The sequence below is a fragment of the Macaca thibetana genome, chromosome 4, assembly GCF_024542745.1.
Source record: "Macaca thibetana thibetana isolate TM-01 chromosome 4, ASM2454274v1, whole genome shotgun sequence".
Taxonomy (NCBI): domain Eukaryota; kingdom Metazoa; phylum Chordata; class Mammalia; order Primates; family Cercopithecidae; genus Macaca; species Macaca thibetana.
The window spans coordinates 157,886,797-158,003,503 of NC_065581.1; the positions used below are offsets into that span (position 1 = coordinate 157,886,797).

Consider the following 116,707-nt stretch of genomic DNA (forward strand, 5'->3'; position numbering starts at 1 on the left):
TGGGGTGGGGACTGCCAGAGATTCACACCCTATGTAGATGGCACATCTGGTTCTAACCACCTCCCCACTAGCTCATCTACAAAAACCCCTGCATTTCACTGAGGATCGGCAACCCATTTTTTCCCGGACCCCTCTCTGTAGCAGAGAGCTAGTCTTTTTCTTTCACCTATTAAAGTTCCGCTTTTAACCTCACACTTTGTGTGTCCGCGTCCTTGATCTCCACGGCCATGAGAAAACAAACCTCGGGTGCTGCCCAGACAATGAGGCTGCTTCAGTAATACACAGATATACTGCATATTGGTCATGCACTGAAGGACTTTAGAGGGCCATAAACCACTGGTATTTCTAAGATTTTTTGCCCCAACTTTTGAATAAACTTTTGCCCCCATGGGGTGATACCACCCTGTTGAGAGTTCACATTTTAGCTGTTAGCTGTGGAGCCTGTCCTCCATCACCAGAGGAATCCACCCACCTGCAGTGAGGTCAAACACAGCCTTCACATTGATGGCACTAAGACAACCAGCTGGTCCACTCCAGGACCAGGCACCCTGTGACGGTCCTCCAGTACCACCTGCAGGCAGCAGGAACCTGGCATAGACCCCACCACCTGCTGTGCCCACTCTTCATGCTCCCTCCACCTCACTAACCTCCACTCTCACCTGGTTTTCTTCTATTCCCACTTCCTGGTTTGCAGGAGAGAGAGGGAGAGATTCAGCTCACAAGGGAATCTCATGATTTTTGAATGCTTGACCAATAAAACCTCATAGTCTCTAAACTGGCCAGCTGATAAAGCAACAAATTCATTCATGTGCTAACTAGCTCATTCAACCAATGACAGCAGAAGGAGAGGACCCTGTGCTAGGCTCGAGGCTGCATGGAGGGGCAACGGGAAGTTGTCCCAAAACACAGGACATTGGGGTGTGAGGGAGGCAGTGTCAATTCCAGAAAGAGCTGATGCTTGAGCACAGTCTTGAGGAATGAGCACAACTTGGTTTAGTGAATAACTGGGGACCTTTGTGCACAGACCAGGAAAGCAGATGGGCTTGGGAAACTGCATCATAATGCAATGGCCGTGGTGTGGAGTAAAGGCACAGAAACCGAGGGACTGAGGATGGTGGATAAGGGGCTGGAAGATGCAGGCTGTGCCCAGTTGGTTTGTGTTATTAAATGGATAAGAAAAGATGTGGTGGCTCTTGACAAGTGATGTCTCAGGCTGTGCCCACAGAGAGGGGCAGGACTCCTGGGGCAGCAAGAGCTAAGCAGGGCTCTGCTAGAGGCTGCAGAGACAGAGATAGCCTGTCAGGCTCAGATGAGACAGGACAGGCTGACAGGGAGAGAACTAGACCAGAATCCATCCAGACTCATGGGGCGGTTGAAGCCCGAGGGTCTAAGCCTAATGCACTGTCTGATTTTAATAATTTCAGGAAGTCAGATAGGCATATGCACTTGAAAGTAGATTTCAGCCCATCAAGATTTAGGAAGAAAAGACACAGAAACCACTGGCCAAAGGCCTAAGCTGATTCGAATATGTCTGGTAATTAAGCAGCGACTGTGCAGGAAATCATCAGAGTTCAAATGGACAATCCATCTTCAGACCAGAACGGAGGAGCAGTGGGAATAACCAGCAGCCAGAATGAGCACATGAGCTTCCAAACAACAGCTTTCTGCATCCTCCTCAATAAGGAAAGGAAAGGAATGAAAAGAAATGAAGTGAAAAAGAAAGTCTGGGTCTTCAGTTGGATTTGTGCCTTTTGCTAAAGAGTAGTATTCTATCTTTTCTTCTTTCCCTCCCCATGCTGCAGCAAATACATGGAGAGAGGGTTGACTCCCCCACTGGGTTGCAATAGCATGATTTGAGGGGTTGATACCAGCTCCATGGATGTACTCTGACTGGTCTACACTAAACAATTGTAATTTGGTCCTCTAAGTAGAGATTGGTTCAGGAACCTAGGTCTAAGCCTGTTAGGGAATGGATTGATTCAGAAACGGGCATGTGGCTCAATTCAAACCAACGCAATGCAAGAAGTTTGGGTTTCTGGGTTTCTGCTATTCAGAGAACCACAAGACATAAAACTGTCTCCCACTAGATGTGAACAGAGAAGCATGAAGCCCTGACTGAGCTGCAGCCAAACCACGACTCCTCAGAAAGCTAGTTTGTGGATGAAACTGATATTGCAGATGTCAGAACAAACAGATAGAAGATACCTGGATGCTTGAAGACCAACCACACTGAGCCGCTGGATCAAACAGCCCCGGAGTGTATCATAGCCTTGGATTTCTGCATGTGAGTCATTTCATTTTCTCTTAAAGCTGTCTTGAGTGGAGTTTCTTTTTCTTTGCAATTAAAACACCCTAATGGTCCCCCCCTCAATTTGGACCAACCCTCAGTCTCATGGTTCAGCATGCTTCTCACTCAATGTTCACCTAAGTGTGGGTGCTTGTCTATTAGCACCTTGAAAAATGCAAATTTTGAATTGAAATTTCTAACATGATTTTTGTTGAGTTTGTTCTTTTATACTCTACAAGGTTTCAACAAATTAGTGTTGTCCACCATAAAGACTGTGTAATTGCAAGTACACACACACACACAAACACATTATTCCCTCTAAAATGTTGATTTTTTTCCCTCTTGTTAAGATTACGCCAAGTAGACAGTAGGGCTCTAGTAAAAACAGTGAGCAAAAACTATGGTAATAGGCATGACACCAAGGATACCACAATGGCCCACATTCTACATGAGTAAATACATCTGTTTGCTGTGCTACTCTGTGGCCAGGTCCATGGAACGCTAAACATCTGGTTGAAAACTAAAAATAATCAAGTAATAATGAGGGTTTCCAAATAGTCATGGCTTTCAAATATGAAATAGAATTTTACACATTAAAGTTTTCATCCCATGATCTACCTATAATACAGCTTGTTGGAATTAAATTAAAAACTAAATTTTAACATTTGTGTACTTTTCGAATTAAGAGCTAACATATTGTATTCCTCAACTACTCCATAGACCAGAACTAGAAAATAAAACATAAAATTGAATTTGAAGTCTCTGTATTTTTCCTTAATAAAGTCATCTAAATTTTGAGACTCCTATACATTTTCCAGATGTAGATTCCACATTAATTTCACAATTTAATTTTGAAACATAAATTTATTTCAAATGTTCACAGATGTTAGAATTCAAATACTCAAATTTAAGACACATACATTCTCTGGCAGTAGTAAATATATACTGTACTTTTGAAGAATTCACAGAACACTTCAAAAAATGTTTGCATGAAGTCAAGGAAAAAAAGTAACGACATTTTAACTGAAATCTGCCTCATAACAATTATGAAAGAACAAAAGCAGATAATTAACCCGTTTATTGTAATATAAACACCAGTAAGTTTTAGGTAAACTGTCTAATGAATGGTCTAGAATATAACAATATGGTAAACATCATCTCCAAACACATTTTTAAATATTTGACTTAAGTGGAAAATAAAAAGCAATGGTATTGGCATTTGCCCAAGACACTCACTTGCAAGTTCTTGTATTTATTTTCTAGATCTACATAGTACCTTTCATCTCAAGAATTCCAATTTAATATTAAAAATCTTGAAAATAACCATGGGCTAACACACTGCGTTGTTCTCCTCAAAAAACTCCCTAAGAGATTATATATCCACCAACATGTAAGAATCAGCTTAAACAATTATATTTAAAGAATAACTCTTGGAGGCCAGGCACGGTGGCTCATGCCTGTAATCCCAGCACTTTGGGAAGCCGAGACAGGTGAACTGCCTGAGCCCAGGAGATTGAGATCAGCCTGGGCAACATGGCAAAACTCTGTCTCTACAAAAAATACAGAAAATTGGCCGGGTGTGGTGGTGGGTGCCTGTAGTCCCAGCTACTCAGGAGGCTGATGTGGGAGGATCACCTGAGCCTGGGAGGTCAAGGCTGCAGTGAGCCGTGATTGTGCCACTGCACTCCAGTCTGGGTAACACAGTGAGACCCTGTCTCAAAAAAAAAAAAAACAGACTCCTCTCTCTCCCTCCTTCTCTGTCTCTTTCTCTTTCTTTCTCTCTCTCACACACACACCCCCCACACACACATGAACACATACATAAAGAAAAAAAATACCAAATTGATTATTTGGATCTGAATAAATAGGCAGTAACAATTTAGCCTAATCTTTTTAAGCTACTGTCCTCTGATATATTTTTGGAGACTCCCAAGTTTTCTGCCTAGATTATTAATTTTCACTTCTTCATTTCAGTAACAATCTGATGTTGTGAATGCAAGCATGCTCTGGGTTATTTGGGTGTCTGATTTCATTTGTGGTTGTGCTTCTTGATTACATGGTCATCAGGTAATAACACTTTAAGTTTGGTGGGCTATGCAGAGTTAGACTTAATAGATCAAGGGGGTTTTTTTGGTTTTGCTTTGTTTTGAGACAGAGTCTAGCTCTGTACTTAATAGATCAAGGGTTTTTGTTTTGTTTTGTTTTGTTTTGAGACAGAGTCTAGCTCTGTCACTCAGGCTGGAGTACAGTGGTACCATCTCTGCTCACTGCAACCTCCCCCTCCCAGGTCAAGCGATTCTCCCACATCAGCCTCCCAAGTAGCTAAGACTACAGGCATGTGCCACCACACCCGGCTAATTTTTTTGTATTTTTAGTAAAGACGGGGTTTCACTATGTTGACCAGGCTGGCCTTGAACTCCTGACCTCAAGTGATCCACCCACCTCGGCCTCCCAAAGTGCTGTGATTATAGGTATGAGCCACCGTGCCCAGCCTAAGGATTATTTTTAACTCAGTGAAGGTAAATTTCCTTGCAGACCACAGAAGAAATACATATTTTGCAATATTCTGAATAAAGTGTTAACAGAATTGTATCGCCTCAAGAACGGAGCCTGCCAAAGACCACAGAGGAGGGGAGGGGCAGAGAGGAAGATTGTCAATGTTAGGTGCAAATTTGTTTCACTGATGCTGTTAATTTGAATTAGATTGGTTTCATAACTTTGTTTGGATTAAATGATACATTAATCTTATTTTACAGTTGAACAAGATCTGTATAAATAGAGATATATAGGTTTGTATTTTTACATATTCATATTAAATATAATAAAAAATAATTTAAGGTTAAAAAAACAAACAGCTAATAGAGTCTCCTGAATTCTTTCATTTACACACACACACACACACACACACACACACACACACACACACACACACAATGGGTTTCTTATTAAAATTTACCATTCCTCTGATATTTCACAACAAATTAGCAGAGTGGGAAATTCCAGACAACTGCTAAATCATGGCCTACGCCAGGCTCCATGGCCCGCATCTTGCTATCATAACATGTAGTCTTACAACATATTCTTAAATACACAGATTTTCATCCAACAATATGTCTGCTTATGGCTCTCCAAACAGAGGTTTCATAACATAGGTTCTGGCATTAAGGGAATAAAAAAATAAAAATAGTCACTCTGATTCAGTTCATTCATTCAACAATATTTATTAAGTGTACAGGCCGGGCGCGGTGGCTCAAGCCTGTAATCCCAGCACTTTGGGAGGCCGAGACGGGTGGATCACGAGGTCAGGAGATCGAGACCATCCTGGATAACACGGTGAAACCCCGTCTCTACTAAGAAATACAAAAAAAAAAACTAGCCGGGCGAGGTGGCGGGTGCCTGTAGTCCCAGCTACTCGGGAGGCTGAGGCCGGAGAATGGCGTGAACCCGGGAGGCGGAGCTTGCAGTGAGCTGAGATCCGGCCACTGCACTCCAGCCTGGGCTACAGAGCGAGACTCCCATCAAAAAAAAAAAAAAAAAAAAAAAAAAAAAAAAGTGTACAGTACACTGTAGCAGGTTCTGGGGATACAATGCTGATTTTCTTTTCTTTTCTTTTTTTTTTTTTAGACAAGATCTCACTCTGTCTCCCAGGCTGGAGTACAGTGGCACAATTACGGCTCACTGCAGCCTCGAACTCCTGGACTCAAATGATTTGCTCACCTCAGCCTCCTGAGTAGCTACTATTACAGGGGAACCACCATACCCACGTAATTTTTTTTTTTTTTTTTTTTTTTTTAGAGGTGATGTCTCACTATCTTGCTCAAGCTGGTCTCAAACTCCTGGGCTCAGGTAATTCTCTCACTTTGGCCTTCCAAAGTGCTGAGATTATACGCATGAGTCCCCGCACTCAGCCACAATGCTAATTTTCGAAACAACAGCAAGGCTTGTGCCTTCATGGAGCTTATGACCAAGTGGAGGAAATAGCTATGAACCACACAATCACATAATCAAGAAGGTAACAACTAACTGTGGTAAGTGCTCCAAGGTCACTTGGTGCTTTGAGAAAGTTATACAGACAACTAAGTCAGGCTTCGTCAATCTCACAGTCTATTGCCAAAAAGGAGCCCTCGCTTTGATCTAGGAGTTGATTTAAACTAGCTTTCTGGCTGGCAACACAATGAACACAGCTCTAGAAATCACACAAGTCATACTTTAAATAATCTTTCATAATCTTACCTCTCAACTCTCAGAAACACAGCCGACCCTTACATTGCAATTTAAGGAAAAAAATTTCATGTTGATCCACCAGAAGGAGAAGGAGAAAGAGAGGAAGAGGAAAATGAAGGGGAAGAGGAAGAAAAAAAGAGATAGAGATGGAGCCTGGCCAACATAACAAAACTCCATCTCTACTAAAATTACAAAAAATTAGCTGGGCTGTGGTGGCACACACCTGTAGTCCCAGCTACCCTGGAGGGTGAGTCACGGGAATTGCTGGAACCCAGGAGGCAGAGGCTACAGTGAGCTAATATCACACCATTGCACTCCAGCCTGGGCAACAGAGTGAGACCCTGTCTCAAAAAAAAAAAAAAAAAAAAAAAAAAAGAGAGAGAGAGAGATGAAAGAAAAGAAAGAAGGAAAAAGGAAAGAAAGGAATTGAGGGAGGTTAAAAGGAAGCAAGGAAGGAAAAAACAAAGGGAGAGGGTGGGCAAGAGGAGCAAAAGGGAGAAAGAGAGCAGAGAGAGAGAAGGAAGAAGGATGGAGGAAAGCAAGGGCAGAGAGGAAAGAAGAAAGCTATGATATACAAGCTGAGCAATGTACTCTCAACTCACACCCCTCCAATGGCCCCATCTCATTCAGAGCAAAAGCCAGTGGCCCTCCAGAGGCCAACAAGGCCTCAGAGAACCACTTCCCTAGACAATCTCTCCACCTCAAGGCCTGAGTGGGGATGATCTCCCTAGATATCTGTGTGTCTCACCCCAACTTTCTTCAAGTGTTCACTCAAATGATGCCTCAGGGCGGCCTACCATGCACCCTTCTTACAGTGCCCCCTCTTCCCCACTGTCTTACTCTACTCTGCTCCATAGCACCCTCACTGTCTCTTGTATTCAGTCATTTCCTTATTTATTATGTTTCTTGCCTGCTCACCCAATGTCAACTAGAATATAAGCTTCTTGAGGGCAGGGGTTATTTAATGTTTTGTTCATTGCTCTATCACCAGCAAGTTAAATTATGCCTGGCATGTAATAGTCAATCAACAAATACTTATTGAATACATGAATTAATGAACATTTTGGCAACAGCTTTAGCATAATACCACAAGGGACCTCTGTCTTACAATGTTGCCTTAGCATAATACCATAAGGGACTTCTGTCTTACAATGTTACCCCCATGCAGGCCAAGGACAGTACAGGAATGTGCGGTTAATAACTATGTTAAAATAGTTTTAAAAAATATATTAAAATATATCTCAGCTGGGTGAAGTGGCTTATGCCTGCAATCCCAACACTTTGGGAGGATTGCTTGAGCCCAGGAGTTTGAGACCAGCCTGGGCAACATGACAAGACCCCATCTCACCATATATATATATATATATATATATATATATATATATATATATATATATGGAGAGAGACAGAGTACTAACTGTGGGCCAGGCACTGTGTTAAGTGCTGTCCATGAATTATTTGTTTAATCATTGCTACAACCCTGTCAAGGGTATCTTTAACCCATGTGACAGATGAGGAAACTGAGGCAGAGAGGTCAGGTAACCTGCCAGCGGTACACGGCTGGCAAGAGGATAGAGCCAGGATCAGAGCAGGGTTTAGATCAGGGCCGTTGGTCTCCACAGTCCAAGCACTCAGCTGCTTTCTTCTCCCTACCTGTTCAGCGAATGCAGGTCTACAAAAGGCCACAATACCTCAGTGCACATGGGCAGCAGCCAATGGTCTGCCCAGTTCAAGGATAATTTCTAAAGCATCTAGCAAAGTCCAGAGAACAGATAGACTTCATCATCATCGTATCAAGGAAGAGGAAGTCCATGCTGGGGGTGGGGAGAGAGCAAAATCTATTATTTATGGATTACTGTGTAATGTGCTAGGCAGTCATGCTTCAGACAAATTCCTATAATTATTATTTCCTAATTTGTATAAATATTGGTCAGCAGAGTTTGGGGTTTTGCTCTGACAATTATCCAAAGTAAAATTACAGTATATGTTGCAAATTACGGACAGGTCCACCCTCCTCGAGAACCAATAGGGTTGAGGCAGGGTCTCTAGAATAAACTACAATGTGCCATTCACTCCACAGGAGGTGGCCCGGGATGGCAGCCGGAGGCAGGGCCCTCGTTTCCCAGGGGACAGTTCCAGGACCCCTCAACATACAAATGGATCCTTGAAGTCCAAGCTGTAGGCCATTAAGGATACCCACAAAAATTCCTACCAGGCGAGTGTTTTTGAATGAATTTTACCAAACGCTATTTGTAGCTGGGTTTTTTTTTTTTTTAATCTTAGTAAAGAGCCAGAAATGTCTTTAAACATTTTCACATTTCAGAAGCTTAAATAAACTGATCCAGTCATGCAGCGTGCTGAGCAATGAGCCTTTAGAATGACAATCAGGCTTTGGAGAGGGCTACCTTATGTTACATTCCCTGATGATCATGACATGTCTATTTAGACAACCCCTCATTATTCATAATAAAGCCATCAGCATTGGGGTAATGCTTTCTAGTCTGTTTTCCTCAACAAAAAAACACACGCCATCTCAACTGAGAAAAACAATGGACTAAAATAAAACGTGAGAAGGAAACACTCAAAGAAAGAGTTCTTAGGTTCTAAGAATTCTTAGTATTCCCCATTTTAAATTAACACGCGCTAGGCGTCAAGCCCTGCGATAAGCTTTCAGGACACAAAAGTGAGTAACAGCCCCATTCCCATCCTGAGAAACTTGAAGCTTGTGGAGAAAGCAGACCTAGAAGCAGATTAAACCAGCAAGTACCAGAAAAGAGGGAGGAGCAGAGCCAGTGATCGATGTGGCCTGGGGCCTCAAAAAGAGGTACCGTTACACGGAGTCATGGAGAATAAGGGGATTTTCCCAGACAGAAGGCACAAGTGAAACATTTGAGGAAACAGGAACTGAGGATTATAACCCACACAAATCGGATTACCCTCTTGTGGGAAGAAACTCCTCGGCAGGAAGTGAAGGGGATAAAATAAATACACGCCGTCGTGACTGGCATTCGCACTGGCGGTCACCCTGCTGCCCCTTCACCTGTCTGAAAACTGACTATGGCATCCTGGTAACCTAAGTAAGTCAGAACAAAGGATTCAGAAAAAAAGAACTTGAAGCATGAGTTATTGCCTTAGGAAATGTTTTCTAGATGGGTAAGAAAAAGGAGAACGATACTAGTGCGTTCAAATTGGCATGTGATAATAAGTCATCCCCGGCAGATTGAGGCAGCCTGTGCGGGATTGTGTATGTAGGCTAAATACTCTACTCAAATGTATCGTACGAGACAAACGGAAAGAGTGTTTTTCCGTGGTCCCCACTTGCACAGGGTCATGTCAGTGTCCAAGGCAGGTTTCAAGCAGTTTCTAGTGCAGATTGTCGGAGGCCAGAGCCAAGGCCCGCTTCCTAGACGGTGGGACCTGTGCAGATGCACGGGGACCATACCCAGAAAATCCTTGCTTTGTTTAATGCTCTACTGGCACCATCTGGAAATCCTTAATAATTTTATCTTTGAACTTGTGTTTTGGATGTGAAGTCCAACGGGACACAGAACATGTGAATCAGCAGAGGAGACAGGCACAATGCCCATGTCTGCAGTTCACAGATGTCACATTCGTAACACTGGCGATGCCCAGGAGCACAGAATTCCTGTGGCCCATGATGAGTGGCGTTCGGTGACACCCAAACCAAGTACTCAGCAAGTACATGTCACATCTGTGACAGTAACAGGGCATTGACAACTCTGCGTTGAAACGCCACACTCTGCGTTTCAACTAGAACCTTTTTCCAAAGTAATGAAAGGAACACAAAAGACCAAGGAACCCTATCATGTTCATTATGACACGTGTTATTTTGTTTTAACCAGCCAGCTGTGCAGAAAACAGTGATGTAGAAGGAAAAGCAAAGAGAGGGCTCCACGTCATTCCTTCTCCTTTCCGTCCTCCCTTATTCATCAGTAAGCCAAAGGCAGAGAGTGTCATAGAATGTGCATGTATCAGGAGGAAATAAAAACAAGTGAGTTAGTACTGTACAGTGTTTCCACCCTTCTGGTAGGAACAAAATTCGCCTGTACAATCTACAAATTATGCGTTGTGTCATTACCAGTGAGTCCCCATATGAGTTAAATGCTCTTATATTTGCATTGAAAACTAGCATTACAGCAAGGCGCAATGGCTCACGCCTGTAATCCCAGCACTTTGGAAGGCCGGGGCAGGCGGATCACCCGAGGTCTGGAGTTTGAGACCAACCTGGCCAACATGGTGAAACCCCATCTCTACTAAAAATACAAAAGTTAGCTGGATGTGGTGGAATGCGCCTGTAGTCCCAGCTATTCGGGAGGCTGAGGCAGGAGAATCCTTTGAACTCAGGAGGCAGAGGTTGCAGTGAGCCGAGATCATGCCACTGCGCTCCAGCCTGGGTAACAGAACAAGACTCCGTCTCAAAAAAAATAAAAAAAGAAAAGAAAAGAAAACTAGCAGTGCACAACATAAAGATGAGTATTAAAATTAATGCTAGTAATTTACATTTTAAATTATTCTTTCTTAGAATGGCATTAAATAGCAAACAAAAATACTGTGAAAAGCTAAGAGAGGCTGTGAAAATACGGCAAAGGTCTATATTTCAGTAACTTTAATAGCACTTTTTTCTGCTTTTTGAACAAGGGACACTACATTTTCATTTTGCACTGTGCCTTGCAAATTATGTACACAGCTATGGTGTGAATTCATGGTTTTCAATATATATAAATATAGAAATAAATACAGCTGTATTTGATATATGTATATCTATATATATACACATATGTATATCTATATATCTATATAGATATACATATGTGTATATATTTTTGTATATGTATATGTACATATAAAAATAAAAATATCTGTGTGTATATGTATATATCTATACATATATATTATATCTATATCTATATATAGGTATTTCGCTCTGCCCATCAAAAAGACCCACAAGCAATGATACTCCAGTAGCAATGAGCTTACCTGAAACGACTCTACACAAAAAGACCCAGGGATCTGAGGAGAAATGGCTGATTTGGGATCAGAGGAAATACAATTTGAACTTTGAACATGTTGTGCCAGAAATTATTGATGAGCATATCAAAAGGTCATAAAAGACATCTTGAAGTACTTTCCACTGACTAAATCTGAAACAATTTGAGCATCAAAATAACCTACTAAAAGAAATAGAAATTCATCAGTCTATACTTACATAAATAAATAAATGAATAATTTGAAAGTTTGATAATAAACATGATACATAGTCTCAAAGTAACTCCTCACAAAAGTCCTATTAGTTACAAAGGGAAAGAGAATGTGTTTCCAGTGGAGAAATCTGGCAGACACAAAGAGAATCAAGTGATCAAAGTTAACATCACTGATAATGAAACAAATCAACACGGTGTGCCATCTGATAGTATGCAATGATATTTCTGCCAAATACGCATAACTTGAATCTAATATTACAAAATTTAGACAATCCTAAATTGAGGGACATGCTACAAAATAAAGCATGTGATCTCAAAAGTGTCAAGGTAACGGGAGACAAGGAAAGACTGTGGAGCCAGTCCAGTTTGAAGGATGGTAGGAGATATGGTAAGTAAATACACAGGTGATTGTGGACTGGGTTTTGCTATAAAGAGCACTATTGGAACAATTGGTGAATGGTATCTGAATGGTATCTGAGGATTACAAGATGGTAATGCATGAATGTAAATTTCCTGATTTTCATGGCCTACGGTGGCTATGTAGGCGAACGGCCTTGTTTGCTGGAAATGCACATAAAGTATTCAGCGGTGATGGTACATCACATCAGCAACTTACACCCCAATGACTGGAAAAACTAAGGTTCTTGTACTATAATTGCAACTTTTATGTCTCAGAATAAAAAGAATTTAAAAGTTTAATAATGAAAATAAAGTAAAAGATTATCAGTTCTCAGTGAACAACAAAAAAAAAATTCTGGGTAGAGCTCTGCTTCGTGGCACACACCTGCAATCCCAGCTACTCAGGAAACTAAAGCAGGGGGATCTCTTGAGCCCAACAGTTCAAGACCAGCCTGGGCAACATAGTAAGGCTCCGTTTTATATTAAAAAAAAAAAAAAGTTCTGGGAAATATGCATCTTAGGAGAACTCCTTTAAGACTGTTCCAACACCCTGAACCCACTCTGCTTTTAGGTAAATCCTAGTACATGAAAGGGAGAAAAGTGTAGAAATACTGCCACCTACCGGTTATGGAACAAATATGTTTAAGTTAATAGGAAAATAAGAACTCTTTGAGATTTACTCGGACAATGGAAAATAGAACTTTTTAGGGACATTGACTTTTAGAAGTTGTTGGAGAGCAAAGGAAACAGAGGTCTTTTAACCTTGAGACATGCCTAGGAATTAATTCTGTCAGAGCAGATGGCAAATGACTTTTTGATTTTCAGATGAGCCCCAGGGCATAGGGGGAGTTTAAGAGAAGGGGTTCATCTAGAGGGTTTAATAAAGACAAAATAATTTTTCATTCCCCACCCCAACCGCAGCAGCCTTGGTGAAGATGAATTCCCTAGAAAAGAGAAGAAATGGGAGTAGCGTACCAGGCCAGGACTCAAGGAGGGAGAAGACTGCTAACAAGGCCTAAGCTAACTCATGGAGCAACTTTGTAAGACCCTGAAGAGGAAAAGAACATCCTCTTCCTCTGAGCAGGTGCAGCTCCATGGGAGAAGTTTCCGGCCTTACCTGGAGCTGAGTCAATTTAGAGAGCCGAGTGAATTACAGGGGTAGAAGAAGCAGCGGAAAGGCGCTGGGAGCTCACTGGCCCCCAAGCAGGCCATTCCTGCCTGGCACCACCAGGCACCCTTCAGGAAGGTGGCTGGAGGCATGCGGGTGGTGGTGGGGAGGATGCCACAGGGAGAAGGAAGTCTCCAGCTGAACTTTGTAACAATTTGAACCGGGTGAGAAACCTCCTGGCCAGAACTTGGGGGAGGGTGTGAATCTGCCGTTCAGACTCCACAGGCAGGGGAAGAACCAAAGCCCTTTTCTTTCACAGTTGGGTGGTGGGTAGCCTGGGGCAAGTTCTGAAGCCCTGCTGGGGCTGTTGGTGGGAGTGAAACCAGCCCTTAGGATTGCATGGGAGCTGGGTGAGGCCTATGACTCCTGGCTTTCCCCGACTTCCCTGAAAACCTGCATGACTCTGCAGAGGCAGCCATACTCCTCCTAAGAACACAACTCCATTGACCTGGGAACCTAACCCCCAACCCCTGCAGCGGTCACAGCAAGACCAGCCCAAGGAGAGTCAGCTCAGACATGCCTAGCCCTGCCCCCACCTGATGGGCCTTCCCTACCCACCCTGGTAACTGAAGACACAGGGCATATGCTCTGGGGAGTTCTAGGGTCCCGCCCACCGCCAGTTCCTCTCCATACTACCACCGCTGATGCTCTCTAGAAAGCACCACCTCCCAGCAGGAGACCAACCAGCACAAAAATAGAACATTAAACCAAAGCTAAGAACCCTCACAGAGTCCATTTCACCCCCGCCCCCATCACCTCCACTGGAACAGATGCTGGTATCCACAGCTGAGAGACCCATGGGCAGTTCACATCACAGGACTCTGTGCAGACAACCCCCATTACCAGCCAGAATCCAGGTAGACCTGCTGGGTGGCTAGACTCGGAAGAGAGATAACAATTACTGTAGCTCGGTTCACAGGAAGCCACATCCATAGGAAAAGAGGGAGAAGTACTACATTAAGGGAATATCCCATGAGACAAAAGAATCTGAACAGCCTTCAGCCCTAGACCTTCCCTCTGACAGAGCCTACCCAAATGAGAAGGAATCAGAAAACCAACTCTGGTAATATGACAAAACAAGGCTCTTTAACACCCCCAAAAAGTCACTCTAGCTCACCAGCAACGGATCCAAACCAAGAAGAAATCCATGATTTACCTGAAAAAGAATTCAGGAGGTTACTTACTGAGCTAATCAGGGAGGCACCAGAAAAAGGTAAAGCCCAATGCAAGGAAGCCCCCCCACCAAAAAAAAACAATACAAGAAGTGAAGGGAAAAATATTTAAGGAAATAGATAGCTTAAATAAAAAACAATCAAAAATTCAGGTAACAGTGGACACATTTATAGAAATGCAAAACGCTCTGGAAAGTCTTAGCAATAGAATTGAACAAGTCGAAGAAAGAAAATCAGATCTCAAAGACAAGGTTGTTGAATTAACCCAATTCAACAAAGACAAACAAAAAAGAATAAGAAAATATGAACAAAGCTTCCACAAAGTCTGGGATTAAGATAAACAACCAAACCTAAGATTACTTGGTGTTCCTGAGGAAGAAGAGAAATCTGAAAGTTTGGAAAATATATTTGGGGGAGTAATCAAGGAAAACTTCCCCGACCTTGCTAGAGACCTAGACATTCAAATACAAGAAGCATAAAGAACACCTGGGAAATTTTCATCATAAAAAGATCATCACCTAGGCACTTTGTCATCAGGTTATCTAAAGTTAAAATGAAGGAAAGAATCTTAAGAGCTGTGAGACAAAGGCACCAGGTAACCTATAAAGGAAAACGTATCAGATTTTTTTTTTTTTTTTTTTTTTTTTTGAGACGGAGTCTCGCTCTGTCGCCCAGGCTGGAATGCAGTGGCCGGATCTCAGCTCACTGCAAGCTCCGCCTCCCGGGTTTACGCCATTCTCCTGCCTCAGCCTCCCGAGTAGCTGGGACTACAGGCGCCCGCCACCTTGCCCAGCTAGTTTTTTGTATTTTTTAGTAGAGACGGGGTTTCACCGGGTTAGCCAGGATGGTCTCGATCTGCTGACCTCGTGATCCACCCGTCTCGGCCTCCCAAAGTGCTGGGATTACAGGCTTGAGCCACTGCGCCTGGCCAAACGTATCAGATTAACAGCATATTTCTCAGTAGAAACCCTACAAACTAGAAGGGATTGGGGCCCTATCTTCAGCCTTCTCAATAAAACCAGTTAGGCCGGGTGCGGTGGCTCACAGCTGTAATTCCAGAACTTTCGGAGGCCGAGGCAAGCAGATCACAAGGTCAGGAGATCGAGACCGTCCTGGCTAACATGGTGAAACCCCGTCTCTACTAAAAATACAAAAAATTAGCCGGGCGCAGTGGCGGGCACCTGTAGTCCCAGCTACTCAGGAGGCTGAGGCAGGAGAATGGGGCAAACCCAGGAGGTGGAGCTTGCAGGGAGCCAAGATTGTGCCACTGCACTCCAGCCTGGGCGACAGAGCAAGACTCTGTCTCAAAAAAACAAAAACAAACAAACAAACAAACAAAAAGTTATCAGTCAAGAACATCCAGTGAAACTAAGCATCATGTATGAAGGAAAGATACAGTGTTTTGCAGACAAACAAATGCTGAGAGAATTCGCCACTACCAAGCCACCACTACAAGAACTGCTTAAAGGAACTCTAAATCTTGAAACATATCCTGGAAACACATCAAAACAGAACCTCTTTAAAGCATAAATCACACAGGACCTATAAAACAAAAATACAAGTTAAAAAGCAAAAACAAAAAATAAACAAACAAAAAAACAAGGTATACAGGCAACAGCATGACGAATGCAATGGTACCTCAACATCTCACTACCAACATTGTAAATGGTCTAAATGCTCCACTTAAAAGATACAGAACTGCAGAATAGATAAGAACTCACCAAGTATCTGCTGCCTTCAGGAGACTCACCTAACACTTAAGGACTCACATAAAGTAAAGGGATGGAAAAAGGCATGTCATGCAAATGGACACCAAAAGTGAGCAGGGGTAGCTATTCTTATATCAAACAAAACAAACTTTAAGGCAACAGCAGTTAAAACAGACAAAGAGAGACATTATATAATGGTAAAAGGTCGTGTCCAACCGGAAACTATCACAATCCTAAACATATATGCACCTAACACTGGAGCTCCCAAATTTATAAAACTTAGTAGACCTAAGAAATGAGATAGACAGCAACACAATAATAGTGGGTGACTTCAACACTCCACTGACAGCACTAGACAGGTCATCAAGACAGAAAGTCAACAAAGAAACAATGGATTTAAACTATACCTTGGAACAAATGGACTTAACAGATACATACAAAACATTTCATCCAACAACTGCAGAATATACATTCTATTCAACAGCACATGGAACTTTCCCCAAAAGATAGACAATATGATAGGCCATAAAATGAGCCTCAATAAGTTTAAGAAAATTGAAATTATATCAAGCACCCTTTCAGACCACAGTGGAATAAAACTGGAAATCTACTCCAAAAGGAACCATGCAAAACCATGCAAATACATGGAAATTAAATAACCTGCTCCTGAATGAGCATTGAGTCAAAAATGAAATCAAGATGAAAATTTAAAAATTCTTCAAACTAAACGATAATAATGACACAAGTTATCAAAATCTCTGTGATACAGCTAAGGTGGTGCTAAGAGGAAAGTTCATAGCTCTAAACACCTACATCAAAAGACTGAAAGAGCACAAACTGACATTCTAAGGTCACACCTCAAGGAACTAGAGAAATAAGAACAAACCAAACCCAACCCCAGCAGAAGAAAGGAAATAACCAAACCAGAGCAGAACTAAATGAAATGGAAAGAAACCCCCCCAAAAATACAAAAGATAAATAAAACAAAAAAACTGGTTCTTTGAAAAGATAAATAAAATTGATAGACCATTAGCAAGATTAACCAAGAAAAGAAGAGAGAAAATCCAAGTAACCTCATTAAGAAACAAAATGGGAGATGTTACAACTGACACCACTGAAATCCAAAAGAACATTCAGTCCTACTGTGAACACCTGTATGCACATAAACTAGAAAACCTAGAAGAGATGGATAAATTCCTGGAAAAATACAACCCTCCTAGCTTAAACCAGGAATAATTAGATACCCTGAACTGACCAATAACAAGGAGTGAGACTGAAATGATAATTAAAAACTTACCAACAACAACAAAAAAAGTCCAGGACCAGACAGGTTCAAAGCAGAATTCTACCAGACATTCAAATAAAAATTGGTACCAATCCTTTTGACTCTATTTCACAAGATAGAGAAAGAGGGAACTCTCCCTAACTTATTCTGTGAAGCCAGCATCACCCAAATACCAAAACCAGTAAAGAACATAACCAAAAAAGAAAACTACAGACCGATATTGCTGATGAACATAGATGCTAAAATCCTTAACAAAATAATAGCTAACTGAATCCAACAACATATCAAAAAGATAATCCACCATGATCAAGTGGGTTTCACACCAGGGATGCAGAGATGGTTTAACATATGCAAGTCAATAGAATTAAAAACAAAAAATCACATGATTATCTCAATAGATGCAGAAAAAGCATTCAATAAAATCCAGCATCCTTTTTTTTTTTTTTTTTTTTTTTTTTTGAGACGGAGTCTCACACTGTTGTCCAGGCTAGAGTGCAATGGCATGATCCTGGCTCACTGTAACCTCCACCTCTCCACCTCCTGGGTTCAAGCAATTCTCCTGCCTCAGCCTCCTGAGTAGCTGGGCTTACAGGCGCTTACCACTACACCTGGCTAATTTTTGGTATTTTTTAGTAGAGACGGGGTTTCACTATGTTGGCCAGGCTGGTCTCAAACTCCTGACCTCGTAATCTACCTGCCCCAGCCTCCCAAAGTGCTGGGATTACAGGCGTGAGCCACCGCACCCAGTCCAGCATCCCTTTATGATTAAAACTCTCAGTAAAATCAGCATACAACGGATATATCTTAATGTAATAAAAGCCATCTATGACAAACCCACAGCCAACATAATACTGAATGGGGAAAAGTTGAAAGCATTCCCTCTGAGAACTGAAACGGGGCAAGGATGCCCACTTTCACCACTCCTCTTCAACATAGTTCTAGAAGCCCTAGTCAGAGCAATTGAACAAGAGAAAGAAATAAAGGGCATCCAAATCGGTAAAGAGGAAGTCAAACTGTCCCTGTTTGCTGATGATATGATTGTTTACCTCAGAAACGCTGAAGACTCCTCCAGAAAACTCCTAGAACTTATAAAAAATTCAGCAAAGTTTCTGGATACAAGATAATGTACACAAATCAGTAGCTCTTGTATACATCAACAGCAACAGGGCAGAGAATCAAATCAAGAACTCAACCCCTTTTACAATAGTTGCAAAAATAAAATAAAATAAAATAGGAATATACCTAACCAAGGAGGTGAGAGACCTCTACAAGGAAAACTACAAAACACTGCTGAAAGAAATCACAGACAACACAAACAAATGGAAGCACATCCCATGCTCAGGGATAGGTAGAATCAATATTGTGAAGATGAACATACTGCCAAAAGCAATCTACAAATTCAACACAACTGCCATCAAAATACCACCATCATTTGTCACAGAATTAAAAGAAACAATTCCATAATTCATATGGAACCAAAAAAGAGCCTGCATAGCCAAAGAAAGACTAAGCAAATAGAACAAATCTGGAGGCATCACACTACCTGATTTCAAACTGTACTATAAGGTCATAGTCACCAAAGCAGTGTAGTATTGGTATGAAAATAGGCACACAGAGCAAAGGAACAGAATAGAGAACCCAGAAATAAACCCAAATACTTAAAGCCAACTGATATTTGACAAAACAAACAAAAACATAAAGTGGGGAAAGGACACCCTTTTCAAAAAATGGTACTGGGATAATTGGCAAGCCACATGTAGGAGAATGAAACTGGATCCTCATCTCTCATATTACACAAAAATCCACTCAAGATGGATTAAAGACTTAAATCTAAGACCTGAAACTATAAAAATTCTAGAAGATAACATTGGAAAACCCCTTCTAAGAATTGGCTTAGGCAAGGATTTCATGGCCGAGAACCCAAAAGCAAATGCAATGAAAACAAAGATAAATAGTTGGGACTTAATTAAACTAAAGAGCTTTTGCACAGCAAAAGGAACAGTCAGTAAATAGACAACCCACAGAGTGGGAGAAAATGTTCACAATCTATACAACTGGCAAAGGACTAATATCCACAATCTACAACGAACTCAAACAAATCAGTAAGATAAAAACAAACAATCCCATCAAAAACTGGGCTAAGGACATGAACAGAAAATTCTCAAAAGATTTGCAAATGGCCAACAAACATATGAAACAATGCTTAACATCACTAATGATCAGGGAAATGCAAATCAAAACCACAGTGTGATATCACCTTACTCCTGAAGAATGCTCATAATAAAAAATTCAAAAACAATAGATGTTGGCCTGGATGTGGTGGTCAGGGAATACTTCTAAACTGCTGGTGGGAATGTAAATTAGTACAGCTGAGAGGTGAAGCCAACTGAGCTTCTGGGTCGGATGGGGACTTGGAGAACTTTTGTGTCTAGCTAAAGGATTATAAATGCACCAATCAGTGCTCTGTGTCTAGCTAAAGGATTGTAAACACACCAATCAACACGCTGTAAAATGGACCAATCAGCACTCTGTAAAATGGACCAATCAGCAGGATGTGGGTGGGGCCAAATAAGGGAATAAAATCCGACCACCCTAGCCAGCAGCAACAACCCGCTTGGGTCCCCTTCCACACTGTGGAAGCTTTGTTCTTTCACTCTTCACAGTAAATATTGCTGCTGTTCACTCTTTGGGTCCACACTACCTTTATGAGCTGTAACACTCACCACAAGGGTCTGTGGCTTCATTTCTGAAGTCAGTGAGACCACGAACTCACTGGGAGGAACAAACAACTCCAGACGCATGAACTTTAAGAGCTGTAACCTCACTGTGTAGGTGTGCAGCCTCACTCCTGAAGTCAGTGAGACCACAAACCCACCGGGAGGAACAAACAACTCTGGACACACTATCTTTGAAAGCTGTAACGCTCCCCGCGAGGGTCCACAGCTCCATTCTTGAAGTCAGCAAGACCAAGAACCCACTGGAAGGAACCAATTCCGGACACATTTTGGCAACTCCGCCAGGACAATCACCAATCGGTGAGTACCAGTGGACCCCTTTCACTTGCTATTCTGTCCTTTTTTTCCTTAGAATACAGGGGTTAAATATCAGGCACCTGTCAGCCAGTTAAAAGTGACTAGAGCAGCCACTGGACTAAAGACATGGGTGTCAGCCTTTCTGGGAAAAGGCTCTCTGACAACCCCCGACTCTTCGGAGTTGTGTTTGCCTGGAACCAGCTTCTGCTTTTCCTGTACTTCTGGGCTGAGCTGAGGGTCGACAGAGAAGAAAGGCACTCAATTCCGGGGTCCCAACAACAAGTTGATTGACCCTGTGGCCATGAGCAGAACTCTCAAAGTCACATCGCCCAAGCGAGACTCGCCCATCTATCCTATCTATCCTGACCCTTGCCTCCTGGGTCCTAATACCTGTCAGACAAACTTCCTCCTGCCTCTCTTCTCCAAGGCTAGTCCCACTTCTAAAAACCACTTCCTGTCTCTGGTGCTTTTCTAGTTTCTCCTATAAGAATGATTTCTAGAATAAACTCCAGGACCCTATTCCCTTCTTTAGGCACCTGGGCTCACCAATCAGAAAGACATATTTTTTGCCCAAAGCCCCATCATAGGGGGTACGAGCTGGAATTTTAGGATCCCTCCTCAGACAAGCAGGCCTAACAAAAGCTATTCCTGAAGCTAGGATATGGGGAGCGTCAGAAATTGTATCCTTCCTATTCATATAAGTGAGTACAAAAGGCCTCACTCTTCTAACTCTGGAGATCCCTTCCCTCCCTCAGGGTCTGGCCCTCCACTTCATTTTTGGGGTATAACGTCTTTATAGGATGTGAGTAAAGTCACAGTACTAACAGGAGAATGCTTAGGACTCTAACAGGTTTTCGAGAATGCATCAGTAAGGGCCACCAAATCCGATTTTTCCCGGTCCCCTTTGTAGTCTAGGAGGACAGGCAAGGGTGCAGGTTTTCAAGAATGTGTTGGCAAGGGCCACTATATCCAACCTTCCTCTTTGTAGTCTAGGAGGAAAACTAGTGTTTCTGCTGCTGTGTAGGTAAGCACAACTATTCCAATCAGCAGGGTCCAGAGACTGTAGCGGGTTTTTGGGCAGGGGGTGTTTCTGCCGCTGCATTGGTGAGCGCAACTATTCTGATCAGCAGGGTCCAGGGACCACTGTGGATTCTTGGGCAGGGGGAGAAATAAACAAACCAAAACCACGGGCAGTTTTGTCTTTCAGATGGGAAACACGGGTATCAACAGGCTCACCCTTGAAATGCATCCTAAGCCATTGGGACCAATTTGACCCACAAACCCTGAAAAAGAGGTGGCTCATTTTTTTCTGCGCTATGGCTTGGCCCCAATATTCTCTCTCTGATGGGAAAAAAATGGTCACCTCAGGGAAGTATAAATTACAATACTATCCTGCAGCTTGACCTTTTCTGTAACAGGGAATGCAAATGGAGTGAAATACCTTATGTGTAAGCTTTCTTTTCATTGAAGGAGAATACACAACTATGCCAAGCTTGCAGTTTACATCCCACAGGAGGACCTCTCAGCTTACCCCCATATCCTAGCCTCCCTATAGCTCCCCTTCCTATTAATGATAAGTCTCTCTAATTTTCCCCCACCCAGAAGGAAATAAGCAAATAAATCTCCAAAGGACCACAAAAATCCCCGGGCTATTGGTTATGTCACCTTCAAGCTGTAGGGGGAGGGGAATTTGGCCCAACCCAGGTAAATGTCCCCTTCTCCCTCCCTGATTTAAAGCAGATCAAGGCAGACCTGGGGAAGTTTTCAGATGATCCTGATAGATACATAGATGTCCTACAGGGTCTAGGGCAAACCTTCGATCTCACTTGGAGAAATGTCATGCTATTGTTAGATCAAACCCTGGCCTTTAATGAAAAGAATGCGGCTTTAGCTGCAGCCCGAGAGTTTGGAGATACCTGGTATCTTAGTCAAGTAAATGATAGAATGACAGCCAAAGAAAGGGACAAATTCCCTACTGGTCAGCAAGCTGTTCCCAGTATGGATCCCCACTGGGACCTCGACTCAGATCATGGGGACTGGAGTTGCAAACATCTGTGTTCTAGAAGGACTAAGGAGAATTAGGGAAAAAGCCCATGAATTATTCAATGATGTCCACCATAACTCAGGGAAAGGAAGAAAATCCTTCTGCCTTCCTCAAGTGGCTATGGGAGGCCTTAAGAAAATACACTCCCCTGTCACCCGACTCACTCGAGAATCAATTGATTCTAAAAGATAAGTTTATTACCCAGTCAGCCGCAGATATCAGGAGAAAGCTCCAAAAGCGAGTCCTGGGCCCTGAACAAAATCTAGAGGCAGTATTAAACCTGGCAACCTCGGTGTTCTATAATAGGGACCAAGAGGAACAGGCCCAAAAGGAAAAGCGAGATCAGAGAAAGGCCACAGCCTTAGTCATGGCCCTCAGACAAACAAACCTTGGTGGTTCAGAGAGGACAGAAAATGGAACAGACCAATCACCCAGTAGGCTTTGTTATCAGTATGGTTTACTAGGACACTTTAAAAAAGATTGTCCAATGAGAAACAAGCCGCCCCCTCGTCCATGTCCACTATGCCAAGGCAATCACTGAAAGGCACACTGTGCCAGAGGGCAAAGGTTCTCTGGGCCAGAAGCCCCCAACCAGTTGATCCAACAACGGGACTGAGGGTGCCCAGGGCAAGTGCCAGCTCATGTCATCACCCTTACTGAGCCCTAGGTACGTTTAACCATTGAGGTCCAGGAAATTGACTTCCTCCTGGACACTGGCACGGCCTTCTCAGTGTTAATCCCCTGTTCCGGATGACTGTCCTCAAGGTCCGTTACCATCCGAGGAATCCTGGGACAGCCTATAACCAGGTATTTCTCCCACCTCCTCAGCTGTAATTGGGAGACTTTGCTCTTTTCACACGCCTTTCTTGTTATACCTGAAAGTCCCACACCCTTATTAGGGAGGGATATATTAGCCAAAGCTGGAGTTATTATCTACATGAATATGGGGAACAAGTTACCTATTTGTTGTCTCCTACTTGAGGAGGGACTCAACCCTGAAGTCTGGGCATTAGAAGGACAATTTGGAAGAGTAAAAATGCCCACCCAGTCCAAATCAGGCTGAAAGACCCCCACCACTTTTCCTTATCAAAGGCAATATCCCTTAAGGCCTGAAGCTCATAAAGGATTACAGGATGCTGTTAAACATTTAAAATCTCAAGGCTTAGTAAGGAAATGCAGCAGTCCCTGCAACACCCCAATTCTAGGAGTACAAAAACCAGTCAGTGGAGACTAATGCAAGATCTTAGACTCATCAATGAGGCAGTAATTCCTCTATATCCAGTTGTACCCAACCCCTATACCCTGCTCTCTCAAATACCAGAGGAAGCAGAATGGTTCACTGTTCTGGACCTCAAGGATGCCTTCTTCTGTATTCCCCTGCACTCTGACTCCAGGTTCTTTTTGCCTTTGAGGATCCCACAGATTGCACATCCCAACTTATATGGACAGTCTTACTCCAAGGGTTTAGGGATAGCCCTCATCTGTTTGGTCAGGCACTGGCCCAAGATCTAGGCCGCTTCTCAAGTCCAGGCACTCTGGTCCTTCAGTGCATGAATGATTTACTTTTGGCTACAAGTTCAGAAGCCTCATGCCAGCAGGCTACTCCAGATCTCTTGAACTTTCTAGCTAATCAAGGGTAAAAGGCGTCTAGGTCAAAGGCCCAGCTTTGCCTGCAGGGGTTCTTGGAATCACCAGCTTTCCCCGACTATGAATCCTCACATACAGAGAGATGGCCAGGCCACTCTATACTCTAATCGAGGAGACCCAGAGGGCAAATACTCACCTAGTAGAATGGGAACCACAGGCAGAAACAGCCTTTAAAACCTTAAAGTAGGCCCTAGTACAAGTTCCAGCTTTAAGCCTTCCCACAGGACAAAACTTCTCTTTATACATCACAGAGAGAGCAGGGATAGCTCTTGGAGTCCTTATTCAGACTCATGGGACAACCCCACAACCAGTGGCACACCTAAGTAACGAAATTGATGTAGTAGCAAAAGGCTGGCCTCACTGTTTATGGGTAGTTGCAGTGGTGGCCATCTTAGTGTCAGAGGCTATCAAAATAATACAAGGAAAGGAATTCGCTATCTGGACTACTCATGATGTAAATGGCATACTAGGTACCAAAGGAAGTTTATGGCTATCAAACAACTGCCTCCTTAGATACCAGGTGCTACTCCTTGAGGGACTGGTGCTTCAAATACATACATGTATAGCCCTCAACCTACCACTTTTCTCCCAGAGGATGGGGAACCAATTAAGTATGTCTGCCAATAAATTATAGTTCAGACTTAGGCCACCTGAGATGATCTCTTAGAAGTCACCTTAGCTAATCCTGACCTTAACCTATATACCAATGGAAGTTCATTTGTGGAGAATAGGATATGAAGGGCAGGTTACCATACTTGGCAAGTAACCGTACTTGAAAGTGAGCCTCTTCCCCCAGAGACCAGCGCCCAGTTAGCAGAACTAGTGGCCCTTACCCAAGCCTTAGAACTGGGAAAGGGAAAAAGAATAAATGTGTATACAGATAGCAAGTATGCTTATCTAATCCTACATGCCCATGCTGCAATATGGAAAGAAAGGGAGTTCCTAACCTCTGGGGGAACACCTACTAAATACCACAAGGAAATTATGGAGTTATTGTATGCAGTGCAAAAACCCAAGGAGGTAGCAGGTTTACACTGACAAAGCCATCAGAAAGGTGAAGGAGAAAAGACAGAAGGAAACGGTCAGGCAGATGCTGAGGCCAAAATTGCTGCCAGATGGAACCTCTCATTAGAAATACCTATGGAAGGACCCTTGGTATGGAAAACCCCCTCCAAGAGATTAAGCCCCAGTATTCCCCAACTGAAACAGAATGGGGACTTTCACGGGGGCATAGTTCTCTCCCCTCAGGGTCGTTTACGACAGAAGAAGAAAAGATACTTATACCCAAAGCCAGCCAGTGGAAAATACTTAAAACCCTCCACCAAACTTTTCATATGGGTGTTGAAAACATTCATCAAATGGCCAAATCCCTATTTACAGGGCCAAATCTCCTCTGGACCATCCGACAGGAAGTCAAAATCTATGAGATGTGTCAAAGGAACAATCCCTTGGTCCACCGTAAGGCCCCTTTGGGAGAACAAAGAATAGGTCACTATCCCAGAAAGGACTGGCAGTTAGACTTCACCTATATGCCTAAGTCAACGGGATTTCAATACTTGTTGGTCTGTGTTGATACCTTTACAAATTGGATAGAAGCTTTCCCCTGCAAGACAGAGAAGGCTCAGGAAGTGATGAAAGTCCTAATTCATGAACTAATTTCTAGATTTAGGCTTCCCCAAAGCTTACAGAGTGGCAGTGGTCTGGCTTTTAAAGCCACAATAACTCAGGGAATTTCCAGGGCCCTAGGGATACAATATCACCTTCACTGCACCTGGAGGCCACGATCCTCAGGGAAGGTTGAAAAGGCAAATGAGACCCTCAAGAGGCACTTAAGGAAACTTACACAAGAAACTCATCTCCCATGGCCTACTCTTTTGCCCATGGTCTTGTTGAGAATCCGAAATCCTCCTCACAAAATGGGGCTCAGTTCATATAAAGTGCTGTATGGGTGACCTTTTCTCACAAATTACCTCCTACTTGATCAGAAAATGGCCAACTTGGTCAAAGATATAACTTCCTTGGCAAAATTCACAGAGATCCCTTCACAGAGAAAAGGGAACAGAGTTGTTTCAACCAGGAGATCCAGGAGATCTAGTGTTGGTCAAATATCTCCCCTCTACCTCCCCATCTATGGATTCTCTGTGGGAAGGACCATACTCGGTAATCCTCTCCACCTCCACTGCAGTTAAGGTGGCAGGAGTGGAATCTTGGATTCACCACACCCGAGTTAAATTTTGGACACCCCCGAGGAACCTGCACAACCGTCCGCTCAGGAGTCCCAAGATCAGCCAGACCAGCCTCGATACACCTGCGAACCATTGGAGGACTTGCATCTCCTATTTCAGAAGGAAACATCCCAGACTAAAAAGGCTCCTACCACTGATCCTGAAGAAAAACCCCTTCCTCCTTAAAACAAAATAAGTGAAAACCTACATAATCTTTATATTTGACACCTCTCCTTGCCCCTTTAATGGAATACTTTTACTATTTCATCGTATTATTAAACAGCATACTAACCATACTCTTTGCAATAGGACTATATACTGTAGCTCCTGCTGGGATGAAAATCCTAATCACATCAACCTTCTTTCTATCTTCCTTCCTTCTGACAGCAATTTACTCCTACTTTTAACTCAGACTGGATAAAATGATCTCGTCTTGCAGAGCACCCTCTTTACCTTCCTATTTACTCTTTGCCTATCTATCTCTCCTGCTTCCTTGGATACCTCATACAATCACCCCTCCCCTTCCACTAGCTCCTAATTACCTCTGCAAAACTCTCAACTTAACCCTCTCCCTGTTAAACCAGTATAATCCTTCCCTGGCAAACAACTGTTGGCTTAGTATTTCTCTATCAACCTCTGCTTACGTTGCCACTTCCATTCCCGCAAAAAAATTGGGTCTTTACTAACTTAACCTACCACCCTCGTTATGAAGGAAAATATCGTTTCCAACTTCTAAATACGCAATCATTAGCCGACTTCCCCATCTCTGAAAGGACCAAGAATACCCTAACACGACTTGCAATCCAACTTTTACGTTCTTACATTTCCAACCTCACCTATTACACAAGCAATGAAAAGCCATGCATGGTCCTGTAACTACGAATACCATCTTAACTTTCCAAGCCCCTTTATGCATCCAACACAATCTGTTATCAGACCTGCCCCTGGGGCACCTACTACCCCATCAGTGTAATTACTCCCTACAATTTCAAGCCCCAACTGATCATAGTAACTTCCGAGTCACCCAAACAGCTCCATTCAGATGGCTTGTCCGCTTCTCAAGGCCTCCAAAAATCATCACCTCCCCCCTGCTTAACAAACAGTCCAGGTTTTCTAATGGCAAACATACTCCCTGCATGACCATTCACCCCTGGACCCCCTGCAGCAGCACCACCACCACTAGTGAATGTCTTCTCATCACCTCTTTCAATCACTCTCTTGAATGGTTCCTAGTAGATACAAAATGGTTTTTTCTCCAATTTGAAAATAGAACGCAGGGAGCCACTCAGTTTGCTCCCAACAGCCCTTTCCAGCCGCTCACCAGAGCTACCTTGGCAAGTACTCTAGGAGTATGGGAAATGAAAACAACAAACTCACACACCTCTTTAACATACACAACCAGTTCTGTCTACCCATCCAGGTGTATTCTTCTTATATGGAATGTCAGCCTATATCTGCCTCCCAACTAACTGGACAGGCACCTGCACCTTAGTCTTTCTAAGTGCCAACATTAACATTGCCCCAGGAAATCAGACTCTATCAGTACCCCTCAAAGCTCAAGTCCGTCAGTGCAGAGCCATACAACTAATACCCCTACTTATAGGGTTACGAATGGCTACTGCTACAGGAACCGGAATAGCCAGTTTATCTACTTCATTATCCTACTACCACACACTCTTAAAGGATTCCTCAGTTTGCAAGAAATAACAAAATCTATCCTTACTCTACAATCCCAAATACACTCTGCAGCAGTGACTCTCCAAAACCAAGGAGGCCTAGACCTCCTCACTGCTGAGAAAGGAGGACTCTGCATCTTCTTAGGGGAAGAGTGTTGTTTTTACACTAACCAGTCAGGGAAAGTACGAGATGCCACCTGGCATTTACAGGAAAAGTCTGAAATCAGACAACGCCTTTCAAACTCTTATACCAACCTCTGGAGTTGGGCAACATGGCTTCTCCCCTTTCTAGGTCCCGTGGCAGCCATCTTGCTATTAACTCGCCTTCGGGCCCGGTATTTTTAACCTTCTTGTCAAATTTGTTTCCTCTAGGATCGAGGCCATCGAGCTACAGATGGTCTTACAAATGGAACCCCAAAAGAGCTCAACTAACAACTGCTACTGAGGACCCCTGGACCAACCTGCTGGCCCTTTCACTGGCCTAAAGAGTTCCCCTCTGGAGGACACTACAACTACAGGGTCCCTTCTTTGTCCCTATCCAGCAGGAAATAGCTAGAACAGTCATCTGCCAATTCCCAACAGCAGTTGGGGTGTCCTGTTTAGAGGGGGGATTGAGAGGTGAAGACAGTTGAGCTTCTGCCTTGGATGGGGACTTGGAGAACTTTTGTGTCTAGCCAAAGGATTGCAAATGCACCAATCAGCGCTCTGTGTCTGGCTAAAAGATTGTAAACGCACCAATCAGCACTCTGTAAAATGGACCAATCAGCACTCTGTAAAATGGACCAATCAGCGTTCTGTAAAATGGACCAATCAGCAGGATGTGGGCAGGGCCAAATAAAGGAATAAAAGCTGGCCACCCACACCAGTAGGGGCAACCCACTTGGGTCCCCTTCCTGGCTGTGGAAGTTTTGTTCTTTTGCTCTTCACAATAAATCTTGCTGCTGCTCATTCTTTGGGTCCGCACTACCTTTATGAGCTGTAACACTCACCACGAGGGTCTGAGGCTTCATTCCTGAAGTCAGCGAGACCACAAACCCACCAGGAGACACAAACAACTCCAGATGCACCACCTTTAAGAGCTGTAACACTCACTGCAAAGGTCTGCAGCTTCCCTCCTGAAGAGAGTGAGACTATGAACCCACCGGGAGGAACGAACAACTCCAGATGCACCATCTTTAAGAGCTGTAACACTCACCACAAGCATCCATGGCTTCATTCTTGAAGTCAGTGAGACCAAGAACCCACCAGAAGGAACCAATTCCAGACACACAGCCACTATGAAAAATAGTGTGGAGATTCCTTAAAAAACTAAAAGTAAAACTATCATTTGATCTAGCAATCCCACTCCTGGGTATCTACCCAGAGGAAAAGAAGTTATTATACTTGCACGTGTTTTGTTTTGTTTTTGTTTTATTTCTCCTGGTTTTTTGGTTTTTTAGATGGAGTTTCACTCTTGTTTCCGAGGCTGGAGTGCAGTGGCGTGATCTCAGCTCACCACAACCTCCACCCCCAGGTTCAACCAATTCTCCTGCCTCAGTCTCCCAGATAGCTGGGATTACAGGCATGCACCACCACACCCAGCTAATTTTTGTAGTTTTAGCAGAGACGCGGCTTCACCATGTTGGCCAGGCTGACTTTGTACTCCTGACCTCAGGTGATCCACCCCCCTAGGCCTCCCAATGTGCTGGGATTACAGGCGTGAGCTACCGCAACCGGCCCAAGCACACACATGTTTATAGCAGCACAATATGCAATTGCAAAATTGTGGAGCCAACCCAAATGCCCATTAATCAACAAGTAGATAAAGAAACTAATATGTATATACTGGGATTACAGACGTGAGCCACCACATCTGGCCCAAGCACACTCATGTTTATAGCAACACAATTTGATTGTGGAACCAACCCAAATGCCCATCAATAAATGAGTGGCTAAAGAAACTGTGATATATATGTTCCATCATACATCCATCATACATATATACACACACATGTGTATGATGGAATACTACTCAACTATAAAAAGGAATAAATTAATGGCATTTGCAGCTACCTGGCTGAGATTGGAGACTATTACTCTAAGTGAAGTAACTCAGGAATGGAAAACCAAACATTGTGTGTTCTCACTGATATGTTAGAGCTAAGCTATGAGGATGCAAAGGCATAAGAATGATGCAATGGACTTTGGGGACTTGGGGGGAAGGGTGGGAGGGGACCGAGGAATAAAGGACTACAAATAGGGTGCCGTGTATACTGCTTGGGTGATGGGGTACACCAAAATCTCACAAATCACCACTAAAGAACTTATGTAACCAAATACCACCTGTACCCCAATAACCTATGGAAAATTTTTTTAAAAAAAGATTAAATGAAGTCATAAGAGAACAGCTTGATTCTGATAGGACTGTAGCGCTCTCTCGCTCTCTCTCTCTCTCTCTCTCTCTCTCGCTCTCTCTGTCGTGTGAAGAACACAGCAAAAATTTAGCCAGCTGTTTGCACACCAGGAAGAGAGTCCTTGCCAGGTTCTTGGAAGTCCAGCATCAAGAACTATGAGAAAATAATTGTCTCTTGTTTAAGCCGCTCAGTCTATGATATTTTGTTATTGCAGCCTAAGCTAACTAAGACAAACACTGTTGACTTCCTATTGGAAAACTTATTCCATGGAGACAGCTACAATTCCAAAATACATGGCTATATATCTCTCTGTCACTCCAACCTACGTGATATTAATTGAGATATCATATTTGATATGCTTTAGTTCAGGAGAATCATTAACCCTGGAATCATTAGGGCCCATAGACAATTTCTAGTCTGGGGGTTTCAAACTGCATTGTTAGAACCTCTCAGGGCCTGCCACAGGCAGAGGAGAGTTTATATTTGAGCATCGACTATGTACTAGACACAGTGCCAGGAGAGTCAGCTATGGTACAAGGTTCCTGTCATCTTGAAGCTTACATTCTAATGGGGAGAGACAGATAATAGACAAATAAAAGAGTAAATAGCTAAGATAATGACATAATCTCCTATGAGGGAAATAATAGACTAAATAGCATGGTCAGGGGAGGCCTCTTGGGGAAGTGGGGCCATGAAAAGAAAGAGGAATAACTTCTTAGATGGAGAGAACAACAGGTTCGAAGGCCCAAATGTGCAAAAGGGCTGCAGGTGGCCTGGGAAAGACAGAATCCAGAATACCTGGCACATACTGAGCAAAGGGGGGAAGGTGTGAGATGAGAGTGCGGAAGCAGGCAAGAGCCAGACCGTGCAAGACCGTGAACATCTTGGTAGAGGATTTTAGGCTGTAAGAGCAAAAGAATGACACTGGACAGTTTCAGGCAGAAGAATGCCCAACTGTAGGATTCTCCTGGTTGCTATATAAGGAATGAATTAAGGGGAGGCAGGAATGGAAGCTGGAAGACCATTTACAGGGCCTTTGGAGAAATGCAGGTGAGACAGCATAGGGAGGAGAAGGTTATATTTTGAAGGTAGACTTGCTGCTAAACTGGATAAAAGAAGGGAGAGAAAGAGAAGACTTAAGAGTAGCCTAGGCCAGGCACGGTGGCTCATGCCTGTAATTCCAGCACTTTGGGAGGCCGAGGCGGGTGGATCACCTGAGGTCAGGAGTTCGAGACCAGTCTGACCAACATGGAGAAAGCCTGTCCCTACTAAAAATACAAAATTAGCCCGGCATGGTGGCACATGCCTGTAACTACTTGGGAGGCAGAGGCAGGAGAATCGTTTGAACTTGGGAGGCAGAGGCTGCAGTGAGCCAAGATTGAGCCACTGCACTCCAGCCTGGGCAAAAAGTGAAACTCCATCTCAAAAAAAAAAAAAAAAAAGAGTAACCTAAACTCTGAGTTCAAGCAATTAAGTGTTACCATTCACTGAGGGGAAAGACTCGGAGATGAACAGATTTGGAAACTGGCAGAATCCAGAGTTCACTTTGGAGCAAGTGAGTTTTGAACGCCTCTTAACCACTCCAGTGCAGCGGTGAGATAGGGTGTATCAACTACCAAGTCCAGAGAGTGGAGGCTGGAGCTGGAACTGTAGTGGGGAAGAGTGTAAGTCAGTACTCTTTTGACTGCAAGAGACAAAAATTCAACTCGAGTAGCTTAAGCAAAATAAGGAACTAAACAAAAATTGAACACAATAATATTAGTGAACTTTCAGCTCACATAACCGGTAAACCCAAGGATGGGCTTCAGGCCCGGCTAGACGCAGAGACTCATATAATGCCATGGATGATGCCTCTCTCCATTGCTTGGTTCTTCCTTCCTCAATATACTGGACGAGGTGGCAGCATCTCACAGATCCTCTACACAGGAGTCCAGAGAAAGGGGAATCTTTCCCACTGCCCATATGCTGAGGCTTCAGGACAATTCTCATTGGCACAGTTTGAGTCATGAGCCCATCTCTGAACTTATCATGCATCCAAAAAATAAAAGGAGAACATGACTAGTCTGGGTTGTGAGCCAAAGTAATGGGTCAAACTGGGGAGAGGAAGCCACAGAGCACAGAGATAAACAATCTTACCAACCCCTGAGGAAGCGCAAAGAAGTTGCTTCCCCAAAGAATAAGCAGGGTGCTTTATCAGACAGAGGGGATGGCTGCTAGATGATGAGTAACGTTAGTTATTGTAACAAGCAAATCTCAACATTTCTATATCTGAACACATTAAAGTGCTATTTCCTGCTCACATACTTTTTCGTTTTTGAGACAGGGTCTTGCTTTGCCACCCAGGCTGCACGGCAGTGGCATGATCTCAACTCACTGCAGCTTGGATCTTCCTGGCTCAAGCCGTCCTCCCACCTTAGCCTCCCGAGTAGTTGGGACCACAGGCCTGAGCCACCATGCCCAGTCACTCACATAATCTGTGTGTTCTTGATCGGGCAGCTTTCTTTGAAGCAGTGATTTGAGGAAACGGGTTTCTTCTCTTCTGTATCTGTGCCAGCTTCAACAAGTGGCTTCTAAATTTCTAACACTAAGCCAGGCGTGGTGGCTTATGCCTGTAATCTCAGTGCTTTGGGAGGCTAAGGCGGGCAGATTGCTTGAGCTCAGGAGTTCGAGACCAGCCTGGGAAACTTGGCAAAACCCCATCTGTATGTAAAAAATAAGAAAAAAAATTTTTTAAAAATTTTAAAACCAACAAAAAAATAAAATAGTAGCACTCACTCTTCTCAAGCCAGCAGAAGTAGGTGAAGAAGATTAAGACACACCCATTTCTCCACCACCTCTAGTCACATACAGAACTAGCCATGGGGCCCCACTGTGTAGGGAAGTCTTGCAAAGGTCAGACCTGGCTGGACAACCGCTCCCAGCAGCCACTCTGCACAATGGGAGGGAAACCTAAGCCTCTGGTGGACAGCAGCCCTGTCTCCCACAGGTGCTGAGCAGCCAAAGAGCAGATGTCCACCTCTAGCGCCCATCCAGCAGTCCTGCACAGGGTGGAGAGTGATCGGCCTGGGCTTACTTCATGCTTTTCTGGGCTGGTATCTCTCACAATGAAGCTCCACGTTTGTGATTTTTGGCCCTAGATGTATATTAGAATCACTTGTTGCTGGGTATAGTGGCTCATGCTTGTAATCCCAACACTTGGGAGGCCGAGGTGGGAGGATCACTTGAGCTGAGTTCAAGACCAGCCTGGGCAACACAGTGAAACCTCATCTCTACTAACATTCAAAAAAAAAAAAAATCAGCCAGGTGTGCTAGCACATGCCTGTAGTCCCAGCTACTTGGGAGGGGTGGGCTGAGATGGGAGGATAACTTGAGCCCAAGAGGTTAAGGCTGCAGTGAGCCCTGAGTGTGCCACTGCACTCTAGCCTGGGTGACAGAGCAAGGCCCATATCCATGTTCAGACTGATTGAATCAGTGTTTCATGGGTGGAGTCTGGCATCATTATTTGGGTAAAAGTCCTTTGAAGTGGCTCTAATGTGTACCCAGGAATGAGAACCATTTGGCTTAAATAAAAGAAAGACATTTGGCCGGGTGCAGGGGCTCATGCCTGTAATCCCAGCACTTCGGGAGGACGAGGCGGGCAGATCACCTAAGGTCGGGAGTTCAAGACCAGCCTAACCAACATGGAGAAAACCTGTCTCTACTAAAAATACAAAATTAGCCAGGCGTGGTGGCGCATGCCTGTAATCCCTGCTACTCAAAGGCTGAGGCAGGAGAATTGCTTGAACCCAGGAGGCGGAAATTGTGGTGAGCAGAGATCATACCATTGCACTCCAGGCCAGGTAACAAGAGCGAAACTCTGTCTACGAAAAGAAAAGGAAAGGAAAGCAGAAAGAAAAGAAGGAAGGAAGGAAGGAAGGAAGGAAGGAAGGAAGGAAGGAAGGAAGGAAGGAAGGAAGGAAGGAGGGAAGGAGGGAGGGAGGGAGGGGGGGGAGGGAGGGAGGGAGGGAAAGAAAGAAAGAAAGAAAAGAAAGGGAAAGAAAGAAAGAGAAAAAGAAAAAAAGAAAGACATTTAATAGTTCTCAGTAATAAAGAGAGGAACCAACTGTCTTTTAAAATTGTAGTCTTAAAAATTTGAGGGAGGAAACCCAGGGAATCCCATCTTGGGACAGGCGGCCATCACTAGATTAGGGACCATTGCTGTAGGGATGACTCATGAAAAATGTGTCACACAAAACTACAAATGTTCAGCAAGGTGTTCAAACACACACTGGGCGTGGCATGGGACAGAACCTGCAGCGGCAAGATCAGCGGATGCGAGGTGAGAAAGAAGCGGGACTGAAGGCTACACGTTCAAGGAGTTTGTCTCAGAAGGAAACTGTGAAATAAAGACCATCCCTGACATGTTGACATTGATGCTGAAAGGGATAGAGAAAGCCCGGAAGGCCAGGCGCGCAGGTTCACGACTGTAATCCCAGCACTTTGGGAGGCCGAGGCAGGCAGATCACCTGAGGTCAGGAATTCGAGACCAGCCTGACCAACATGGAGAAACCCCATCTCTACTGAAAATACAAAATTAGTCGGGCGTGGTGGCGCATGCCTGTAATGCTAGCTATTCCGGAGGCTGAGGCAGGAGAATCGCTGGAACCTGAGAGGCGGAGGTTGCGGTGAGCCAAGATCGCGCACTTGCACTCCAGCCTGGGCAACAAGAGTGAAACTCCAACTCAAAAAAAAAAAAAAAAAAAAAAAAAAAGAAGGGAAAGCCCTGGAGAAGGAGTGACTCTTGGGACAGAAGGTTTGACACACTCAAAGTGAGAAAATTGATCACTCGGCATACATCATGCACAGGCCGAACCTGGCCCAAAATATCTCATTTTGTCTGAAAAAATGAAAATGTCACTTTCAACACCCCCCCCAACCAAAATCCTTATTTGTTTACAAGAACCATGTAAGGATTCTTACTCCTTAACCATTTGATGGTTGAGTCCCCCCAAAATAGAAATTAAAACCACACACCGTTTTTCATCTGCCCTCTTTGCAGGGGTATGTTCACTTTGGGCTCATCCCAGGCATTCTTTTTATTTTATTTTTTTTATATAAAGAGTTTCACTCTTGTTGCCCAGACTGGAGTGCAGTGGTGCGATCTCGGCTCACCACAACCTCCACCTCCCAGGTTCAAGCGATTCTCCTGCTTCAGCCTCAAAAGTAGGTGGGATTACAGGCATGGGCCACCATGCCCGGCTAATTTTGTATTTTTTTTTAGTAGAGATGGGGTTTCTCCATGTTGGTGAGGCTGGTCTTGAACTCCCGACCTCAGGTGATCTGCCCACCTCAGCCTCCCAAAGTGCTGGGATTCCAGGCGTGAGCCACTGCACCCGGCCACATCCCAGGCATTCTTACAGAAAAGCTTAATCAAATAAAAATAAGCTTTTTAGGAGGTAAAAAACTGTTTTGTAAACAATGATATACTTTGGGACTCATGAAGAAATGAAAGGATACATTTAAAACATGTATATGGCCGGGCGCGGTGGCTCAAGCCTGTAATCCCAGCACTTTGGGAGGCCGAGACGGGCGGATCACAAGGTCAGGAGATCGAGACCATCCTGGCTAACACGGCGAAACCCCGTCTCTACTAAAAAAAAAAAACACAAAAAATTAGCCGGGCGAGGTGGCGGCGCCTGTGGTCCCAGCTACTCGGGAGGCTGAGGCAGGAGAATGGCGGGAACCCGGGAGGCGGAGCTTGCAGTGAGCTGAGATCTGGCCACTGCACTCCAGCCTGGGCGACGAGCAAGACTCCGTCTCAAAAAAAAAAATTAAAAAAAATAAAAATAAAAATAATAAAACATGTATACCAAGCAGCAAATAAAAACATTAGTGGAGTTAATTTATTAAATCAGAAAATTACAGCATTTTTGTACATGAAAAAGCTTTCCCCCACAGCTAATAAGGTACAAATGAAAGGCATTCTGTCGGAATTATCATGCACTATTGTGGAAAGAACACTAAGGCAGGAAGTGGGTTCCAGAACTAGCCTGGTGAATGTTCCATGTGCTGATGAAAAGAACGTGTGCTCCGCAGCTATTAGAACATTCTGTAAATGTCTGTCAGGTCCATTTGGTGTAAAGTGCAATTTAAATCCAATGTTCATTGGTTTTATGTCTAGGAAATCTGTCCGATGTAAAGTGAAGTCCTCAACTACTATTGTATTAGAGTCTATTTCTAACTTTAAATCTAATAACATTTGCTTTATATCTGGGTGGCCCAGTGTGGGGCACATATACATTTACAATTATTATATCCTCAGGCCTGGCACAGTGGCTCATGCCTATAATCCCAGCACCTCAGGAGGCCAAAGCAGGAGGACTGCTTTGATACCCAGAGTTTGAGACTAGCCAGGCAACATAGCATAACCCCATCTCTACAAAAAAATTTTCTTAATAAAACAAATACAATTATATCTTGCATGAATTGATCCTTGTATCATTACATAATGACCTTCTTTCTTTTTACAGTTTTTGACTTAAAATCTATTTTATCTCACGTAAGTATAGTTATTCCTGCTCTTTTTTGGCTTCCATTTTTATGCACTATCTTTCTCCATCCCTTCATTTTTGGTCTATCTGTCTTTACAGGTGAAGTTTCCTATAGGCAGTATATAGTTGAGTCATGGGGGTGATTTTTAATCCATTCAGTCCATCTATATCTTTTAAGTGGGAGAATTTAATCCATTTATATTCAAGGTTATCATCAATAGAGGTGTGGACTTTAAAAAAAAAAAAATCTTCCCAGGAGAATTGCCTGTTGTTTTAGAGACAGGGTTTCTTTTGCCCAGACTGGAGTGCAGTGTAGACTCACACTGTAATCACAGCTCACTGTAGACTCCAACTCATGACCTCAAGGGATCCTCCCACCTCAGCCTTTCAAGTAGCTGGGACTACAGGGGTGTGCCATCATGCCCAGCTAGATTTTAACTTTTTGTAGAGATGGGGTCTTGCTTTGTTGCCCAGGCTGGTCTCAAACTCCTGGACTCAAGAGATCCTCCTGCCTTGGCCTTCCAAAGTACAGGGATTACAAGTATAGACCACCACACTTAGCCTTGATAGGTGAAGACTTATTTGTGTCATTTTTAAAAATTGTTTTCTGGTGAAAATGCTAACAGTAACTAGGAGCTAAAAGATTCATTTTTTTTTTTTCCTCCGGGCATCCACTCTGAGCCTCACTGAAGAATGGTGCCGGCTGTGAGCACTACCAGCAAGCATACCCTACTGGTTGGAGAACTTCATTTAAAGGATATAAGTTGTATGTCTTCTGTAAAGGACATGACGATTTAATAATATCAATATCCACTTATCCACTATAATCATAGTAAATACACAGAGAAAACCATAAAATGCCAGAGTTGGCACCTTAAGATTCTCTTTCACAGCAAAGGAGCAGGACTAAAACCAGGCATCTTGACCAATATCCCACAGGTGCTTTGGTAAAATCTCCAAGACCAGGACTCAGGCCTTCCAGTACCTAATTCAATGTTCTTTCCATGCCGACACAAAGGCAAGCAGCAGAAGGAGAAGCAAGCATAAGGCCTTCCCAGTCACCACAGCCATGCTGTCAAACCTCTCTATGGATATGCTGTGTTAACTTCTGAGCCTTGGAGATACCCATATTTACAAAATGATAAATACAGTTAGTCACAGTGTTTAATATTTGGATATGGACCCAGACACACAAATGAACAAGAACCTCATGTTCTGGGACTTCATGGAGCACATGTTATAGTGGGCAGAGAGACAAACTTGGAATCACCCGTGACACTGCGCATCGAGACTACTGGGTGCAACAATGGGACACACTGAAAGATGACGAGCATGTCACAGGAACTTGAAAGCATTCATGCTCCTTCCTTTTCACACACTGAGACACCTTCATTTTTTTAACATGTCCCAGAATCATCTTGACAACAGAAGCACTCTCATTACTATAAAGCCCACGATGAAAGCAGACGGCATGAATTCACCCTAGACAGGTCATGCCAACTTAACATCCCTTTCCAAATAGTATGCCGGTACTATACCAAATAGTATACCACTCTAAGAAGAGTGGTACCAGGTGGTAAGCTCCTATATTCCAATGACCAGAGTAAAATATCACCAGAACTTTATTTAAAATACATCTTGTAAAACTATGATTACTTTTTCAGAGTGAAGGCAATATTCTGTGGTTGGTTAATGTTCTAAGATGCTACAAGAACTTTGAGACAGGGTTTCACACTGTTACCCAGGCTGGAGTGCAGTAGCACAATCATAGCTCACTATAGCCTCACACTCCTGAGCCTGTGATCCTCCTGCCTTAGCCTGTTAGTAGCTGGGATGATAGGTGTGAGCGACCACACCCAGTTATTATGAGAAATATATAAAATACTATTTGTGATCATGTTATTTATAAGAAATATATATATTGTCTTAATCCTTGCTTGGTCTCTTGGCTGTAAACCCCTTGAAGTATCTTTTGTTTGCTAATGAAATGATTGGTGGCTGGGAGCCCCTAGGTAGCTTCAGGATGGGGGGCTGCTCACCAGAAAGACCAAGGCAAGATTAGAGAGTTTAGACTCCCAGCCTCAGCCCACAACCTCCATAAAGGGGAGAGGGGCTGCAGGTTGAGTTAATCGTCAATGGCCAATGGTAATCATGCTGACATAATGGACATAATGAAGCCTCCATAAAACCCCAAAGGGTCAGGGTCCAGATGAGCTTCTGGGTAGCTGATGGCGTGGAGAGGGCAGGAAAGCTCCATACCCCTTCTCACATGTTTTGCCCTATGCATCTCTCCCATCTGGCTGTTCATCTGTATCCTTTGAAATATCCTCTACAGGCCAGAGGCGGTGGCTCACACCTGTAATCTCAGCACTTTGGGACGCTGAGGTGGGTGGATGACTTGAGGTCATGAATTTGAGACCAGCCTGGCCAACGGAGTGAAACCCCATTTCTACTAAAAATACAAAAATTAGCTGGGTGTGGTGGTGCACACTTGTAATCCCAGCTGCTTGGGAGGCTGAGGCACGAGAATCGCTTGAAATTAGGAGGAGGAGGTTGCAGTGAGCTAAGATTGCACCACCGCACTCCAGCCTGGATGACGCAGTGAGACTCCATCTCTAAATAAATAAATAAATGAAATATCCTTTACAGTAAATTAGTATTGTACCCAATATGTAGTTTTAATAAAGTAATAAAATTAAAAATGGGTAAACATAAGTAGAGTGTTTCCCTGTGTTCTGGGAGCTGCTCTAGCAAATAAATCAAAACCAAGGAAGGGGTCATGGGAACCCCATTTTATAGCCAGTCAGAAGCACAGGGACTTGCGATTGGTATCTGAAGTGGGGGCAGTCTTGTGGTCTGAGCCCTCCACTTGTAGGATCTGACTTCAATTCCAGGTAGATAGTATCAGAATTGAATTATAGGACATCCAGCTGGTGTCCACTGGACAATCTGGTATAAAAGTATTGAGTGGTATGTGACAACAGCAAAAACACTTTGGTTTTGTCCTATATCCCTAATACTATGCTTTTATGTTATCTGATGATGTTATTACAGATATGACTGGAGATAGAGTTCTTGGTCTTAAAAGTAGTATTTCAACTACCTATTATTTACGATTCCTTTCCCACGGAAACTCAGTGAAAATGATAGAACATTATATAACTTTTAATGTTTTTGACATGCAAGCATAATGCAGACCTCTTTGATGGTTGACAGATTCCTTTATTAAGTCAAAAACTTCATACAATTGGAAAATAAATGTTTCTTCAATGAATAATCAAACAAAAATTATCCAGGACCTTATAGGATTTTCAGTATGTACCAGGCTTGATGCACATCTTAGCAGACAGGACATTATCTTGCTGAGATCATTAGGGTATGACTGAAAATGAGAAACAGTAATTTTTAAAACATTTGCCTAATAATAGCTTTCCCAAACAGTAGTTCCCCTGAAATTAAAACAGGAAATACAATTTACGTTTATACCTGGTTTTAGATATGACTCAATATACATCAATTTTAACTTTATGGTTTGGTATTACTTTTTTAAAGGTGCTCAATAGAAACTCAAATCTCACTTTAAGACCATGAATTTCAAGCTGCAATGAAGTGTACAATAAAGTTGTAATTTCTCAACATCAAAGTTTAATTATTACAAAATAGTTCAAGCAACAGAATTTCAAAAACAGAATTTGCTTTGCTTCCTTGTTTTACTCCAACACTAATCACGCTAAGATTTTTGAAGCACAGCTATGACTAGGACAGGCACTGGTGATTCAATCACAAAAACCCTTGTTGGTCTGAACAATACTTGCTCTTTTCAGAAGAAAAGGCAACTTTACTTTTTCTATTTCTATTATGAAAAACAGAGCTAAACGATCTTTTTAAAATTTTTTTGTATTTTTAGTAGAGACAGGGTTTCACCATGTTGGCCGGGCTGGTCTTGAACTCCTTCAAGCGATCCACCTGCCTTGGCCTCCCAAAGTGCTGGGATTACAGATGTGAGTCACCCCACCCAGCCTGTTTTACAATCTTAAAGTCTCCTTTTCCACCAGATGATTAAATTCTTTAGTTTGTAAATTCCCTCAGTCTCTTAAAATCAATCTATCCAGAAGAGAAGACAAACTTAGTGAAGGAAAGAACGCTTCCTCACTCTCTCACCAGAAAGCCAAAGCAAAAATAGAGCCCCAAAGAAATTTCAACATTGATTATTTTTTAAATCTTAAAGCTTAGTAGGAATCAAAAAGCTTTATGTAAGTCAGCAGATCTGCAAACCTTGTTAGTTCAATACAAACCATGATCTAGCAGACGACTTATATCCAAAAGCTCATCTTCCAAAAGGTTCCACTTGCCCATCTACTTACACAGAGTCACCACCTTGTTTAGAGAGGCAAGTAGTAATCTTACATGACACATAAAAGCCGTTTCACTGTGATACATATATAATGAAAAGCCATCAGTCTCCAAAGTTTTTCCAATCCACGAGCATGCGTACGCACACATACACACACACAGTTTCGGTACTCCCGTCTCTAATAATTTTTAAAGCCTACTTTTCTAATTGAATTTTAAAAGTACCTTGAATTTAAATTTTTTTTTAACTTCAGTCTTCAATATTGAAACTGCTAAGTTACCCCATTTTTACTTAAAAAAAAAATAGAAAAATAAGGTTGGGGAAAAAATTAAAAATTAAAAATAAACTTGGGAAAACATTACTAAATAGGTTTAAGAGAAAAGTCTATATAGGCCAGGTGCCGTGGCTCATGCCTGTAATCCCAGCACTTTGGGAGGCCGAGCCAGATGGATCACTTGAGGTCAGGAGTTCGAGACCACCCTGGCCAACATGGTGAAACCGTGTCTCTACTAAAAATACAAAAATTAGCCACGCGTGGTAGCATGTACCTGTAATCCCAGCTACTCAGGAGGCTGAGGTGGGAGAATCACTTGAACCCAGGAAGTGGAGGTTGCAGTGAGCCGAGATCACGCCACTGCACTCCAGCCTGGACAACAGAGCAAGACTCCGTCTCCAGAAAAAAAAAAAAAAAAAAAAAAGCCTATATAAAGAAAATATTCCAATAGGAGATAAACCTATGTGCACAGAGTTACTCACCCCACCCCAGCATGATCTGTAATAACAATTAGAAACAAATGAAATACTCAAAAACAGGAAATTAGGGAGATGATGAAACAACATGGGAAATGCATGATAAGCCAAATATAAAAAAAGATCCCTGTGAGATGGAGCAGGGACCCCTCTTTGGGGTGTGCCAGGGGGATTCCCACAAGCACAGAAATAAAGGAAAATCTTGAGTTCCTTCACTGAAAATTCCAGGCACCTAGCTAGCCCTGAGAAGTAAACGAGCAACCTGATAAGCAAGAAGGTAATACAGTTTCAAACAATAGCCAGGGAAGTTAGTCTCCTAGAAACATCCTTAACATGTGTCCCTGAGCTACTTTTCAGAAACCCAGATCCCCACCAAATGGATTCACACAGACATCAGATAAGGGGGAACACCAGGGACTAAACTCTGACCTCCATTCTTTGTTCTAAGTTTCTTGCTGAGGGGCCTGGCCTGACCTTTTCGTTCCTTTCTGTGGACCCCAAGTTTTTAGACAAAGCTTTGCTTCCTTAACCAATCACAAATCAGGGAGTCTTTGAATCCACCATAACCTGTAAGCCCGCCCACTTCACTTTTCAGGCCAAACCAATATATAAGCTTCATGTATTGATTTACAATTTTGGTATACAGCCATTCCACCCTGAATGCACCCGATCTCAACTGATTTATAATTTTGCCTTTAGCTTCTGCTTTCCTGAAATTTACCACTGCCTTTAAAAACTCTAGCTTGGAAGTCATCATGGAGATCGGGTCTTAAGTATGAGCTGCCCAATTCTCCTTGCTTGGCGCCCTGCAAAGAAACATCCTCCTTTCTCCTGCTGCAAAAACCACCTTTTTGCAGTTTTGCTGTTGAAGTTTGCCTTTACTGCGCAGGTGAGCAAACCCCAGTTCAGTTACACCCGCTACATTTAAACAGTATACAGCTCTATTTGCAAAAACTATTCAGGAACATTTGACCATAACAAAACCACTGGGTGACTTCTACCGGAAGTATCACTGCAGAGGATTACTCAACAAAAAGTGCAGTTTTCTATAGAAAGCCGAGGGTTTCCCTTGGGAAAGTGTTAATATTTTATTGTTAAGTAACTGGGGCAAAAAGACTAGATTTTCTATAACTGCAATGAAATAGGATTGGAAAGGCATCCCTGCAAGTCCCCAAAGTATAAGGATGGAATATTTTTGATGGTTTTATAATGACAATTATAATTTAGCTCTCTGAAGAAAATGTCCAATCAGACTCAATCACACAAAGCATTTACTATTTTCAATCACTTGCCCAATAACAAAATGTTTAGTAAGAAATTATTCAGAACATTAAGTTGCTTATGAAACATGTGACTAAGCAACATCAAGAAACGCTACAATAGAGCAGCTTACTGTATTCTGCAGTACTCTATACCACTACAAAAATAGTCATAAAGAGCTTAACATACTCAGTATAATGATCGTGGTTTACTTTTTGCAAGCCATGTATCTTTCAGTTACATTCTCCCAGTTGATTACATTCCAAATAGCTTTTAGGTAATCAGGCCTGACATTTTTATACTGAAGGTAATAAGCGTGCTCCCACACATCAATCCCCAGCAGTGGAATAAGGCCTGTTAGAAAGAAGGGGAAAAAAGAACGAGCCATCAGTTTCAGTCTAAAACACTGCATCTTCTCACGTTCAACTTTTATTATTCCACCCATACAAAATAACCCTTTGTAACAATCTCATTCACTTGTTTTTTTAATAGAAATAGAAAATCTAGATAAGAATGAATATTCCTATAGAATATTTTAAATTTATTGTTTACAAACAAAATGTGACAAATACTAACAATAAATAAAATAGACTTAGGAAAATTAATAACAGTATTTTAATAGCTATTCTTAAAAATACCAACAAATTCATTCAAGAGCCAATTCTCAGCCTTCCTCATGGTGGTCTTAGGAGCAGCAGGAAGTGGGTATTACATTCGTGGGAGTGGGCAGAGGCCCCCTGAGAATCTCCTCCAAAGGGTCTGGGCACTCACAGGGGTTTATGAGGAAACAGCTCTGCTCCGCAAGGCTAATTTTAATCTTTGGGAACACAGAGCAGTTGAAGGACACAGTGTTTTCAGAAATTAAGTGAGGTAAATGAAGAATTTGGTTCTAACTGTAAAACATTCATTTAAAAAAACTCTTAGGCCAGGCGCAGTGGCTCATGCTTATAATCCCAGCACTTTGGGAGGCCGAGGCAGGTGGATCTCTTGAGGTCAGGAGTTCGAGACCAGCCTGGCCAACATGATGAAACCCCATCTCTCCTAAAAGTACAAAAAGTATCCAGGTATGGTGGTATATGCCTGTAATCCCAGCTATTTGGGAGGCTGAGGCAGAAGAATCGCTTGAACCCGGGAGGCGGAGGTTGCAGTGAGCCGAGATTGCACCACTGCACTCCAGCCTGGGCAACAGAGTGAGATCTGTCTCAAAAAAATAAATAAATAAATAGGCTGGGCATGGTGGCTCACGCCTGTAATCGCAGCACTTTGGGAGGCCGAGGCGGGCAGATCATCTGAGGTAGGGAATTCGAGACCAGCCTGACCAACGTGGAGAAACCCCATCTCTACTAAAAATACGAAATTAGACGGGCATGGTGGTGCATGCCTGTAATCCTAGCTACTCAGGAGGCTGAGGCAGGAGAATTGCTTGAACCCAGAAGGCGGAGATTGCAGTGAGCTGAGATTGCACCATTGTACTCCAGCCTGGGCAACAAGAGCAAAACTCCATCTCAAAAAAAAAAAAAAGAAAAAATTAAAAATAAATAAATAAATAAATAAATGCAAAACATTTTTGTTAATGTACCTATAAAATTACATGCACTTATTTTATGAAATATCAGGACTTCTAAAACATTTTTACTTACACAAGATTCTGAGTGTTATCTGTTAAGATTTGCACAAAGTGTTACAGGATTGTAAGTGAAAACACTGCTGGGTTTCCTTATTTCTAGTTGAATGCTTTACAGCGGAGCATCTCTCCCAAATGAAATGACAATTTTTAAATCTAACCTGTTGTTCCTTGCAGTGGATCCTGATTCGGACAAGCAGCAATTTGTAACTGTCCCCGTTCCTTATTAAAACCAAGCCAACCCCAACCTGAGCCTTGGACACCAACAGATGCAGCCGTCAGCTTCTCCTTAAACTTTTCAAAGGAACCAAAGTCACGTTTGATGGCTTCCAGCAACTCCCCTATTTTAAAAAAATCCAAAAACACCCACAAATGAACAGATTTCAACAATTACAAAAAATGTTGTATTACATGTATTAAAATATTTTTGTCATAGGGCCCAAGAAACTAGACATCAGAAAGCGACACCTGGATCTAAGTTGCACAATTTTAATTCACATGTTTTCGTTTAAACTTTTTTTTTTTTTAATTTTTTACTTTTTGAGACGGAGATTCACTCTTGTTGCCCAGGCTAGAGTGCAATGGCATAATCTCGGCTCACTGCAACCTCCGCCTCCCAGGTTCAAGCGATTCTCCTGCCTCAGCCTCCCGAGTAGCTGGGATTACAGGTATGCACCACCACGCCTGGCTAATTTGTGTTTTTAGTAGAGTCAGGGTTTCTCCATGTTGATCAGGCTGGTCTCAAACTCCCGACCTCAGGAGATCCACCTGCCTTGGCCTCCCAAAGTGCTGGGAATACAGGCATGAGCCACCGCACCCGGTTCAAATTTTATTTTAAATTCAGAGGGTACATGCTCAGGCTTGTTACGTGGGTTATCATGTGATGCTGAGGTCTGGGGTGCAATTGATCCCATCATCCAGGTAGTGAGTTTAGTACACAACAGTTTTTCACCCCCTCCCCTTCTTTCTCCCTCCCTGCTCTGTCCCCAGTGTCTATTGTTGCCATCTTTATGTCCATAAGTACCCCATGTTTAGCTTCCACTTGTGGCATTTGGTTTTCTGTTCCTGGGTTAACTTGCTTAGGATAATGGCCTTCAGCTGCATAGTTTACATTTTTTAATGAATCATGTTAGAGGGATTTCCCCACTCACTGTGCTATTTTTGTTAGGAAAGAAATACTACTTCTGTTAGCTTTTTCTTTTCCCTGAATAGAAAATTTTCCCTTGACTTCTACCCTGCTTCTTCTATGTCTCTATTTGGGAATAAAGCTATTGTTCTTATCCAAGGCAGCCCAGATCCTTCTGTCTTGATTACATTGTTTTAAAATGGGCGATTTTCTCTATGACTGAACTAAGGGTATACTTTAAGAGCTACAACCCTTTTATTCTGTAGCAATACAGAATATAATTCTAGATTAGTCACATCAACTAAATCAACTGGGTCAAAATCGCACTTCTCTTATTCTACGGGTTTAAAAGTAATCATCTTTGTAAGCACAAATGATGGAATGAAATGGTACAGATTAAAAAAAAATGGCAGTGTACCAAAACCATTGGTTGCATATGAATATATCTGATATTCTGATAACTGACAAAACTTCATAAGTATTAACTGATAGTCTAGAAGACTGAACTCAGAAGAAAAATAAGTTGGCTGGGCACAGTGGCTCACACCTGTAATCCTAGTACTTTGGGAAGCTGAGGCGGGTGGATCATCTGAGGTCAGGAGTTTCAAACCAGCCTGGCCAACACGGAGAAATCCTTCTCTACTAAAAATACAAAAAAATTAGCCGGGCACGGTGGTGGGCACCTATAATCCTAGCTACTCGGGAGGCTGAGGCAGAGAATTGCTTGAACCCGGGGTGGGCGGAGGTTGCAGTGAGCCAAGATCAAGCCACTTGACTGTAGCCTGGGCGAAAGAGCTAAACTCCATCTCAAAAATAATAATAAACAAAAACAAAAATAAAAAGTTGCCCAGTTTCCCATGCTTACTCCCCTCAGTCATCATTACCTTAAAATGAAATTGCTTATTTCAAGTGCGTAAGATAGGTTGCCTGCCATAACACTGATTAAAAACGAACAATAAAACCACAGAAACTTAGCGTGCATATCCGGAGCCCAGAAACAAGAGAGAAGAACTACATTTAGGCCTCATGCCTTCCCTGGGTGAGGAAGATAATTGAAGTCATCTGGACCTCCACAAGCTACACAGGAAGTCAAGGAAACAGTGATAGCGAACAAGACCATCTAGCCCTGTCCTCTCCTCATTCCCTGAACCCTTTTAAAAAATACCCAGAAAACCTAATTTCCTGGAACAACTGACTTTTTATCAGTTAGGAAAAGTGAAAAATAGCAAATGACACTGTAATTTAATTCTCAAAACAACACCATTGTTATCCCCTGTATCACATAGATGAAAAAAGGTACAGAAGGTTAACTATCTAATCCAGGCCCTAGAAACTAGTAAACAGAAAGTTCATCTTTTTTAGGCTGGGCGCGGTGGCTCATATCCATACCACAGTACTTTGGGAGGCCGAGGTGGGTGGATCACTTGAGGCCAAGAGTTCAAGACCAGCCTGGCCAACATGGTGAAACCCTGTCTCTACTAAAAATACAAAAATTAGCCAGGAGTGATGCCACATGCCTGTAATCCCAGCTACTTGGGTGGCTGAGGCACGAGAATTGCATGAACCTGAAAGGCAGAGGTTGCAGTGAGCCGAGATCACACCACTGCACTCCAGCATGGGCGACAGCAAGACTCCGTCTCAAAACAAAAAGAAACTTCATAAAACAAAGTTTCTCAGTCTTTCCCTAATATGTAGTACAGTCCAGAAACCAGAAGGTGGAGTTGATGTGATATTCTATGTGTGTGTGAACATAAAATCTTATGACCTAACTCCATGAATGCATTCTCCATTCCTACTTGTGTCCTTTTGAAAGTTACAACTTTTATCGTACTCGTTGTTATGAAAAATATGCCACTATGATACCTCTGGTAAGAATAAGGTAACTTAGGCTGGGCACAGTGGCTCACACCTGTAATCCCAGCACTTTGGGAGGCCAAGGCAGGCAGATCATGAGGTCAGGAGTTCAAGACCAGCCTGGCCAACATGGTGAAACCTCATCTCTACTAAAAATGCAAAAATTAGCCAGGCATGCTGGCAGGCGCCTGTAATCCCAGCTACTCGGGAGCCTGAGGCAGGAGAATCGCTTGAATCCGGGAAGTGGAGGTTGCAGTGAGCCAAGACTGCGCCACTGTCCTCCAGCCTGGGCAACAAGAATAAAACTCCATCTCAAAAAAAAAAAAAAACAAGTATAAGGTAACGTAAGTAAATCAACCATTGACTCCTACTGTGCACAAGATGAAGATAAGGGTGCACCAATATATACTAACCTTTGGGTTCTCCACCACCATTAGGGCTGAGGTTTGTCCAGAAAATGCTATGATTGATATGACCACCACCATTGAACTTCAGTGCAGGCTGAAGAGCTATCTGGGCTGTAACATCTCCTGAAAAGTTAAAATGCAAACACATTTTTTTTTATAACTCTTACTTTTTCAACCACTGTATACATTATATTTTTTTCTTTGTAAGCTATTAGATAATGGGACCAGCTTATCTATAACATCCCTGTTTGTCCTAAAATTTACCTCCCCCCAAAATTATTTGTCCCAGACATGATGAAGGGCCTAGCAGAGGTGGAAAAGCTAGAAAATTCACTCCTGGCTGCTAGGCTCAGGGTCTTTTAAATAGAAGAGATTTCAGGAAATGAAACACCAAAGAGGACAATCAAATAAAATAATAGAATGCCAAAATGTATGGCTCAACACACAGACTGTACAGAAAAGTTTCAACTCTCATTTTCAAGACAGACAACCATTCATTGGGAAATATCTCCAAGTCCCATTAACAAGAAACTCAACATACTCAAAACTGAACTCCTGATGTTCAACCCCAAACTTAACTCCTCCTATTGTCGCCTCCGATCTCAGTAAATGCCAGCTCTGTCCCTCAGGACATCCTTGGGAACCTGATGTCATTTTTGACTCCTCTCCCTTCACCCCACATCCAATCCACCAGCATATCCATTAGCAAAGCCAGCTCTACCTTTAAAATACATCCAATCTATATAAAAGCACACAGGGAAAAATGAAAGACAAAATACAGCACAAGCAGAACCCAATCCCTTCTTCCTAACTCTACTGCCACCTCATTGGTACAGAGGACCAGTATCTCCCACCGCACTGGTGCCACTATTCCCTCAGTTTTGGGAGGGGGATGGGCTTTGCCCTCTCCAAAAGCTCTCCTTCTCACTGGAGTGAACCCTAGGTGCTTCCACTCAGCTACTCTCACTACCAAGAGGCGCTGCACTTGACCCCGTCATTGAGCACGTGCTTACCCAGCTGCAGCCACACTGGCATTTTTGCACTCACATGACCAACTCGGATGTTCCCTTCAAGGCTAGCTGAGCACTGCTGCCTCTGCTGAACAGTCTTCCCCATGACAGCCTCATGCTGCATTCCTGTTCCTCCTTCAAGTCTCCACTGAAACATCAACCCCATCAGTGAAGCCTTCTCTAAACACCATACATGAATTAGCAATTCCCTGCCACCCTCCCAGACCCTTTACTCCTTCTCGATAGGCCCTGTAACTCCTGGCATACTGCATGGGTACCTTGTCAAACAAGTAGGCAAAATAAAATATTATTTTCTATGCCTTCAAGAAGCTACAGATTAACTGAACTATTAATATTAGAAAAAAATGGAAATCCCCTTGTTTAATAAATATTTCATGCATATTATCCACAAGATACCAAGAGAAGCAAAGTAAAGGACAGAGAGACCCACTGAGAGCTCTGCTCTCAAGGAGCTTACATTTTGGAAAAAGTTCTCAACTGCTGTTCTGAAAGTGTACATTAAGAACATATGTCTGGGTCGGGTGCGGTGGCTCAAGCCTGTAATCCCAGCACTTTTTTTGGGAGGCCGAGGCAGGCACATCTCTTGAGGTCAGGATTTCGAGACCAGCCTGGTCAACATGGTGAAACCCTGTCTCCACTAAAAATACAGAAATTAGCCAGGCATGGTGGCATGTCCCTGTAATCCCAGCTACTCAAGAGCATGAGGCAGGAGAATAGCTTGAACCCAGGAGGCAGAGGTTGCAGTGAGCCGAGATTGCGCTACTGCACTCCAACCTGGGCGACAGGGCAATACTCTGTCTCAAAAAAAAAAAAAAAAAAAAGAAAAAGAAAAAAAAAAGGTACATACAAGGCCAGGTGAGGTGGCTCACACCTGTAATCCCAGCACTTTGGGAGGCCGAGGTGGGTGGATCACTTGAGGTCAGGAGTTCCAGACCAGCTTGGCCAACATGGAAAAACCCCATCTCTACTTAAAAAACCACAAAAACTAGCCAGGCGTGGTGGTGTGCAGCTGTAATCCCAGCTACTCAGGAGGCTGAGGCAAGAGAATTGCTTGAGCCCAGGAGGCGCAGGTTGTAGTGAGCTGAGATTACATCACTGCACTCCAACCTGGGGGACAGATCGAGATTCCATCGTGAAAAAAAAAAACAAAAAGAAACCCATATGTCTAGCTAGGCACGGTGGCTCACGCCTGTAATCCCAGCACTGTGGAAGGCCAAGGTGGGTGGATGGGGAAGCCCAGGATTCAAGAACAGCCTGGGCAACATAGTGTGACCCCATCTATTTTTTAGAAAAATTTAAAAAAACATTTTTTTTAAAAAGGAACATACATAGGCAATGCTGCTTTCTGAAACAAGCTCCAGTTGTTCAGCAATTCAGAAAGGAGGAGAGGACCAAGTGATATCTGAATACACGGCTAATCTTGAAGGGTTATTTAAAGACACCAACTTTTTTTTTCCTTTGCTAGGTTTACAAATAATTTTCTTATAGAACTGTGTTTCCCTTATTAAATCTGATTGAGAGTCACCCTAAAAATAAATGTAAGTTTTCTATTATTTTTTAATAAATCAATAGTAACTAAATTTTTCAAATGGGAAAGATACATGCTTAATGAGAGATAATTTAATAATCTTAACATCTTACAGTTTGCTTACTCATTTTAAAATTAATAAAAATTGAGGGCTTAATATCTGCTTTTAAGAACACTTTTTTGAAATTCAACATTTTATTTGGTTTCAGTTTAGTTTTTGCCTCAAATAATAATAAAAGTCAAATGCTTTTGGTTGAAAAATATTCATTAATCAGTTACATGAGATGAGATTATGAAATTGTTTTACCTTTTTTCCCCAAGATTTCAAACGTGAAAATCTAACTTTTTAATAATTTTAAAAATATGTTTAAGTAAAAGAAAGCTCTGCAGGTACTCACTTATAAACAATATAGTAAAATATAAAGCTTTTTTCCAGTGGGTTGTATTACATAAGTAAAGCTTTGATTCCAGAAGTAAAGGACTGAAATTAAGTTGTTTTTAAAATACCGAAGAGAAAGCTTTCCGGGTGTCAGATGTTGCCTTACAGGAATTACTTTCACAACTGGGGTATTCCCCAGTCTCTCCCCATTACATGTTTCCCAAATTTGTTATTTCCTAAATCACGGGGCCTTTTCCCGTAATTCAAGGTTCATCTGTCTCAAGCAAATCTTTCAGAATGTGGTAACTTCCTCCTCTTTTAGTTTAGTCATTTACTTCAAACACAATCAGGCTGAAATACCTCACTTTTCCACTAGATGCCTCCAGTCAACAAGATGTCACTGTGTAAAAATTACTCAACAAATTTCATAACCCTGAAATTCAAAACATTTAAGGAAAAGTAAACACTTTGTACTACCTAGCTTACCAAGCAATACAGAGTCTGAAAACATGACTATTGATTATCTTCCTTGCGCACACTACTAACGAATAGATTAAGAGGACACTACTATTTTGTAAAAAAAACGTTAAAACATAACATTCCCATACACACCCCCAAACGGCGCAGACTCAAAAAGTCCACATACCCCTGGTTTTACCAACCAAGTTCTTGAGGGGAAAAAAAAAAAAGTTAACGCCATATTTTTTAATTGCATTACAAATATGAGTAAATAGTAAATAAAAACAAGCCTATTTCAGTTTCCCACTGAAGGGCTATTTTCCTTGTGAACTTTGACTCCTAACTGAAATCAAGAAAAGTATCGAGTCTAAAGATCCTGAACTGTTCCACAGTTAGGTTACTGCTTTACCAGTTAGGTTACTGCTTTTTTGGTAACGCACACCACAGTGGTGTGCCTCTTCTTCTCCCACCTGAAGTCAACAAGTGGGCTCAGTGAAGTTTCCCCTGCAGGGTTGCTGGGGACGCAGGGAGTCTCCAAGTCCTAGGCTGGACTCCCGACCCTGTTTGCTCTCAGGAAGATGACCAGGACCACGGTTCCTAGCACGGAGTAGTGTCCTCCTGTCTCCCACCTTCAGTGTGACCTGGCAGCAAGGCGCCACTCCCACTTCTATCAGGAGGTGACCCTGACACTCAGAGACACTCACAGACACTTGCGGACCTGATGATGTCTGGGCCGCCAGTGGACAGGCGCTCTCAGCCCTCCTGCAAACGGCTGGCACACCTACCTGAGAGACCAAACATTTCGCCAAAACACATTATACAACAAGAACAATTTTAGTTTGCAAAAAAAACGAGTGACACAGTAGAGCTTTCTTTTCAGGCCCTACAATTCACTAGTGCTGGCAATATGGGTAACGGAATGTGGCTTACAACACTAAGACAAACTCCTTCGCAGGACCCCAAGTTCCCTGAGATGACAGAAGTGTGTTCAAACCCATCGAGGCACTCCTTCTACAACGAGGTAGACCATGTGTTTAAGAGAGACTACTGTGCCTGGAAAACTCGGAACCGGTACAAACGCGAAGCGGGTTCTCCCCCACGGAGAGGCCCATTCGTGTGGGGCCCGGCTCCCCTGGGGTCGCCTCTGTCGGGGACTGCCTCCCGCCGCTCAGCCTGGAACCTACCCTTGGCCAACGCCTCCTGGTACTTCTCCTCGGTAACGTTCAGGTTGTTCACGTAGGCCGCGTGGTGCTTGCTGTGGTGCAGCTGCATGATCTGCGCGTTGATGTGAGGCTCCAGGGCGCCGTAGTCGTAGGGCAGGTCGGGGAGGCTGTGTTTCTGCCTGGAGCCCAGATACCCCAAAGCCGGCGCCAACTGCCTGCCGGTGCTGAAGACGCGAAAGCACAGCCCGGTCAGTCCGCGCCGCGGGACAGTCTACGCAGGCTGGGTTGCCGAGGAACGGCAGCGCGCGGCGTCCCCCGAGACCCCGCGTCCCCTCCCTGCGGATCCCCGCTCCAGCCGCCGCGCCGCGCACTCCCGGGAGAACCGCCCGCAGGTGCCCCGGCCCCGCCAGGCCCGGTGCGGCCACTGTCGCCATCGCCGCGGAGGCCCTGCCCGCCGCGCGCCCCTTCGCCCTTGGGGCCTTGACCGGGTCCCCTTTCGTCTCACCCGCAAACTGCCCGGCTCAACATGCCGCTAGTGCTGGTGTTGGTGCTGATGCCGCCAATCTGCTGAAGCCGCTATAGAGGCCGCCACAGCACAACTGCGGCTCCTGCGCCGCCCGCCGGCCTTAAGAGAGCGCGGGGAACAGCGCCGCGACCCCAGCTGCGCCGCAAGGGCACCGCCGCCCCGCCCCCCCGCGGGCCCCGCCCCGCGCCCGCCGCACCCAACCGGGGGGGCACGCAGGGCGCCCCCGGGCCTGTCCCGCCCGCCCGCGCTTGCCGTACACCCCACGCCCAGGGCAGGGGAGAAAGGGGACTGCAGGCTAGCCTCGGCCTCGGCAACCTCGCTGCCTGTCTGCCTTACTTGGGCGGCGCGCGGCCGAGGGAAGGCGGCCCCTGTCCCCGTGGAGTTGGTACGGCCCGAAGGCCCTGCCTCCGGCTCCCCCAGATCCGGGTGCCGGCGGGGATCGCGCTGCACGAGGCGGCTGCGGCACCTGCCCCTGAGCTTTGGTTACGCTGGGGCGGCCGCGGGGTCCAGAGGCCTGACTGCAAGAAGACGTTCGTACCCTCCCAGGGCCCCCGGGGCCGTTCCTAGGGAAGACCGGGCCTAGCTGCTGGTCAGCGCCGCCCAGCTGGCCTATGAGCGGAGGGTAGAGCCAGCGCCCTTCCAACCCGTATTCAGCACTCCTGCGCCGTGCCCTTGCTTTGCAAGTAAGCTGACCTTGGGACCTCCTCCAGGACAGCAGGCACACGACTTTGTCCCCACCGGCTGGCTACCTAAGACCAGTTCTTGGACACCTACGACTTGCCCGAGACTGCAGGCAGGATTTGCACACATTTATCTTTATTTTACCCCTAGGGTTGGTATTGTTGATTCCAGTTGACAACGAAATCCTGAGGTTAAGCAGCTTCGCCTGGGTATAGTTACTAAGTGAGTCAGGACTAGTTCCTACTTTCCTGACTACTAAGCCCTGGCAGTCATGTTTTGTGTGTTTACAGTAACTCTGTCAACCAACTGTTCAGGATAACATAAAAGGACAACAGTGGATTCTTTCCTGCGCTGTCTAGTAAGCTGTTAAGTATCAAGTGCTCTCTCAACAGTTAAACAACAATCCCGAATGGTGTGAATCTTCCATGTGTAGAGGTTAGGAAATCTACACTGCCATTGGCGGGAGTTACCCCTTTATTGAAGAGAATATGATGGAAGGTAGCAGGTGCTGAACCGTTTCCGTTGCTTCTTGCAACCCCGGTACAGCCCTCCCAAGGATGACTAGGCTTCTGGTAAGTGGAATGGGAAAACATTCAGGCAAAGAGGAACCACCTGAATTTGGCTTCACAACAGGAAGGGCTGGGCTTGTTTACAGACATCAGAAGAATGTAACTAGGGCTACGTGTTGGGGTGAAGAAGGAAATTCAGGCTGGGACCAGGTTATAGATACGCTTTTTAAAAGTTATTATTTATATATTTTTGAGACACGGTCTCGCTCTGTCGCTCAGGCTGGAGTGCAGTGTCGCGATGTTGGCTCACTGCAACCTCTGCCTCCCAGGTTCAACTGATTCTCCTGCCTCAGCCTCCGGAGTCGCTGGAATTACAGGCGTGCGCTTTCACGCCCCGCATTTTTTTTTTTTTTTTTTTTTTTTTGTACTTTTGGTAGAGACAGGGCTTCACTATGTTGGCCAGGATGGTCTCAAACACCTGACCTCAAGTGATCCGCCTGCCTCAGCCTCCCAAAGTGCTTAGATTACAGGTAGGAGCCACCGCACCCAGCCTATAGATACCCTTAAAACGCAGACGAGCAGAGATTTCATGTGGTGGTTAATGGGAAGCTGAGAAACATTTCTGCTGAAGTGAGACACACTGAAGGTGGTTTTTCAGGCAAGGTGGTCTGGTACTGACTTGGGTGGATGAAGGGAGTGCAGGCTAGTTAGGAAGCTGGTACATTCGTCTCAGCAGGAGGTACTGCAGGTCACTTTTAGGGCACTAGCTATGAGAACTGGAAGAAAAGGGCATTTTGATGGATGAACCAACAGGATTCAGAGACAGATCAGTCATTGTAATAGAAAGACTTGATCTAGTGGTAATAAAATATTCCTATAGGGAGACTGAGCTCAGGCTACTTGCACTACTTGTTTGTACAGAGAGTGATACTTTGAGATTAAAGTAACTCCTAGGACATGCCCCTTAGAACAAGCACCAAACGTTGGGGGCTGGTAGGACTGACAGCAGCAGTCAGGTAGAAGGATCTTCAACATCACACCTGTCATCAGCTACATCATTACAAAACACTACCATGACTGTGAGCGCATCCAAGGTTGTGGGATATGGGAGGTAAAAGAAAAGTTTATCACTTTGTCTACCACACCCAGTGAATAGGCTCCGTTTTCTTTTTCTTTTTGTCGCCCAGGCTGGAGTGCAGTGGCGTGATCATGGCTCATTGCAGCAACTTGCTGGACTCATGTGATTCTCCCACCTCAGCCTCCCAAGCTGGAACTACAGGTGCATACCACCATGCCTGGCTAATTTTTTGTATTTTTTGTAGAAACAGAGTTTTGCCATGTTGCCCAGGCTGGTCTCAAACTCCTCGGCTCAAGTGATCCTCCCACCTTGGCCTCCCAAAGTGCTGGGATTTATATAAGCTTGAGCCACCGCACCTGGCTGCCTTTTTTTTTTTAGGTGGCCACTGTAGGGGTTACTGAATGGCCTCAGAAGTTAGATTACAGTCGATTGAGCTGTGTCCCATTTCTCCAGCCAGCTCAGGACGTCCTCTGCAACATCAGGACACCATGAATATGGATTTCTCATAAACTTCCTAAGGCTACATCGCAGCCAGCCATCCTGAGACCCACCACAGTGCAGACCTATATATTGTTTGGAAGAGGCAACCAATGTGGGTTGAGATGAAGTCATTTTGAGCCAGGTATTAACTGCATTCATATTCCAGTAACAGATCCAGCCACAGTTTCTTAAACACAGAAGAGTGTATTCCCTCATGTAACAAAGATCTGGGGCAGTCAGTCCTGGGTTGGGATGAAATTCCAGTCATCAAGGATGCAGGCTTTCTGTCTTCAAAGCTGCCTCATGGCCCATAATAGCTTCCACAGCACCAGCAACCTCATCTCCTTTCTAGGAAAGGGGAAGCACAAAAGACTGGCCTCCCACTATCTCCCCCAACCTTTTTTTTTCTTTCTTTCTTTTTGAATCAGAGTCTTGCTTTGTTGCCACGCTGGAGTGCAGTGGTGCGATCTCAGCTCACTGCAACCTCCACCTCCCGAGTTCAAGTGATTCTCCTGCCTTAGCCTCCTGAGTAGCTGGGATTACAGGTGTGTGCCACCATGCCTGGCTAATTTTTGTATTTTTAGTGGAGCTGGGGTTTCACTGTGTTGGCCAAGCTGGTCTCAAACTCCTAACCTAAAGTGATCTGCCTGCATCAGCCTCCGAAAGTGCTGGGATTACAGGCCTGAGCCACCGCGCCTGGCCCCACTATCTCCATTTTAAGGATCCTTTGTAGTAGATTCACCCAACAAATTCCACTCACTGCTCACTCGTCAAAATTAGGTACAAGGCTACCTAGCACAGCCTAGCTACAAAGGAAGCTGAGAAATGTAGTCAGGTATGGGGCCAGGTGCAGTGGTTCATGCTTGTAATCCCAGCTCTTTGAGAGGCTGAGGTGGGAAGACTGCTTGAGGCCAGGAGTTTGAGACCAGCTTGGGCAACATAGCAAGTCTCTGTCTCTACCAAAAAAAGGTAGCCGGGTGTGGTAGCACGTGCCTGCAGTCCTAGCTATGCAGGAGGCTGAGGGCAGGAGGATCACTTGAGACCAGGACTTTGAGGCTGCAATGAGTTATGATTGTGCCACCTTACTCCAGTCTGGGCAAGAGAGGTAGACACACACACACAGACGTAGTCAGCTTTGCACATCTGAAGTCAGAAAAAACTTGCAATTCTGTACCTACAAGGGAAAATGAGTTTTAAAAAATCGTCATTGCTACGTATCCTCCTATGAGGCATTATTTCCACATGCTTTGACATAAACTGATCATTAACGGAATTATCTTAGCTACATTCTCTTGTTTTTCTTTCCTCCTGCCTGTGGTTTGTGGGGGTTTTTTCTGCTTTTTTAAAATTTGGGATCACAAATCTTATCCAGGCAATTCTCTTATCTGAGAATTGGTTGTACCAACCTGTCCTTTGCAAGATTGGTATTGTTAATAGGACCAAAAGTAGTACTTAAATTGCTAAAATGAAATGATCTAGGCTAAAAGAGAAAATGGTTATAGAGATATATTAAGGTTTCAACGTGAGCTTAATTTTTTCCCCCACTTCAGGCAAAATTACGATTAGATTGCATCCTCAAAGAACACATTAACTATTAGAAAGGAAAGGAGTAGCTTGGTTCAGAACAAAAGTGTTCTGTTAAACAAAGGGATAAAGTGGACACGTGTGGCAGGTAATCACGAGTTGATTCTATCCATAAAGGGAAGAGGGAATCAGCATCATTGAGCAGATCCTCCATGTTGCTAGCTACTAAGTCAAATGCTTTATTCCTTCTGTAAGCAAAGATAGTGACTTGACCAAGGTCACTCATAGAGCTAGTAGGTAGTAAGGGGGATATGAATGTACGGTTGACCCCTGAACAATGCAGTGTCAGGGGTGCTGACCCCGTCAGTCAGAAATCTGCGTATAGGCCCAGCACCGTGGCTCATGCCTGTAATCCTAGCACTTTGGAAGGCCGAGGTGGGCGGATCACCTGAGGTCAGGAAATCAAGATCAGCCTGGCCAATGTGATGAAACCCCATCTCTACTAAAAATACAAAAATTGGCAGGGCCCAGTGGCTCACGCCTGTAATTCCAGCACTTTGGGAGGCTGGGGCAGGTGGATCATGAGGTCAGGAATTGGAGACCAGCCTGGCCAATATGGTGAAACTCTGTCTTTACTAAAAATACAAAAATTAGCCAGGCGTGGTGGCACGCACCTGTAGTCCCAGCTACTTGGGAGACTGAGACAGTAGAATCGCTTGAACTCGGGGGGTGGAGGTTGCAGTGAGCTGAGATCTCACCACCGCACTCCAGCCTGGGAGACAGAGTGAGACTCAGTCTCAAAAACAAACAAAAACAAACAAACAAACAAACACTTGAACCCAGGAGGTGGAGATTGCAGTGAGCCGAGATCCCGCCACTGCACTCTGCACACCAGTCTGGGCAACAGAGTGAGACTCCTTCTCAAAACAAACAAACAAAAATTAGCTGGGCATGGTGGCAAGCACCTGCAGTCCCAGTTACTCAGGAGACTGAGGCAAAAGAACCGCTTGAGCCTGGGAGGCAAAGGTTGCAGTGAGCTGAGATCACGCCACTGCACCCACTGCACTCCCGCCTGGGCAACAGAGTGAGACTTTGTCTCAGAAAAGAAAAAAAAAGAATCCAATAAAAAATTTAGAAGAAAAACAAGAAAAGAAATCTGACTATAACTTTTGACTCCCCAAAAACTTAACCACTAATAGCCTGCTGTTAACTGGCAATAACATAAAGATTATACATCACAGAGAGGACAATAACAAAGTTGATTAGCACATATTTTGTATGTATATTGTGTTCTTACAGTAAAGTAAGCTAGAGAAAAGAAAAATGTTAATAAGAAAATCAAGGAAGTTATATTTACTATTCATTAAGTGCAAGTGGATCATCATAAAGGTCTTCATCCTCCTCATCTTTATGGTGAGTAGGCTGAGGAAGAGGAGAGGATGATCTTGCTGTCTCGGCGGGGCGGGGGCCAAGGCAGAAGAAAATCTACATAGAAGTGGACCCATGCAGTTCAAACCCATGTTGTTCAAGGGTCAAGTGTATTGCTGTTAAACCTGTGTAACTCTGTGCCTTTAAACAGCTGCCACTCCCTCTCCCACATTCCTCAAACCCAAAATAATTGGGCCCAGCCTTATCTAATTGGAGCCCAAGGTTTGAAACTTTCCTCCTCCTTCTGTCCCTACGCAACTTCCCAACTTATCCCCGTCTCCCCAACTCCCGACTGGCCTGTTGTCCCATCTCTTACACATGACTCTGGTCATCACTCTTGGACCTGAAGCTTGATACTGCTTCTCTGCCCTGACCTTGGTCCATCTGCCCCTTAGATCACATTTGCTTGGTAGCCTCAGTGAAGACCCAGTTTCCTGGAGTTTCCCTTCACAATGGCCCAGCTGAGTCTTCCCAACCTAGTCTAGTGAAAGACTCAGACTTGCTGGGGACCCAGAAGGCCAAAAGAGAAGGGTTGTCCCATATTGAGAGTCTGGCAGAGCCCTCCATAAGATCCCTTCATGAGGACTTCCTGCAACATCCTGCTTCCTTTATGGAAATGAACACCACCTCTTCCCCATTACTACTCCACGGAAAAAAAAAAAAAAAAAAAAAAAAAAAAAAAGAAAAACCATGGTCACTGCATTCTATGTAAGGGGTGGGATCTGTCATTATTAAACTGCCAACTTCTAGTTCATATCCCAGGATTTGTCATAGAGTAAGACTGATTTCAGGTGCACAGTTCCAAGAATGACTCTCAAGAGCTACTCAAGCTACTAAAGAGTGGCCCAGACCACTGAGGGCCGTGACAAAGCATAGGATCTTGGCTGGCTGAATCTCTGGGCCAGCACAACCACCCCACACTGTACATCTACTCGGAGGAGCCAAAATAGGTACACAGGAGGAATGGCCTCGCATACCACCCATGCCAGATCGTGGTCCACTGAGAACAGTATTGATATCAGAGTATTTCTGGGAACCAGTGTCCCATCCAGGCAACTCCCAGGACTCTATCCATCCGGGCCGCATCACCCTCCTCTAGTGCCAGCTTACATCTGCATTTACCCTTTGGTGAGAAATTAGATAAAATCGCATAAGACTTCATTTTCATGCTAAAGATATTTAGTTTGAGGGAACTAGACAGCTATATGATGGTACACTAGAGGCGAGCCACTAAAAACGATCACTGTTCAGTTAGATGTGAACAAAACAAATATTTAAGAGTGGGTCAATTATTAAACATTTAAGGGATCAGATTGGTTTGCAGGTGTCTAAGTTCCACTCCACTTCAGAGAACTGATGGAAATTAGAGACAACACATTACTAGTATGGTGATGCAGTAGCTCCAATAATTTTCTGGTTCTTCATATGATTGTATTTACATGTTTTAAGTTAAAATGCATTGTTAACATGTGTGGCATGTTTTCCAACTCCCATTTTTTTTGATGGCATGGATAAGAAGACTTAGTCTCCAAGTACTAAATGAAGAACAGATACCTCTCTGAGTCCATTTTGAAAGTAATGCTTAAATGTGTCTGGTCTCAGCCAGGCGCAGTGGCTCACACCTGTAATCCCAGCACTTTGGGAGGCCGAGGTGGGCAGATCACGAGATCAGGAGATCGAGACCATCCTGGCTAACATGGTGAAACCACGTCTCTACGAAAAATACAAAAAATTAGCCGGGCATGGTGGCGGGCGCCTGTAGTCCTAGCTACTCGGGAGGTTGAGGCAGGAGAATGGCACAAACCCAGGAGGCACAGCTTGCAGTGAGCTGAGATCGCACCACAGCACTCCAGCCTGGGTGACAGAGCGATACTCCGTCTCAAGAAAAAAAAGAAAAAATGTGTCTGGTCTCTGGGACATAACATCTATCTTTGTTAAACTCTGACTTTTTATTGACCTGATTTTCATTTAGGTTCAATCTTAAGCTTTCCAAATCAAGCAGAGACCTAATTTTCTTAAGCTTCCCTGGAACACAATGTAGGTTCCCGACTTTTAGATTGAACTCTAAGAGACATTCTCAGCGATGGGGTGTTCTCCAAAATCTTATATAAGAGTCCACTTAAAGCAACTGTCAGGCAAGACAGAATGTAAGATTTCCCTGTATTCCACCCACATGCCACCACCGTGAGCAATATAAATATAACCCCACACCTGCTTCCTCTCCAGGCCAATCCCTGGACATGTGAGGAACCATGGTTAGCATGCTCAAAGATGAAGAGCAGCAGCAGAAGGCAAGACGCTAGAGAAGACACCTGCCAGCTGCCAACATCTTTCTCCCTCAGTAGGCTGCTGGTCTACTAGAGGCCTGTGTTGAAGAAGTCTTGACTGTAAATCACTTTCGGAGTTTTGGTTCTCACATGGCAATGAGCATTTTGGATAGTGAATTGAGCCTGTGTTCTGACTTAAAGTGATTATAAGACTTTTTATTACTAAAGAACATATTTTTTAAAAGGTCATGGGACCAAGCTGGGCGTGATAGCACATGCCTATAGTTCCAGCTACTTGGGAGGCTGAGGCAGATCACCTGAGCCCAGGAGTTTGAGGCTGCAGTGAGCCATGATCATGCCACTGCACTCCAGCCTGGTGACAGAGTAAGACCCTGTTTCAAAAAAAGAAAAAAAAAAGTCATGGGACCAGCATTTGCTCCAGGGACAAAGAAAAAACAAGCCCATGAAGCAAATTTAATGACCTATTGGGCAATAAAGGAATATCACTTCATGATCTCATCCATGAGTCACTGTTATTCATTGTGTAATAGTCACACATCAGTGCTATGGTGGAATCTCAAAATCTCCCATATTTTTGGTATTTGAACAGTACCCAACATTTCCAGCTTGAATGTGGACTTTTCCCCTCCAGTCTATATATTCTATGAGTCATTTCAGTGGGGATTTTAGGAGAGAACCTAAATTCCCCTTCTTGCCGGAGGATCACCCACCCCCAGTCAGCCCAAGCGTGACCTTTACAGTTAGAAAGTGCTATGCACAGCTGCAGCTTTGGATCTTAAAGACTTCCTGAGTTGTCTTCAAACATTTTTTGAAATTCCTTTAGAAGAGTAACACTCGCTGCTTTGACAGATATATTCCTGCTTCTCCATGGTTTACATTCTCATCACAGTCTCGTGCAGAGGTTCCTTGGCTTCCACTTCATGGCTTCATCCTCCTCTAGGTCCTTGGCTTCCTCTCCATCCAGTTGGAAGAAGGCAAAGAGAGTGAGAAAGGTTGTTGTGGAGTGGAAACATCATATATCCCCTCTGGATTATCCGGAGCTCAGCTACGTGGCCACATTCTGGCCATACCTCTGTGACCAGGAAGAAGAGGAAATGGATTTGGTGACTATTTGACAAGTCTTTGTCACAAAAAGTTGATTAAGGTTTCTGTAACTGGTAATTAGTAAATGTTAAGATATCAATTAATATCCACAGACTATCAAGAAATGTTATGCCACAATTCTAGTCACTTTCTAAAGAATTTAGACATGCAAGAAATGCATGCTTTAGCTGAATGCCTAGTGACCAGCTGTTAGGATCAATATCTGATCAAATGCAAATATTACCATCAGAGAATGAACTTCTGAAATTCAAGAATGAATCTGAAGTTTTATTCAAAATAAATTATTAAAACATTTAATAGTAGTTTAAAATTAATTAATTTTAAATACCTGACATAATTTCTCAGCATGTCAGCTGCTAGATTACTGCAGAGGTCATTGCAGAACTATTAGATGAAGTGTAAGTGTTGTATGTATTATTGCAAGGGCACAATCCCATAATATTTATAGTGATTGTGAAACTTTTATTTTTTCTATTTTTAAATATTAACCATTATACAATCATGGCTGAAAGTTAATTTTAATAATTAGGTTTTATGTACAAAGATAATTATTATGAACTTTTAAAAAACCCAAATAGGGCCAGGCATGGTGGCTCATGGCTGTGATCCCAGCACTTTGGAAGGCTAAGGCGGGTGGATCACTTGAGGTATGGAGTTCAAGACCAGCCTAGCCAACATGGTGAAACCCCATCTCTATTAAAAATACAAAAAAATGTCTGGGCGTGCTGGCTCACGACTGTAATCCCAGCAATTTGGGAGGCTGAGGCGGGCGGATCACCTGAGGTCGGGAGTTCAAGACCAGCCTGACCAACATGGTGAAACCCCATCTCTACTAAAAATATAAAAATTAGCCGGGCATGGTGGTAGGCGCCTGTAACCCCAGCTACTCGGGAGGCTGAGGCAGGAGAATTGCTTGAACCCGGGAGGTGGAGGTTGCAGTGAGCCAAGATTGCGCCACTGCACTCCAGCCTGGGCAACAAGAGTTACACTGCATCTCAAAACAAAAAACAAAAAACAAAAAAAACAAAAAATACAAAACAATTAGCCAGGAGTGGTGGTGCACGCCTGTAGTCCCAGCTACTCGGGAGGCTGAGGCAGGAGAATTGCTTGAGGCTGGGAGGCAGAGGTTGCAGTGAGCCAACATCACACTACTGCACTCTAGACTGAGCAACAGAACAAGACTTGGTCTCAAAAAAAAAAAAACAAAAAAACCTAAATAGGCTGGGCATGATGGCTCATGCCTGTATTTCAAGTGCTTTTGGTGGCTGAGGTGGGAGGACCGCCTGAGGCCAGGAGTTCAAAACTAGCCTGGGCAACACAGCAGGACTCCATTTCTACAAGAAATAAAAATTAGTCAGACATGGTGGTACTCTCCTGTATTCCTAGCTACTCGGGAGGCTGGGATGGAAGGATCCCTTCAGCCAGGAGTTAGAGGCTGCAGTAAGCTATGATCATTCCACTGCCCTCCAGCCTGGGTGATGGAGTGAGACTCTGCTCTCTTTAAAAAAAATAAAAAAGCTAAGTGCAGTGGAAAGTTAATAAAGGCCATTAAAAGAGTACGTTATTAGCCAGATAACTTTAGAAAGACCATTATGTCCTTTTGAATCAACAAATGTGTATACGAAGATAAATGATATTAATCAGAATGAGATGTATTTAGCTCATTTAAAGTTATTGCATAGTATATACACATTTATATTTTAACTGACAGAATTTCACTGAATATAGAACTTAAGAATATTTTCACCCTACACTATATCTATTGACTATCTAGACATTGATAATAATACAAATGGCATGGCATGTTCATATGACTGATGATGTTAGCCTGGTTGAATATGATGGTAACCTATGCTGTTACATAATCGCTCATCTAGCACAAGGTCAGGGACAGCCCAAATGACATTAAAATTATCACTTGACTCCAGCTTTCCAAAAGTCAAGGCTGAAGTTACATAGATTTTAGAAAACTACCTAGGTCAAAGCTATGCCATGGTTTATCCTTAAAACACTTATTAAATATATATTATCTTTTCTGTGCCTTCTAGTAAGATTCCTGTATAGAGTAGGCACACCTATCTGCTGACATTTATCCTGTGTATCTTGCTCACTCCCTAATTTCAGTGTTTGAGGCCCCCGAACATGCCCTGGCCCTTGCCAATCCCTTCTTTTGGGGCCAGATTCGTGTCTGTGTCCTGGCTTTCACTTAGTCCTAGATGGAATATAACCAGCTGGTGTGCCACACAGTTCCACCTCCTGCACTCTCACTGCTGAGCCCTGCTCGGAGAATGGACCTCTGGAAACATTTGTTTGCCCGAAACATGCCTAAGTTTTCCCTGCCTTCTGGCCATAGCCTTAGACAGCCCAGTTTTCCTTATTAAGGAAGCCTCTGGGGCCCTGATCATCTCCACAGCAGCTTCTTTTAGCCGCCTCCTACCCAAATCTGCCCTCATTACCATGTGCTCATTCCCGTCAGGGGCAGTGGTACTACTCAAACTTACTGGATCATTTGGCTAATGAAGCATTTTTTTTTCTCTCACTTTTTCCTAGAGAACAAGAACAAAATGTCCTTGCCCTGTATCTAAGGTTTTTTCTACTGAGAGGGAGACTTGTTGTTCAGTTCAAAGGTTTATGGGCATAAAATAAGGATGTCCCAAATAAGGGACCTTACTTTTATCATATCAGTCTGATAAGCTTACACATACTTTAGATTACATTCTCTGAAGCTAAGTTGTGCCTTTATGCTGCTAAGCATTTGTAGTGGCTAACACCTGTAATCCCGGTGCTTTGGGAGGCTGAGGTGGGAGGATCCCTTGAAGCCAGGAGTTCAATACCAGCCTGGGCAGCAAAGCGAGACCCTGTCTGTATAAACAATTTTTTTTAATTTTTTTGAGACTGAGTCTTATTCTTGTCGCCCAGGCTGGAGTGCAGTGGTGCAATCTCGGTTCACTGCAACCTCTGCCTCCCGGGTTCAAGCAATTCTTGTGCCTCAGCCTCCCAAGGAGCTGGGACTACAGGTGTGCACCACCACAGCTGGCTAATTTCTGTGTTTTAAGTAGATGGGGTTTCACCATGTTGGCCAGGCTGGTCTCAACCTCCCAACCTCAGATGATCTGCCCACCTCCTCAGCCTCCCAAAGTGCTGGGATTACAGGTGTAAGCCACCCCGCCACACCTGTTAAAAAAAAAAAAATATATATATATATATACACACACACATGTGTGTGTGTGTATTTTGTTTATTGTTTATAAAAAAAATTTTTTTTTAAATCAGCCAGCAGCAATACAGGGAGACCCCATCCCTCCAAAAAAGAAAATAGCCAGGTCTCGTGGTGTGCGCCTGTAGTCCCAGTTACTGAGGTTGAGGTGGGAGGATCACTTGAGCCCAGGAGATAGAGGCTGCAGTGTGTTGTGATGGTACCACTGCACTCCAGCCTGGGCAACAGAGTGAGATCCTATCTCAAAAAAAAAAAAAAAAAAAAATCCAGGTGTTGTGGTATTTGCCTATAGTCCCAGCTACTCAGGAAGCTAAGGTAGGATTGCTCAAGCCCTGGGGTTCAAGGCTGCAGTGAGCTCTGACTGCACCACTGCACTCCAGTCTGGCGAACAGTGAGACCTCATCTTTGAAAAAAAGGGCTTCTGGCCGGGCGTAGTGGCTCACACCTGTAATCCCAGCACTTTGGGAGGCCAAGGCGGGTGGATCACCTGAAGTTGGGAGTTCAGGACCAGCCTGACCAACATGGAGAAACCCTGTCTCTACAAAAAATACAATATGGCCAGGCGTGGTGGTACATGCCTGTAATCCCAGCTACTTGGGAGGCTGAGGCAGAAGAATAGCTTGAACCTGGGAGGTGGAGGTTGCAGTGGGCCGAGATTGCACCACTGCACTCCAGCCTGGGCAACAAGTGCAAAGGGCCTCTGTTTTTGTATGTACATATGGAAATTCTGTTGTGTGTGTTTCAAGGAGTGGACTTGAAAGCAGCTTACTTCATCCAAGTTGAGGCTTTACCTTTTTTTTTTTTTAAAAGGAAGATTTAACAAGTTTCACTTAGTACATTACTTCTAAATGGAAATCACAAGGAAAGATTTAAACGAAAGCCTCAGAATTCCATACAAATGACATGACAAAACTCCTAAAGTATTAGTATTACATCTTAAAATTGTCCCATATCTTAAAAAAAAAAGTAAAAGTATACACTCAAGTGTACACTCACATGCCTTAGAGGATATTAAACCAAAAAGCTAAAATTAACAAACATGCCGAATGTTTTCATTTTGAATCGTATACACAGCCTCTATATTTGAGTTTTACAGAAAAGCATGTTTCTCAACGTGTCTCCAAAATTTTCAATGTATTTGTGGTATAAGAGCAACATTTAATATAAGTGAAACTGCATCAACCTAAATATGCCTACTGCTTAGGTACACTCCTACAACATAACTAACTTGAGGAAAGCTGAAAATTATTTCAATAGTTATGGTCAATACTGAACTTATTGTTATGTCATAGATGAATGTTTCAGTGTTCAGTGTTCAAAACTACTGAGCTCAAAGTTTTAAAATAATCTTCCACTTTTACAGTAAGCATGTAGTGTCACAAGCCTGTAATGCAAAACTGGTAAATTTTGCTTGTTTTCTTTAAAAGGAGAGGCTGGGCGCAGTGGCTCACGCCTGTAATCCCACCACTTTGGAAGGCCGAGGCGGGCGGATCACGAGGTCAAGAGATCGAGATCATCCTGGCCAACATGGTGAAACCCCGTCTCTACTAAAAATACAAAAATTGGCTGGGCGTGGTGGCGAGTGCCTGTATTCCCAGCTACTCGGGAAGCTAAGGCAGGAGAATCGCTTAAACCTGGGAGGCAGAGGCTGCAGTGAGCCAAGATCGTGCCACTGCATTCCAGCCTGGCGACACAGAGAGGCTCCATCTCAAAAAAAAAAGAGAAAGAAAGAAGACAAAGAGAAGCTGACTAAGAATAAATTATATTTCCCATTTATCCATCATACTGGATATACTAGATGTCCCTCCCATTCTATTCAACTCCCATAAATGCACATCTTTTATATCTGGAGTAGCTCTTTAGTGCTCCTTCTCTATCTGAGCAAGGTTTGACTGACAGTCACTGGGGTTTTCCTCCAGAACGTGGTCATATCCACTCATATTGCTCTGACCACCATAACCACCACTCACACTGCTCTGACCACCATAACCGCCTCTATAACCACCACTCACATTGCTCTGATCACCATAACCACCTCCATCACCACCACTCAGCTGCTCTGACCACCATGACCACCTCCATCACCACGAATCGCACTGCTCTGACCACAATCACCACCACTCATACTGCTCTGATCACCATAACCACCACTCAGCTGCTCTGACCACCATAACCACCTTCATAACCACCACTCACACTGCTCTGACCACCATAACCACCTTCATAACCACCACTCACACTGCTCTGACCACCATAACCACCTTCATAACCACCACTCACACTGCTCTGACCACCATAACCACCTTCATAACCACCACTCACACTGCTCTGACCACCATAACCACCTTCATAACCACCACTCACACTGCTCTGACCACCATAACCACCTTCATAACCACCACTCACACTGCTCTGACCACCATAACCACCACTCATACTGCTCTGACCACCATAACCACCACTCATACTGCTCTGACCACCATAACCACCCGCATAACCACCACTTAGCTGTATAACTAGACTGGTTGGATAAGCCCTTCCCTCCCGTCATTTAGCTACCATAAGCACGACCACTTGCCCCCGCTGTAGAATTCAAAAAAAGTTCTACAGGCTGGGTGGGGTGGCTCACACCTGTAATCCCAGCACTTTGGGAGGCCGAGGTGGGCGGATCACGAGGTCAGGAGATCAAGACCATCCTGGCTAACATGGTGAAACCCTGTCTCTACTAAAAATACAAAAAAGTAGCCAGGCGTGGTGGCAGGCACCTGTAGTCCCAGCTACTCGGGAGGCTGAGGCAGGAGAATGGCATGAATCCAGGAGGCGGAGCTTGCAGTGAGCCAAGATCGCGCCACTGCACTCCAGCCTGGGTGACAGAGCAAGACTCCATCTCAAAAAAAAAAAAAAAAAAAAAAAAGGTTCTACATAGCTGTGACCATAAACCCCCCTACTCCTTCCTGCAGCATTTAAAAAGATCTCCACATATCTGTGCTGCCTATTAGCTTTGTCTTTTGCCATAGCTGCGACAGCATTCTCGTGAGCAGCAAACTCAACATCTGCGCTACCAGTAAACTCTGTCATTGAGTCCAATTTCAATATGTACTCTCACGGGGTTAAGAGGTGAACAGAAATTATATCATTCTCAGTGGCTCTGTAAGGTAACCCCCTAGTGTGTACACAGTGCCCTGTGGTGCTCTGGAAACTGTACCCACCATCTCCACATCCATGATCAGACATTCCTGAAAAACAGTAAATGCAGTCTTTTCCAAATCTATCAGACCTACAGCCACATCTATCATTACAGCCACAATAGTCATCATAGCCTCTATACCCTCCACCATAGGGACCCTGCCTCATCCTTTCAAACCCAGCTCCTCTGCCAATGCTATTATATCCTCGGCCAGCCCCTGGCCTATCACTGGGACACGGCCACTGCACAGCCATGAGCTTGTGAGGGGGATCATAGTAGGTCTGAACTTCAGCTTGGCTATTCTAGACGATTTCAATGTACCTGTGCCCTGTTCTTTGCCTGTGTTTCTTCAAGGCCTTCTCAGCTACCTCCTGCAAAGCAAACTGCAAAAAGTCTTCCCCTGAAAGTCCACTCGCAGTGTTAATCCATTTGGCACAATTTCCAACCCTGAAAAGAAATGAACAATCTCTTCCTTGCTACAGCCAAACGGAAGTCCCCTAAGCCAGACGAAGCCATCACTGGCAGTATCAGGGCTATTCAGACCTGTGTGCTTCAATACTCAATCCATTTCAACACTGTTAGACTTGAATACTTCAGCGTATCTGTGTCCCATAGTTTCTCTGTCTTCAAAGCCAATTTCGCTTCATCTGCAGATTCAAGTTCAACAAATGCCTCACCACTTGGTCTGCCTTCTCTGATGTAGATGAAACAAATACCTGATGTGCCATTTTGTATTTTGCAATCAGGGAAGTGCATCACTTCATCGGCTGAGCAGGACCAGGGTAGGCCCCTGACCTTTACCACGAACCCCTCCCTGCCTTCCATGCTCAGCATCGTGGCGACTGTTCAGCTCTTGGTGGCAAGTTTGGCTGAGTGCAATTTTGGTGTAGTGGGCAATTTTCCTCCTTCTGCCTTCAAATGGGCTATAGTGAGATGACAACCAGAACTACTTATGCTCACATAAGCAAGTGATCACATGAGCACACCAGCTTTACCTCTTATCTGTGCTGCCATCTAACTTCTCTGTGCCTCTGCTGTCCCATCTGTCACACGAGACTAATGCAGGCCCTCACTTCCCTAGATGTTGGGTTGTGAGGACCAAAGAAACATCATTCCCCATCTCTTTCTCTGTCTATACCTTTTCCTCTATTCTTTTTCCCCTCCAGAAACCCAATGACCTTGGACTTCCCTGAGTCCCGCACTGGTTGACACATTACATACTGATTCTTCCCTCTTAGGGAAGATGAGCCTAGCTTCCATCGGGAACAGACCAGCACATTCCATCAGTCCCTTCTCCTGACTGTACATTCCCTACTTCACTCCCAGGCTCAGCAGCACAGCCTCTAGATGTTTTGTTCTTGTTTCATCACCAGGCGGTGCTCTTTCCCACAGTACTATAAAGCAATTCCTATTTTTCACTTTGCTGAAAAGGTGTGCCAAATGACTGCAATTCTGTGTGCCCAGATTATGATAAGCCTACCCTGGTGTCCTGCCTAATTAATCACATCACAGCCCACTGGCATTTTCATCAGGAGCCTTTGCTTGAGTGGATGGCAGTAGGCTACAGATTCTTCTCTGTTGTCTGGCTGGAGTAGAGCAGTTACTGTCTAAAGGTTTTCTGTCTTGGTAGACTGCCTCCTTTCCTGGACCTTTAGTTATACATAAGAGGCTTTTGCTGGGGGCTGTTTTTGGTCTATGCTTGTTGACGTTTACAGATTGCTGGCTTCTGGGATATATGAAGCAAAAACGAAACACAGGGAGTCACTCCTGTGTCAGTCCTTGGATCCTGAAATCCATAGCCAGTTTGCCTTTTAGTCTTCTTCTGCTTGTTTTACATATAATACTCAGGATTTTCAGCCGTACTTGGTGAGAGGAACATGGCAAAGTATGTCTACTTCATTTTCCCAGGAGTGGAAATCTCCCAGAACTGTGCTTAGAAAAGGCTTGTTGTGTAGGAGACAGTTTTGATGGGAAGCAAAGATGGGTGGCAGAGGACCAACTAGGGGGCGACTGTTAGTCAACAAGAAAAGCTGAAGACCTGGATTGGCCAGTAGCACTGGGAGAAAACTATTTAGAGGTTAACAAAGACAGGGAAGAGCAACAAAAACAAGCCTAACAGGCAGTCAATGTGGTCCACAGTAGAACCATTGCTTAAGGCAGAATTCCTCTGGCAGAAATACGGATTTGCAGTTTGTCAACAGGCACGGAGTTTTTGAATGGACTGTCTCCTGTTCTAGTGGGTCTTTAATTTGTGGGGAACAAAAAACTGTCCTTTTAAAAACTGAAGAGATTTGACTGAGTGTTCGACCAAACAAGATCTTACTGTTGCATCCATAAGGTTAAACATAATTAGCAAGCATCAGAGGCAAACAGAATAGCATTTTGAAAAGTTCTGAAAATAGACCAGGCATGGTGGCTCACGCCTGTAATCTTAACACTTTGGGAGGTGAGCCCAGGAATTTGAGACCAGCCTGGGCAACATAGTGAGACTCCTGTTTCCACAAAAAATGCAAAAATGAGCTGGGTGTGGTAGGTCACACCTGTAGTCCCAGCTACTTGGGAGGCTGAGGTGGGAGTGTTGCTTGAGCCCAGGAGGTGAAGGCTGCAGTGAACCGAGATCACACCACCGGACTGCAGTCTGGGTAACAGAGTTAGACCCTGTCTCAAGAAAAAAAAAAAAAGTTCTGAAAATAAAATGCTTCAAGACAATTATATTTTTATTGTAGCTAGCTTTTTGTCTTATAAAAGTTTGGTTTTCTGGAAATGAATAATGACTTCTAAATTTTTGCTTTATTAAATTATAAAACAAGGGCTATGTACATCATAATGTAAAAACAACAACAATAAAGCAAAGTGTCACAGAAAAACCTAGTTTTGCTGGCACCTCTCCATTTTATTTCACCTGTTTATCATATAAATGCCCTTCCTAAGTAAGTTAGAATGTGTTTGGCTATGGGTAACAGGAATCCTGATGAACAGGGTTTTAAATATAAGGACATATCTGTTTTACCTAATAAAAAGCCCAAGAACTGGCAGTCCCTTGGTGAGATTGGAAGATTAACAGGGTCATCGAGGATCCAGGGACTTTCCATTCTTGACTCTGAATTCCCAGCAGCCTGCTTTCATTTTCCAACTTGTTGCCTCATCATCATAAGATGGTTTCTATAGGTGCAAGCATCACAGCCTCTCACAGCCTAGTAAGAGACAAGGAAGGGAGGGAGGGGGAAAACATTTCATCTTGTGTGCCACTCTCTTCTCAGGAAGGAAAATTTTTCTCAGAAACCCCGAGAGATTTCCTCTGATCCCAGTCAGAACTGCTCAACTGTCCAACTCTGCCTGCAAGAAGACTGAGCACCACCACTATTTGGTAAAGACCATGATAGCCATGCTTACCTTAGACCACGGGTTCTCATCAAGGGTATGATGGGAGGGGGCAGTATTGAAAATATAGAAAGGGACACTTTCAGTTGTCACATAAACAGAGAGGTGCTATTGGTATCTAGTGGGTTGGTCTAGGGATGCTAAACGTCCACAAAATTCTTTTCACACACACACAAATTGTCTTGTCCAAAAACAACAGCACACTTGTTGAGAAACACTGGCTTACAACGGCCGTAATTCATCTCCTGGCCTGAAGACACTATGACTCAAACACAATTTAGAAGTTCCTAGATTGTGCAAGAGGAGGAACATGGCTCCCAGTAGTGTGTACTGGGATGTTGGAAGGAGTACAGCAACGCCTAGTCATTCTGGCATGCTAAATCCTTTTCAGAAAGCTGCTGTTATTTGTACCGAATGGGCAACCAGGAAAGAATTACAGGGATCAGGACAGGGAAATTCCATGCAAAGTGTGCCTTTATTTTTCCCAGAAAAGGGATTTTTTTCCAGTAGCTGGACAAGCCTGTTTCCAAGAATAATTGACTCTGAGTTACCCATACCTCTGTTACCTCTGTTGACTAACGGATGCTCCTCATTCCCACCAAGGAGTTCAGAATGTTTAAAACCTAATTCTATATTTATTTTTTTACTATTATTATTTTAGAATTAGAGACAGAGTATAAATTTATAAAATAATTTATAAAATAATTATATAAACTATAAATAATTTATAATATAATTATTTATAAATAATTTATATTATAATTATTTATAAATAATTATTTATAAAATAAAATAATGTGTCCATAATATTATTTTTAATGGACACATAATAACTGTACATATTCTGGAGTATACTGTGATGTTTCCATACATGTATACAATGTGTAGTGATGAAATCAGGGTAATTGGCACATCTATCACTTCAAATACCTATTATTTCTTTGTTTGAAAACATTCAAAATCTGCTCTTCTATTTGAAAATATACAATAAATTGCTGGTTATTATAGTTACCCTATAGTGCTGTAGAACACTAGCACTTATTCCTCCCATCTAGCTGTACTCTCATATCTGTTAATAACCTCTGGCTGTCCCCTCCCTACCCCCACCCTTTCCAGCCTCTAGTAACCACTATTCTACTTTCTACTTCTATGAGATCAACTTTTTTAGCTTTCAAATATCAGTGAGAACATGCAGTATTTCTGTGTTTGGCTTATTTCACTTAATATAATGTCTTCCTGTGGCTAAATAGTATTCTTACATATATACATGGATATGTACATGTATATATATACACACCACATTTTCTTTTTCTTTTTCTCTCCTTTTCTCTTTCTTTCTGGGATAGGGTCTCTCCCCTCTGTCACCCAGGCTGGAATGCAGAGGTGCATTCATAGCTCACTACAGCCTTGAACTCCTGGGCTCATGAAATCTTCTCACCTCAGCATCCCAAGTAGCTGGGACTACAGGCACACACCACCATGCCTGGCTAATTTTTATTTTTTTTTTAGAGATGGGGTCTTACTTTGTTGCCCAGGCTGGTCTCAAACCCTCCTCGAGCAATTCTCCCACTTCAGCCTCCTAAAGTGCTGGGATTACAGAAATGAGCCACCATGCCTGGCCATATATACCACATTTTCCTTATCCATTCATCTGTTGATGGACACTTAGACTGAGTCTTTATCTTGACTATTGTGAATGGTGCTGCAACATACACGAGAACGCAGATATCTCATCAACATATGAATTTCTGAAATAGTATTTTAATAATAGCCTAGTAAAAATTATAAAAACCTACTTAATTTTTAAAAAAAAAAACTTAGAATGTCAGAAGTCTTTGTCGTCTGCAGAGAAAATGAAGACTAAACATTATTAGCTTTAATTATAATTTAAAAGATCTAAATGTTCACTAAATCTGAAAGATTAGATACATTGGGTTGATATGCTGCATTGCTGCTCACAGTAAAATCACATAAGTCAGTGTAAAATCCGCTAGATTAGAAAAAGAAGACTAGGAAGTTTGGTTTGCCTTCCCTATCTGTAAAACCACAAATCTCTATGCTTGACACAAACTAAGGTAAATAAATAATGTTTCTTAGGCTAATTGCTAATGGTGAATAGGAGATAACCTGGCATAGAAGAGTAGAAAGAGCATTCCAGACAGAAAGAATGGACCCAGCAGAGGTACTAACTGGTGAAACAGCATGACATGGTCATAGTCATACCAGATGTGAGTTCTTGAGAGCACTGTGGATTAACATTAATGTTTTTAACCAACAACTCTGATCTCTCCAGGATCCCTGGATTTCTGGGTGCCAATACCAAAAGCTAGACTTACAGCAAATTTTTTTTTTTTCCTCTGTACTTCTGCAATAGATGGAATGTTTGCATCCACCCAAAATTCATGTTGAAATCTTAATCCCTAATGTGGAGGTAGGTGGTGAGGCCCTTGGAAGGTGATTAGGTCATGAAGGTAGGGCCTTCAGGAATGAGATCAGTGCCTTTATAAAAGGGATCTCACAGAGCTCTCTTTTTCTGTTTTCACCACATAAGAGATAAGAGAAGTCAGCTGGCGCGGTGGCCCACGCCTGCAATCCCAGCACTTTGGGAGGCCGAGGCAGGTGGATCACGAGGTCAGGAGCTCAAGACCGGCCTGGCCAACATGGTGAAACTCTGTCTCTACTGTCTCTACCCATGTCTCTAGCCGAGCATGGTGGCACGTGCCTGTAATCCCAGCTACTCAGGAGGCTGAGGTGGGAAAATCGTTTGAACCAAGGAGGCAGAGGTTGTAGTGAGCCCAGATCCGGAGAGGTGGCTTGCGCCTGTGGTCCAAGCTACTGGAGAGGCTGAGACAGGAGGATCACCTGAGCAAAGGAGGCGGAGTCTGCAGTGAGCCAAGATCGTGCTCCCTCACTTCGGCCTGGGCAACAGAGCAAGATCCTTTCTCAAAAAAAAAAAAAAAAAAAAAAAGTTATAGGCTAAGTATTAGGCTTATGGCAAAGAAGTGGCCAATTCACTTAATCTCAATCTAACTCAGTACTATGTTTTGTTTTGTTTTTTGAGACAGAGTCTTGTTCCGTCCCCCAGGTTGGAGTGCAGTCACGCGATCTCAGCTCACTGAAACCTCCATTTCCTGGGTTCTAGAGAGTCTCCTGCCTCGGCATCCCAAGTAGTTGGGATTACAGGCGTGCGCCACCACACCCGGCTAATTTTTGTATTTTTAGTAGAGACAGGGTTTCACCATGTTAGCCAGGCTGGTCTCGAACTCCTGACCTCAAGTGATCCACCCACCTTGGCCTCCCAAAGTACTGGGATTACAGGCGTGAGACACGATGCCCAGCCTTGTTTTTTCTTTTCTTTTTTGGGGTGGTGGCGGGGGGACAGAGTCTCGCTCCCTCTCCCAGGCTGGAGAGCAGTGGCACGATCTCAGCTCACTGCAACCTCTACCTCCCGGGTTCAAGTGAATCTCCTGTCTCAGTCTCCTGAGTAGCTGGGATTACAGGCGCCCACCACCACGTCCGGCTAATTTTGTGTGTGTGTGTGTGTGTGTGTGTGTGTGTGTGTGTGTGTGTGTGTGTGTGTACATATATATATGTAGCCTGTAGAATGATACTTTGATGGCATTTCCCAGCAGTCTTTCATCTAAAGGTTTTAAAGTCCATTGACAGTCCTTGTCTGAGTCAATTATTTCATTAAGGTTTGCATCATGGTTATTTTCTAATTCTATATTTTATTCTATACTTATTAGCTGGCATCCTATACTAGAGTTTTTCTTCATCAACTGGGGATAAACCACATTTTTTATTTTTAAAAAATGTAAATATATGTATATATATATTTAGTAGAGACCGAGTTTCACCATGTTGGCCAGGCTGGTCATGAACTCTTGACCTCAAATGATCCACCTACCTCAGCCTCCTAGAGTGTTGGGATTACAGACGTGAGCCACCGTGCCCAGCCTGTATGTACTTTTTAATACACTAATATGTAAATAACTTTGTGTGTGTATGGGAAAGCGGTTTCTCATTTTCCCAAAAATTGCACTAAGGTAAAGCAAAGCTCTAGTTGATTTCAATGTTGTGCAGGAGTTAGTGGTACTGCCCTCACTAGGCACTCATTGAACAGTAGCACAAACCCAAGAAATGGATGGTTGTAAGTAACTTTCATCATGTACTGATATTTCATTCGAAATGGTGACTTGAAGCTGGTTAGATATTGAAACTGAGACTATAGTATGCCTAACTCAGCTGCTCAATATTTATTGCTTATAGTCTTATGACTTTTTTTGAATAATTATCTTTGCTAGTACTATTAGATTTGCATGACAACCCTTTCTCTTGTATTTTCTGTAAACTGGAGGTTGTCCCACTATTACTGATACTAAATTTGATGGGTTGGTTCAAATGGTGACCACCAGATGGCTCCACTATACAGGTGTATTTTATCTTTTTTTTTTTTTGAGAGTCTTGCCCTGTCGCCCAGGCTGTAGTGCAACGGCGCGATCTTGGCTCAGTGCAACCTCCGCTCCTGAGTTCAAGTGATTCTCCTACTTCAGCCTCCCGAGGAGCTAGAACTACAGGCGCATGCCCCTGCGCCCAACTAATTTTTTTTGTATTTTTATTTTAATTTACTTTTTATTTATTTTTATTTATTTTTTTTGAGACGGAGTCTCACTCTGTCACCTAGGCTGGAGTGCAGTGGCACAAGCTCGGCTCGCTGCAAGCTCTGCTTCCCGGGTTCATGCCATTCTCCCGCCTCAGCCTTCCAAGTAGCTGGGACCACAGGCGCCCGCCATCACGCCCAGCTGATTTTTTGTATTTTTAGTAGAGACGGGGTTTCACCCTGTTAGCCAGGATGGTCTCAATCTCCTGACCTCGTGATCTGCCCACCTCCGCCTCCCAAAGTGCTGGGATTACAGGCATGAGCCACTGCGCCTAGCCTTTTATTTATTTATTTATTTATTTTTGAGGTGGAGTTTTGCTCTCGTTGCCCAGGCTGGAGTGCAATGGCGCGATCTTGGCTCACCACAACCTCCGCCTCCCGAGTTCAAGCGATTCTCCTGCCTCAGCCTCCCGAGTAGTAGCTGGGAGTATAGGCATGCGCCACCACGCCCGGCTAATTTTGTATTTTTAGTAGAGATGGGGTTTCTCCATGTTGGTCAGGCTGGTCTCAAACTCCCAACCTCAGGTGAGCCGCCTGCCTTGGCCTCCCAAAGTGCTGGGATTACAAAGATGAGCCACTGTGGCCTTTTTTTTTTTTTTTGTATTTTTAGTAGAGATGGGGGTTTCACTACATTGGCCAGGTTGGTCTTGAACTCCTGACCTCGTGATCTGCCTGCCTCGGCCTCCCAAAGTGCTGGGATTACAGGCGTAAGCCAGCACACCCAGCCTGTAATTTCTTTTACAATTAGGTAAGTAGCCTGTAGAATGATACTTTGATGGCATTTCCCAGCAGTCTTTCATCTAAAGGTTTTAAAGTCCATTGAAAGTCCTTGTCTGAGTCAATTATTTCATTAAGGTTTGCATCATGGTTATTTTCTAATTCTATATTTTATTCTATACTTATTAGCTGGCATCCTATAGTAGAGTTTTTCCTCATCAACTGGGGATAAACCACATTCTTTATTAAAAACAAAAAAACAAAAAAAACAGGGTAGGTTGGGAGCAGTGGCTCATGTCTGTACTCCCAATGCTTTGGGAGGTTGAGGTGGGAGCAACACTTGAGCCCAGGAGTTCAATACCAGCCTGGGCAACATAGCAAGACCCCATCTCTAAAAAAAACCCAAAAAAAAGCAAAAACACTTAGCCAGGTATGGTGGTGAGCACCTGTAGTCCCAGCTTCTGAGGAGGAAGGAGGATCACTTGAGACCAGGAGGTCAAGGCTACAGTGAGCCATGTTCGTGCCACTGCACTCCAGTCTGGATGACAGAGCAAGACTCTGTCTTAAAAACAAAAACAAATGAAACAAAAAACAAACAGGGTAAATGCTATCTCCCTTTAATAACTAATTTTCAGAGTATCGAATTGATGTAATGGACACTACTAATGAAGGAAAAATAGTTTCCCTCTTCTTATTCTCTCTTCTCTGTACTAGATAGCAGATTTTTATTTATTTAGTATTTGCAATCAATTGTATTTATTTTCTTTTTGACGCTAAAACTGCCCTAAATTTGGCCTGTGGGAGATCCTTCAAGCTGGCTCCCATGTCTCTAAAATTTATTTTTGAGAGACTGAAAATACAAATGGAAAATGGCCAGAATATACATAAAAGCAGAATTCTGACCCATTACCTGCAACAACTAGCCCAGTAAACCAACCACCTATCTACCATAAGTGCTGTCCTCCCAGCCTGAAAGCCAAACCTGCTATCAACCAGACTTGTAGGAAATCAGACTCTATCTCTGGTATCTCTGGATTGCTATCTCTGGTAGCAATTCAGGAAGCTAAATAATAACTTCTATGACAATCAGCTCAAAATGGCCAGGACTTGATTAAAAATGGACAGCTTCCCTAATTTTTGTCCCAATTCTAGCTTATGACCATTCACAGAAAACCAAATATCCTCCTTTAACCAAGCCCATAGGATGCCAACTTGTAGTTAGCTTCCAGCTTCCCCATGCCAACAGCTTCCGATCAGGCATACCTGTGAAACCTTTCCTTTTGTCCACTGTAAAGCTTTCCCACTCCTCTGCATGCCTTTGAACCTCTGCCAAAACATAAGGGATGGTGGCTGACTCCCTTGCTATGGCAAGTTCTCAACAGACTTTGCTTTTCTCATTTGGTTTGCAATAAAATGCATCCTATATAGTGACACAATTTGATGAATTTTGACAGATGTATACATCCCCGTTAACCATGACACAGAACATTTCCATCACCCCCAAAAGTTCTCCCATTTTCCTTTCCAGTCAATTCCTTCTCTCTTCCCCTCCTAGTCAACCACTGATCTGCTGTCTTTCGCTATGGATTAGTTTTGTTTGTTCTCCTAAATACAGCTGGCATAGCCTCATTGGTCTAAGCACTTCCTTTGCATTCAGGCACAATGAAATACCTGGCTCATCTTGTACTTTTCCCATCCCAGAGCTGGAATCAGCCAATTCTCCAAAGGAGCTCTGGATCTTTTTAGTGGGAAATGGAATTTAGAAACCAAGATCTGGGTGTTAGATGTGCTCACTGTTACTGTAGGGTGACCATGCCTGTACATCCTGGTTCACCTGGGACTCTTCCAGTTTTAACCGAAAGTCCAGCATCCAGAGAAAACCCCTCTGTCTGTGGCAAACTGGAACAACTGGTCACCCTAGTGCTTCTAGGCCCTTTCAGTCCACAGAACTAGGACATTATTTTTTTTTTTTGCAGTTTAACTTTTTTTTCCTTTTTTTTTTTTTTTTTTTTTTTTCTTTTTGATAGGGTCTATTGCCCAAGCTGGAGTGCAATGGTGATATCACAGCTCACTGTAACTTTAAACTCCTGGGCTCAATTGGGCCCCTCGCCTTAGCCTCCCAAGTAGCTAGGCCTATAGGCACAGGCTACCACCCCTGGCTATTTTATTATTTTGTATTTTGTAGAGACAAGATCTCACTGTGTTGCCCAGGCTGGTCTTGAACTCCTAGGCCACTTTGGCTTCCCAAAGCACTGGGATTCAAGGTATGTGCCACTGCACCCAGCCCTCCAGTTTAAACTCGATATTACAGATATTTTTTTTCTGAACTTCTTAAAATTTTTTTTTTTTTTTTTTTTTTGAGACGGAGTCTCGCTCTGTCGCCCAGGCTGGAGCACAGTGGCCGGATCTCAGCTCGCTGCAAGCTCCGCCTCCAGGGTTTACGCTATTCTCCTGCCTCAGCCTCCCGAGTAGCTGGGACTACAGGCGCCCGCCACCTCGCCCGGCTAGTTTTTTGTATTTTTTTAGTAGAGACGGGGTTTCACCGTGTTAGCCAGGATGGTCTCGATCTCCTGACCTCGTGATCCGCCCATCTTGGCCTCCCAAAGTGCTGGGATTACAGGCTTGAGCCACCGCACCCGGCCTAAAATTCTTTATATTAGTTTTCTTCCCCCCGAGGATCAATGAACTTCTTAAAAATTGTTTTAAATTTTTTAAAAAATGGAGACAGATCTCGCTACGTTGTCCAGGCTGGTCTTAAACTCCTGGACTCTTACGATCTTCCCACCTTGGCCTACCAAAGTGCTGGGATTACAGGCATCAGACACCCGGCCCTTTTCTGAACTTCTTTGATCTTGCATTTGTATCTCATTTTCTCATACACTGCAAGTCTTTGTACACAGTAACATTAAAATACTTATGTTATCCTACCTTATGCAGTACAGTTTCAAAACCACAGTAACAATGTTACCATTAATCATAAATCAGTGAAGCTGAAAGCTCCTTTGCACTTTTTTCATCCTTAGGATACACAGTTGACCCTTGAATAACACTAGTTTGAACTGCCAGGGTCCACTTATATGTGGATTTCTTTTTACCCAAACACAGTGGGGCCAGGGACGGTGACTCACACCTACAATCCTGGCATTTTAGGAGGCTAGGTGGGAGGATCACTTGAGCCCAGGAGTTCAAGACCAGCCTAGGCAACATAGCGCTCTACAAAAAAACAGAAAAAAATTACCTAGATGTGGTGGCACATGCCTGTGGTCCCAGCTACTCGGGAGGCTGAGATGGGAGGACTGCTTGAGCCCAGGAAGTCAAAGCTGTAGTGAGCCGTGATCGTACCACTGCACTCCAGCCTGGATGACAGTCAGACCCTGTTCTCAAAAAAGAAAAAAAAAGAAAAGCAAGGGAAGGAAAGGAAGAAAGGGAAGGAGGGAGGGAGAGAGGGAGGGAGGGAAGGAGGGCGGGAAGAAGAGAGGGAGAGAAAGAAAAAAGAAAAGAAAAAGAAATGAAAGAGAAGGAAGGAAGAAAACAAAGCAGAAGTACAGCAGGATGCAAAACACGCCTATACAAAGAACCAACTTTCCCTATGCTCAGGTCTGGGACTTTAGTATGCAGATTTCTGTATATGCTCCTAGAAGGTCCTAGATCCAATCTCCTGCATATAAGGAAAGACTACACTATCTCAACACAGATACACTACTAGAGTACTGTGTTCAAAAGCTCGGAGGCGCCAGTGGTGGTGGCTCGCGCCTGTAATCCCAACACTTTGGGAGACCAAGGCAGGCAGATCACCTGAGGTCAGGAGTTTGAGACCAGTCTGACCAACATGGTGAAACCCCATCTCTACTAAAAATACAAAAATCAGCAGGGGATGATGGCACATGCCTATAATCCCAGCTACTCAGGAGGCTGAGGTGGGAGAATCGCTTGAACCCAGGAGGCAGAGGTTGCAGTGAGCTGAGATTACACCACTGCACTCCAGCCTGGGCAACACAGTGAGACTGTCTCAAAAAAAAAAAAAAAAAAAAAAAAAAAGGCGCCAAAGAATAATTATTTTTTCTGTGTATCGCTAGTTGTATTAGTTAAGTTCATTTGTTTCTATTTGCTTTCAACCTTAGGGTTTATTTTGTTTTCTTTTTTATTTACTTTTTGGCTATGTAAAACTAAAAATTCAAAGATAAAGAAGTCTTGTCTCCCCTCCACTCTTTCCCACCACTCTTTATAGGTAACTATTTTAAGTTTCAAGGATATCCTTCCAATTCCTCCCCCAAAATAAGCATATATATATATATAAATATTCATATTAAATATATTTTTAATATATTTAAGTAAATAGATAAAAGCATATATGCTTATTTTTGCTTTTGAATAAAGTAAATACTTAATATACTTAAGTATTTAAGTGAATACTTGATATAACCTGAGACTCATTTCAAAGTAACACATGATTATTTTATGAATCTTTTTAATGGCTGCACTGTATTCTACTATATGGATGCACCATTCCCAATCAGTTCTCTATTAATGGATATTTGGGTTATCCCTAACTTTTGCTATGACAGCACTGCAATAACCTTGTGTACCTATTGTTTCCACGTGTGGAGCTGTACCTTCAGAATAAGGTTACGGTTAGAAGTATAACTTCAAGGTATAAGAAAAAACACGAGTAATTTTGAACTCGACAGAACTTGAACCATTTTTCCATTCCCACCAGGAAAGGCAATTTCAATATGTATTTCCATTGTAAGTGAGGTGGAGCGACTTTCTATGTTCATGAGGAACACAGAATTACATAGAACATAAAAAATGACTGTATTTTTTCTGAGAATCATCTGTTCATGTGCTTCCCCATTTTCCCCTTTGGCTTTTGGACTTTTTGTTTTCAATTTTTGAGCGCTCTTGTGATACAAGTTGCAAAGATTTTCTCCAGACTGATCTGATTCACTGGGAACACACTATGGCCATCTGGAATGTACTTTAATCTTATCCTAATAGATCACCCTACTACAAGACACTCCTTTGGGGATGAACAGGTTCGAGAAAGCCGGCTAAGGACAGACCAATCAAAAGAACTACGTGCTCCTCTAGTAAGTGTTTAGAGACTGCTTCTCCAGGTAACACCGCCCTTACTCGGCGGTCCAGATGGCAGTCTTGCTTCAGGGAGTCTACTCCACTTGCAGGACCTCTTTGGTTGGGTTCACTAAACCTCACAGGGCCGCCTTCCCCACGTTCGAGTTAGCAAGGAGCCCTCAGCGCCGCGGACACAGCGCAACCTCCGACGCCGGAGAACAATAGCTCCTTGATGCGTCTCCAGAGATGTCAAGGAGGAACGAACCCAGCGGCCAGAAGGCTGCGCCTCACGACTGAAGAGAGGGAGGACATCGGATTCTAAGTTCCCAAAACTTACAGGTGAGCTTCTGCTAAGAGCAAAGGCCCGCGGCTCGCCGCCCACCGCTTCTCTCCTGAGGTGGCACCTGGTTCTCCGGCACGCGGAAGCATCACGGATGAGCGTCGCGAACACAAAGCGGCCAACCACGCGCCGCCTTCGCCCAGATCCCTCCGCACGAGGCCGCCCCCGCAGCCGCAGGTGGCCCCGGCGAGTACGTCCACCTTCCCTTCCCGTGATGCCCCGGGGCTGACCTCCGACCTCGCTGGCCCGCCCCTCCCTTCGGCCGCTTCCCTTACCGCGCTAGCTGAGCTCCGGCGCCCGCGGAGCTCGCGCCAGGCTCCTGGGAAAAGACGGGGCGTATTACCGGGGAGCAGCTGCTCCATTGCGCCTCGAGGCCCCGATCGGGCTAGGCTGGCGGCCTCCCTCCCTTCACCTTTCCTCTCCTGGCAGGGCCCGGCGGCGGGCGAGTGACTGCGGCCACGCCTGAAAGGCGACTCTTCTGTGAGTGGGCCAGAACGCGAACATGGCGGAGCGGGGAGGCTGGCGGGAGGCGGGAGGCAGTGGCGCTGGCCTGCGGCGAGTTTGGGCCGGCTGTGGGGCGGGGCGGGGCGGAGCGGAGCCCGGTGGCGGGGCGGGGCCGGGCGGCGGGTCCTGGTTTCCTCCCTCAGCGCCATTTTGTGGCAGCGAGACCCACAAATAAAGGGGAGCGCTGGGGTTGCGGCGGGACTAGGAGTGCGGCGGGGCAGGCGCCAGAGCTGTCCGGCTGCGCGGGGGCCCGGGGGGCCCGGGCGGCAGGGCAAGCAGCGCGGCCTCGGCCTATGCGACTGGCGGCGCCGGCGCGGCTTCCGCCTGAAGAGGTAGGTGCGGGCCGGCTGGCGGGAGCGGCCGCGGGGGACCTCCGGGGCTGAGGGTTGGGGCGCAGCCGCCCCCGGCCGGTAAGAGGCTGGCAGGGCCCGAAAGGCCACTCGGGCCCGGCGGGGCACCAGTCTCGTTATCCGCTCTACCTTCCCGCCAGCGGGGAACACTTCCGCCGCGTCGAGGCCATTTTATCTCCGTCCTCCGTCCCCAGGGCCCGGGGTGAGAGGGGTGCTCCGGCGGCCGGAGAGACCGGCCACTCACGGAGGTCGGAGGATGCCCTCCGCGGGCTGAGCGGCGGCGCTCGTTTTTTCCTCACCTCGGTGTTGCTCCCTCCACCTCCCTTGGGCCTCTCCCGAGTTCAGCAAGGAAAAAAAGAAACGTTCGTTCCCTACATTTCATGTCACGCAGTAGGATGTTACTGCAGCTACGTTCTCTTGTAGACTTCCATTTTTAAATGAGTGCATGCATTCTGAGGAAAGAAACTGAATTATTTGCAGATTTTTGTGAAATCCGAGTCTTACGGTGGATCCCTGTGAGACAGTTACTACATTATTTTTTTAACCTTTTTTCATAAGTCAGTGTACACGTAGTGGAAAAGGCCAAGTTCTTGTTTTGATAAGGAAGTCACTTGGTTGGTTGATCCCAAAGGACTAGCTTAACATTATCAAGGACTAGCATAGCTGATTATGTAAAAAAAAAAAAAAAAAAAAAAAAAAAAAACTGTTTAGTTTGGTAGGGAAATACTTCGATTAGTATGTTACAGTTAGAAGTTGTATTTGTGCCTATTTTATCTAGTTTTAGTTAATTCTATTGCTTCGGAAGATAAGTGGACGTCATAGATCCATCACACGGTCTCGTTTTTTGGATTTTAAAATTTTGACCATTAAGTTTTCTACGATAAACATGTTGTGGTCATTTAAAACCGTAATTTAAAATTATGAGCGAAAAATCTTTTCAAGGTGGATACATTTTAATTCATTCAAGTAGCATCTGATTAGGCAAGTCCGCAGGTTGGCTTGTGATAAGGTTGAGGTTACATTTTACAGGTTTGGATAGGTGTGTTTCTTACAGTGCTTTTAGATCTTAAGGTATCTTAAGCAGACACATAGTCTAAAAGTTCAGTATTTTTCGTACTTTTTCAGTGGCAGAATTTGTACAAGCTACCAGAATGTCTAACTCCTAAAGGATAAAAGTAATAATAATAGGGTGTCCCAGGCACAGCTTATTTTTACATGGCTCTTTTATGTGTAGCTTTTCCAATTCAACGTTGAGTCATGTTTGCTGAAAATATTTTTGTGTATTGTTTGTCAGAAATAAGCTGGTAGAGATGAAACAGAAAATATGTAAAAGCCCTATGATGTGGAGATGAGCATTGTCACAATTTGTACAGTACAGTAAAGCGTTCAAGGTCCCCTGTGGTCTTGTATGTAGTATTGAATCCCTTTGAATATATTGTTTAGCAGTTTAGATCATTATATATTTGTTTCTTGCTCGTCAAAATTGTATGTTAGTAGGTCCTTCAGCAAAACAAGACTAAGATAGTGTTTTTAATTTTTTTGGTTGTCTCCAACTTTCTGCCTCTAAATATTTTGTTTCTTGTAGTTACTAAGCTTAACACACAAAAACTTCTCAGTATCTCCACAATAGTATACTTCATTGTGTATAACGGTATTCCATCTAACTAGAATATAGTGCTATAAATATTTTCTGCCTTTGAAGATACAGTTAGTAGAATTTAATCTTTTCTAAGTGCACGTTGAAGTTGCCTTTTATGTTCATATTATGTTCATATTTTGTTTGAAAAATCTATTTGTAGCATTTTTATTGTGCTGAAAGCATTAATATTTGCAGCACTTTGTGAGGCAGGCAAAATTATCTTTTTGCTGACTTGAAACTGCAAGAGTTAAAAGACTTGCTTGGAATCACATATGGCAGATAGAGGGTAAGGAAAAGATGGCCTTTCAGTTCCTCATCAGTACCTTGCTCCTACAGTGTCTGAAGATTGATTTCTTACATTCAGCTATGATTTGTTTCACCAAGGTACTGTGTCTTCTTACTGAAGTTGTGTTGGCTGGCGCTTGCCTCTGTTCAGAGGGAACTGAGTTACCTGACTTTATGATGCTGAGAGCCAGGAAGGTACTGGGATCTGGGATCTTAGGCACCTAACCAATCAAGACTGAACTCCATACTAAGCTGTTTTTCTATGTTAAGACATCAAGAGTAGATGGTTGTCCTGATATTCTGAGATATATTATCTCTGAATTATCTACATAAATAACTGAAACGTTTTCGTGTTATAAAACTAGTCAATCATGTTACCACCTTTTTGGGTGGCACCAAATTTGAGACCCTTACCCCAATTTATTAATAGTTGTTTTAATCACCTAATAGCTAATCACCTAATGACTCACAGTCATTTTCATCCTGGAAAATGGGAACTAACTTTGACTTTGAAAAGTGCTGTTATTCAATGTGTGACTCATAAGAACTGAGCATATTTTATTATTTTCCTTCAGGATTCAATTTTAATTGACTCCAAATGATGTTATGGTCATTCTGTTTTTCTGATGTGACAGTAGATTGTTCTGAAAACCTGGAATATTCATTGTCTTTATGAATCTAGAATTGACTTTAAATGGTAATTGTTTTTGTCATTTGTGCTAAAAAAAAAAAAAAAAAAAAAAAAAAAAAAAAATTGCCCTGGGGAATACCAAACTTCTCAGTACATTCTTGTGGTGTGAAAGTCAAAATTGCCAATTAGGTTCTGTTTTGACCAAATAGTTGAATGTTGTTAGATAGTTGTAAATTTTGAACCTGTTCTAATTTGATTTTGCCAGATGGTGCATTTAACTTTGTGACATATCATGGACTTTCAAGGAACGATTTACTTTTCATCAGATTAAAGTTGAGAAAGGATTTTCTTTCTAAATGCCGAGGCTCTGAATTTCCCAAGTTGGATACCCCAAACAGCTGGAGTGATCTTAAAAATGACTCTGAGAATTGACTTAGGAAGCATACACATTTATCCAAAACCTGTATTTACTCCTGACTTACATTACAAATACAGAATTTTATTTTTAGAGAAAATTTCAGTAAAAATCTCCATTTAATTAAAATCTACTCAACATCAAACTTTTTAAAAAGAATATAAGCCAATGTCAAGTTCGAGACCAGCCTGGCCAACATAGTGAAATAATGTCTCTACTTAAAAAAAAAAAAAAATTAGCTGGGCGTGGTGGCGCGTGCCTGTAGTCCCAGCTCCACAGGAGGCTGAGGCAGTAGAGTCGCTTGAACCCAGGAGGCGGAGGTTGCAGTGAGCCAAGGTCATACCCCTGCACTCCATCCTGGGCAACAGAGAGAGACTCCGTCTCAAAACAAAAAAAAAAAAAAGAAATTTCAATAACTGTAGGCTGGGCATGGTGGCTCACAACTGTAATTCCAGCACTTTTGGAGGTCCAAACAGGAGGATCACTTGAGCCCAGGAGTTCAAGACCAGCCTGGGCAACATAGCAAGACCTCATCTCTACTAACAAGAAAAAAAAATTAACTGGGCATGGTGGTGCACACCTGTGATCCCAGCTACACAGGAGGCTGAGGCAAGAGAATCAGTTGAGCCCAAGAGATAGAGGCTGCATGACCCATAATCGAGTCACACTGCACTCCAGCCTGGGCGACAGAGTGAGACACTGTCTCAAAGAAAGAGAGAGAAAAAGAAAATTTAAGTAACTTCTGTTTAGAATTCTAAATATTGGAGATGCCAAGAATTCTGCAGTAAGTGTTAGAAACAGTCAGGATGACAGTATGACTATTATCTGCAACCTGTGAATTATCTTTTCAGGTGTTTCAAGAAACACTGAGTCTGTGTTTTTGATGGGGAGAAGGAAACTAATAATTAAATGCCCATTTTGTTCCAGTTACCATGCTAAAGATTAATGTCTGTCTTCAGAAATAGCACAGTATTTGGACCCTGGTTGCAGTAATTCTCTTTGAGGTGGGGAAACTGAGGTGCAGAGATTTTGCTACTTTTGTATTTGCAAAGTTGACACCCTGTTTTAGAATACCAAGGTTATCAGAACTGTCTTCATATGTTTCTCAGTCCTTTTAATGCCATTTAAAAACAGATTATCATCTCGTTGCTAACTAAGCTTACAGTTAATTTTATTTTAATGGAATAAGAATATGGATACCTGTCTTTAAGAAGAGGGTAAGCAAGTAAACTTTATGAAGAAGCAAGTAAACTTTAAGAAGAGAGTAAGCAAGTAACTTCATGATGCTGGGAGCCGGAAGGTAGTGGGATCCGGGAAGTATCAGGTTGTAGAAACATACGCAGACAATCCTTGCCAAAATCCTGGCAAAGGAATTTGAACCCTGGTGTATGAAAAGTCTGCCCTTTGCATACTCAGGTTTCGCATGCCATGAATGCTGTATTTTTGATCCGCGTACTGTATTTTTTATCTGAGTTTGATTGAAAAAGATCCACATATAAGTGGACCCATACAGCTAAAACCTGGGTTGTTCAAGGGCCAACTATAATAACTTTCATAAACTGGAATTTATATTGAATAACATCAATGATACTTTAGTATTACAACTAAAATTGTACATACTGAGTAGGTAGGATACCAAGTAACTAGATAAAAGGTATACCACCTAGCCTTAGTGATAAATACAGCTGTTTTCAAACTGTCACTCTCTTACCACAGTACCTGTTATATGAAGTTCCTGGTTGGTTCTCAAAATTTTGTGTTTGCATATACATAGATACAGATACTGATATACTGGTTAAATATGTACAGCTAAAATAGCTAAAATTGTCTTTTAAGATTTTTTAAATTAAAAATATTGGCCGGGCATGGTGGCTCACGCCTGTAATCCCAACACTTTGGGAGGCCAAGGCAGGCGATCACCTGAGGTCAGGAGTTCGAGACCAGTCGGGTCAACATGGTGAAACTAAAAATACAAAAATTAGCTGAAAGTGGTGGTGGGCCCCTGTAATCTCAGCTACTCAGGAGGCTGAGGCAGGAAAATCGCTTGAACCCAGACTGCGGAGGTTGCAGTGAGCCGAGATCGCACCATTGCACTCCAGCCTGGGCAACAAAGACTCCGGTGGGTGGGTGGGTGTGTATGTATGTGTGTGTGTGTGTAAAATTAATATTTCGCTCTAGAAAAATTACAAGGAAATGCCATTTTTGATATCTGAGTTCTAAGACTTCTCAGTCTAATGGAGTGGATGCACGTGTCATGCTAAAATAGAAGTAGTTAGACATGTGGAGTTAAATATGGTGATGGTTTCTCAAATGATTAAAATGACTGCCACCAGGTTAAAGTAGTTACAAAGCAGCTTTCTATAATAGCAGCAGAGATTAAAAACTGGGCAACAAGGGTCATAAAGTAGGCAGGAACCAATTTAAAGAAAAAAATATACATTTTATTCATAGTACGGTTTATGTCTTCATAGGACAGAGTGACTTGCTCAGTGAAACAGACTGTATACATTTAGCTCAGAAACAAATAATATACTGAGGTTTTTATCGGTTTACTATATCCCTTGAGAAAGATTAAAGAGGGAAGGCAGGGTGCAGTGGCTCACACCTGTAATGCCAGCACTTTGGAAGGCAGAGGCAGTTGGATTGCTTGAGCCCAGGAGTTCGATACCAGCCTGGGCAGCATGGTGAAATCCCGTCTCTACCAAAAAGTACAAAAATTAGCTGAGTGTGGTGGCACATGCCTGTAGTCCCAGGTACTCAGGAAACTGAGGCTGGGAGGATCACTTGAGCCTGGGAGGTCAAGATTGCAGTGAGCCATGATCGCACCACTGAACTCTGGTCTGGGTGACAGAGCAAGACTGTCAAAAAAAAAAAGCCTGGCACAGTGGCTCACGCCTGTAGTCCCAGCACTTTGGGAGGCCGAGGTGGGCAGATCACCTGAGGTCGGGATTTCAGGACCAACATGGAGAAACCCTGTCTCTACTAAAAATACAAAAAATTAGCCGCGCGTGGTGGCGCATGCCTGTGATCCCAGCTACTCGGGAGGCTGAGGCAGGAGAATCACTTGAACCCAGGAGGTGGAGGTTGCAGTGAGCCAAGATTGCGCCATTGCACTCCAGCCTGGGCAACAAGAGTGAAACTCCATCTCCAAAAAAAAAAAGATTAAAAGAGAGAAAGAAGCAAGCCAGTAACCTAGATCAATTTATGATTTTTTCCTCTGAATTCTGCTTTCTTCAACACAATTTACTTAATCTGAAAACCAGGATTTAATAACAGTATGTTTAGAATGTTTCATTTATAAAGTAGAGTTGAGATTGTACATAGTATAAAAAATGCTGTTGGAAGGTTATCTCCTTTTGAGGAATCTCAAAATCAAGTGGGAGAAATCAAGTAGTTTTGGTGTGTGTGTGTTTTGTTTGTTTTAATGAGAGACAGGGTCTTACCACATTGCCCAGGCTCGTTTCAAACTCCTAGGCTCAAGCAGCTCTCCTGCCCCAGCCTCCCAAAATGTTGGGATTACAGGTGTTAGCCACCACACCAGCCTCAAGTAGCTTTCGAGATGGCGCCACAGCACTCCAGCCTGGCAACAGAGTGAGACTCCATCTCAGGAAAAAAAAAAAAAATTCAGTTTAACATACCAAGCTTTTGGTCAAAGTTCTAGTAGTTTAGAATTTATAGTAAGTATGGGTAAGTAAAATAAACCATAAATACTGTAAAGGAACATTCGTGACTGTGCTATTAGAAATAATAACTAGGGCTGGGCATGATCCTTGCATGTATAGTCTTAGCTACTTGGGAGCCTGAGGTGAGAAGATGACTTAAGAGTTCAAGACTATCCTGGGCACTCTGGTGGGTCCCTATCTCTTAAGAAAGAAAGAATGAGAATAACTAGTGTAAGAACTAATTTCTTAATTTGTATAAATTATTAATATGCCGGTTGCAATTTAGATGCTTTTTCAAAAGATCACTGGTACTCAGAACCTGATTCAATTTTTTAATCCTCATAGAATTTTTATATAAAGATTTTATGTTTGTCAGGTTAGCGCTTCATGTTGTATGCTTCTTTTTTCCGACCTTGTATTTTAATGTGATGCTTAAGGTACGTTTATTACACATCTTTTCTTTGTCTTTTTTTATTGTGTGGATTTGTAGAGTTTAATGAATAATAGCTGCTATTAGCATTCATTCTAAAAAATAGCATAATAAAGTGTTCTCTACTTGAATTCATTAACCTATCTTTGAAATGGGGTTAAGTGAATTTTGTATAATAAAGAAGCTAATTTTGAGATGCAAAATATTTGGCATAAAATTAAATACTGTAGGAATATTTTTATTAAGGTGTGACATACCTGTGTATGTGAATTTTTGTTGTTTGTTTGAGATGGAGTCTCTGTTGCCCAGGCTGGAATGCAGTGGCGTGCCATCTCGGCTCACTGCAACCTCCACCTCCCGGGTTCGGGCAATTCTCCTGCCTCAGTCTCCCTAGTAGCTGGGATTATAGGCGTGTGCCACTACTCCCAGCTAATTTTTTTGTTTTTAGTAGAGACCGGGTTTCACCATGTTGGCCAGGCTTGTCTTGAACCTCTGACCTCAAGTGATCCACCAGCCTCCCAAAATGCTGGGATTACAGGCGTGAGCCATCACACCCAGTATATACATATATTTCAAAATATAGGCCGGGCGTGGTGGCTCATGCCTGTAATCCTAACACTTTGGGAGGCCAAGGCCGGCAGATCGCAAGGTCAGAAGTTCGAGACCAGCCTAACCAACAGGGTGAAACCCCATCTCTACTAAAAATACAAAAACTAGCCAGGTATGGTGGCTCGCACCTGTAGTCCCAGCTACTTGCGGGGCCGAGGCAAGAGAATTGCTTGAACCCAGGAGGCGGAGGTTGCAGTGAGCCGAGATAGCACCACTGCACTTCATCCTGGGCGACACAGTGAGACTGTGTCTCAAAAAAATAAAAATATATAATATATATAAAAAAAAACTATTGGGCAGTAGTAAATTATGACTGTGGTAGGTACTGCCTTGCTTTAACAACCTAATGCTATAAAAGGAAGACTTAAGCTGGTATTACCCTTTAATAGCCCTTTAGCAACATGGCTAGGATACTACTTGAGGTCAGTATCACGTCTGTGACGAGACTTTCATAGGGGGATTGTAATAGTGTGATGAGAAATTATATTTCTCTTGACCCTTTATGGCGACATCAAATGATTTGAATGGCTGATCAGCTTTTTTATGAGGGAATTTGTAAAAACTACCCAATAACTATAATAATGGAAGATGTTAACAGAGGAAGATCTGGGTGTAGAGTATATAGGAACTCTGTAATATCTTTGCCACTTTTTGTAAATCTAAAACTATTTTTAAATTATTTAAATTGTAATTACTCGACAGTAATTTAGTTCACTAATTGATTTGAAAGAGTCAGTATTTTTTGTTCCTACTTTCACTGGAAGAAAATCAATTGAACTTGTTTTCCTCAACTTTTTTTTTAGGATTCAAGATGACCAACGAAGAACCTCTTCCCAAGAAGGTATGGGTTTTGGTTTTGGGTTTTTTGTTTTGTTTTGTTTTGGGTTCTGTTTTGTTTTTTTAAGCAGTTGTAAGCACTTTTTTAAAAAAAATAGACTTGAAGGATTATCATTGTTTGCTTATTTCTCATTTCTTTGCCTTTATAACAATAATAGCATTGGAGTTGTACAATGTGCTAGATATTGTATCTAATATCCAGTATATTTTTAGAATATTTTCAGATTTTGGAAAACTTTAGTTATAATAATATTCCCATGGTCTACTCTTAACGTTCATTATGTGAATATTTCCAGCTACATATATACAAATAACGTCAAAAATGGAAATCATGAGTATATTATTCTTTTCCTAGTGTAAATCCCTTTGATTAAAATTAAAAACTACTTTATTTTTAAAAAATGGTTATAGCTAGTTTTCAAATTCTACTTTTTTCTCTGAAATTTTGTTGTCTAGTCTCAATCTCTCCCTGCTGTGCATTCCTACCTCGAGTTTACTCTTACATACACACACAGTGGACGTTATAAAAGAGCAACATAGTCTCTAGGAGGAATTTGTGATTCAATTGGGAAAGCAGGGCATGTGCTTAACTAAACTGAATATTTAAGTGAATAGATACTACAGAAGTTTCCTGTTGTGGAGTGAAATTACTCATAAAATGAGTAAAGGATTGTACTATACTTTCATAATCTGAGAATTACTAAGTGTTCCCTCTGGTAGCCTTTGATTTTCCTCCCTTGGAACAGGGTCTTGCTCTGTTGCCCAGGCTGGAGTGCAGTGGTGCAGTCTCAGCTCACTGCAGTCTCCGCCTCCTGGGCTCAAGTGATCATCCCACCTCAGCCTCCTGAGTATCTGGGGACTACAAGTACGTGCCACCACACCCAGCTAATTTTTGTGTTTCTTGTAGAGATGGGGTTTTGCCATGTTGCCCAGGCTGGTCTCGAACTCCTGGGTTCAAGAGATAGCCACCTGCCTCTGCTTTCCAAAGTGCTGGAATAATAAGCGTGAGCTGCCTTTGGCAGCCTTTTAATATATTACACTACGATAGTCTCCCCCATTCTATTTTATGGTAATACTATTTTACTGGTTAGTATTACAATTTGAAACATTTTTAAGGAAAAAAAATTAAGTGAAATAAGGAAAATACTAATAAAATAAGGAAGTACTAATAAAGCCTTTATTTTCTTTTTATTTTTTATTTTCTGAGACAGGGTCTCACTCTGTCGCACATGCTGGAGTACAGTCGTACAATCTTGGCTCATTGTGGCCTCATACCCCAGCTTATGCAATCCTCCCACCTCTGCCCCCCCAAAGTAGCTCAGACTACAGGTGTGCTGCTACGCCTGACTAATTTTTGTATTTTTTGGTAGAGATGGAGTTTTGCCATGTTACCCAGGGTGATCTTGAACTCCTGAGTTTCAAGATATCCTCCTGCCTCAGTCTCCCAAAGTGCAGGAGGCATGAGCCACAATGCCCACCAAAGCCTTAATTTTATACTGAAGTAGGAGAGGTATCTCACCTTTACAGCCTTTATTTGGTATAGTGAATATACTGTTTCTTAATTTTTGAAGCATGTCAGCTTATGGCCTTGTTTCAACTTTTTATTTCCAAATAATTATAGATTCACAGGAAGTTGCAAATAAATGTCCAGAGAGGTTCTGTGCAGCTTTCACTGAGCCTCCTTCATTGTTAACATCTTGCATGACTAGCAGACATCTCTAATAACTGAAAATCAGGGAATTGACATTGGTACAATCCACAGAGCTTATGCACATTTCACGTTATACTTGTACTGTTTGTGGGGGAAGTGGGGAAGAGCTATATGCAATTTTATCATGTCTAGCTTTGTGTAACCATCATTAATCGAGATACATATCTGAACTATTAGCATAAAACTTCATTGAGTTATTCTTTTGTAGCCACATCTACCCCCTCCCTCCCCATGCCTGACCCCTGGCAACCACTAGTTTATCTCTATTTCTATAATTGTTATTTCAGAGTGTTTATATAAACGACATCATGTAGTGTATATCTTTTTGAGACCATTTTACATTCTCACCTGCAGTGTAGGAAACTTCAATTTCTCTGAATCCTCACCAGCATTTGGTGTTGCCGCTAATTTTTATTTTAGCCATTCTAATCAGTGTGTGGTGATACCTAGGATTTTAATGTGCATATTCCTAATGATGATGCCCATTGTTAAGATAACAAATAGTTTACCTTAAAAAAAAAAAAAAACTTTTGTAATCAAATAATCTTTTTTTAGTGATAAGTATGTACTGAGCTGTTTAAATCTCACACTCAGGAGATGTTTCATAGGTCTCATAGAGCTTTTTGTCTCCAGGAAGATCACTCAATTCATATTGTAATTCTCTTTATAGGTTCGACTGAGTGAAACAGACTTCAAAGTTATGGCAAGAGATGAGTTAATTCTAAGGTAAAATGTTATTTGTTCAAAAATAACATCTTTGTATAGAACATTGTATTATGCCTCTACACTGTAATTGTCTTTGTGCCAGATACTGTTTTTAATGTTGTTACATCCTCAAATAATTTAATGTACTTTTTGAACATACTATGACCTATTTCTTATATTAACACTGAGGAAAACGTAACACTTTAGAGAACTACTAGGAAGCTATAAGTTTAACAAATATATGGCTTGTTTTGTGTAGTTTTTCTTTTCGTGTTTAACGTTTGAAAAAAAAAGTAATCCTAAAAGATAAACTTATATTTGTGGAAGAAATACATAATTTACTAATGAAGTGAGGTTACTTTTTCTTATTAGTGTGACCAGCTCATTTAACTTCATACTCTTCATTTTCTCATCTGTAAGTTGAAGGGGTTGGGTTAAGTTATTTTTAAAGGTGACTTCCAGTTCTGAATTTCTGTGGTTATCTTATAAATGTCTTACAAAAGCAGATTGTCAGGTACAGCATATAATCTTTATAGATTGTGTAAGAAATCAGGAAGTAGGATGTTCTATGTTTTATAGCTTTGATAACTTTTAGATAAAAATAAAATGAGTATTTTAACAAGCTGAAAGCCGGGGAGAGAAAAGATGTTTTGTGAGATAGGGTAACAGATTTTGTTGTTTCCTACAGTGTGACAATTTCCTACTTTGACCTTTGCACAGCTACTGTATTATGAACACTTTATCTTTTTTTTTTTTTTTTTTTTTTTGGCCATAATCTCATACATAGGACAGTTTCCATTGCATACCTTTGTCTTCTTGCACATAAAATTTAAATTGTTGGTATTCTAAAACACTCTGTCTTACGCTGAAGTAGATACTTAAGATACACTACTACTCAATGCTGGGTTTTTTGTTTAACTATTAAAACAACAACAACATATGTTAAAACAACATATATACATATATATAATGTACATATAAATTATAATAGAGGTGAGGTGTTGCTCAGGCTAGTCTTGAACGCCTGGCCTGAAGTGATTTTCTCACCTTGGCCTCCTGAAGTGCTGGAATTACAGGCATGGGCCACCATGCCCGGCCATGATTTTTTTTTTCCCCTACCTCTGGCATTGTACACTTCTTTTTATGCCTTCTTACATAATTGCTCTGGTTAGTCTTTGCAGTAATTTTCTTGATTTAACTGTAGGAGGGGAAAAGTCAGTAATCTTAATAAAGAATCATAGAAATGTTGTATTTTAAGATACCTTTAAGGTTTCTAAATTATATGCAGTGTTATTACCTTGCAGTCAGTTTAACATCTTTCCTTAGGGAATTCTCATGTAAGACTTTTAGGTGGATTTTTTTCTCTTTAATTTCCTTGGTGATTTTAAACCAGCTGCTACTTATTTAACTAGTCTATACCTTCTGTCCTTGTGATATACATGTTCTTGCTTCAGTTTTTATATTTTTCTGTTCTTCTAAAATAAATTGTTCTTTTATAGTCTCCACTGAGACCTTTCTCTTATACATCCCCAAATATTTGGTAAACTGTACGTGTCCTAGGTTGTAAGTGCCATAAAAACAAAGCATGACCTTAGCTTAACAGTAGTGTTTATATAGAAAGTGGATTAGTTTGGTATTAAGAAGGTTTTTCTTTTTTTGAGACAGAGTCTCGCTCTGTCGCCAGGCTGGAATGCAATGGTGCAATCACAGTTCACTGCAACTGCCGCCTCCAGTCAAGTGATTCTCCTGCCTCAGCCTCCCAAGTAGCTGGGACTCCAGGCATGCGCCACCATGCCCTGCTAATTTTTTTGTATTTTCAGTAGAGACGGAATTTCACTGTGTTGGCCAGGATGGTCTCGATTTCTTGACCTCATGATCCGCCCGCCTTGGCCTCCCAAAAAATCCCCTGTTGGGATTACAGGCGTGAGCCTTTTTGTTCATTATGTTGTAACATTATTAACTCATGGCAAGCCTGTTTTTAAGATTATAAAATGGTTTTCTAAAGCCAAATTTTAATTAACTGTACCTGAAGAGCAGCTTGAAAACATGGCTCTTAAGTATGCAGGAGAACCGACATTCAGGGCAGGGTACTTTCCATTAGGAACTGCCTAATTAGGAAAAATCTTTATTGCTAAGAGGACTTAGCAGTGTATATATTCAGGGTAGAGAAGTATAATGAAGAAAAACGGTGCCCTTGTATTCCGATAGCGTGTGGCATGCAGGTTTCTGCCAGTTAGATGTGATTGTTAAATTACAGTCTTGAAAAATGTTGTATTCTCCCCCTGTGTTTACAGGCAGAAATGGATATTACCTTGAGAAGAGTCACATGGTATTTTCACAAAAGAGCCAAAAAACCTTCAATTCTACATAATTAGGCACATTTCTAATATGCCTTTTGTTCTAAGGGGACAACATATGAAAGTAGCAGTAGGATTTTTTTTTCTATAATCCAGGATTATCCTGAACATCACCAGTGATACCAAAGTATCAAACCAAATCTGGAGTTTGATCTCACCCAGAGCACGCTTGGCATGTTCTCAGCAGAAAACACCTTCTCTATATATCTCCTTTTACCTGTTTCCTGTAAAATGGGAAGGAATAATGAGTGGACTACTTTATTATCAGTTAAACTAGATTTGGGCCAGGATGTGGTGACTAAGGCCTGTAATTTCAGCAGTTTGGGAGGCCAAGGTGTGAGGATCATTTGAGCCCAGGAGTTCAAGACCAGCCTGGGCAACAGTGAGACCCCCTCTCTACAAAAAATTAGCCATGTGCCTTTGGTCCCAGCTCTACAGGAAGCTGAGGCAGGGATATCGCTTGAGCCCAGACCCTGTTTGTGCCACTGCACTCCAGCCTGGGAGACAGAGCGAGACTCTGTCTAAGAAAAGGATTTAAAATGAAAAATCATCCAGCAGAATGCTCAGTATTACTAAAATCTGTGAGTTTATAGATATCTTCTAGTTTATTTAATAAAAGCTATTTTATTATAACAACTAATGTATGGATTTTTTTTATTAGATGGAAACAATATGAAGCATATGTACAAGCTTTGGAGGGCAAGTACACAGATCTTAACTGTAAGTTTGAGTTTTAGCTTCTTAAAGACTGAATAATCTCCTTTTGATCGTTGTTACAATCAAAAGGGTAATTGGTTTTATTAAAGCAAATGTAATTTTTCTGGTGTTTTATTATAAGAACTATACAGAGGCACTTTTGGGTGCAAGAAAATATAAAGGTGAATGAGACATAGTCATTGGAGAAAACAGACATGTAATACTCATGTAATGGCGTGACTTAGCAAAATTATATGCAAGGTTCTGAGTATAGATACAGTAACTCAGAACTACTTGAAACTTTTCTTACCTGTCCCTAACCCCTTCTACATAGGAATTTGACTTGAAGCGTGAGTTACTAGTCTAGAAGAGAAATAAATAGAAGCAACTAGTAACAGATTTATGACAGGTTAAATTAATATGTATAACTTAATTATATGTAATATATAATTACAGATTTTTTAAATCTGAAAATAACAAAGTTTATCATTTTAAGCCATTTTAGTCTCAGTTTTTACTGTTTAAACCACATACTATTTGTTGAGTATAAAAACCAATATATATTGTTTTCTAACTTCAGAAGGGTTAATACCCTGAAATTCTAATTTTACGTGACTGTGTTATCCAAAGAAATCATGAACATTATGAACGATTAAGGCTGGGCACAGTGGCTCACACCTATAATCCCAGCGCTTTGAGAGGCCAAGGTGGGAAGATACTTGAGCCCAGGAGTTTGAGACCAGCATAGGCAGCATAGGGAGACCTTGTCTCTACCAAAAAAAAAAAATGAGTCAGGAGGATCACTTGAGCCTGAGAGGTCAAGGCTACAGTGAGCCCTGATTGTGCCACTGGACTCCTGTCTGGGTAACAGAATAAGATCCTGCCTCAAAGTTTAAAATACAAATTGTCCAGCAGTTACTATCATATTATTTATTTGTTTGTTTATCTGAGACAATCTCGCACCGTCGCCCAGACTGGAATGCAGTGGCACAATTTGGACTTAGTGCAACCTCCACCTCCCAGATTCAAGTCATTCGCCTGCCCCAGCCTCCCAAGTGGCTGGGATTACAGACATGCACCACCACGACCGGCTAATTTTGTATTTTTAGTAGAGATGGTGTTTCACCATGTTGGTCAGGCTGGTCTCAAACTCCTGGCCTCAGGTGATCTACCCGCCTCGCCTCCCAAAGTGCTGGGATTACGGGCGTGAGCCACTGTGCCCAGACAGCATTTTTATATTAAATAGGTTAAAACATACTCATCAGGATTTTGTGCATACTGTAAAACACAAATGTTTCCTGTCTTCTGTTGGGAATAGATGAAACTATGAAAACATAATTCAGTTGGTAGTTATGGAGCACTATGACACCTTGCCTTCTAAATGAGCTGTCATGACCAGGAAATAATTTGCTTGTTATAAAAGTAGTTAGGATGGAAATTAAAGACTTGATTAATTTTTTGACCCTAGTTTTTAATTGTTCTTGACAGAAGTATTTGAACTTGATCTTAAAATTATATTTATAATTATTTTTTAAATCATCAGCTAATGATGTAACTGGCCTAAGAGAGTCTGAAGAAAAACTAAAGCAACAACAGCAGGAGTCTGCACGCAGGGAAAACATCCTTGTAATGCGACTAGCAACCAAGGAACAAGAGATGCAAGAGTGTACTGTAAGTATTTCAAGTTATATAAATGTCTTTAGTTGAGGAATTGGTTTTTAGTCTGCCTTATTGCTTGTTAATTTTAAACACCTAATACTAAATATAAGAGGTTTTTTTTTATAGGTATGTACACTTAGAGCTTTAAGTATACCAGGTGAAAAATTTTGATAATGTCTCTTCATTTAAACAAATTTTTTTTTTGGCCAAGAAGGCAATAGTTTTAAGTTGTGTTTTGAAATTTTCATGCATTGTGAATATTAGTTCATCAATTCCAGACATTTTTCAGATATCTTGGTGTCTGAGGGTATAATCAATAAAAGAGCATTTGCTCCTTATTGCTTTACTTTCACTGGTTAGGAAAGCCATCTGATGACTTTACCTCTGCTCTCTTGTCCCCTCTATGTATAGAACTGTTTTTCCTAGTGCCAGCAACTTCTTCAACGTGTCCTTTTTAATTGTTAGAACTTTGATGTGTACTGTGTAGTATTTACTATGTCTATGTAGATCTGAAATCTAGTGACATAATTGATCATCCAGCTCTGGTAGTTTAGACTCAATCTTACAGTGTAATTATACAAAATAATTAGAGGCAGCTGTATCCTCGTTTCTGATTTTAAAATCTGAATGTTTCTTCAATTCTTTGGGTACTCTCCATTCATTTGATACATATTGAAGTCTTCTAATGTGTTATTAAAATCTTCTAAGGTAGTATTCTGATCACTGGAGACACCAAAAATCTATGGGCACAGTCCTTTTCCTGTTTGTTTTACCAATAGAGTGTTCCCTAAGGCTCAGTCACAGTCCTTTTACTTCCTGTACAGAGATTGTTTAAATTTCCACAAAAGTACCTATTTACTCTTTCACTTTTTACTAAATGACTTCTTTACATTTTGCTTTGCTAAAGGCTGGCTTTTATCATTTTCTTTCCTTTTTTTTTTTTTTTTGTTTGTTTTTGTTTTTGTTGTTGTTGTTTTAGTTTGTTGTTATTTCCCCCTTTTCTTGAGACAGGGCCTCTTATCCATGCTGAAGTGCAGTGGTATAATCATAGCTCACTTCAGCTTCCTGAGTAACTGGGACTATAGTCACGTGCCACCAAGCCTAGCTAATTTTTTAATTTTTGTAGAGATGGGGTCTTCCCTATGTTGCCCAGGTTGAACTCCTGGCCTTTGGCAATCCTTACTCCTTGGCCTCCCAAAACTGTTGGGATTATAGGTGTGAGCCATCACACCTGGCCCATTATCATTTTCTCTACCTTCTCACCGCATTTTGTTCTTTTGTTTCTGTCAGTTTTGTTGTAATTCTCACACCACTGATACTTTTTTCTCCAGTTACTTATGAATGTTTTTTAACAAATTTCCCTTTTCACGAAAAATGGATCTTACCTTTAGACTGCTAGCACTTGGGAGATAGATTGTGAATAGATGGTGTTGATGGTAATATCTCATAGGATCGGAATGTCTTTTTCCTTTTCTATTCCAGATTCCTACTCTTGACATCATAGTTGATGTGTGCACATCACAATGTGTGTGCTATTCATGCACCTCTGATTCTCCATCTGTCCTATATACACTGGCGGTTTTGATCATATTATGCCTGGTCAGGGCCTTTGTTGATACCTCATCACTCTTGTCTGCTTGACCTGGAATTTTTTTTTTGTTTGTTTTGTTTTGTTTTGTTTTGTTTTGAGACAGAGTCTCGCTCTGTCGCCCAGGCTGGAGTGCAGTGGCTGGATCTCAGCTTACTGCAAGCTCCACCTCCCGGGTTCACGCCATTCTCTTGTCTCAGCCTCCCGAGCAGCTGGGACTACAGGCGCCCGCCACCTCGCCCGGCTAGTTTTTTGTATTTTTTAGTAGAGACGGGGTTTCACTGTGTTAGCCAGGATGGTCTCGATCTCCTGACCTCGTGATCCGCCCGTCTCGGCCTCCCAAAGTGCTGGGATTACAGGCTTGAGCCACCGCGCCCGACCGACCTGGATTTTAAGGTTATTTCAACTATAATGGAACCTAACCTTTTCCAGGTTTTTTTTTTTTTTTTTTTTTTTTTTTTTCTTTAAACAGCTGTCACCTGCACAGGCCAGCTGAACAACTTCCTATTCTTCCAGTTATAATACAAGTGAGGTTTTGCAGACAGGGCAGGGCAGCAGGAGCAAAATCACAAGGAAAGGGCAAGATTATATATGGCAGATGAGGATGAAGTTTCAGGTGAGAGTGAAAAAACATGAGATCAGGCCTGGAATCTTGGGTATTCTAGAAGAGAGGGGGCCACTGAAGAATTTTTGAGCAAGAGATGTATGTGAGGGTCAGATTTAGATTCACATTTTAGGTAGATCACTCTGGCTTGAGTATGAAAGATGGATTTGAGTGGAACAGGACTTTAAGCAAGAAAACCAATTGTGAGGCTATTAAAATAGTCCAGATGAAATAAATTAAGCCACTGGTAATAGCAGACAGGACAGAGTAGGTGTTTTGGAGGCACAGTCAATAGGAATTGTTTAGTTTGGATGCTGTTGTGGAAGGAATGAAAAAAATCTAGGGAGGAATCACAGCTTCAGGCTTGTCTCGTTTGAGTAACAGTGCACTAGGATAGAGCCTACAAAGATCAAATTTTAAAAGAAGAGTAGTGTGTGGTGTTAGGAAAACTGAGGAAATCCAGCATTCCCTCCTCCTTCCCCAAAATATAAAGTGATTAAAACAAAGGCGTACATAAAGTTCTGTACAATACGAATTTAAAATTGTTCGTTAGATTTGGCAGTTAAGAGGTTGTTGGCCAAGGATGCCAAAAGATTGGATACCCCTGCTCTAGAGGAACTGTCAAGTGGGAAGTGAGAGAAACTGAATTTAAAGAGTAGAAAGAATGGGAGTTGTGTACTATAGGAGGTAGGAGGGAATAGGTTAAGCAAATGGTTGAAAGGATTGGCCCTGAGAAGGAGGGTTTCTTACCCTCTTGCGAGTGAAAAATAGTGGAAAGGTTTGTATTAGGTACTTATCCTTTAAAACAGAGCTGCTGCTTTTACTCTTGGTGTTTCAAATTAAGCTAAGCTTAGAAAAAATAAAATACATCCTCAGGAGTCAATTTGTTTTTGTAGATCTTTTGTTTGTCCAGCATACTAAATCATCTATTTGATTGTCTATGTGCAGTCTTTGCCAAGTACATCAGTAGTCAGTTTTCAGTGTAAGGCATAAGTTAGCCACATAGTTACTATAGTCTTAACTATATACTGTGTTCTTAACTATATTCTATTTTGTTGGTAAGTAAAATCTATCATTTTTGTTCACCTCAGTGGTATTTCTATTTTTCATTTAGTCTTTTGCCAGCCAACGCAAAATAGATTTAGGAATAAAACTAACTTTGAAAATACTTTACTCAGTGTTCTCTTCTGTAGAACATGGAATTTATTCTAGTCAGATTCACCTCTCTTTTCATGATTGAAAGTGTTGACTATTGGGTCTTTGTAAAGCTAAATAGTAACTGAGTCTCAGTCAGTGTTGTAGACTGTTTTAATCAGTCCTGTCAGTACGTGGAGTGCACTGTAAGTCATGGTTTATTCTTGCTCTCTTAAGTTATCTTAGCAGCTGGTTTCACATTGACTATGCAGTTGTAGTAGATTTTTGCTCAATGGAACAAATATATTCCCAAACTACTTAGTATATTTGTTCCTTTACTAAATTTATATTAGAAAATTTCAACTGTAATTCTGTTTAAGCCTTAGTATGGAGTTAGATCTTGGGCCGGATCTACTTTTGAGTATGAAGAAAATGATGAATTTAATGCTAATAACTATATTTCATATTTTAGAAATGTATTTTTAGTGTTCTAGTAAATAGTACAACTGAAGTCGAAATTGAAGGTTTCATATGTAAGTAGAAGGGTTCCGGTGTGATGGAAAAAGCTCTAGACTGGGAATCAGAAGGCTGGAGAACTAGAGTTCTTGTCCCAGCTATGGCACTGAACTAAACAGTTGGGTTATTTAATCTCAAAATAAGCAGTTTGGGTTAGGTTAGTTACTTTCCAGCTTTACAATTCTATGATTCAAATCTATTCAGAGGGAGAAAAAATATGAATTATACTTAATTTTGGCTTAAGGTCCTATAGTTTTGCTTTAATAAAGTTGTAACGGCAACTGTTGTAGCTATGTGTACTGTATATTTTTTCCTTTAGAAATGCAAATGTGTATTTTAAGTTATAATCTTTCACCTGATGTATTTTTAGGGGACTTTACATAGAATAATTTCCATAGGCAAAAAATTAAAATAAGCAAACCAAAAGACTTCATTAACTCTTAGGTAATTAATATTTTAAACTTTGCTTTTTTCCAGTGGGTTGTCAGCATTTTTAGTAAATATAATGTTGATTTTTGTTTGTTTTTTTGGTAATTTTGGATTGTAAAGTAAAATGTATGTAGCCCCTTTAAGATCCAGATTTGGAGACGTAATCAAATGGCCTCAATTCCTAAATGAATAACCTTAGTTATTTTTTAATTGACAAATAATTTTTGTACACATTCAAGGACTACTAGTGATGTTTCAATACATATAATGTGTAGTGATCAGATTGGGGTAATTAGCATATTCATCAAATAGTTTTTAATCTGTACTTTTTCGAGAAAGTTTTAAGATTTTTCTAGAGAATTTCAGGATGAAAGAGGGGAGGACTTAATGAAAGAGTTGGTAAATCAAGTGAATGGAGGGAGTTTTCCCCCACCTTCTTATGTATGTTTCCTTTGATTTGTTCGTAATTGTTTCTTTTGCTTTGCACAGACTCAAATCCAGTACCTCAAGCAAGTCCAGCAGCCGAGCGTTGCCCAACTGAGATCAACAATGGTAGACCCAGCGATCAACTTGTTTTTCCTAAAAATGAAAGGTGAACTGGAACAGACTAAAGACAAACTGGAACAAGCCCAAAATGAACTGAGTGCCTGGAAGTTTACGCCTGATAGGTAAACAAATCATACTCCCCAGTCAAGACTTCCCTGACAGTCCCACTACGAGAAAGCTGTGGTGGGACAGCCAAGTACTCGTTTCCACACCAAGACTCAGACTTTTTGAGCCAAAAAAAGCCACATTCTTACACTGTCCAGCTTGTAATGGTTAATGTAAAACTTACCAGATGAACCTTGTGTTTCAGCTTTTTTCTTTTCCCCTTCCCCTTGCTTCAGAGGCCTGATGGCGTCGGACTATTCCGAAGAAGTGGCCACCTCCGAAAAATTCCCCTTCTAGAACATGTAGACACTTGAGAAATGTTTCTGTTTGAAGAAAATAGAGGGAGAAACAGAAGTCTTAAGTCTGTGGCACACTGTGTCTTCAGACAGTTTGAAGGAATGAAAACCTAGAGATTTTAAATCATGAATTGAACATGTAAAATTCCAGTAAAATGTAAAAATGGAATATGCATCGCTCTTAACCTTGAGCATAGTGACTTAGAGACACTGTGTATCAGTTTTGCCAATAAGACTGTGGACTTCATGATTGTTGTTGAACTTCTGGGTCAAAACTCAAATGAGGTGAATTTTGCCTTTAAAGGGTTTATTTGCTGAGAACCAACTTTTAATAGTCACGAGAGAATCAAATAATAGATGTCCGTACAAGTAGCGCATATATTTAACCATTTAGTTTGGGGCTCTATATTACTTGCTTGAGCCTTAATCAATGTGGTTTTATTCAATGGTTTGTTCTTTGAATGGTTGCAAAACTGTAGATTATCTTACTGAGGACTGTACAAACGTGAAGGTGTGGTATCAAACTTCAGGTTGAAACTGTTTGAAGCATTATAAACATTCATTTCACAACTAGATTGTATAAGGATATTAGCTGTGATGAGACTCACTGCATTATTTTTTTAGTGAATTTTATGAAATCCCCATTCCATTCAACAGGCACATGTTTAAAAGAGCATTGTCGTTGGTGTTAATGGGGGAATGTGTTCCTTCATTGTATTTGGGCCTTTTGTATTGCACTCTTGATATTAAATTAAATGTGCCTTGAAATAGTTGGTTTTTTTTTTTTTAAGTTCAAAGAATATTATGATGATTTTGTTGTACTCTAACATTTTAATTTGGGGGGGGGGCCTGTGGAGAGCAGATTCATTTTGGAAATACTGTTGCTGTGCTCTTCAAAGTGAAGGAAAAGGCGCTGTGCCTCATTTTTAAAAGACCTACATAAAAGACAAGGAGACTTGACACTGGTTACTTTTATGACACTTTGTCCCAGGGTACTGCAGTAGAAAGTAATTGCGGGACAGCTTCACAGGGTGCCTGCCAGAAGATAATGTGTTGGAACTGTGGGCTGGCCTAAGTAAGACATTTTGTGAATTGAAAAAAGGTATAGTGATCATTTCTAGTAAATTCATTTAATCATTTAGATAAATGAGGCATTATTTTCTTCATGCTTCCATCCAATCCTGGAGGTGAATTTTTTCCGTCAGATCATTCTATAAGTCACCAATTCAAATTTTCGCTTGGTGATAATGGAGTCTAAGATGAGTGGAAGATAAATGTTCCAGCTTGTCCCAACGTTTAAGTGCAGTTTTAACAAGGGTGACTTAAGTTCTCTCTTAATCATTCAAATCAATTGTAAGTATCTTATATATGTTTGTGCTTTAGGGAACTGATTGTGGGGCAGAGGGTGGGTTGAAGAAGTGGTTTGTGTGACTTTTCAGCAAGAAACCTGCTTCTAAAATTCTCACTATTTGTGAGGGTTGGAGGGTAAGTAACCGGATCTGTTTGAAATTAGCTTATGTGATTGCATTAACGCTTTTGTATATATTTTATGCCATTTTAAGTTCACAGTAGAAATGGCCTAAGTATCTTTTTAGTAGAATTTAGTAGAAAAGTAATTCATAAAATGTATTATTAACATGTACTCAAATTTAGCAGGCATCTTTCTTTGCCACTTAGATAACAGTCATGAGTTCTATGGGTTTTTTTCTTGTCATTGTTAAAATTTTCTCTTTTAATAATAAGATAATACATGCTTGTATATAAAATTGAAATACTATAGAGAAAGGGGGAGATGAAAAGTGAGTGTCACTCTCTGATGTTACCTGGACATCCTCATTCTGTTCTCCAGGAGCAGTAACTGCTATTACTTTTTCTTGGGTATCATCAAGATAATTTCTATGCATATACAGTCATTTTATGTATATTATTTTAAACAAATGTGATCATACCATAAACACAGATGAGTTGCACCTTTTTTTTTAGTTGGTCTCTTCGGCATTTTTCCATTTTTTAGTGTATCTAGACTACTACATTTTTAATGGTTGCATAGTGTATTTCCATTATATTAAGGAATCATAATTTATTTAAATCACTTATAAATTGATTTTTTTCTGTAAAATTGGCTGTAAGCCAGAGTATATCAGGTACTATAAATACATCACTAATTTGAAACAAATAATGGCTCAGGCAATCCCTTGTCTGGAATATTTCCAGTAGTGGAATGGGTTTTGCTTTGGGGTGTGTGCGTGCGCACATGTGTCTTCGCTTTACTGTTTTTTTGTTTTAATTTTGAGGAAGAAAGATTCTCAGAAATAACCTGTCCAGTTCAGTTAAAATATTTCATTCATGTGAGAATGCACACATTTTAGAGTGTTTAGAGGTATATCTTTCAACGTGCTTTCTATTATGTTTGTGGGTTAATTGATTTTAGGAATGGGTTTTTTTGTTTGTAATTTTAAAAAATTATTTCAGAAACAATTACTTGTAATTAAATTATTTTTTCAAAACTGTGGTTTTGTTAAAATTTATTTCAGTAATCACTAGTTTTAAATGTGATACGATTATCTTAGCTTAGACATTTATTTATTAAAAGGTATGACTTTTTAAACGAACCCCTTTTTTGCATTAGAATTTGTGACATTTTTATATGGGGTTAAGTCAGGTCACAAATTAATGTCTCTTATAGTTGTCTTTTTCCACTCTTTAAAATTCATATAATAACAAGGTTAGTTGTAAACACCAATGAAATAGATATACTTTGCAAGAAGATAGTTTTGAGCGCATAGGCAGGAATTCCATCGCTTTTGACAATCTTGCATATCTCTCATTTTCCCACTGTTTAATTTCTAAGTGGATGTTCAGTGGAGGCTAACGCCTGAGAGTGCTTATGGGAAATGGTGGAAATCTGGAGCTACAGTAGCAACGAACAAGAACACCAGCTAATAATGTTATGAAAGAATAAAGCCTTTACCACATGCTCACTGGTGACCTTTCACCCTTCGGCTCCTCTGAGCAGTAGTAACCCAGGTTTAACTCTTCACATATTTTCTGGAAGAAAGCTTAATTACAAACTTCCTTGAATTACATTAGGTTAGAAAACATGAGGCCAGGCACGGTGGCTCATACCTGTAATCCCAACACTTTGGAAGGCTGAGGTAGGCAGATCACTTGAGCTTAGTTAGGAGTTTGAGACCAGCCTGGGCAACATGGTGAAACCCCATCTCTACTAAAACTCCAAAAATTAGCTGGGGGTGCTGGTGCACACCTATCGTCCCAGCTACTCTTGAGGCTGAGGTGGGAGGATCATCTGAGCCTGGGGACATCAAGGCTCCAGTGAGCTGACATCACGCCACTGCACTCCAGTCTGGGCAACACAGTGAGACCCCCATCTCAAAAAAAAAAAATTATGCTGTAGGTGAAAGAACCGTGCAACACTTCTTCAAAGACTGACAATTATTTACAAAATGCTCTCATTTTTAAAGTTCTAAGGCATACTGAAGTAGTGTGTCAGGCAAGTGAAAGCCTCACTAGGAGAAGGAAAGACTAGAATTTAAAAAACATTTTAACCAATAAGGTCATTCTGAACTTACCCCAAGGACAAGAATGTCACACTGTCTTTATCCAAGTCTCAAAGGTAAATATCACGATTATTAGATCCCTTTAAAAGTGATCATTTTTTTCTTCTTGTCTTCATAAATAATTACAAGAACAAGCAAATAATTTCTCCTTTTATTGCTGAGGCTAAAGAAAAGCAGTAAAATTTTATTGGGAAACATTTGAGCTTTTCATTACATATTTGCAATTGCTCTGTATGTGCACATAGGTTCCACTAGCATTTGGAACTAATTTGTGGAAAGTGTGACACTCCTAGATTGGCAGATATTTGCATGTTTGAATTGTGGTACGTGACCACTGGTCTTATTTTTGTGTCAAAAGGATGATCTTTTCTGTTAATAAAGTCTTTAAAAAAAAAACTTAATTGTTGAATGTGCCTCAATTAATATAATAGATATATTCTTGAGAGTTATGGAAGATGGATGTACCATAAACTTCTCTCTTTCCTCCTTTTTTTTGAGACAGGGTCCCTGTTTCCCAGGCTGGAATGCAGTGGCATGGTCACAGCATCAACCACTTGGGCTTAAGCAATCCTCTCACCTCAGCCTTTCCAGAGGCTGGCACTACAAGCATGTGTGCCTGACTAATTTTTTAAAAAAAATTTTTGTAGAGTTGGGGTCTCACTATGTTGCCCATGCTGGAGGACTTCCTGTTAAGGAAAATCCTTATTAAATTTTTTTTCTAGCAAGAATAAATATACTCTCATGCATTTTTATTTGTAGGTACTGATTTTCATAGAGAAGCATTTGTGATTGATGTTGCATGTACCTTTTCAAGAACTTTTCTGATAAAGCACTAGATTCCTTAGTGTAATAATATTGGTATAGCCAAGGTGTGTGTTAAAACTGGCTCTGTTTCCATTTCAGATGATAATTTGAGATGAAAACAGATGGATTTCAGAATTGATTATTGATATAATAGAAACAAGGTGTAGCTGTTTGGGCACTTTTTGTTTAGGGTTTATTTTTGCTGCTGTGTTGGCAAAATACTGAAATGCAGAAGATGGATGTGTCCCAGAAAAGAAGATGGTAATTATGGGGAAGCATCTGCTGTGATATAGTTATGTTTGTATGTGTGACATCTATCACTGTAATAATTGTAAGCAAAGACAGAGTTTTGTCTTCATTTTGTGATGGATGGCTCTTTCCTTTGTAGCCAAACAGGGAAAAAGTTAATGGCGAAGTGTCGAATGCTTATCCAGGAGAATCAAGAGCTTGGAAGGCAGCTGTCCCAGGGACGTATTGCACAACTTGAAGCAGAGTTGGCTTTACAGAAGAAATATAGTGAGGAGCTTAAAAGCAGTCAGGATGGTAAGGGTTTTTTTGTTGTGTTGTGTTGTGTTTTGTTGAAAAGTTCTCTTTGCATTGGCTTTTTAAAACTGCCAGTCATGAATATTATAGGTTAGATTCTCTACATTGTTAACCTCTGCCTGTGATTGTATATTATTGTGAATGAAACATTTTTAGTTGAGTCAGCAAAAAAAGCCATATAATTTTATTGTGTTTATCCCCACCCTCCTAATTCTTTATTGTTCAAAATTTCTTAAGTTTTTGTTTTTAGTCGGGGGTAGGAGTTGGTAAAAGATAAAAGGGTGTTGTATTATTTAACAAGATGGATAAATTTGTATTCAGTGTTTGAAAGGAAGATATATCTTTAACCATTTCTCATTAATTGTGAATCTTAGAAACATGGGCAGTTTTCAGCGATCTGAAAGTAATATCGTTGATTGTATCTGTGAAGATTTTATTAGTGAATAAGAGATTTAATCTTTAAATTTGCTGAGATAAACAAAACTTGTCAGCCTCCATCCTTTTTAGTGCAAGTGTAGCTGCATCTCTCCTGTTTCTCCTCTCTGTTTTTTTTTTGTTTTTTGTTTTTTTTTTTAAGACAGGGTCTCACTCTGTGTTACCCAGGCTGGAGTGCAGTGGCGTGACCTCAGCTCACTGCTACCTCCACCTCCCGGGTTCAAGCGATTCTCCTGCCTCAGCCTCCCAAGTAGCTGGGATTACAGGCGCCCGCCACTGCTCCCGGCTAATTTTTGTATTTTTAGTAGAGATGGGGTTTCACTATGTTGGCCAGGATGGTCTCGAACTCCTGACCTCAGGTGGTCTGCCCGCCTCGGTCTCCCAAAGTGCTGGGATTACAGGCGTGAGCCACCGCACCCAGCCTCTCCTCTCTGTAAGGTGCATTATTAGTAAGGAAAATATCCAGATTCTTTGAAATTTTAAATTGAAAATTAGTGTCTCAGGTTAATTACAAAGATGATCAGTAGCCAAGTAATTTCTTCTAAACCACCTACCTTTTCAAAATCTTCAGGAATTATTTCCTGTGACTTTTGTCCTTATATGTATAACAGTCCTTGGTTGAGAACATGGGCCTCTTTGGAGTGTTATAGAGGACCACGCTGTCCTTAAGGGCCAGAGCTGCATGGAACTAAGGCACTGGGTCAGGAATATGGGGACTGGCCATAGTGGGTCCATAGGTAAACGTGAGTCAAACTTTGGGGCTGTAATCAGGCGTATGGCAAGATGAACTAAAACAATTCTAACTTGGTTGCTTAATACAGTTGCCCTCGGTATCCATGGTGGATTGGTATCAGGACCTCCCACAGATAAGCCCCTCATATAAAATGATGTATTTACATACAAACCGATGTACATCTTCCCATTTGAGCCATCTCTAAATTACTTAACAGTACCTAATGCAATCTAAATGCTATGAAAATAGTTGTTTTACTGTATTGTTTTGGGGATAATGACAAGAAAAAAAAAATCTGTACATGTTCAGTATAGACCCAGTTTTTTCTTCCTTGAATATTTCCCTTCTACAGTTGGTTGAATCCATGGGTGCATGTGGAGGGCCAACTGTGTATTATTTTAAGTATCTGACTTCCCTCAAAACAAACTCAGTCATATTTTAAGATTCCAAGCAAAATTGTTAAATGTAGTGCGATTTTAGAATTGTATTTGTTGGCCAGGCGCAGTGGCTCAAGCCTGTAATCCCAGCACTTGGGGAGGCCGAGATGGGCGGATCACGAAGTCAGGAGATCGAGACCATCCTGGCTAACATGGTGAAACCCCGTCTCTACTAAAAAATACAAAAAATTAGCCGGGCGAGGTGGCGGGCGCTTGTAGTCCCAGCTACTCAGGAGGCTGAGGCACGAGAATGGCATAAACCCAGCTGAGATCCGGCCACTGCACTCTAGCCTGGGCGACAGAGCGAGACTCCGTCTCAAAGAAAAAAAAAAAAAAGAATTGTATTTGTTTACTTAGGCATTTATTGACTGCCTTGCTTTGTGGCAGGCACTAAAGAAACATTTTTCAATGTTATAAGCGATATTAAACTTGGTTTGACTCTCCTTTGCACAGAACTGAATGACTTCATCATCCAGCTTGATGAAGAAGTAGAGGGTATGCAGAGTACCATTCTCGTTCTGCAGCAGCAGCTGAAGGAGACACGCCAGCAGTTGGCTCAGTACCAGCAGCAGCAGTCTCAGGCCTCTGCCCCAAGTACCAGCAGGACTACAGCTTCTGAACCTGTAGAACAGTTGGAGGCCACAAGTAAAGACTGCAGTCGTCTGACAAACGGACCAAGTAATGGTAGCTCCTCCCGCCAGAGGACGTCTGGGTCTGGATTTCACAGGGAGGGCAACACAACCGAAGATGACTTTCCTTCTTCTCCAGGGAATGGTAATAAGTCCTCCAACAGCTCAGAGGAGAGAACTGGCAGAGGAGGTAGTGGTTACGTAAATCAACTCAGTGCGGGGTATGAAAGTGTAGACTCTCCCACGGGCAGTGAAAACTCTCTCACACACCAATCAAATGACACAGACTCCAATCATGACCCTCAAGAGGAGAAAGCAGTGAGTGGGAAAGGTAACCGAACTGTGGGTTCCCGCCACGTTCAGAATGGCTTGGACTCAAGTGTAAATGTACAGGGTTCAGTTTTGTAATATTTTTTCAGCAAATTTTTATACAGTGTCATTTAATTTGGGAGAGGATACTGTCCAGAAAATTAATGCAAACTTTTGTCACAATTTGCCTTTTTGTGGGTGTACGTTTTGGTTTTTTGTTGTTGTTTTCTCTTTGTTTTTTTTTTTTTTTTTTTTTTTTTTTTCTTTTTTTTGCTTCAATACCTCTGCCACTTTGGAAATTGTAACAGTTAATTACTTTGAATGTTGCTAAAAGAACATTTTGTGTAGGGTCAAGTTATTTTTATATGAGTTAATGTGAAATTGTAAATGGAAATTTTTCCTTAAAATATAACACAATGACGTCTGTATAAATCTATGTCTGTTTAGAACCTGTGCTGTGTAAGGGCATTCTTCCTCATGCTGTTACTGTACTTATGCACCATTCAGACTTGTTAGAGTAGATGTGGGTTTATGACTGCCAAGTTTGCCCAGTACAGTAGTTTTTTATCACTAAAAGTTGGACTCATTGATGGAGTCCTGTAGTAGTTTCAGTGTTAGATACAGTTTTTTCCACCATACATCTGTGCATTTTCTCTTTAGGTGACTGAATGTTTAAGAAATTTGTGTGCATAGTTACTCAGTTTTTATGAACTGTTGTATCCTGTTAATGCATATTGCTCTGTGACTCCAGTATATCTTACCTGTACTGACCAAACCTAAATAAAGATTTTTATTGTAACTCCTTAATTAGCGTTTTTGTTTTGTTTTGGGTGTCTGTTTAGCATTTGTCATTGATTTTCACTGAGTCACTGAATTTCTACTCATTATCTTTCAAGTACTACAATAGTGAAACTTAAGACTAAGCATCGATTTTGATTTTGCACTTAATTTTTAATTTATGCCTTATTTTGCAAAATGGAGCTGGAGTTTAGGTCTACACTTAAAATTTTTTCTTGACTTATAATTGTTACAAAATATTTGAAAATACAGAGAAGTATAAAGAAAATAGTCATCCAAATATTTCTTAGGGGTTTTTTAATTTTTATTTATTTATTTTAAATTGAGACAGGGTCTCACTTTGTCACCCAGACTCAAGTGCAGTGGTGCAGTCATGGCTCACTGCAGCCTCCAAGTCCTAGGCTCAAGTGATCCTCCCACCTCAGCCTTCTGAGTACATGGGACTATAGGCATACACTACCACACCCAGCTACATTTATTTTATTTTTAGTAGAGACAAAGTCTTGCTGTGTTGCACATGCTGGCCTCAAGGGATCCTTCTGCCTTGGCCTCCCAACGTGTTGGGATTGCAGGAGTGAGCCACAGCTCCTGGCCCTTTTTGAGTTTTAATTGAAAAGCAGGATTTGTTTTTTGTGACCTGATTTTAAGTAGAGTATCTTTGTAGTCAGTGATGTTTGTTTTAAAACACTTGCCAGTACTACTGATTTTTACTAACAACATACCTGGTAATATTACATGAGTAAGGGGTGTTAGAATGTAGGTAGGAGAGAATGTTTTTAAGGTGGAAGAATCTCAAAGTTTGCTCCATTTTCTCAGAGGTAATTAAGTATAAAGTCTATGATATTGAATGGCCTTAAAAATGTGTAGCTTTCATATATGGTTGAAATAAAATTCCATTTCTGCTAAAAGAAAAAAGTATTGTTTTAGACATAAAAAGTATTGTTATGTCTAAAACATAAAAAGTATTGTTTTAGACATAACTTGTAATACAATCCAGGAACCCTGGAAGTGGAATTATAATACTTGAAAACTGAGGTACAACTTATTTGAAAGTAACTGCTGCTTTTGCTTGTTTAGCTGATAGAGGTATGTCCAGTCTTCAGAAGTATATTAAATACTGTACTGTCTCTTGATTAACCTTTTCTTTTCTGTTTTTTGTTTTTTGTTTTTTGCAACAGAGTCTTGCTCTGCCACCCAGGCTAGAGTGCAGTGGCACCATCGCGGCTCACTGCAACCTCCGCCTCTCGGATTCAAGCAATTCTGCCTCAGACTCCTGAGTAGCTGGGATTACAGGCACATGCCACCATGCTTGGCTTATTTTTGTATTTTTAGTAGAGACGGGGTTTCACCATGTTGGCCAGGCTGGTCTCAAACTCCTGACCTCGTGAGCCACCGTGCCCTGCCTTGATTAACCTTTTCTACAATGTGCTCGAGTGCGTAAAAAATCCTGTATTTGCATATGATTAAACATTTTGGTGTTTGATATATCAAATATTGTGGCTTTTGTTATGTACATCCTTCAACTTGACCAATTTAAACAAAAATGGAATTTCTCTGCCCTGTTGGTGTAATCATGAGTTGTGACAGGAAATTAAATTTTTCAACAGTGATATAATTTTATGACTGAATTTAATATTGACCTGTTAATGTGACATTTTCATGTTTCTGTTGAGTCTGCCTTGATGAATAACTCAGAGCACTTATGCTGTGGTACATAGTATTTCTCATTTCTGGAACTGGATGCTTTATTTTCTGGTATGACTATGATAAGAGGTGATAGAGTGGCTTCTGCATCTAATTGGTTTGAATCCTGGCATTACACTGATTTGTGGCTCGATGTTTTGTTCTTCTCCCCTGTAAGAGCACTTACTACTGTCTTAGCTCGGGCGGCTATTGGGAAAAAAAAAAGACTGGGTGGCTTTTACACACTCATTCCTTACTATTTTTGGAGCCTGGGAAGTCTAAGATCACAGTGCCCCGATTGGTGCCCCAGTTTGCTTCCTGGTAGGAGTCTTCATTCAGAGAGTGCAATAGATGTCAGTTTCCTTGGCTCCTCAGCTATATTGGATTCAACTAACTACTACAGTTTTTGAGACACTTTTGCAAAACGATGTAAAGCCATTCCTTCTGACAACTTTGTCTCTCGGATGTTCCCTCTTTTCATGAGTAGTTATGCCCTGTACTCAATCATTGCCTGCTGCTCTACAACACTGTCTTGGGAGTTCACCTATCCCTGTAGTTACAGTGAACCTTTCATAGCCCCAGGTAATGTCATTAACTCTGATCTGGACCCACCATGGGGTGGCTGTGCTGAGGCAGTGTTGAGCCACCCCTAGTGGTAAGGAGCACATTGCTGACCTCCATCCTATGGCAAATCCAATTTGGTGATTCACTGTTTCCTTCATGGAGACCAAGGAGGAATTTGCTACATGGTAGGTTGGTGAATCCAGCCTCTGGCTAAGACCTGGCCTGGACTCCTGCAACTCTTTATGAAATTTAACCAAGAATGACTGCATCTTTACACGGGGCGGAGGGGGAAGATGCTGAGAAGGCCCCTTCAGGATAAACTGGCTCCATAGCTCTGCTATAATGGTGGCTCCTCATGAGTAAGCACTTGGAGATTTTTGTGGCTTCCTGCCCACTCACCCTGCTCACCAGTCCAGGTTTTTATGATTCGAGATCTAGACATAATTTTTTTTTTTTTTTTGAGACGGAGTTTCACTCCTGTTGCCCAGGCTGGAGTGCAATGGCGCAATCTCGACTCACTGCAACCTCCACCTCCCGGGTTCAAGTGATTCTCCTGCCTCAGCCTCCTGAGTAGCTGGGATTACAGGCATGTGCCACCACGCCCAGCTAATTTTGTATTTTTAGTAGAGACGGGGTTTCTCCATATTGGTCAGGCTGGTCTCGAACTCACAACCTCAGGTGATCTGCCTGCCTCAGCCTCCCAAAGTGCTGGGATTACAGGCGTGGGCCACCGCACCCAGCCAAGACGTAATTTTTAAAATTACCTTCCAGCTGGCTGGGCACGGTGGTTCACACCTGTAATCCCAGCACTTTGGGAGGTGGGCAGACCACAAGGTCAAGAGTTTGAGACCAGCCTGACCAACATGGTGAAACCCCGTCTTTACTAAAAATACAAAAATTAGCTGGTCATAGTGGCACAGGCCTGTAATCCCAGCTACTCGGGAGGCTGAGGCAGAAGAATCGCTTGAACCTGGGAGGTGGAGGTTGCGGTGAACCAAGATCGTGCCACTATACTCCAGCTTGGGCGACAGAGTGAGACTCCATCTCAAAAGAAAAAAAAAAAATTCCTCTTCTTTCCTTTATTCGTTATTCTTAGCCCCCATCTAGCCCATATAAGTAGGTAATAATATGAGTAGCTATAATGAGGACCCCTCAGGGAACAGATGCTGTTTGGCCACTCAACAGAAGCATGCAATTACCTTCTCAAGATTTGCTCCTAAACTTACTCTACATAGAGCCTTCAGGCAGGAAACAATATATTTCTTGTCTCCAGAAGAATATATTCATACTCATTCAAATGTGCTAGGCACTGGCCATAAAGAATGTATTGGTGTTCATTCATAAT

General features: G+C 42.3%; 2 protein-coding genes, 2 long non-coding RNA genes, 1 other non-coding gene and 1 pseudogene across 9 annotated transcripts; 1 reads left to right on the forward strand and 5 right to left on the reverse strand.

Annotated features, from left to right (window-relative positions):
- Positions 1–40,214: 40,214 nt before the first annotated feature.
- SOD2 (superoxide dismutase 2) lies at positions 40,215–53,651 on the reverse strand. 2 transcript variants are annotated; one of them, XM_050789238.1, is made up of 6 exons: positions 53,454–53,651; positions 52,970–53,172; positions 48,395–48,511; positions 45,163–45,342; positions 43,567–43,731; positions 40,215–40,395 (listed from the first exon to the last, which is right to left on the reverse strand). In XM_050789238.1, exons 1-5 carry the CDS (start codon positions 53,474–53,476, stop codon positions 43,586–43,588), a joined length of 669 nt encoding a protein of 222 aa, XP_050645195.1. In that variant the 5' UTR covers positions 53,477–53,651; the 3' UTR covers positions 40,215–40,395; positions 43,567–43,585. The 2 variants fall into 2 exon arrangements, with proteins under 2 accessions (XP_050645195.1, XP_050645194.1); XM_050789237.1 differs by having other exon boundaries at positions 40,215–43,731.
- Positions 53,652–62,101: 8,450 nt separating this feature from the next.
- Positions 62,102–83,409, reverse strand: LOC126953668 (uncharacterized). The gene is made up of 2 exons (XR_007725290.1): positions 83,139–83,409; positions 62,102–62,534 (listed from the first exon to the last, which is right to left on the reverse strand). It is a non-coding gene; the product is annotated as an uncharacterized LOC126953668 (long non-coding RNA).
- Positions 65,804–71,974, reverse strand: LOC126953667 (heterogeneous nuclear ribonucleoprotein H2-like; annotated as a pseudogene).
- LOC126954083 (U4atac minor spliceosomal RNA) lies at positions 76,377–76,500 on the reverse strand. Its single transcript, XR_007725529.1, has one exon. It is a non-coding gene; the product is annotated as a U4atac minor spliceosomal RNA (small nuclear RNA).
- WTAP (WT1 associated protein) lies at positions 83,285–113,124 on the forward strand. 4 transcript variants are annotated; one of them, XM_050789230.1, is made up of 8 exons: positions 83,285–83,621; positions 92,470–92,507; positions 94,885–94,940; positions 97,938–97,996; positions 99,516–99,643; positions 104,392–104,570; positions 109,620–109,774; positions 111,833–113,124. In XM_050789230.1, exons 2-8 carry the CDS (start codon positions 92,478–92,480, stop codon positions 112,414–112,416), a joined length of 1,191 nt encoding a protein of 396 aa, XP_050645187.1. In that variant the 5' UTR covers positions 83,285–83,621; positions 92,470–92,477; the 3' UTR covers positions 112,417–113,124. The 4 variants fall into 4 exon arrangements, with proteins under 4 accessions (XP_050645187.1, XP_050645188.1, XP_050645186.1 ...); XM_050789229.1 differs by lacking the exon at positions 83,285–83,621 and adding an exon at positions 83,734–83,977; XM_050789231.1 differs by lacking the exons at positions 109,620–109,774; positions 111,833–113,124 and adding an exon at positions 104,790–105,617 and having other exon boundaries at positions 83,382–83,621.
- LOC126953669 (uncharacterized) lies at positions 94,072–101,085 on the reverse strand. Its single transcript, XR_007725291.1, has 4 exons — positions 101,017–101,085; positions 97,435–97,500; positions 95,967–96,117; positions 94,072–94,228 (listed from the first exon to the last, which is right to left on the reverse strand). It is a non-coding gene; the product is annotated as an uncharacterized LOC126953669 (long non-coding RNA).
- Positions 113,125–116,707: the final 3,583 nt, after the last annotated feature.

Bases quoted from the DNA above. Each gene is read 5' to 3' on its own strand.
- SOD2 (XM_050789238.1), bottom strand. From the start codon at position 53,476: ATGTTGAGCCGGGCAGTTTGCGG. The intron at 53,173-53,453 runs GTGAGACGAAAG...TCGCGTCTTCAG, and splicing joins TTGAGCCGGGCAGTTTGCGG to CACCGGCAGGCAGTTGGCGC. The intron at 43,732-45,162 runs GTTAGATTTAAA...TCTTTCTAACAG, and splicing joins TCCACTGCAAGGAACAACAG to GCCTTATTCCACTGCTGGGG.
- WTAP (XM_050789230.1), top strand. From the start codon at position 92,478: ATGACCAACGAAGAACCTCTTCCCAAGAAG. The intron at 92,508-94,884 runs GTATGGGTTTTG...TTCTCTTTATAG, and splicing joins AAGAACCTCTTCCCAAGAAG to GTTCGACTGAGTGAAACAGA. The intron at 97,997-99,515 runs GTAAGTTTGAGT...TTAAATCATCAG, and splicing joins CAAGTACACAGATCTTAACT to CTAATGATGTAACTGGCCTA.